The sequence below is a fragment of the Meleagris gallopavo genome, chromosome 3, assembly GCF_905368555.1.
Source record: "Meleagris gallopavo chromosome 3, MGAL_WU_HG_1.1, whole genome shotgun sequence".
Lineage (NCBI taxonomy): Eukaryota > Metazoa > Chordata > Aves > Galliformes > Phasianidae > Meleagris > Meleagris gallopavo.
In genome coordinates, this window is record NC_139406.1 from 41,218,035 (window position 1) to 41,362,213 (window position 144,179).

General features: G+C 34.8%; 1 protein-coding gene across 1 annotated transcript; it reads right to left on the minus strand.

The window, feature by feature from the left end:
* Nucleotides 1–22,153: 22,153 nt before the first annotated feature.
* Nucleotides 22,154–102,421, minus strand: LOC100543356 (cadherin-7). The gene is made up of 12 exons (XM_085220719.1): nucleotides 101,869–102,421; nucleotides 92,834–93,228; nucleotides 65,945–66,239; nucleotides 58,599–58,718; nucleotides 55,718–55,885; nucleotides 54,253–54,440; nucleotides 43,903–44,156; nucleotides 39,529–39,665; nucleotides 37,504–37,625; nucleotides 34,848–34,965; nucleotides 32,045–32,296; nucleotides 22,154–25,013 (listed from the first exon to the last, which is right to left on the minus strand). The coding sequence occupies exons 2-12, from the start codon at nucleotides 93,041–93,043 to the stop codon at nucleotides 24,520–24,522; spliced, it is 2,358 nt and encodes a 785-aa protein (XP_085076845.1). The 5' UTR covers nucleotides 93,044–93,228; nucleotides 101,869–102,421; the 3' UTR covers nucleotides 22,154–24,519.
* Between the last annotated feature and the right edge of the window lie 41,758 nt (nucleotides 102,422–144,179).

A 144,179-nucleotide genomic window follows, 5' to 3' on the forward strand; every position in this document is an offset into this window, starting at 1 on the left:
GAGATCTTAGGATGTCAGTTACTCAAAAAATGTCCAGAAAGCGAATCTTTGGACTAGCTAATACAGTTATTCAAAAAAAAATTTATTCTTTTTCTGAGATTTTCCAAAATTTGGAAATATATGTTGTAGCCTTTGTGAAACTAAACACTGTTATAGGAGTGTTCATGAAGGCACTGCTTTTTCAGGCAAACATTCATTACTTTTTATTTTATTATTATTAGTCTGCTAACAGCAAAAAAAGGAAGAAATATATTTAGGCAAATACTGTTTCTCCATGAATTACAAAACAGGATAAAATATATATTTTTAAGAGCAACAAGAGCTGGTAAAATTATATTTCTGAAGAATTATACAAATCAGCTTACAATCAGCAAGATTCGTATTTGTTGAAGAGTCACTAATTATTAAATGAAACTAAACCTTTTTATACTTGAGAAGATGTGGTTCATATGTCCATCAGAATATTTTAGATGCTGCTTAAAAATATAATGATTTCCATTGTGAGTGCATAAATGAAGAAAAAAAGATGTTGGAGTTTACTAATTTTACAGCAGTCAATATGTCTGTTTATGAAAATGATTTTATTTGTCTTTTGAAAAACACTTTTCACAATGAAAATATATAAATAATGGATAAGCTCTGTACTGAAAATAAATAAACACATACATTTGGTAAATGTAAATAAAAACATTACAATTTATTATAAAGTTGTATTCCTCTTTCCTCTGTGATTCTTTCTTTCCTAACTTGAGCCTAGAAGCAGAATCAGGACATGAAGATTCATATATAATCTATCCTGTTGTCCTTCTCTCACACACATAAATGCATACTTGTTTTATCACATCACTCTACTTCTCATGATTTGAAAGAGTATTGGGCAATACAGTACGAACTAATAGGTAATAACCAACTATGGGATGTCACCATAACATGATCTGTTTATATTTTGTAGCTAAGCTTCATGTGAATGTTCTCTGCAGTACAAAAACATGATTTTATTTAGCATGCTATAAAATATTTATTTTTATTTTTTAAAATGTCCTCTTTAGCCTTCTTGTGCCCTTCAGTAAAACAAACAAACATTTTTACAATACATCATTACTGCAGGGTTCAAATTCAGGCTTCATATTCTGTGTCTGTGTTGATCTCCCTTTTTTTATATTCTGTTGAAGTTAAAATTATTAACATCATGCTGACTGAGAAGCTGAAGTGTTTGAAAATTGTTAAGGAGGATAAATAGGAAGCAGTATAACAGATTTGGAAGATATTGATGAAAAAAAGGGAAAGAATGTGGAAATAGTTAACAGTCTCCTGGAAACAAACAAACAAAAAAGCAAAGAAAAGTCACTCCCCCAAAAATTATATCTCTAACTTGAGAGATAATAAAATGGTCTAGTTGTCTTACTTGAAGAGATGCTGAGAAGGCTTAATTTTTGAAGTTCTTCCTGTGCAAATATGTCTAGAATCAATGAGGAAGAGAAAACACTCTGATGTCACTTCAAGATTTAAAACTGGGAAGAGTGATATGTGGCAGATCTAGTAGTCTGAATTCAAATACTTGCTTTTATCTATCTATATATATTATAAAAGTTATAATGCTAATGCAATGCTCTCCTACCAACATAGAACAGTGAAACCATGATCGTCTTGATAGAAGATCCTATCTTCTAGATGATTCGATGAAAGTTTATAATGGTAACAAAATTACAAAGCTAAGCACCTAAAGTTTCTACTTCTCCTAAAGATCTTTATTATAGTGTCCTGACTTCTACAGGGAGTTTTGTTGAACCTGTGATTTCAAGAGACTTGGAGGATGGTATTCTTCTTTATGGAAGAGGTGGGAAGTGAAATGAAAAGTTACCTGTGACAAACATTTCTTCCAAAAATTTGCCTATTACAGGACAGTTGCTGCTCATTCTTCTTCAGTAGGCATGTATCTGCACTCAGCATCCCCAGAGGCTTTCACTGCTTAATCATTGACTTCAGAAACTGTCCTATTCTCACGTTGGGTTATTTTCCATCACTTTGGGAGAAGTTTTTAATGTTTATACCATTTTTTATTCCCTCTGACAATATCCTGAAAAGGCAATATCATTTCTTCTTCTTTTTTTTTCTTTTCTCTTGATTTATCTTTTGTGCACATTCCCTTTTCCCCTTTGGTTCCATTTTTTTAGTAGTGTGCTTCAATGTCAGAGCAGAAAATTCATCTGGAAAACTCTTACTAAACTTATGGAAATATGTTCTATTTATTTGTTTGTTTGTTTTTTTATCATTCCAGCTTTTCTGTCTTCGGAGAATCATAAACTCTTGATTCGTACTATTTTTGTACTCCACAGTCTTACTGATAGGTTTGAAAATCTTAATTACTTAAAAGGGACAAAAAATTACATTTTATAGCAAAAGTAATTAAGAATTTCAGTTTTTACATGAAGATATTTTCTTCTATGATGTGAAAGAGCAGAAATACAAATAATAAGAAAAAAGTCCCTGCTGCAGCTGTGTGTAATAACTAAAAGTAACTATGCGATACATTTGGAAATGGAAAAGAGTAAGCAAAATGTCTATTTTCTATGGTCCTCTCTGCTTTGTGATAAATTTTTAATAGTTTTGTTGCACCTGAAATGAGAAGTTACCTGCTTTGTGTTAAGGTGTGTATGGAATAATGTAAAATTTCATTAAATTGAATTAATTATTTAAAAAAAGATTTTAAAATGTACTTATCTTTCTAAAAACACTGAGTCATAACATTTACAATTTCTGACAAGAAACAACTACAAGTTATACATTAAGGGTTAATGTAGAATAAGGACTGGTTACGAATCTAGAAGCAGAATAGATGAAGGGGGGGATTCAATCATAACTGTAGATTTAACTTGGCATATAATTATGATCCATTGAATTCAAAATATATATTGAAAATTATTTTGAAAATGAATCTAAACAGTTGTTAAATAGGGAAAAATTGACAGAAAGTCTGCAAAATTCTCAGCTCAAAAAACACCTCATATTTATAGTAGGTGATTTTAATCAATAGACATATATATATGTCCATTGATGGAATTTATTATAGTACGTAGACAGTGGAAACGTCATTATTATTTTAATTTATTATACTACCTGATAAGAACATTTACTTATCATTTTACAGGACAGCAATGTTTAAGTATATATATGGTTTTCTTTTTACTATATATGCTCGATATGAGACAGCAGTGTGTGCTTACAGCCTGGAAGGTCAACACTATCTTGGGCTGCATCACAAGAAGGATGGCCAGTGGAGGGAGGGAGGGGATTGTCCCACTCTGCCATTTTAAGATCGTAGAATCATAGAATCATAGAATGGCTTGGGTTGGAAGGGACCCCAGGGATCATCAAATTCCAACTCCCTTGCCACAGGCAGAGCCACCAACCTTCATATCTGGTACCCAGGTTGCCCAGGACCCCATCCAATCTGGTTTATCTTGAATATCTCCAGGAATGGAGCATCCAAAACCCCTCTGGACAGCCTGTTCCAGTACCTCACCACTCTCCATGTGAAGAACTTCCCCGACATCTATTCTAAACGTTCCTTCCTTGAGCTCAAAACCATTCCGCCCTATCCTATCACTATCTAACCAAGTAAAAACTTGATTCCCCTCCTTTTTATAATCCCTTTTTAAATACTGGAAGGCAATGTGGTTTGAGGAGACCTTCTCTTCTCTAGTCCGAGCAAGCACAGCTCCCTCTGCCTGTCTTCACAGGGTAGGTGCTCTAGACCTCTGATCATCTTCATGGCCCTCCTCTGGACCCTTTCCAACTTCTTCATATCTCTCCTGTATTGGGAGCCCCAGATCTGGACAAGATCTCATTTGGAATCTGGCATGCAGGCCTGTGGGCCCCAACACAAGAAAGAGAACTGTTGGAGTCAAGATGAGAGGCACAGTGGTGTTCAGAGGGCAGGAACATCTCTCATATGAAGAAAGGCTGAGAGAGCTGGGCTTGTTCAGCTGGTAGAAGAGAAGGCTCTGGAGAAACCACATGATAGCCTTCCAGTACTTAGGGAATGTAAGCAGGAAGGAGAACAAATTTTTACATGGTCTGATAGTGATAGACAAGAAGGAACAGTTATAAACTGAAAGAGAAGAGATTTAGATTCAGTATTAGAAGGAAGTTCGATATTCAGAGGGTAGTGAGGCACTGGCACAGCTGACCAGAGAAGTTGTGGATATCTCATCTCCAGAGATGGACAAAGCCAGGTAGGAAGGGGGTCCTGGGCACCTGATCTAGTGCATGATAGTCCTGCCCATGAGGAGGTTGGAAATAGACAGTTGGTAGTTTGGGTATTTTTTTTTCAGATTTCTCAGCTTTATTCTATAGCCAATATCTTTCCTCAGCTACTATTCTGTGCCTGCAAGAGAATAGAATATCTTGCAGGCACAGACCCAAGCCATTCTGTGATTCTATGATTCTAAGAAGAGTTTTCTGTTTTGTATTATAGAGATTAATTCATGCTCTTGTTTTGGGAAGTAAATTAATGAACTCTACTTGGCCTTATATCTTCTTTAAACTATTTCTGTAGTATATATTCTCCAATTTTTAAAATCCCTAAACTGTGATATTTAAAGTTCCCCAGAAGCAGAAGTCATTAATTTTCTTTCCATATCTCTAGGTCTTTTAAAGGCTAATCCGATCAATGGAGATTCGATTGCTTAGCAAACATAGCATTAAAAAAAAATAAAAAATAAAAATTAAATAATTAAAAAAAATTAAAAGAAAGAAACATAAGAATGAAGTGATAAAAGGAGAAATCTAGTTCAAACAATACCTACTGCACAGCTGTCCTTGCTATTATATATGTATTGAGAAGTATGAATCTGCTATGTCTGATGTGGAGAGAAAGGCACTATAAAATCAAAAGCTTGTTAATAAAATTGTCGAGATGTCAGTTTCACAAAGGATAATTCTTTACGGGGAAAAAAAAAGGTGAATGAAAGGTGCTCCTGTCACCAGTAACTGATGAAATTGAGGTAACTGCATACAGAACTGTAATAGCATTGTTAGTGTCAAAGGAAGAAACATGAAAAAATTAGAAGTAATATCACTATTGGAAATCAGAAGGAATAAATGATATACATAATAATAATTACAACTATGACTCTCTATGTTTTGGTTATTTTTAAAGGAAAAAAATAGTCTATCAAATGAAGTACTAGAAAAAAATTGAGCAGCATTTCAGGGAGTAACCTAAAACTTGAGATAAAAGTAAAATAAAAATGACAGTATCACAGGACTTTGAGAAAGAATATTAAATTCACTAGTGAAAAGAGGCTCGTCCTTATCATGTGCATTATAATTCATCAAAGTATAGATAGGTGTAAGTTCAAAGTAAATTCTGAAGCTTACCTAGTCCACTATTCTGCCCAAAGGAGGGTTAAATTCAATCTCAGATCAGGTTGTCTAGACGAGTTCTGAAAATTTTTCAGTTACAGTGACAGATAGATTGGAAAAACTTAAAACATGAATTTTAACAGCTTGAGCTAGAAAGCTAAGATTTTAGCAACTCTGAATATATTCATTTTTCTCTCAAATTGAGTAAAGTTGTATGCTCAGTCCGCATTCACCAGTCTGCTATACTTGTAATTCATCTTTTAAAGAGATTAGGTTAGTTCCAGTCTGCACTATGTAATAAAAAGTCTTGTGCCATACACATAGGTCTTGTAATGCTGAGAGTTATGCTGACAAGGACAACTTTAAACACATCCATATCTGGCATTATTTATAAAAGAAACAGAAGCCAGGCAAATACCAGCTCATGGAAGGAAAACACTCAATTCAGAATTAAGTTTGGGAAATAAATTAAAGGAATCAAAAGACAATAAGAACTAGTTTACATTTTAAAAATGAGGAAGATCTGATGAGACAGCAAGTATCCAGTACAGAAAATTCATTCTGTGTTCAAGAAAACAAGACATAAAGTGTAAGCTACTACTGTGGAACACTCCACATTCTCTTGTAGGCACAGAATAGTAGCTGAGGAAAGATATTGGCTATAGAATAAAGCTGAGAAATCTGAAAAAAAAAAAAATACCCAAAAACCAGAAGTAAAGCACACTTGAAATGTTAAACCAGAGCCAGATTTGGAAAAAAATAAGGAGTTTTAAAGGTATATGTCATCTAAAATCAAAAAATTTGTCTTTCACTGCCCCTCAAAAATTCAATATTGAAAATCAAAAGGTAAATTAATTTATTCTTTCTTTATTACACATGTATTTTTACCAACTCTTTCACCAGCATAACCGTTAATGTTTCTCAAGTGATAATTACTTTTCCCTGTTCTGGCAGTGTATAACACATTTCTTACTCTTCCCAGGTCTATCTTTATATTCTGCTTTACATAAGTTGAGTCTGAAAAAATATTAAAACTGGTAATCATAATGAAGTTAAACTCATGGTCTCATCTCATGCAGTTCTTTCTATGTCTGTTTCCTCCTTCCTAAGGCTTATAATTACTTTGGACCTCTTGGCTGATCTGGTTTCTATATTTACTCTCATGGTTGAGGTCTGGCCTTGGCCTAGTTCCCTCCAAGGTGTTGGGGCTGCCCTTCTGTCCCCAGCTGACCTGTGGAATGAGCCTGAATGCAAGGACCTGCAGTGATGGACCAGGTTTCAGAAAACCAGAGGCTTCTACAATGGATTGGGAATGAAACAGCAGATCACTGGCCCTGGCAGCTTTCAACCTGTTTTCAGTCTGTGCTTGAGCTTACTGTAGTACTGATATCAAAATTGAATAAATGTTGAAGAAAAACAAGAAGATGGGAGTTACTTAATTATTTTCAATTAATTTTAATCGCTGACATTTTAAGCACTAATTTAGTTTCCAGAGTTCTCTCCTCCTCTCTCCCTTGATGACATTGGGACTTCTGCCAGTTTTTTTATTGCTTTGGATCCTCACTGTGCTTTCAGAAAAGGAGAATGTTAGCAGGTGAAAAGTTTAAAATCTATTTTAGTCAAGTGACTACATGGAGGCAGGATAGCATTTGAAAGCTTTGCACTTTATTTGGGGGAGGTAAGAGAGATCAAAGGAGTCAGCTCATCTGCAGTAGACTGAAACTTTGCCAGATTTGTGTATGTATGCTATATATAGACTCTGCAGCCACACAACATGCAAATGTGCAAAAAAGCCTTCATTGCAATGTGAAAAATGAATAAATAAATAAAAAGCCTATAGAGCCATTTGGATTAATAAAAAGAGAGATGTTTGTCTGCCAAAAAAAGGAGGACTGGTTGTTTTTCTTGCTGTTACTGCTCTGTTGTTGAAACAGGATGAAAAAATTAAGGTAAATCTTATTAGACGACATAGGAAAAGGCCAGCAGACAGAACTGACAAGAAAAAAACATGTGGAGTTTTAGATACCATAATCCATTTATAGGTACAGGCATTTTCAGATGACTATTTCTTAAGAAGTCACTTGCAAACATTTGCAGAACTCCCTGCAGTTGTCAGCTAGATTGGTCCCAGGTACTCTCTTACCCTTCATTGCATAAATGCTGACACCTTGCTTTTTTCTTAAATCCACAAGCCGTTAATTACTGACAACTTGCCTTCTGCCTCTGCGGTACCTTGGTGATTGAAAGATCCGTTCCAAGTTCAAAATTAGTTGTCTAATGTTAGAGTTTTGCTGCTCCTTTTGTTTGCAAGTAAAAAAATTTAAATGCTACAGCTATCTGGTCTGAATAAACATTTCTGTTTTGCTCAGCCTGTGCACCCTGAAACCACTGACAGATTTTTCGGTGCCAGTGTTTTCAGCATTATTGTCAGCATAGTCAGTGACTATGCACATTAGCCATCTCAATCAAAAACTCTGTGAATCTGTTCTTTTCTTGTCATGTCATATGGCTGAAGAAAGCAAACAAATAATAAAAAAACTAACAACAACAAAACAACAACAACAACAACACAGCTACACAAAAAAAAAAAAAACACCACCACAACTCATGGTAAAAACGGTTGAATGATTTGTGATGAGTTCACTGAAAATTGTAGCTTATTGGTATTCTTATTGATTTTCCTGTAAGGCAGCATTTTTTTGCATTAAAACTTAATAAAAATTTACTGGACCTTCCTGTATCTTAATCCTGCTTTTTAACAGTTAAAAATGCTTCTACCAAATGTCCATATTAATGGAACACAGGCACATATTGAACTTATATAAAAGCACAGCTGGATATTTATGAGACATCAGTTTTCTATAAATAAAGAAATTTGCTAATTATCACTGTTGTGCAGTTGCAGTAAGCACAGCTGGGGAATGCTGCTATAGCTGTTTCACTGGCTGAAAACCTAAACTTCAGACTTACAGGTCTTTGCTTGTTCTCAGCTGCATCTTTATTCTACATGGTGTGGAGGTATGGAGTCAGAACATCACAGTTAAATCTGTGCAATTTGTGATTGATGTTCTAGGGCCAGTGGAGTCAGCTTAACTGTGATCGCAGTCTGTGCCTTGGGATCAAGTCATGGATATTTTTCAGAACGGAATCACTGAAAAGACTAAGCAAAAATGTTAGCATGAAAATAGCTTTACATCCCCTCCTTTCTTTCTTCCTACCCCCTCCAAACTATGTTTCCTAGCTATTATAATAAAAATCTGGGATTATCACATAGCAATTAAGTACTGCTTGCTTGTTTTATTGCTTCATATCTTTTTTTCTTCTTCCTTCCTTCTTTCCTTCCCTGCTTCCCTCTGTCTTTTTACCGTTTAATCAGTTTAGTATGGAAGAATAGCAACTATAAACAGCTAACCTGAATTAATATGCAGGAGACTCTAATTACTTTGAAATTAGCTGACTATGTAGGCAGCTGGTGGCTAACATTCGAAATTGTCACCTACTAATTAAATATGAGACATTCATGCTCAAACTTGATTTATAGCTGTGAGAGCTCAGAACCATTTGACTAGACATAAATTGTATTTAGTTTCAAAAAAAAGGAAGAAAGAGGAAGAGAGGAAGGAAGGAAGGAAGGAAGGAAGGAAGGAAGGAAGGAAGGAAGGAAGGAAGGAAGGAAGGAAGGAAGCATATGAATCCTTCTTTGCTCTCTGGCTCAAAGCTTGCTTTCTGAGGTATTTCTTGTGATAAGACTCTATGAGATGAGAGATGGATGTTGCCATGTGGCAATCAACGTCACTGTATGGACAATTTTACATTTCAAAGCATTTCTTTGGAGCTGTTTGCCTTCGGAAGAGATTGCTCAGGACTGTTTACTGGCGGAAGATCTAGCCTGTTAGACCAAATAAGTCCTGTTTGCTATGGGAGGCCAGGGGATTGTACCCTGTGAAGGTAAGATACAAGTTGGGTATACAAATATTAAAAAGAACCTCCTCTCCTTCCTATAAATTGGAGTGAGACAGAAGGGACCTTTAAAAGGTCATGTATTTCAACTCCCCTGCAATGAACAGGGACACGCACAGCTAGACCAGGTTGCCCAAGGTCTTATCCAGCCTCACCTTGAAAATCTCCAAGGACAGGGCATCCACCACATCACTGGACAACCTGTTCCAGTGATTTGATACCCTCACTGGAAAAGATCTTTTCCTTATTTCAAAACTAAATCTACCCACTTTGAACTTAAAACTATTTCTCCTTATTCTATCACCACAGAACCTGCTAAAGTCTGTTCCCTGCTTTCCTGCAGCTCCCCTTTAGATAGTGAAAGGCCTCTATCAGGTCACCTCGGAGCCTTCTCTTCACCAAACTGGACAGCCCCAGCTCTCTCAGCCGGTCCTCTTAGGAGAGGCATTCCAATTTTTTGATCATTTTTGTGGCCCTCCTCTGGATGCACTCCAACAGGTCCATGTCTCTCCTGTACTGAGGACTCCAAATCTGAATGCAGTACTCCAGGTGATACCTCACCAGTGCAGAGTAGAGTGGCAGTATCATCTCCCTTGACTTGCGTTCTGTACTTTCATCCCTCAGTTTATATTGGTAAGATATACTTAGAGACTATAAAAAATGAAGAAATAGATGTTTTGTATTCATGCTGTGCATTATTGGATATTTTAGTTCACTAATAATTTCAGCAATAATTAATAGGTACATTAGAGTCTCAAAAGTGATACAGGAAGAATCTCCTTCTGAATCTGTACATAAATTTAAAATATATTTTCTGCACAGATTATTACATTACAGTTTTTATAAGCATGTCAAAAATATAATTTTAAGCAGTTTTAAATGCAATGGCAAACTACTGGAAAAATTCATACATTTTGAATATTTTAACACCTGTTTGAATTCATAATTAGAATTTGATTAATGCCATTGCAAACACTGGATAAAAAAGTGATAGCTCATGCAAATGCATGTGCATGTTATTATTCTATAGTTTCTAACTTCAATATAAAATGTTCTTTTCATTTTTTTTTCCTGGTCTGAATCCACACTGCCCTAGGTAATACCATCTTATGTGCAAAGCATGAGTATGATCAGAATAGCCATATTTTATACATGCTCTGAAAAGCTGTAAGAAAGTACACTGCCTTCAGGCAGTAGAGAATTGGATTCCATATCTACTGAGCATTGTACACTACTGGCTACTGCCTGGTTTTGCAAAGGTAAAAGATGAACAAAAGATTTATTGACAGCTGTTTTATCAAACAATTGAACCTTGATCAAATGCCCTCTCTTGCTTATCCTGACTTTCCTATCTACTTGGTTTTGTTCTTGTTTTTACCAATATACAGAAACACAGATCATTCTTAAGGAAGCACAGATGGAGATTGCCAGCAGAGTGTACTTATTTTCCTGGCAAACTTTTGCTTAGTTTGCTTAGTCTAACAAGCTAAAAACCAACTAAAATAACTAACTGCTGATGTTAGAAATGTCATGGGTCTGAATGACTTTCTGCACTGACTCATCCCTTGAAAGTTACACCTGCTTTTGGGAATTACTATTGAGAAAGGCACATTGTGTTACCTCAGAAACAGCTGCGGCTGCATGTGTATATTTAGATAGAAGGTATTTTGCTTCTTTCTCAGTTCTGTTTGATATGCCATTTGCTTTTTATTTAAGCTGCTAATGCAGTCAGTCCTTTGCTATCACATCTGCTCCCTTATACTCTTGAGTCTATACAGCTGCAGAAGATGGTGCTGTAAGGATGTACATTTGGTGACACAGCACCATTTCTGCTATACCTAAAAGTTCTCCAGAAGAAAGAGAATTATATTATTAATATATTTGAGAACAGAAAAAAAAATTCTATGCACCATCTTTAGAGGATATAATATTTCATTGAGACAGGTCAGCTAATAACATCACATAAGGTGACTTCATTTCCTTTCATTTTATTTCACAATTGAGACCAAGGTTATTTGTCTATAAGACAGATGCTTGACAGGAATGAGATCTACCCAGGAAAAAAGGAGACTGAAATTATGGAATCTTATTCTTGTTACTGGAATTGAATTGCTGTGTGGCCTTGGGTAAGTCAGTTCAACTGTCTGTGCTTCAGATCTCAGCTTCTGTGCAAATCAAGGTGTATTGCCTAGCTAAATGCAATTAAGCTTGAAAAATACTTTGAATTCTTCATTCAGAACACATAAATGTAAACATTTATCACAGACTACTATTCTCATTCTACATTAACCTTTCCCCAGTTAAGGGAAACAATTGTATTTCTGATTTAAAGGAAACAAGCCAGAAAAATTAATCTGACATTATAAGAAATTCTGCTTTCTCTAGATGAGTGAAATTTATTTCAAAAATATATACTTTGTAAAGCTACTATGCATACATTTCTAAACACTGTTTCAAAACAGAAAACAAAAGAACTGAGAAAATATGACCTACAATTTCCTGTTGCATCCTTACCGAAACTGATCAGGGAAAGCAGAGGAAGAAACAAGAACTGAGAAATAATATGAAAAAATAGTCACATAATTCTGCTTTCATAATGACTTATACTTGCTTCTTTTAGAAAATCAGAAATAGTAAAATTGCTCATTGAAAATGTGAAAATTTCAGTTTCTTCTTCAATATTAAAAGTATGATTTGCCTTTGCTTAATCTCAATTAATCTTCTCTCCTTCCCTCACTAAACTCAGAACATTTGTTCCCCATTTCTTTCCTGAAACACTATAAAGAAAAATAATGGAAATGCCTTCTAAATTTCTTGTTGCCTCCTATGCCACAAAGCAAAGAATAGCAGCAGTTATAACTGAGTGATAAAGTCTGTGCACAAATATCATAAGGCAAGAGCCTATCAGAGTAAGTTGTCTTTTCCCAATTAAGTTCTGGGAAAGTGGATTTGAGTAAATATAATTTGAGTGAAATCATAGGTTAATGGTAATAGATAGAATAGATTCAGATATTCATCCAGAAATGACATAAACAGGGAAACTGAGTATCAGTAATGGGAAAAAAGTTGAAATTGCTTGACTAAAACCAATTATTTGGTAGGTAAGTACACAAGCAGTATTCAAGACCCTCTAAAAACTAGACTAGTGCTCTTTCCAATATCAATCTTACATTTTAAAATATTACATGTATTTTGTCTATTCTTAAACACTATTTATACTCTTCAATAATGTTATTTAATGCCTTAAAAAGTGACAATTATGGTAATTCCAGTATTACCTCTGTTATCAACTTGGGAAAACAGTCAAGAATATAGTTAAAACACAGATATTGAAACAAATAAAGAAGGAAATAGAACCTATAGGAAAACAAACAAACAAAAAAAATCTATAGCTATATAGTCCAGTGTTCATTACAGATTACTATTTAGATAACATTTAATTGGATGTGCACAAAAAAAAAAAATCCTTATCTGAATGTCTCATAAGTCACAATACAATCATATTTCAACAAAACAAAGTCTTCATTATTTCCATATAAGATAAAAAGCTACAAAATTATATGGAAATATAGCTAAGGTCATCACAGACATTGTAACTTTCTTATTCCAGAAAAAAAATAAAATGTAGGCACTTGTTAGACAAAATCATTTAGCTAAGGAAACTGCAAAGCCAGTGAAACCAACATTCCAATGTTTTCTGCTACTAAGCCTTGACAATGGCTTATTGACAACTAGCTTAATGATATATGATGATCACTTGAATGTTTGAGCAAGAAATGCAAGAGAGCACTTGAAAAACTTTTAGTATTGTTAGAGCCTGAGAACCTGTACAGTAGCCTTTGACAAGTCTACAAGAGGATGGAAAAGAATGGAAAGAAAAAAAAAAAAAAAAGGAAACAACAGCAACAAAAAAAAAGTATTCATCTAGGAGGCAATCTCAGAGATATATAACATATATTTTTGGTCATTAAAATTTAAGACTTATTACAACAGCCTTTGAAAATTGAAATGAGTTGAATAAGCCTTTCTTCATGATAGTTAAGTTTGGTGTATTTTTTTCATATGCATTCCCTTCTTTTGTAATGTTTTCAATCTTTTGTTAAAAGGAAAAGCTTAGAAAAGCAGTAACAGGACTTGGTTTACAAACAATCTTCTAATTATGAATTATTAATGACAATGTTCTATGCATATTGCCACGTACAGTGTTGTCTTCTATGACAGATCATTCTTGTCCTTTTTATATTTGCACATTTGCAAAGAAAGTAATGATGTCTTACTATTAATTTTACTATGTTTTCTAACATTATTTCCATTCTCATGGTCACACACAGTCTTTCTGTGCACCTAATGCAGGTTATTTGCACAATTATGAGGTGATTAAGACTGTGTGGAATATTTTGAGTATGATCTTGTAAACATGTTATACAGTGGGAGAGATGTTTTCCTGTCTCTGCTGACAATACGGCAGGGCCACTCAGAATCTCTTACCCTTTTCACAGACATATCACACATCCTCCCTGTGACTCACTAGTGCATTTAGGTTTCTGCTTTGGTCACATACAATTGATATAATTTCTATTTGTAATTTCTATTTAAACCTAAAGTACATATTTTATGCTTTCCATTATTTATTTTATTTTCATCATTTATTGCAGAAGTTCACCTGATTCTTCTAATTACTGAATTGATTTTCCTGAGTATGGATAATAATTTCTACTTTTTGTTACCTGCAAACCTCAGAGCACCCATTTACTTCCTAAATGCGGGCCACTAATAAAAATACTAAACAAATCTACCCTAAAAGTAACCACTGATGAAAATCATTCTCTAATTTACTTGCAGTCTGATCTAGTTGATGTAAACGGTGCCAGTCTCCTATTACTAGCTATTTGTAATTTTTTTATGAGTATTGAACTTTCAAAATATCACCTTCTGTAGAGACTGTATCAACTTCTTTCTCAGAATCATAGAATGGCCTGGGTTGAAAAGGACCACAATGATCATCTAGTTTCAACCCCTCTGCTATGTGCAGGGTCACCAACCACCAGACCAGGCTGCTCAGAGCCACATCCAGCCTGGCCTTGAATGCCACCAGGGATGGGGCATCCACAACCTCCTTGGGCAACCTGTTCCAGTGTGTCACCACTCTCTGAGTGAAAAACTCCTTCCTAAACCTCCCGTTTCATTTTAAAACCATTCTCCTCTTATCCTATCACTATCCATCCTCATAAACAGCCATTCTCCCTCCTGTTTATATGCTCCATTCAAGTATTGGAAGGCCACAATGACGTCTCCTGGGAGCCTTCTTTTCTTCAAGCTAAACAATTCCAGTTCTCTCAACATTTCCTCAACCTTTCCTCTGATCACCTCTGTGGCCCTCCTCTGGACCTGCTCCAAGAGCTCCACGTCCTTCCGTACTGGGTGCCCCAGGCCTGGACGCAGTACTCCAGATGGGACCTCACAAGAGCAGAGTAGAGGGGGACAATCACCTCCCTCTCCCTGCTGGCCACCCCTCTTTTTAACGCAGCCCAGAACACAGTTGGCCTTCTGGGCTGCAAGTACACACTGCTGGCTCATGTTCAGCTTCTCATCAACCAGGAAATATGCGTATCTATATGTATTTACAAACACATATATGAAGTAAACTAAATGTGATATCTCTTTAATGTAATTTTGTGACTTGCTCAAGGGTCTGGGGATTTCCATGGGTTAGGTAACTTTGTCTACAAAATATGTTCAAGCATTTTCCACATTCAGAGAGCATTCCTTTGTAATACATGACTTTCAATTTTAAGTGATGACTACTTCAAGGAATAAATTTTTCAGGTATAAAGGATAACAGAGTATTCTGACTTTGTTAGAGTATGCAGTCTAAGATTTGTCTCCATTTTTTCTCAGGTATTCTTATTTCTGTTACATCCTCTACCTTTTAATTCCTTTATTTATTTATTCGTTATTTATTTTGGTTACCAGTATTTTTCTCTTTAACAGTCACTTAAAAAAATAAATCTAAGGCAAAATATCCCTTTAGCAGCTGCAATAGATTAATATTGGTCTTTGATCCTTTCTATTACATGCTGGTATTACTTCTCTCCTCTTACTACCCTACCCAACTTTTTCTATTTTTATCGTTGTCACTGATAGTTATACTTTTCCTTCAATCAACTGAACTAGCTTTTGACTATTTTCACTTTATTTTCAAACCCTTCTTGCAGATTCTTCTTACATATTTTGTCTTGTCATCTCAATATTCTTTCAGAAATGTTCTTTCATGCAGTAAATCTCATACTTTTCCCATCTCCATTATTATGTCCTCCTGCTTTGAGTACAAGCTGGTTAAAGTCACATCCTTTTAGTCTAGCATCATGTCATCTTTCACATGTTTACACTTCTGTCTGATGGGTGCAAATATCATGTTATACAAGAGCCTTGGATAAGAAGAGTAAAAGCAATATAATTTTCTCTGACTTGTAATGTATAGAAAATATTATAGGAAAATATATATTTAAAAAATAGGATTATTCATGAGGTATCACTTCTGCATTCTAAGCCAAGATATCTTGCTATTCTATACTATGTCTGATTTTATGCCTGAGCATATTCAGTCAAAATGCAAAATTTTTATTAAAAAAAAAAAACAACAAAACACAAAAAAGCACACACAAATAGTAAAATAGTAAATAAATAAATAGTAAAAATAGTAAATAAATAAATAAATAAAAGCTTTATTATTGACCTACTATATCATTCGTGATGCAGCAGGTAGAAAAAGGAGGCATAACATTTTAAAAATAATTAGAAATTATAAGATAATTCATTGTGAACTACCAAAGATTCCCAAGAAAGGTTGTGGAAGCTTCATAAATAATGCAGTGTTAATGAGAAATGTACAGCTTAAGTTTCATGTTCTGTTTTGGACATTTGTAGGTAAATGATTAGTATGATCACTTTCCTTATAGTAACAAAATATGTAAAAAATTAGTTACGTATGAGCTTTTACTTCTGTTAACTCGATTTCCTAGAGTCTTGCCACACTGTGTTGCCTAAAAAGTGTTGTGCTCAAATGTCAGGTCTCTAGAGAGTTTAGAATATGAGGGAAGAGTCCTGCTTCTAGTCCTTAGATGTGTTTAGTTGCTGTACACTGGATCATGCACCTAAATACCTTTGAAGATTTAACTGTAGCCTTATTCATTGAGAGAGATCCTGTTCTCTGGGATGATTCACTACCTTTCTAGTACAAAGTTATTGTTCTAGATTTTGTACTAGAATATTGCACTAATTATTAGATGACAAAATAAAGTATCCCAGTAACTGTTGTAGTTAGGAAAACACATCTTTGAATTCTTTGATCTTGTCTTCAGCGCCCTTTGTTGACTTTTTTTTTTTTTTAAGCATGTTAAAAGCAAACAATGAAAAACATGTTCGGTGAGGTTCCAAATAGAACTAAATAGACTAGAAAATTATTTCAGTATCACAACATTAGCATTCTTTTCAATTCACTGTTAGCAAAAAAAATTAACACTTCAGGTTTAGGGGCCCAAATCTTGCAAATAATTTCACATAAACCATTGTCAGAAATTTTGATCAAATTTAAATTACCAATGTACCACTTTTTTTTTTTTTGTACTAACTTATATCAGTTTCATTAACCATCAAATAAAAAAGCAAAAGTGACCAAGCAAAACCTATTTTGGTACTAGAGCTGATTATAGATTACCTAAGCTGCCTCCTTTTCACTTACAGCAGGAGAGTGATTCCTGATTCACAAGGTAGATAAGCTTCAGCGATATTATAGAATGAGATAGCCTGTTCAAGACCATAGGATTTTCCCACATGTTCCTTTGCCAGTATAACTTGCTATTGAAGGTGACATTAATTTCACATTTCCAAATGGAGATACGTATTTTAAAATTTACAAAACTATGTTTTTAATGATTAAATGGCAAATAGTGTAAATGAACTTTCCCTCATCTGATAGAGCTTCAAAGTCAATAAACTTTATATTTACTAATCTCAGATTAGTTAAATGTTAGGCTTACCAAGATACATTTTATATTAGCAAAATTCAGTTGTTGAAATGAATTAGAAGATAAAAATATAAATTTTCCAAACCTTTTTTGATTACTTACAAAGATGGCTTCTTCCACTGTAATACAACTTTGTAAAATATTGGCCATTTTTTTTTCCTGTAATATTTTTTCTCACTAGCATGGTCACTGCATTGTATTCGTGTTTTCCTAATGCCTAATCAGTTTCAGGAATGCTTGACTACTCCTGATATTCTCTTGTCATCATATTATATAACACCAAAATTACATTGCTGCTGACTTAGGAGCTGTTTACTCCTGACTTATTCCAGGACTCAATTTTATCCATGAGTATATTTCATAGGTACTATTAAACACAACAAAATAATCATTAAAAAAAATAAATTAAAAAATAAATAAAACACACACACATACACAAAAAAAAAAAAAAAAAAAACCCACCAACAATTACAACAATCCCACATTTATTATGCAAATATGCTGTTTTTATTGTCAAAAATATGGGAAACACTCTTTTCCTTCTCAGAGCTCTATAGCAACAGATGCCGAAGATGGATGAATCAACCAACCAGAGAAAAGCTGTGACAAAGCTGGGCAGAGAAGGTCTTTTTCTGACTAATGTCCACTAACATCTCATTTCCCTGGCATTATTAGTAGTAGCAGTAGCAAATGTAATAGTAGCATTATGTTTCTGTTTTGAAGGTCTGGATTCTGGAACAGAGTATATGAAGTACAATACAAAAATAATTCAATTAGATAAAACTTTTCTCTTGTAATTAACTTGAGAAAGAGATAAATAATGGATGCATACAGGAAAGGATGTAGAATGAGGCAGCAAGACCTTGTCTTTTTGCATGGCTTCTGCACATCATCAGGCTTATTTTAACTGTACTGTAGGTGAAAACAGTCAACTACAGCTTTGGTATGCAGAATCATAGAATCATAGACTCATGGAATTATTAAGGTTGGTGAAGACCATCAATATCATCAAGTCCAACCAGCAACTGATCTCCACCATGCCCACTAACTCTCAGTACCACATCAACACTTTTCTTGAACACCTCCAGAATGATGTTTCCACCATCTCCCAGGGCAGCCTGTTCTATGCCTCACTATTCTTTTGTGAATAAGAATGACTTTTTCCTAATATGCAATCTGAACCCTTTCTGCCTCTATCTCTTCATCAGTGCAAGTTAACCAGAAGACAAGAAATCTATTCAGGTTTTGAATTTTTGGGTTAGGTAGAACACAGAGGCCACACCAGAATGAAGCAATTTCTAACAAATGATGATAAATGGCAAGATGAGCTTGAGTAAAGTCTGTGTCACTGAAGGATGCCTCTTCTGTATCTGTCTTCCTTTCAGTTGCTCTCAGTTGTATTTATATACACATTCATTATAGATGTTAAATGCTAAAAGGTTTCCTTCCTGTCTTCTCTGTATAAATATCTACCCATAAAGACAAAAAAAAAAATCTGATTTCTTTTGTCATATCTTTTTATTTCAAAGAAACTGTATCTTTTGTATATCGAAATAGCCCTAGATTTTCACTGCAGTTATTTGAATGGAAATTATTTCGTGAAAATTCTTTGTGCATAAACCAACATATTCTGTGTTATTGTTAGAGCATTAATAAAGTCTATTGACCTTTGTTAAGCCACAGTAAAAAAAAAATATCTTGATTTCATACATAATATATTAATCTATTTCTCATGATCAGCTGTTTCTAGGTATCAATTTTTCATATATTTTATTTTGCTATCATGTAATAAGTTATAGTGGAAGACAAATCATAGTTCTACCTTGAAGCAACTTTTTCAAGGTCATATAGCAGTAAGGAATAGGAATCTATTAAATCTTTTTCCAAATTCTTGAGCTTTGACTTTGATGCTAGCTTGTTCTCCTTTTACCTTCTATGTGTGACTACTACAAAAGATAATGAATGTGTACCGAAAACAGCAAAATGATATATTAGCAAAAGCTTAAGTGTCATATTTTGAGGAGACAGAGGACAGAAGAAGAGAAAGGAAGAGAAATGGGGACACAAAATGTTTATCTTTAACTAAACTGTTTAAAAAAGTCATTTTTTTCACTCCTTGAATCTTCACATTGTCCTTGGTAGCAAATATACAGTATTTTCTCATCCCTATAGTTGCATTCTATACGTCACAATAAAAATCTACTAGAAATTTAAAGGAATTAAAATATGAACAAATATCCAGACATAGAATATATCATGCATAGAAACGGTAAACACATCAATAGATTAGATGTCATATGAGATTTCCATTCAGTGGTTCATTACACACAAACACAGAAAAAAAACCTTTTGAGGAATAACAAGCTACGTACTAAGCTTGCCACTTACATTTTTAATCTTTCTCCTTAATTTATTAAAAAGTTATTTCTTTTTCTATGAAGATGAGACTAGGCCAAGTACTTTAAAAAGTTGGAAGATATCCTTCCACTTTATGGAAACATTATTACCTCAGAGGAAATTATATTCCAGTAGCATCTGGTAAAATGTTATTTTTCACATCATTAGGTCATGTATGAAGCAATAAAAATACCAGGTGCTCTTAATTTCAGTCTTTTTTTCTTCTACCTTTCCTTTCTGTGTTAGTAAAATCTCAAAAAACAGCAAGGCAACAGACTGTGAAACAGGAAAATCTTGGTTGTATCTATAGTTGACATAAATAAAGCTACAGATGGTCACAAAGTCATTTTAAAAAAGAAATGTCATAATTTGATATTGGTAGCATGGAAATTCTATATGTCTTTTTTAATAGGGAGGAAGAGCTATATTTAACATGTGCACAGGTATCAGAAATGAACTTTGTCAGCAAGGGTACTGTTTGCCTCAGGAAGGTTATACCAAGCTGGTAGAAAATAGCTTACACTATAAAAAAATATTCTAGCAAGATATCCGTATTACCATAAAAAGAAGGGGATTGCAGCTCCTAGAAAGGGAAAGAACAATAAGAGATTGTGCAAAAAGAAAGAGCATCCCGATCAATTTGGCAGTCTTGCTTTGATGCTGTAAGTGGTCATTTATCAGTCTTTCCTAACAATGTATAAATCTTGACGCCTCTTGAAAGTCATCTTGCTGGTACTTCAACATGATCAGGATTTCACATAGTATCTAGGTGCATCAGTAAATGTTTCATGTAATTTTGACAGTATGATAATAATAAAGGATGTTTTGATGATTAAGTTACTATGAGGAAATTAAAATTCAGACTGATCATTCTTGTCAGATTTAAATGGTCTATAATACCTGTCTAGATGTCATACATGTTCATAAACGAATAGCTGGTCTTGATGACAGGAAAATATATCTATCTATTAGGGAGCACTGAGGGACAGCAATGGTTAATCTACTGCATTAAAAGTCAGTGCACATTTTCAATTCATGATATTTTACTATTTGTAAGTTTTTCCTCTTTTTCTATACCTCAAGAACATATTATAATTAATAATGCTGAAATTGCTCAGTAAAGAACCTTAACAATTCTAACCTAAGTGTGTAAATACTACTGAGGGAAGAGGGGAGGAAAAGGAAGGAGAAGAAAGAAGAAGAAAAAAAGAAGGATGGGAAATATTTTGTTATTGATGTATGCTGATTCATGTAGAGTTAATAGGATAAAATAATAATAAGGATATCTTGAATTTTAAGAGAAATTCCTATGAATGACAGTCACACCTACCTTTCAAAACAGTGTAAAGAGCAACATGCAAATAAGAATCAATAATACATTATTCTTGAATACTTTGGAGAATGGGAATTTTCATATAATTATCTTGAAATTTCTCAAATCCTGCAATGATTGTATCAGCCCAGCCATAGAAATTACTAGGCTTAGGAAGACCTGTGTTATAGATAGATGGGAATATAATTTAATACAGTAAATACACTAAATTTAATAAATTAATTCTTTTAAATAAAAAAATAATGTAGATCAGAATGTCCACTGCATACAACAATGTAGCTCTTTTGAATTTCATAGATTTTACACAAGTCAAAGTTGTCTCGCCTTAAATCTTCGTGGTATAATATTTTTAGTAGCTCTCTTAAAGCCATAAACTTTTAAAGGAGCTTTGAAATCTCAGTTTAACGAAGACTTTCCAGTTGTTATAAAGAAGAAGGAAACAGATGATGGCATTTCATTATACTTTAGAAGTAGATGCAAAGTTTGAGGGGTTTTTAAGTAGGAATTGTGACCTGTAGGTCATACTGGAATCTTTAGAAAGATCAGCTAATAAATAAAATGGAAATTCTTTTAAAACAGCTTTTCTAATTAATTAGCTCAAATAATTCTGAAATTTTTCTTGGATAGAAAATGTATTTCTTATATTTTCCATTACTTGTTCAGTAAAATATAATTTATAACATCACGCTATCTATCACAAATAACAATAAAAGAAGAATTTGAATCAGAATATGACCCATGAAAACCCATATATGAGGGTTACAGAGAGCAGTATGTAGTGAATGTATTTTGCATACCGTATGTATGTAGTATAGTAACATCTGTCACCAAATATGTGGAATTTCTTTCTCTCTTACTGCAATAATATGTTAATAGTTAAGCATACTTAATGTAAATAAAATAAAATAAAATACTGGATTACTTTAGAACCATGTAACAGTAAACAAATATAATGAGTTTGGATAGTGTTAAATAGACAGAAACGTATTTTTTTCCCACAGAAAGCACATGCATACACAAAAATAAATTAGTTTCATAACAAAGGACCTTTTTATTTTCACTGTTTTTGTTGTTGTTGCTTTTGTTTTTGTTTTTTTCCCTCTCCAGGCATATAAAGTAGAAAAGTAAGAGAATTGGGCTGCTTACTCTAAATCTGATTTAAATCTCCTTTGAGTGCTGTGTGCTAAAATCATCATTGCTGACTTGCAATCCAGATTAAGGAATTGTCCTCCCACAAACAAAAAGAAGAATTAAAACTGTTCTTTTCATACCTTGCTGATTTAATGCTTGCTTAACTATATCTCATTCTCACTGAACTACAAACACATGGATCACTCTCCATTTTTCTTTTTTTTGTTTGTTTGTTATTTTTTATTGAAAAATCTTACACATATTCCATTACAAAATCTGTCATATATATATACGTGTATATATATATATATATAGTACAACTAGAAGCAAATCTACTGAATTGTGTGAATCAAAGATTGTCTACCAAAATGTAACTCAAAATTAAATATCTATGTTGCAGATTATTAAAATTATTTTGTTTTTCTCTGATGAAGCTGAAGGCCATTTTCACATAGTTAATTGATACTGCTGGGATACAAAAATTCCAAAACCTTGATTTCCCTTTTCCCAGCCTTGTGTCACCCATACATCAGAATTTTAGTACAATAATCTTTCTCTCAGAAAGAAGTACTTTTAGAGTGAGCATCATTCTTTGTGGAGTACCTTCACAAATAAAATCCTATAAACAATTCTGAATACCTCTCAGTAATTGCTGGCAAGTCAAATCATTGCAAGTTAGGTATAAGCGAAAGATTTTGCAGGAGCAGAGTGTAATTTAGGAATTCATCTACAGATTACCTAAAACAAAACAATCTGAAAGAATACTTAAAAATACTAGTTTACTGGTATATATGCCTTATTATCTAATAATAAACCATGAAAGATGAAGTATAAATAGTCAGAATCATAAAAAAGTTGTCTTATTCTAAGAAATCCTACTTAAAACGATGCAGTATTTTAACCAACGGCAGTTATCCTTCTGGTTTGGCACTCCTGAAACAGTGTAGAAATTATGCGTACTGAGACAACACTTTTGGGGAAAATACATGTGTGCGGTAAGATCTAAAGGTGGCTTCTGGAGTTAATAGTATTACATTGCTTAACATAAGAAAGAAATTTGAAAGTCTTTTACCGTGATTCATCAGCAGCAAAAGATAAAGGGAGGGAGAAAAGCAGTCTTTGAAGCTTATAGGATGTTTGACCTTGAAATTAAATCTTGCTTTAATAACACTCCCAGCAATCTCTGTAGTCTTCTTTCCAAAAATGCAAGATACAAATATTTTATTTAAATGTCTCAGACTTTGTAATGACTCAGAAGAGCAACTGCATGTCCTTGTAGCTGCTCTCCTTTCTGAGAAATGAACGGTGGGCTCAATTTCTTTACTGTAATTTCTCCATTTCCATGCTTCATTTCCTACATTTATCTGAGACTGGAGAAAAATCAGCATGTTCTGACAAGTCTAATACTGTGAGGCAGTAAAAGGACCTGGATTTAGTGGAGATTAGAGCTCCAAAATAAATATAATGCTTTATGTCAAATAATAATAAAAAAGGATAAATTCTCCTGTACAAATCAGAAGAGATAATAAAAAATAACAAATAGATAGCAACACCTTAAATATACCTACATGAGCATCACAAAACTTTTCAACCTTAAGGACATCCCTCCATATTTCTCATTTTATGTGACTTATAAAATAATCCAGTATGTTGATGACAAATTCAGAATTTCTTAAAATAAATGGCAATTTTATTTTTCATAAATCTACCCAGAAATTTACAGAGATTTCCCAGTAAATTGATTTGAAAAAAAAACAGGGACAAACAAAAAATGATCAGAATTTTTGTTTGTTTTCACGTCTGTCTTCTGCTTTTAGCTTAGGAAGCTGTATACAACATTGTAATGAAAATTTGCTAGAAAGTTTTCATTTGCAAATCCTGTATATTGTAATGTACTGGAATATGTAATTTTTTTTAAAAATCATGCTTTTAATAGATATACCATTGACTTTGTGTTCTAGACATAGCAATACTGTGAAGGCATCTGCAGAGTGTAATTGACTAATTGAGGTCACAGTGCATAGCATACTCTTGAAAGTGAGTTACCTTTGCAGGTATCTAAGGGTTGCTATCCATTTGAATGTGTCTGAGCATTTCATTTTATTAAAAATGATATCAAATGCTCATATACTTTGTGTTCAGTGCAGTCTCTAGGACAAGTCTAATGAAGGTATGCTCCATCAAGGCAAAAAAAGAACCTAAAAAATTAAAAATGGAGAAGTATTTACAACTTTCTTCTGTCTGTAAGGTTGAGATATTTTGTTTTAGTATTTCTCAGTGCATTTTCAGAGAAAGATTCCAATGCTATGAGTATAAGCAGTCTGGACCACTCCCATACATATCTGCAAGCCTTTTAAAGCGAGGGCCCCAGTCACTGAGGTAATCATAGTTCTGGTCAGAGTTTGAGCTTATCGAATCTAATGAGCTGAGTGACTCTGCCACCGAGCCATTCCCCTCAAATGCATATGTCTGCAGGGAGTCATAGGGTGGTGCACAAGGGTCCACGTCAGCTTCTTTTAGTCTCTCCCAGATAAATTCCCTAAAAATTACATTATCTGGGATGCTTTTAAAAGTCGGTCTGCTCAAGAACTGAATCTCAGGTGTCACGTCCCTCCTGGTCTTGGTGTCTCGGATGATGTTGAGGTTTCTTAAGGCAGCCATGTCAAAAGCCTCAGTATCTTCTTCTCCACCACCCTCATCATCATATCTGACAATATTTTCTCTGATATCTCTCTCTTCATCAAAAATTAGGGGCTCTTTTTTCCGTCGCCTCATGGTGACAATCAGCAAGACAAGAACTGGAATGCAAAAAGATTGAAGTTTTAGAAATGTTAAAGTTTGCTCATATTTTTCATAGGGGTGAAAGCACTCATTAATTTATATGGTAAAGACACAAGGAAATTGCAGGCAATTTATGTAGTTAGACTTCAAATCTAACAGGTTCTAAAGTGGCTTTTAAACCATGAGCTTTTCACTTGTTAAAGAATTTATTTCCAAAGCCATTCTGAATTAATGTCTTCATTTCTAATTCTATATCCTATGTTATCTGCTAAACATAAATTTCAGGAGTGATTCAGTCTCACTATACAATCTCACAGCCATGAAATAAAAAAGGGACCTTTTCTTGTACTCTTAATTGCCTAAGCAGTAAAAGCACATTCATAAAGTAACTGAATAGAATTTAACAACCACATTTTGGGAAGTGCCTGAATTAAAGTATATGGCCAATCTCTTTCTCTTCTGGGAGAAAAAAAAAAAAAAAAAAAAAACAACCAAAAATAAAAACACCCACTCACCTTACTAGATCAGGGAAGACTGAATTATTAAGCCATGTGTAACTTAAGACTCTCTTATAGACATAAATTAAAAGAATTTTTAGGTAAGACTGTACTTTCCTTTTAAGTCCAAGGCACTGTACTTCAGGTATATGAATTATTTCTAACGAGAACTGCCAGCACTGGATTTTACTGGATCAGCTAGCATAAGAAAAGGCTATTATTTTTAAATTCTAGTCTTTAATATTTCCTTTAGCTCAGAAGTTAATGTAAAACTTTTGGGTGACACCCAAAAATACTGTGAGCAACAAACTCAAGACTTCCCTTTTTCAAGCACAGATTTGGTAAAGAAGCATCATTAATGGCACACAAAACATGGAAGCCAGTAATATTTCACCCATATGTAGGACATGAATCATCCTCCTACAAAACAATATTATCTTCTAGCATCAGGATAACATTTGCTGAGATATTTATACTTCTAGAAAAAAGAAGGCATCACTATGATTGTTAAAATATTAGTAATTCAAACACTAAGGATAATTCCACATTCAATTGACCTCTTTGGATTTACTGTTTATTTTTAAACTTAGGAATATATTGCTATATCCATTACATATCATAGTTTTGACATTTATTCTTAGAGACTTTGATATGATTACTAAATGCTTCATAAACTTCTGGAAAATAAAAAGCTCATTTAGATAAAATCAAGTATGAACTTCTCTTGGCAGTCTCAAAAGCATCCTCTATAAATTATACATAGGTCACTCTGAAAGTAATACCTCTTATTTAGTTCCATGGAAACAACAACAGACTAACCGCACCACCCATCACCTCATTGTGCTCTCATTCACTTTTTAGTCTCCATAAATGTTCAGCAAGCATTTATGAATGTCCATGGGTGCTGTTTTTTCCACATGGAGGAATCCAGTGACACGTCTTTTCTTTATATGCACTTCCATGTCAGATGCCGTTCTGTCAGAATGCCCTTCTTCTGCCATCTGTCACATGGCAACAAAATGTAATGAAATACTGGTGGAATGGTTCAACTTTTACTGCCATACAACCAACATCCACCCCTGATGTTGTGGGCCAACATCATAAAATAGGAGGTTTTACTTTCAGAGCAGCCCTTATATAATATAGGACACTCTTGAAAGCGTTTCTTTTCATGCAAGAATTTTTAAAAGCAATATCAATCCAGGCTCTTTCACTTTTAGCCTCTTGGCATCTCCCTGAATCCAGTCTTGTCTATTGAATTCATACACCACTGGTTTAGGGCACTTGATTTTAATAATGTTTATATAAGCAGTTTGAAAATGTAGGACTTTGACCTTTAGAGTGCTTTTTATGAAATTTCAAAATATTCTGATATTTGCAAAATAGAAATTGAGTAGTAGATATAACAGATAGCACTATTATCCTCATATCAAAGTTATCAGAAAACAGTTGCACTACACTCTTTCAGCTTATTCCTATTATAAAATATATTTTTAAGTGAAAGACAAATTAGTTTGCTAACAGTGCTAATATACATTTAAGTCAAAATTGCTATCAACATTTTTTTTAGTATTTTTAATATTTACCGCCACAATTATTATTGCCATGTATGTAAGCAAATAATCATTTTCTTTAATCAAGTGTAAATGTGTTTTTCCACTACTGTCATTCTTAACAGTGTTCATTTTGAAAGTTAAATAACCGTTAATAAGTGAAAAAATATGAAGCTCTGTAGGCAAGTCTGCCTGAAGGTGCAATAAAAATCAAGATGCAATGAATGTTTTATGCAGTATTCCTTGTACATCACACACTTGCTTGAAGCCAAGAGAAACCTGGAGTCCTTCTAAAGGTTAAATCTTTTAGCATTCAGATGGCTTTATGAGATTATTAATTTCTAGCCCTTCCAACAACTATGAACAATAATGTTTAACCTCTCAATGAACAAAGCTTTTAGTTGCACTTCAGCAACTGCAGGGAATAATACAAGCACAAAACAAAACAAAAAACTGATATCTAAATCAAGTGAAAATTATTTTAAAATTGATCAATTTCTCACAAAGTGATGGATTTTTCTCCTATATTTATTGTAAAGCAGAGATAAGACAGTAATTAGTGACTGGCTGAACATCTAGAAAAAAATGATTTTAGGTTCTTTACAGAAAAAATAAAACATAGGAGAAATGTTTTAGGGACACACGTATTGCCTTTTGCTCTATACTAATACATTGAATGATGCTAAAGAGATGCCAGGACTGATTTTGTGTGTGATTTAACAAATAGATTGATAACCGATATTAGAGGTAACTAAGGATTAAGTCTGAATAACTAGAACTAATTAATATACATCTAAACTAACTTTTTTGTTTTGATTTACCTGAACTGTAAAAAATGTTGATTTTGTTTAACTGGTAAAACAGTCAAGAAAACTTGTCATTTGCATTTATGTGATAAAATGTAATTTTATTTTTGTGTTTGTACAACTATGATCATAGCATCGATAGTGTCAATTAAACTAGATCAGTTTTTAAAATAATATTGAATAAAAGAAGAGATTTTTGCTTTGACATGTTGGAAGTTGTTTAATGGAATTATTTTGAAATTTCCAATTTAGTGTGATCTAGTGAAAAATCGGGTTTACGTTACCCATGCCTACTTCTCTGTTTCTGTCCTTTGTACTTAAGAAAACTGCAGCATAATTACAAAGAAGCTGTAATAGCTCCAATACAAACTGAAGAACCCTACATGCAGAGCTGTACAGAAAGTGATAGACCTAAATCACAAGCATTATAAGGCCCTGTACATACTACACACCTAGTCTGGTTTTTACAATGACAATAAGCCACCACAGCTGCAAGTGAACATGCACACTGGTTTATGCCTTAGCTGTATCATGAGTCGTAAAGCCAAAGACTGAAGTCTTTTACTCATGTAACCACCACAGTAATAACCTATTTAGTTATATATTGCAGTTACTAGTACAGTCAGATGAGATCTAGGAAAGCAGAGGCCATGGCTTAGGAAATCTGTATTTAATTCCCAGTTAATAAGCTTCATGTATAGCAGTTGCTTAATCAGGTTGGATTGCTATTTGCAAAGCAACTGTGACTTCTGATTACCCAGATTTGTTGACCTTAGAAAGGCATATCATTTTCAGAAGACAAGTTCTGCACTGCATATTCAGCCATTTTTTACATGACTTAATTCAAATTACCTCCAGATTGAAACAGTTATTGATTTATCAGTTCTCCAACTGTAAGACAAAGAGCCATACATATTAAACTGTTCCATTCTTTACCCATTTTATTCATTTAAAGAACAAGATCCATATGACTTGGACTGTTCCTTCCTGCTTAAGAATTACACAATTAGATGTGTTGATTTAATTAGGTTCTGCTAAGTTCCATGAGAATAACATATTTGTCTATCAACTGAAAAAAAATTAACAATTTAAATATATATTTTGAAATTTAATCAATGTATCATTAACTTATAAAATCTAATGCCAAAAACCAGGGGATTTTCTTTACTACTTCTATGGAAAGTCAGGAAACTAAAGGAATAGATTATATTCAGAAGTATGGAAGGTTAAAATCACGAAAGAGAATTATGTCAACCTAGCTTCCTATTGCATAAATACAAAGAAAATCTTTAACCTCTTGAATACAATTGGGTTATCTACAACTGAACATTATTTGTGTGTGTGTGTATGATTTTATGCATATTTTTCATACAAAACACTTTTAACATAAGCAATTATTGTGTCTGGAAGATAATAACTGAAAAACAAACTACATTGAATTAAATTATCACCTAATTTAAAAGGAAGTAAATTAAATCTTTCTTATTTCACTAAGAATTATGTATTTTAAAAAGAATATAAAACAGCTTTCCATATGCTTTTTATAGAATAAATTGCAAGCACTTCTTTATTATTATTTTTTTCTTTAAAGCACAGCCTCACTGCAAAGTGAATAATTATAAAGGTTTTTGAGTTATGAATGAAGTACTGGAATTTTCTTGTGCAATAAAATTTAGGATTTAATCTCTAGAGTGAAATATATTTCAGTAAAATGTCTATAACCTTTTAAATGATTTTACTTTGAACAAAATAGTTCTTTCTATGTTACATGTGATCATAACAAATTAGTATGACGTAGTAATAATTTTCCTTCTTAACCTTAGTGAAAACTTTGTGCTTATCTAAAACGAATCAGTTATTTAACTAAAAATAACTACACTGAGAAATCTCATTGGAACAGACTCAGTATTCACTAAGACAAATGGTTATTTATTAGAAAAATGGTTCTAAGGAGCAAGAACAAATATTAAAGCACATCATACTAACATTCAGCAGACGAAAGCTTGTTGAGAATTCAAGATATTAGAACCAGAATGCATGTACTCATGACAGTTTGACATCTGTGCAAATCTCATCCATCGTTACCAACAGCTGAAGTCTATTTTTTATGCAATACTAATTGATCTTCAGGATTTTTTTTATTTTTATTTTTATCAGGAAAGTATGTGAAAGGGAAATGGGACTAAAAAGGAAATTCCTAGCAGTGCACTCATGCAACTGATCCAGAAACTGCCCTCTGGTAACAAATGAAAGGAAGAAAGACTCTGGAATCAGATAAACAAGGCTTGTTTGGGGTTTCACAAGATCCTTGGGCATCTCTTACCTGTGAGTATCGAAACCTGGCTGGGAACAAAACACCTTCAGGATCTAACATCAAATTGCAGGACTCAAAGCCAAGGTTAACATACAAACACAGCGTAAACTGTGCCTGCAACTTTGAACTGTACCCCAAAAGAGTGGCTTAGAAAGGAAACAAAGAGAGTACATTGAAATGCCTACTTGGATAAACAGTGGTGACACATTCATATAGATATATTTGAAAGTCCAATTCCTTGACAACTAAAATCAATGGCAAGGCAGCCGTCTGCCAGATTCCTCTTCAGTGTACAACCCATTATTCAAAATCTGTGTCCACACAGTTTGTTCCCAGTTCTTTACCAAATGCTTGTTTGGCACAATCTACAGGTGATTGGTTGCTTATGCATTTTTCAGAAATTCTTTTTTCATATATATATTAATAGAAATAGTGACATTCCAGTTTGGGATTAAATGCATTCCTGTTGTTACAGAATACTTAAGTGCACTTTACTGATGCTTTCAATGGACGATTTTCCACTGATGTCAATGTCATTTGACAGAAGAGCATAGCACTGTGTATCTTTTAGAACTGTGCCATTAATCTGTATGTGCAAATAAAGTTCATTTGGGAATACAGATGACCTAGAAATACTGTAAGAAAAAACTTATCTAAAAATGTTCATTAAAATTGTTGAAAAAATTAACTTCCATTTCTTCTTAAGTTTAGGTCTAACCATATGTTAAGTACGATTGAATAATCTTATGTTGTTGGCTTTTTTTATCACAAAATAACAGAACGAACGTTTATTTGTAGGAGAAGGAATATTCTGTCTAATGCTTACAGTGAAAAAAACCCACAAAATCAATGAGAAATCTCCTACACATTGTTAAAATGCTGCCACAAACAAAAGCACCAACAAAAATCTCTTGATCTGATGCAAGTTACTTGGATAACAGAAACAGATAATTCATCACTGGGACTACATGAATTTGGGAAGACTTTAGTCATCTTCTTCTTGGGCTGATATGTGAATCCAACAAATAGAGAAATCTCTCCAATGATGGCAACACTCAAGAGAATTCCTGTGAGAATTGGGACAGTTGGGACTTTTTTATTATATTTTTCTGACAATAAGTGAAATTACACCTCTGCTCACCTGCATCTCACAGATGCAAGGATGGTTATTCATCTTTATTCCCTGATTTAGGCTTGTAATGCTACCAGGCAAGCATGTTGTTTAAGGATTTGGCACAAAATGAGAAATGCTAATTAAACTAGGCTCTTGACACTTCTTCACTGTTTGCAAACTGATTGCTCCCTCTGTCTTTTATACAGCTGTAGTTTCACTGCTTAACATAAAATTCAGCTGTGCCTCCATTTGCAAGCTTAACAAAAGATCATTCTGTAGAAGATATTCAATTAAATATGATGATTCTCATCAGTAAATTATATCAATTGTATTTCCTAAGTGTTTTTTGTTCTCCACGATTCAAGAAATGTTTTAAAAGAGTTATTTCTCTGAAAAGAACACACACTGATCTGAAAATGACCAGCTATTACACTAAACTAGAGAAATACTACCATAAACTGTGCTGTCTACTTCTTAAATAATACATTTGTTGCAAATGATCTTTTTCCATCTAATGTTATCTCATATATGCCTCTGGAGGCAGCTTGTAAAAGAAACAAAATATTTGAACTCCTAAGTCCCAGACTGAGGATTTTGTGTGGCTCATGATGCAAAATGCTGTTCAGTTTGCAATGTTAGATATTCTATTAAAAAATGTAGTGATTAAAAAAAAAAAAAAGTAAGAAAAGAACTGAAGAGATATATGTGTATGTATATATATTGTTACTTAAATAAAAAATAATAATGACGGGAAGAAGGCTTACCCAGCAGTGTTAAAACACAAGCCAATATTGCTATCAGAGCTCCAGTGCTAAGTCCTGCAGGCAAGATGTATGCCTCTGCATTGCATGTCTGAGCAATACCATCTGCATCACAATCACAGACTCTTATGGTAAGAGTATTAGTGCTACTAAGTGAAGGTGATCCGCTGTCCACAATGAATATTGGCAAGTAGAAAACAGATTGTTCCTGTCTTCGGAAACCATTTCTTCTCGTTAATACAGTTGCAGTGTTATCTAGATGAAGGAATAGAATAATAAATGTAAAATACTTGATCTTACTAGAACATAAATAATATAGGCTTTCACTCAAAAGAATTTAGAAGCACATTCATATTATTTCAATGATCTTATATTTCCTGGTCATACATTTCTTTATCTACAAAGGTAGAATCAGCTGAAAATTCAAGTTCATCTAAACAGAAATATTTCTGTTTTTCATGAAAGACTGTTTCAAAATTGCAGAAGCCTATTTGGTTTTAGTATGCTCACATTTCCAGAGTCTTTATGTATAGTAGAAGATGCAATTATTGTAAAGGAGAAGGAAAAAAAGTCACACTTCAATAATTAGATTAAGTATTTGCATAGATTTCATGTCTAATTTCCAAAGTTCTGTTACAACTACTTGCAGTATAGATAGCATGGAGGTCATAAGCGTATTCATAGGTGAGTAGATTCTGAGGACCAATGATTGATTTTTTCAAAATGTAAAAAAGAAATTATCCGATTGGCGCACAAATACAGGTAATGTCACATATAATAGAGACATGCACTTGTTTTCCATGTCAGCCAAAATTCAACAGGTTATTAATACAATGAATCTGAAATGTGTGCTGCAGTGCTGCTCTGAGCTCGGTGACTAAAAAGTCTGTGTGTTCCAGAAAAGATTTGCAAAACTCACTGTGTTCAATACAGGTTGATCGCTCCTGAGAGGTAGGGAGATACATCTCCTAGAAATGTATAGAAAAGGTTGGTCGGTCGGTCTGTCTATCTATCATCTAGCTATCTGTCTTTTTATAGATAGATACATTGATAGTCTGGTAGAGGTAACTCATTGTGTCAACTATTATGATCTGTCTGGAAAACCAAACAAACATTTCTTCATATAGAACCATATGCGATATGTATAAAACTAATGTCAGAATAGGCAACTGCTGCACTGTTTTGTAACTCCACTGATCTTACTGGCTTTAGAAGGATCTATTATTGACCTTAGCATATTATATGTTTTTTGAAAAAGAGACTGTCTTTTTATTGAATACTTTACAATACGTGTTACAGTGTCAGATTTCTAGAAATGTATTATTTTGATCATTATTTACAGTTCTTCGTTTCAAACTATAAGCTTCTCATATGAAGAACATTATGTATGTCAGTAACTACATGCAAGAAAAGGTAATAAACAGCTGCATGAGAGATCTTTTTTAGGTCACATGTACATAGTGAAAATTCTCTGAAGTCTGTACGAACATTACTCTTTAGTCCACCGTATGTCTTTTTTGTCTTATTAATAAAAATGACTTTGCAACTTTGGTTAGTACTGGTACATGAAAGAGCAGTGCAAGTGCTATTCATTAGTGTTGGTCCAAAAGTAATACCTTCTATTTTATTTCGTTGGTCCACAACATCAGAGGGAAATGTTGTTGGTATGGCAGTAGATGCTGAGCCTTCCCACCAATATTCTGTTACATTTTTTTTGCCATGCAACATGTGGCAACAGAGGGGCAGTCCAACAAAATGCTGTCTGGTTTGAAAGTGTGTATGAATAAAAGGTGTGGAATTGAATGTCTTCATGTGGAAAAAAATGGCACCCACTGACTTGCTGAACATTTATGGAAACCAAACAGAAGATGTGAGCATAGTTGAGGGAGTGCGTTTTAATGGTGGCCACAGCAACAGTCATTCACCACTGCCAGTGCCAATTTTTACAGATGACACACGCAGGCTCTTGTTCATCACTGGCAAAAAATGCATAGCTAATAGTGGTGACTGTGTCGAGAAATAGTTTTCGGTATCTGAAAATACGTTCTATCAGATAATTTTATTGCGCTCTTTGTACTGGTTGTATTTTCCATGGAAATAAATAGGAGGAATTACGTTCAGAGTGACGTGTAGTTCTACTTGCCTCAACTCATAGCTAAACTGACTCATAACCACCTGCTATACTATGCAGTGCAATAAGAGCACTAATTAGAAGCATGTTCTCAGATATTTTAACTAATAGAAATGTGATGTCCATGGGAGTCTTTTCGTAAGTCTGTGGGGAAATGTTAGTAAGAAGTCTGTGTAAATACTGCAGGCAGTTGCCATTTTCAAAATCATTCTTCAGTAGATGGTATACCTATTGAAAATAAGTGTGGTTTTTTTTTGTTGTTGTTGTTTGTTTTTGTTTTGTTTTGTTTTGTTTTAAACCAACCCTGTGCACCTATTTTTTATGCCTTGAGTTGTTTTAATAAAACATGAATTCCTGGACATTTTTCAGTTAATGCCCCAAGGTAAAGTCTAGACAAAAACATATAAATACAGGGGAAAATGTGAAAAGAGCGACTTCTGGAAAAAAAAAAAATGAAGCTCGTGTTTGGCTCAAGGCTTTAAATGATGCAGACAACAGCTTTATTCCCTTGACAGATAGTCTACAGATAGAATTAATTTAGGGGCTGATTAATTTACATTCTTACCAGAATAGAAGTTTATGTAGGTCATAATCAGCACAATATATTCAAAACAGAAGGTGTTAGGTGTGAATATTTACTCAAACAAACAGGTTCTGTTGCCTTTATATTCTTACCTTTGTTGTCCTGAAGTGTAAAATTATGGTTATTTGCTGCTTCTGCTGTTAAACTGAAGTAGAACTGATGACCATTTGGTGGGTCATCTTTATCAATTGCACTGATTTTCTGGATGATCTGTTTTGAGATACATAGGTGTTCAACTGTTTGGCACGTGAAGGAGCATAAATACATACACATTATACAAACTCTCTATTACCCACTGAAGAGTCAATCTCTCTTGAATCTTGTTTACATTATGTTTTGGTTTTCTGAACTCCCAAGCAGGTGTAGATACTATTATTAACTGAAATATGACTTTTGATTACTTTCCCTGTACTTGAAATTTATTCAATAAAAGTAATGGTCTGCAGGACCTCAAGATAATTAGGTCCTGTCATTCATCAGTGTTTAAAGTATAAACTGGGCAGTGGTGGAAGAAGCACTTCTGAGTATCCAGAACACAGCCTTCCTGTAGTTATCAGTTGTTGCAATCAATATTGCACTGTAATATTGTGCAAAGAAGAGATTATGATTTTGATTATTTCTATGCACTTTTTTATTTTAAAGAGAAAAAAAAGTATGAAAACGAAAATGGCAAATCCTAAGTATAATAATAGTTTTTTTCTTTTTTCACTTTTTAAATTTTATTTTGTAAAATTTAATGAAAAATTCTCTCTAAGAAAAGATTTTAATATTGCTTACAATCCTTAAAGGAATAAATACTAAGACACAAGAGTTCTGACTGGACCACAGGGACGAGAAGCTGGTGCGCCAATAGAACATTCTTAATCTATTCCTATGTTTCTCATGAATGTGAGCTAACAAATGTAGGGTTTTTTCTGTTGAGAATTTAAATTTTGCTGTACTTTTGAGATGTATAATAAACAACATCTGCCACAGTAAGGAAAATATTCTGGAAGAAGGCACAAAAGTGTAAAAAATCCCAATGAGTATGAGGGATATGTGTGAGTGAGACATCTACTAGTATTCTGGGAGAGGGAAAGGAGAATTAGATGTCTTATGAATTAAAATGTAAAATTTAAAATGTGACAGAAAACAAGGATAAACAGCATCAGAGTCTAGGACTTTGATGAATTTCATAAAGTTAGCTGAATCAAGGACTATTTGGAAGTTATGTTAGGAATTAAAAACACTAGAGAGTTTGCTAGGAATGTATCTCTCTTCTGAAATTCATACCTTATGGTCCATACCTCCTAAGAAAAGTAAAAGTGTATATTCATTTTAGGAAAGACAGGAATTTTGCCTTCGAACAGGGTCAGTGTTGAGACTATTTCCCAGTAAAATTATGAAGAAGTAATCATTCCTAACATTATTTAAAACACAATGAGCTTAGCCAAATATGCTAGCTATGCTGTAAGGAAATTAGAACTTTCAAAACTACATAGAATATGTCATTTTTACATCTTCATTTTTCTCTTCGGTCATATAATAGAATCACGGAATGTCTTGGGTTGGAAGGGACTTCAAAGATCATTAGGTTCCAACCCTCTTGCTGCAGGAAGGGATGCCAACTATTAGATCAAGCACTAGCTCATGTTTCCCAGGGCCCCATCCAACCTGGCCTTGAACACTTCCAGGGACAGGTCATCCACAGAGTCTGGGAAAACTGTTCCCAAACCTCACCACCCTCTCAGTGAAAAATTTCCCTGACATTGAATCAAAATCTTTCCTCCCTTAGTTTAAAAATATTCCTCCTTGTCCTATCACTATGAAGACATGTAAAAAGTTGATTTCGCTCCTGTTTATAATCTCCTTGTAAATACTGAAGGGCCTTAATGACGTCTCCCTGCAGCCTTCTCTTCTCCAGGCTGAACAAGCCCAGCTCCTGTCTTCATAGGAGAAGTGCTCCAGCCCTCTGATCATGTTCATGATCCTCCTCCGGATCCTCTAAAAATGCCTTACATCCTTCTTGTGTTAGAGGCCCTAGACCAGACAGTACTCCAGATGTCCAGATAGGGCCTCGTGAGGGCAGAATAGAGAGGGACAATTACCTCCCTCACTCTGTGGCCAACCCTCTTCTGATGCAGCCCAGAATAGTGTTGGCTTTCCAGGCTGCAACTGGCTGATGTTAAGTTTTTCGTCTACCAGGAACTCTATGTCCTTCTCAACAGGGCTATTCTCAGGGACTTTTTATTCCAGTGTGTATACATATCTGGAATTACCCCAACCGAAGTGTAATACTTTGCACTTTGCTTTGTTGAACTCAGAGGCCTACCTTTTGGGTTTATCAAGGTCCCACTGCCTTATCAACTACACCACTCAGTTTGATGTCATCAGCAAAATGCTGAGGGTGCACTCAATCCCATCATCTGTGTCACTGATAAAGATGTTAAAGAGTACTAGTCCAAGACTAACATAAAGACTAAGCCATGAGGGACACCGGTCATCACTTGCCTTCACCTAGGCATAGAGCCATTGACCACAACATTTTGGCTGCGAACTTCCAATTTCTTATCCACCAAACAGTCCACCTTTCTACCACTAGGTAGGGTGAAAATTTTAGGACTGAAGGAAAATAAGCTTATGCTGCACATCAAAGCATCATTTTTACTGCCATAAGTTGATTCTATTTTATCTTAAAGCTGACAGGCTTTCAAAATAAATTACTGCCTATCTGATAAAAATAAACTTAAAAAGTATCAAGAGCTATACCTGGCCAGGTTGAGCATTTTCACAGACAGTTGTCTCATACTCCATGGCAAACTCAGGGGCATTGTCATTGATGTCAAGGATAGTTATGGCTACATATCCTCTCCCAATCTGTACTGGATTCTCTATTAAAAAAAAAAAAAAAAAAAAAAAAAAAGGCAACAATTTAATTAAGTAGAACTCCATGAGAATTTTCTTTGGGTCAGTATGTTTTTCATTTGCGTTGTTTTGCATATGCTTGCCAAATCAATTACAAACCCTCTTAGAAAGCTAAGGAAAGATCTTAGCTTAATCTTCTGGACCAAATTAAAATGTCTGTGTTTTTCAATAGTGTCAATAAAATCAAGATTTTATTTTCAAGGCTAATTTGAAAATCTAACTCATTAATCAGAGCATGATTTGTATCATATGGAAGGATAATAGTAAATACAACCATCAGCAAGGGTACACAGTAGACAAAACAGCACTATTCATATCAGGAATAGCCCAGTTATTATGGGTGAAAGTAATCTATGTTAAAATCAAATTAAGAAGTTAAAAACAGAATTCTTTCAGCTATGTAAATCAAACAAACAATCAAAAAATAAACAAACAAATGGGGAGGTAGAATTTGTATTTCCAAGCAAATCCCAAAGTATTTAATGTGTATACAGAACTATACCTTTCAACAGTGTTATTCATTGACGTATACTTCTACCTAAAATGTGATTTTGTGCAAGACCTAATGTCACCATTTAATCTCAAACAGTAGATTGTTGGTGGATGAATCTCAAATAGTATATAGTTGGTAGAGTAAGGAAAATGAACATTTGTGTATATTGTACCTATTTTGTTACATAAAATTTCTGACTTGGAGAGACTACATTACTGTTACTATATTACCACTGTTTTTTCTATTAGTGATGTGGCAGGACAGAATAAAAAACTGTACAAACATTAAAAGATGTATCTATCTTTTTTAGTGTATTACAAACAAATTTTATTAAACATTAGAAATTTTTAAAGAAATACATTCAAACATAGATCACGTCTTTTTTTTTTTTTTTTTTTTTCCTTTCTTTTTTTTCCATGTATGAAATATAGAGCAATTTTGACACCAATTTTCCCCTCTATTGATATAAAAGGGACCTACTTTGGGGCAAAACTGAGCCAATGAGTTACACTGGTTGCACTTCTGTGATAACATATTTAAGAAAAGATACAAAATGCTGCACAGTAGCTGGGAAATGAGAAAGAAAATGTGTAAGAAACAGCTCTGCAAACACAGCTCTGCAAACACCAGTGAAGAATTGGGAGTGGGGCAAGAGAGTGAGGATGAAAGAACAGCAGAGACATAGTGTTATGGACTGTTAGCAAACACCCAAGGCCAACCCAGGTAGCCCAGTAGACTAGTAATAAGAATTACATTTAAATAAAGAAATTATTCAAATATTAAGGCATATATAGTTTTTCATAGAATGTATTCAGAGCTGAACAGGTTTACACTTAATGGTTCTGTTAACAGAATTCTTGTATGCACTTAAAGAGTTTGATTCTTCGTCACTTTTTTCATTACTCAAAAAAAAACATCAAGTACAAAATATCCTTTAATATCTTACCTAAGACTGAGGATGGCACATAAGTATTCAGATATTCTTCACCCTTTCTAAGAGTGCTGTGGTAGACCAACAGCAATGAGTTCTGAGTATCACAACTAAGAGGGGCTAATTGATATAATCTACTCCATATTACTTTTGGTCTAATGGTATTTAGTGTGAGATTTCTGATACTAATTTCATTTTCCTTTGTACTTGTTTGTCTAATGTTAAAAGTCTACAGAAAGTGTGGAAAAGCAAATAGACAATGCTTAATCTGTTGTATATCTGTGGGTTTTTTTATCACATAAGTGTCTTTTACATTGAGTGAGAAGAGCTATTTTGTCTGTCATGTTTTTAAACATTATAATACTTTCACTTGGTGCAGCTGATCCCAACTAAACCTGAAGTTTTGCACATAAGCAGTTAATACAATCTTTTAATTGTTACTTACGACTCTCCATGGCCAAGACTGTAATGTTATGAATAGCATTAGTTTCCCTGTCCAAAGACTTGGCAGTTGTAATGACTCCACTGTTGGCATCAATATTGAAATACCTCTCGAGGTCTGTGTTTCGATCTATTGAGTACCTAGGTGAAGGATGAAAGAAAACTTTTGATTTATGTTCAATTATAGCTTGTAAAAATGTTTCATTGATTTCTCATTAGAAAGACAGAGTTTCCATTGTTTCCCCATATTGAGCTTGGCTTTGTCCATTTTCTCCAGGGTTTTAAAAGAAGCAAAGCTGTAAGTAAACGCAAGACCACTCAGGCTAGTCAATGAATGACCATGGCTCTGTTATCTCAAGTGAAGTTGTAGGAGTTCCTTCTTTCTTCCTCTCTGTCATAATGGAGAAATTCACTTACTCATGGAATAATATCCTCCTGAGCCCAAACTAAAGAGAAAGTGAGTTGGAAGTTTTCTACACAGATGTATCAGCCAGGCTTTGCTCCCACAAGGACCTGCAGTCTGAGCATAAATCTTTCTGTTACTAGCAAAAGAACTACGCAGAGCTTCGGGAGTTCGGGGGCAGGGATCAAAAAAAATAAAATAAATAAATAAATAAATAAAAAAGAAGATGGAGAGTAGATCAAGGGATCATATGTCATCTGTCAGCTCCCAGCACTTTGCTGTCTTTAGACAAACTTAAGTTCATGCCCTATATTCTTTGGCTTAACATATCTTTTGTTTTAAAACTTGTTTTAGGAAGGGGAAATGAGCTTCTTAGTAAACAGAAAACAGCATGAGTGAAAAGGTCAGATTGCCTGTGGGTGTTTTGCTTATATCCTTTCTGAGAGAAAGAGACAGTTGATTAGGCAGTATTAGATTTACAGCTGGAATATTCTTGACATTCGATTTAATATTAGGTCAGAATCTTGCACTGTCATTTAGATCAAGATGAATTAAAATGTCTGAGTCAGACCAAGTGTGTTCATTACAATTACTGTCACACTGACAACAGATTAGATTATTGATATAGCATTAATCAAAACCTTTTAACAGTGTGGAAGGAAAGAATTATGGATGATAGTTCAAAAACAGGACTTCCCAGACATAATGATATTTTGGCGTGATATGTTTGTTCTGTGTTGAAATACACCAGCTTCTACTCTGTTGTATTACGGGGTTCTATATAACCCTTTTGGCTTCAAAATCTTTCTAACAGAGACCTGTTATGCATTAAGGATTGCTTTTCTGTATTATCTTACAGTAAGAGAAAGAGATAAAGACTTTAAGAAATACAATAACAGAAGTTTTCATGAATTGAGGCTCTCCCTTTTTCACTCTACTTTTTTTTTTCCTTTTAGAGTCAACCTGAATTTTTATTTTCTTTCATGCCAGTACTGTTGTTTATTTGATCAGCTGTGCCCTTCAGCTGCTTTGTTCCTGTCAAGCTTTCCCTAAAGACTGTCTCTGGCACCTCTGCAAAGCAGTCAGTTGTGGCAGGTTCAATCTCCTGTCAGCCCTTAGGTTTCCTAATTATTAACACTATTACTCTGCAAATTGAAAATTCAAAGGTCTTTCTTACAACATTGTAAGAAATTGTAAAAAGAGCGAAAGAGAGAGAGAGAAAGAGAGAGAGAGGGAAAAAAAGAGGAGAGAGAAAAATGAGAAAGAGACAAACATAAAGAAAAAGCACAAAATCAATAAAAGAAAGAAACTAAAAGGAAGGAAGAGAAGAAGGAAGGGAGGAAGGAAGGGAGAGGGAGGAAGGGAAAGATTGTGAGAGCCGAAGGAAACGTTATATAAATTAGACAACAGATTGACAGATTGTTATGAAATAAGAATCAAAAATATTTTTTATACATTGGAACCAAGCAGTTTTGTTTAACCATTGTTTACAAGTATTGTACCCATACTCAAATTCTAAAAAATATTTTAAACACTTTCAACACTTTAATTCCTTACAGCCATTAGAACTTGAAAGTCTTTGAACTGTAGGAATTTTAAACACTTTATTTAATCTAGTTCAAACATCAATAATTCTTGGGTCCATATGAAATAAACTCTTATTTTCGAACTATTTTTCCTTTTCCTCTTCCTCTTCCTCTTCCTCTTCCTCTTCCTCTTCCTCTTCCTTTTCCTTTTCCTTTTCCTTTTCCTTATCCTTTTCCTTTTCCTTTTCCTTTTCCTTTCCTTTCCTTTTTTTGTATTGTCAAAGTTCTAAGCATATTTGATCCATTATTTGCAACCTTTTCTAAATTGTAACAAGTCAAAATTTTTAATCTATCCATATTCCAATATTTGGAATTATTAGTGCTTATTTACAGATTAAAAAATAAAACTTTTGAAATTGATCATGAAAAGCTTTATGCTTTAATCCCCTTTAACAAATTCTTGTTTTAGGAGAGTCTGGTCTCTTATCTACATCAGAACAGATGCAGGATATCTCTATATAGTTTGTCAGTGCATCTGACAACATATATAGCAAGTTCACAAGCATATTGAGAAACACTCATTTTCATCTCCTTCAAATTCCAAACAGCTTTGAAACAGAAGAATTCTTCTAGATGTCAGTTAAACTGGTGATATAACAATTTTTATGATGGAATTGTTAAAAAAAAAATCACACAACAAAACAAAAAATCATTTAACAGGGCCAATAAATTCATCCTTAGATTTTCACAGGAGACAAAATCATACAGAGTATGGACTTAACTTATGGAACTGGATTTAATCCTCTCTACATAGTTCTGCAAAACTGTATTATATACTACATGCTAACATCCATGCCAGAAAACACTGCCACAGCAGAGAAAGATCATCACAGATAAATTTCACAAGTAAATCCCTGCCAACTCATCCATCTAGGACTTGTTTATTCATGATAGGAAGCAGCTATTTTGAATCTGCTGCAAATATATGTAATGAAAGAGAGAACACTTGTATCACCTCTAGGAGTAAAACATATGCATTACTTTTACAATTAGAATTCCTGCTTCAAAAATAATGGAGTTATCAGTTTCACAAGGTCATATTCTATACATGAAAGTAAAAATTTAGCATCACCAAAAAAGATGACATTCAAATGCGATGTTTTCTAATCTGCCGTAAACAAACAATAACAAAAGAAACTTAGTACTAAATTTCAACTGCATTATTGTCTTCCTGCTACAGCTATTTATGTCCTCAGAATTCCTGAGTCACAGTACTACCCTACAGATCCTTCCTATGTTCCTTTGACAATACTACTACTATGCATAAGAGGAGCAATAAGTAACTTATTAGTGTTTTAATTAGTGATTAGTTTTTTCCTCTGAGATTTTTTTTCCCCCTCAGGTATAGTGAAATATAAAATCAAAGTTTCTTTTTTTAAAAAAAAATATATATTTTTTTTATTTAGGTTCCTTATGCTCTTTGACATTAGATTATGGAAGATCTACAAGTTCTTCATATGCCAGACAAAGGAAGAAGATCTTGAGGATCATCATCTGTCTATACTGTTCATATATGTTTCTATTTCAATTGAAGATACTTAACTGTAGCAGAACATACGAAAGCCAGAAGACTATTGCCATTAATCATCCTGACAAGTACAGGATTCTTACCCTATCCATTTGTCTCACATAAACGGTTTATTGCTATATATTTTTCTGGTGAGTTCTCAGTTGTGCTTTGCCATGTAAAAGAGTTTGAGTGCTACTGCATTCTTGTGTAATGCAATTAGAAAATGAAAAGAGAGAGAGAGAGAGAGATCTTGGCTGTAACTGAAAAAACACAACATAATTTGTTACAGATTATAACACATTCTTCCTAAATTTACAAATAAAATAATATAGGTAATATAACAAGGATTATTTTTGTTTTGGAATCCTGAATTTATATCTTTGCTAATTTATTTATTTATTTTTCTTACTGACTTTCAGAGACTTAAATATATTATTTTTTGAAATGTTATCAATTCATGTGTATAAAACTAAAAATATGCACAGTATCTTTGTCTTCTTCTGCAAGGAAAAAAAATATTGCTTTCAATGTAAGCAAATAATCTCCCACTACAAAAACAATCAAACAAACAAAACAGCATCAAAACAAAGGCTAAATAAATATACTGTTAAGAAGTCTTATAAGTTACATCACAGGTGATTTAAATTGGATGTTAAAAAGAACTTCTTCACGGAGAGGGGGGTCAAGCATTGGAACCGGCTACCCACGGAAGTGATAAGTCCTGAAACCAAGAGGTATTTAAGAGATATGTGGACGTGACACTAAGGAGCATTAAGGAGGTTTAGTGATGGGAATCAATATATCAGGTTGACGGTTGGACTGCATAATCTTTAGTCTTTTCCAATCTAAGTAATTATATCATTCTATAATTCTAATTACCTGACTGGACTATTTGAGGCATCTGGATCATGGGCAGCAACAGTTCCAATGATAGTGCCGATTTTCGCTGCTTCAGACACCACCATGGAGTATAAACGTGAAGTAAACACAGGTGGCTCATCAACATCTTCTACGATTATCTTCACTGTTGTCATGTCGCTGAAGGGTCCCAGACTTAGGAAGCGAGGATCAACATGTATATTGGCTGCTTCTATCCTCAGGGTATAGCTTGTTTTAGCTTCAAAATCCAACTCCTATACAGAAAAAATTATTTGAAAATTGTATTACCCCATAACGTTGCTGCAAAACTCACAACAGCCAAAAGTAAAAATTGAGTTTTGCCATCTTTATCCAAACAGTACTTTTGATTGACAGAACATAGTGTATGGCTCTTCTTTCAGCTTTCTCCAAGCACTGTGTTTGCAGTGTCTTGCTCAGTCTGATTAAACATAACTCAAATGACAATGAGGTAATCATAAGATACTAAAGTTATTTTTCATTATATTAAAGTTAATTTTTCATTAGTGTTGTTAAAAAATGTTTAATTCGCTAAATGTAACAAACAAACAAACAAAAAGTGGGAGATAATAGATTTGTGAATATTTCCATGCTTTGTTTTGTAGTAGAAAAGTATGCGTAGGATTTTTCAAGAACACACTTTAGTTCCACTAAAATTTATTCTAGTGAATATTCCTCAATGATGTAATGGGAAAGATAAATCTGTTCTACCTTGTAAACGAAACAAGATTTCTCTGAGTTAATAGTAAAACATTCTGTGACTTCAATGGGAATCAAATATTCCTTCATCATTTCATTGCTGTGAATGAATTATTTTTGTCTTATGTCTTGTGCCATAGTAACCAGACATTAGAAATAAATATATTATTCACTACTGAAAACATCTCACTGAAAAAACCCTTATTTTGATTTTTTGTTTTTGTATATCATTGACATTAATTATCAACTATTTATTGAAGTTCTGTACAAATTTGTAGAGATAATGTAGGAATCTATCAAACTGCATTGTATATACTACAAGACTTTTTACTTAGAAGAAACTTGAAGATTGTTTGTTTTCTTTATTAAACAAAATCTTTATAATTTGTTTCCACTTTTATTCCACTTTTATTTTCTTCAATTAATTTAGAGTTTCCTTTGGAATTAATGCTACATTAGAATTCCAAAATTATCCTCCAGCATCATGGGATACATGTGGTCTAGAAAACAATACCATTACAAAAATTGTTTCAGAAAAATAATCCTTTACCTCACAGACACTGAAGGAAATTATTGAAGAAAAGCATCATATTAATATTAAAAGAATTTACTTTGCACCTAGATTCTTAGACTATCAGCTTGCAGCAATTCCCTAGCTTAATATTTCTTTACGATTCCAAATTAAGAACAGAAACAAAAGACCCAAGCATTTCAAAACTGGAGTCTTATTAGTCTACTGTCTTTTCAAACTAGATTTCCAAGTGCATAAAACAGATTTAAAAAGGGTTTCAACAACTCTGATCCTGAACAAATCATAAATATCTGAAATGGGCCTGAAAAATAATATGACAGTATCTGCAAAATATTCCTGTACTCATTCAGAAGAGTAACAGAGGTGAAATATACATCTGTTGACCTACAAATGTGAGGGTCTAAGTTTTCCATCAAGTTACAGTAAAATAAAATCCCAAATGAGCATCTTAAAGTCTGCGATTAAGCTGGCATTACAATACAGCTGTAAACAGCCTGGATTTAGAAATGAAAAATAAATTGCAACACATCACACTTGGAAACTTTTATAGACTTCATGTGGCAGCAAAAATCTTTTCTGAAAAGAAATGTATATGATCTTCATTTCATGTAAGCACTCACTTTCTGCACTAAGTATTCAGTTCTCCAAAAAGTGTTAAGGGCAAAGAAGAAGGGCATAAAAGAAGGGCAATCTGAATACTGGCCAATACAGTTGATACAATTGGATACTGGTCAGTATGTATTGCTACTGACATTGTTTTGAATCTTTTGGCTTTATATTTCAAATTTCAAAATATGAGTCATGGAACACACCTCACAGCCATAATGCTAATATAATGTGATGTAGGCACTGGCACAGGCTGCCTGGAGAAGTTGCGGATGCCCCGTTTCTGAAGGTATTCAAGTCCAAGTTGGACTGGGACCAGGGCAGCCTGATCTAGTGGGTAGCTGCCCTGCCCGCAGCAGCGGCTTGGGACTGAATGGCTTTCAGATCCCTTCCAACTCAAGCCATTCTATGATTCTATGTTAAGATGAAAAATCTCTCAGAAAACAATGCAAATGATATTGCCAGATGAACAGCAAGGTTAGAGAGAAGACAGACACACGTGGAAATATATTAATTTTTTTTTTTCCTGTAACGGTGTTGTATGGACTACAGAAATTATGACCTGAAGGGTTTCATTGAAAAAAGTCTGATATTTGGTGAATAAAAAAGCAGAATTTTTTAACAAATTATATATTTCCATTCAATTCAGAATTCAGTTTTGGAAACTGATTAAGTGGCTGATGGGTGAGTCTCAAGGGATTATAGTAAATTAGGGTTTAAAAGGGGTTACATTAGGCTGACAGTTTGTGTAGGTGTTCAAATGAGTATGCATGTTGTACGTGAGTCTGTGCCCTGTTGGCCAAAAGTTGCAATTATACCCTGGAGTGCATTAGGCCCAGCACTTCCACCAGGTGAGGTGAGGGATTGTCCTGCTCTGCTCTGTGCTTTGTAGCCTCACATCAAGCACTGTATGCAGTTTGGGTGCCACAGTATAAGAAGGGTTTAAAACTATTGGAGAGTGTCCAAAGGAGGGCTGAAGAGACAGTGAAGGGCCCAGAGGGCAAGATGTACGAAGAGTGGCCAAGGTCCCTTGGTTTTTAAGTCCAGAGTAGAAGAGGCTGAGAGGAGGTTGAAGGGAGGCCCACAGCTTCTTATGAGAGAAGTGAGGAGCAGTGCTGAGCTTTGCTCTCTGGTGACAGAGACAAGATCTGAGGGAATGGCATGGAGCTGTGACAGAGGAGGGGAAAGGTTCTGCACCTGAAGGTGTTGGGTGTGGAACAGGCTGCCCAGGGCAGTGGTCATGGTCCCAAGCTGCCAGAGTTCAAGAAGTGTTTCGGTGCTGCCCTCAGACATAGGGTTTGATTTTGGGGTGGACTTGAGTAGAGCCAAAATCTGGCCTTGTTGATTCCCAGTTAGGGATATTCTATGATTCTATGACTCTCTCTGACATGGCAGACAGAAAATTCTGTGGCAACTTAATTTTCATAGACATACAAGTGATTAGCCCAGTTTATACTGTACTCTTTATACTGCTTATTTTTCTATTCAACTTATATTGATATGTACTACTGCATATCTTCTATTCTTAATCTTCCCATGATGTTTTGAGTAGCCCTATATAACTGATTAATACTATAGAAAAGATGAAACTTTGTCGTGACACCTAAAATTTCAGCACATTTTCTGTTGAATAAAAAGGAGGACTTATTGTTGATAACTTCTGTTAAAAAGAAAACAAAAACAAAAGAACAAACAAACAAACAAACAAATAAACAAACCAGAAAACCAAAAAACGAAGGACTATCCACTGAGTGGCAAGTTAAAAGGCAAAATAAGTAGTGGTAGTGGTTTTTCCACTTAAATATTCCTACATACACCACATATCTTGTGACTCCAAGATTCAACACAATAGTATCACAAAAATTTTCCTATCTTGGGGATTGTTAGATTTTCAAGTTACTATTTTGACTTTGAAGTTGCAAACACTATAGAAGGAAAGGCTAACTTGTTTCCATTAATCACTGATATCTGTTAAAATCTGTCAGTTTCAATTACAATACTTAATCAAACATGTGGAATTAATGAAGATGGAGACAAAACAGCTTCTCATGACATATTAATGTCAACATCACTATTATTTAAGGAAAAAATATGATGAAAAAATTGAATTTGATACAAAGTATGTATAGAGTATAATTTTTTTAAACTAAGCACAATTATGAAGAAATTATTTAAATGAAAATTTTGCACATGTCCTTATGTTTCTGTATTGATTTCAAAAGACTAGATTAGATATTTAGTTTTTAATTAAAAATCATAAAATCATTTGTTTTCCATGTGGATATTTAACATAAGTTTGACATGTCCATTTAAACCATTATGTTTCATATATTTGAGTGGAATCTTGCATTAGTAGAGAATAAGGAGAATACATTCAGTAGAAAAGATGAAAAATGAATGATGTTTATGTTTAACACATCTGCTTACATAGGGCAATTTTTACCTTCTCTAAATTAGTCATATAAATCTGAGAAAATTATATGTTGCTTACTGTGAGCAGAAGTCCTTCTAGGGAATAAATCACCTGATCTACTTACTATCTGTTTTTTACCAGCCAGTAGAATTGAATCTCAATATAAACATCTGCTTTCAGTAATATGAATCCTACCCTTGAATTCCCTTATATCTGGTACCTAAAGCTGCTGAAAGTTTATGAAAGTTGTAAAAGTTCTTTGTTAGTGGAAAACAAACAAAGAAAAAAAAATCTGATGTACTTATATGTATATCTGTGATATGAAACCATTGCTGCTTAGAAGAGGTAGAGAATGTAAGGGCAAGATTACGTCACCACATGATATAGGGTTATAAATCACAACACTATCATTTTCTCCTTAGTTCTTTACAGTAGAATTTATTTACAGTAGTTTTTCCTGTGGGATGTGACAATGACCATAAATCTGAAGTCATCATCCTCAGTCTACTCCAGTAAGATACAAATCTCAGATTCTATGATTCATACAAAAGTACCAAGCTTTGATGCATATTCTAGTTTCGGAAAATAAACAAAATTTCTAAGACACGGTGAGTGTGCAAACTTTCTTGATCTGAAGGAAATCTTTCATGCACAATACAATGAAGATATTATGTACTACAGACTAAAAGACTGATGATATGAATTGAGAAGTTCTTCATTTTTTTCCTTTCTCTTATCTAGTTATTACTAATGCTTTTTGTTTAGTAAGCAATTTTCAACTAGCCTGTGGACTACATTGTTATAATTTCCTTTTAAAACAAAAGCATAGATTCCAGTAATGGAGTACCAAGTCAGCAGCTTACAAATCACTACATCACCATAGTGGAAGGCTGAAAGGACGATGTATATATACATCAGTTCTTCAGTACTCTGACTAGATCCTGACAGCTTCATTAATATCTGTGCATTAATGTTATCTGATTAGGTCCCGTGCAGGACCATTTATCTTTCTCTCAATTGCAGGCTTTGTGTTCTTGTGTTTACTTTCTTTCTGTCTGTCTTTTTCTTCAAAAAGATAAGAATTCTTTCCTATGTGAAGGAAATTACAAAACAAGTCATCTATATTTCAGAGACTGGATAAGAAGTTATCTTCACAGGAAACCTATTTTTGTAATGTTCATTTTTTACTGTATGGTAACTTTTTAATAATGTACTTTACAGAGGTGAAAATCCCATTTTTAAGTCTAGTTGAGGTTTTATATTGAAAGCCGCAGTACATCAAACAAATGCACATTATCTCTCAAAGGATCCATGGTAGGCTCAAGTTCTTACACTGTAAACTCTGATATGGAATTGAAAGCAAATTTTTAGCTGGAAAAAAAAAAGAGAAATGTTAACACTAACAGAAAGATAGCTTTTCAGTCAAAGGCTTACACATAAAATCCCCATTTTTATAATTGCCATTATTACTCTTAAAATAATGTCAGATTTTAGAATAATATCTTAGCAGCCAATTTCTATGAGAAAGTACTTGCAAAACTTATTTTCACATTTTTCTATACTACATTCAAATGGTTTGGTGATAGTGGTAGTGGAGTCGTGTATTTGGGGAAGAAATGAAGACAAATGAGCAATAACAATATAGTGTGAAATCTTTATGCTTGTCATTTGCTACAAGACAAGACAACTCTCAACAGCGCCTTCAGACTTTTTTCAATAAAATTTCCCACAGGCTTCAAACAGCTTGAATCAGATATCATATCCTTCCAAAAAGTTCCACGTGATAGATATAATAAAAAACTACCATGCAGCCTTTTATACTTTTAAGTTACCATTATCATACTTGAAGCACTAAGTAACTGATACAGGTGTTGGAGTGTGCATATTGTATATCAGATTTTATCTTAAGACATTTTGCAACTCAGCTATTATTATTACTGAAGACTAACCGTAGCCTGCAAGTTTGTGAATAAAGTTCAAACCATTCGTATATGATGCGACTCTCAGTACTCTATTTTTAGGAGTAAAGCTTTGGAAGTTCTATATGGTCTGTATATTAATTTGCTGAGAAATGAAGCCAAAATTCCCTTTATTTCTCTTATGAACAGGATTCTTTAAACAGTCAACATGAATTAATTTTGAACTTGTATAAACATAGTTTTACAAGGACACTATAAAATTTGTTACATTATTCATTTCCGTAAATGTTTTTTCAGTTCTAAGTGTGTTACTGTAGAGACCAATCAAACCCATTAAAAAAAAATAATATCTGCTGAAAAATTCCTTTCAAAAACTCTCATGACTGTGGAATGATATACTATTCACATGCAAAAGATCGGCATCCTTACAGAGTATTTATAGCAGAATGGGAATTACAAATGAAATCATAGGAAGGAATTAATCCTACTTTACAGACGGAAAATTGAGTCACATTGTAAACGAGGATAAAATTTTCAAATACTTTTGTAGAATATAAATATCCAGTTCCATTTCAGAAGCTGTGTGAGATTTTTTTTCTAAAAAATCATCTAATATTGATGTTCTTCTAAATCCTCTTTTATGGTAATTTAGGCACCTGACTGAGTTTTACTTAGGAATTCACTAAAGTGTGCACGTGTGTACTGAGTTGGGGGTTGAAGAGGAAGAAATAATTTGGAGCTAGAGAATAACCAAGCTGTTGCATTATTTGCAACATCAGAACTCTAGCATGGAATGTGAGCAGGTGATATATTTAGATTGCTCTGTACAGAAGAAAAGTAAATTAGGAGCTTATGTTTCATTTGACAAGTCCGAAGCTTTTGTTTATATATTATTTTTATCAATATTATGTATTATTATACTTTATATGCCTTCCTAGATATATATTAGATAAATTATTTGCATGTGAAGTCAATTAATGAATTTTGTTATGTATTGCTGTGGAAGTTAGACATTATATATTTAGTGCCATTAACACAAGTAAAATTGTTAAATACTTTTTTTTTTTTATGAAAGCAGAATAAAATACATATTTCAATGAATATCAGTGTTAGAATAAAAACATGTATGCTTGTTTTTCCTGTCTTTTGGTATTTTAGTCTCCGAGTCCTTGAGGTACAGAGAAAAAAATGTATGCAAATGCATATGAATGAATAAATAGACAAACCTATTCAAACTGCATTCATAAACTTTCCCAACCTTCACACCAAAAACTTATAGTCAATAATTAGTTAAATTAGTCAAATTAGTCAAGCCATTACAGACAAGTAATTTTGGGAAATTCTTAGATATTTGATCTTTTATATTATCTCTGTCCTTGATAGCTGTCTTTTCCAAACTTGTTGAATTTTTCTGACCTTCTATACATAAATGCATACATTGCAGTTTTTGCTGATCCTTGGGAATTTTTCATTTAATATTTTATGCAATCGGAGTACAAAGAATCTCAATTTTCTCACTGAATTCTTAAATCTTAACATATTTTTTAACAAAAGCTTTTTTTTTTTTCCTCACATTTTAAAATAAAAACTTAATTTGTAGTGTGAGAGTCAACTTTTCAAATAGTTTCAAAATGGTTATCTTTCTAGGAACAGAACATAAAATCTTCAGCTTCTGTGTGAAACTCTAATAAACAATTGCCAAACATCCTCCACAACACCCAGCACTAAAGTGGATGGAGTATTGCCTTTGTATGCTCAGTCACACTTACTGTGTTTTGGATGTGTGGCCTTTGTATGTGTGATTGCAGCAAAAGTATTCAAAGTTAAAGAGCATATTTGCTTTTAGAATCCAAGTATACCTTTTCAGAAGTCTTTCTGCTTGATATGAATGAGAAACTATTATCTAAGCATATAAATATGAACAAGTTTAAAATGATGGGCACACATTTGGAGGCTGAGCTATTTCTCAGTGTCTCAGCTGAATTCAGGGGTATGAAAATGAAAGAACAGGTGGCTCTCAGAGGTGTTCGGAACTTCATGTGCCAGGTAGTAAAATGTTTAGATAGTTATCATGCTATGGTTTCTTCCCTCATTCCTTACTAAAAAGCTCACATCATCATGCAGGATCATGACTGCTTTACTCTGTGGGGCCCTGTCAGGGTAGCCTCTGTAGCTGAAGCCCATTTAACCTAAGAACACTCATTAACGGTATTCCATGTGCCTGCCCTCAAGAGGAGAAGCTGCAGTTTTTTGTGGCTACTGTGTTTGGACTCCTCACTTCTTTCTTCCCTTGCAGTCAACTCTCTGTACTATTTACAAGGTTAATAGGAAAGATCTTTCATCTTTGAGCAAGGTATTTAAGTTCCCTAGAATCCAAATTGAGACCTAATAGCATCTAGAGATTTGGGAGATCCCCTTCAGCATGAGGATTTATGTTTGAATACAACAGGGGTAATGTATTTAATAATGGTAGGAGAATGAGAGAAAATTTGTAATGTTGCAAAGAAAAAAAATCTGAAGTATTTTGTTATTACAGCAGTATTTATTAGGTTTAAAAATTATTTGCAAAACCGGAGCATTTCTTTGGATCAAAAATTGCAGTCAAGTAGCCATTTCATAGGGAGATTCTTTTCACAAATAGCCAGTACTGAAACAATCACTTCAGTTCCCTAATGAAAGTGATTATAGAAATAATAAATGACAATTATTTTTCTGCTGGACAATTATTGGTGCACTAGAATTAAGAGAGTCCCAGAAAAAGCATTGTGACTACAAGTATAGAGTGAAAATTAAAATGTTTTTATAAGCTCCCAAATTAGTCTGTTGACAATCCCAACTGTCTGCGTTGCTTTCTGTGATACTGATAAACACCCTCCCTCTAGGGTGTCCATAACACTTCCAGATCTTTCTGCAAAAATCTTGAAATGAACAAGTTGAAGTATCCACACAGAATTTGGCTGTTGTACAAAGAATGGATTAATTTTTCATCACTTGTATTTCAAATGTGCTAAGAAGGAATTAGCAGTTTGCAAGAAGACTCAGACAATTGCTTTTCCCTTGAAAAAAAAAAAAAAAAGGTTTATATTACATTTATTAGAGCTTTTCAAAATTGCTGAATGTCCCGCATTTTCACTGACATCTATAGATGCTTACCAGCTCTCAGCTGGTGTTCAGGGCATCAGAGAATTAGCCCATTATTTTGCCACATCATGTAGTATTAACTTATTTCAAAGAAGATATGGTACTAAAATTTTATATTACTTTAGAAAGACATTGGTACATTGGAAGGAAAAAAAAATAATGAAAATTTGTGCATGAAATTTGCAAAGTCTAAAGAGTACCTCTGTAAGAAAAATTATCCAAATAATCAAACAAACTATTGGTGCTTGTTCAGGAATATACTAATTCTAAAATACTAAATCAGTCTTACATTTTACAGGATATTAAATAACTTAGGAGAGATAGGCCATGTACTTTTAGTGTTGCCAGTGACAAATATTCACAACATGCTCTTATGTACAAGATTTTCTTTCTTTGTTTTACCATTCTCCTCAAAACTAAAATTTTCTGCCAAAATATTTCAGTCCACATTTATTTTTAAAAAGGATACCATTTAAAATGTGTTGCAGAAATGCAAAAAAGCTGAGTTTTAATATTTTTATGTAAATATGGTTTTTCTTTTTAAATTGTTAGTCACTTAGCTGCATGTATAGAAAGCTAAAAGAAAAATATTTGTTTTAATATTTTGGGGCTGGGGAATAATATAGAAAATAAAATATTTTCTTACAAAACAGCTAGTCTTACCAATAAATAATTTTATTGATAATACTGTATATCTCCTGGATAGAACATGATTAATCAAAGGGAATATTTGTTTTGTAAAGTTATGCTTTGGATTCATTTTGGATTCTGAGCTTACATTTCTATTGTAAGAAATACATTTTTCTTTAACACAAAAACAAATGAGAGAAAATTTGAGATTTCTATTTCTGCTGGAGAATTTTTAAAAACAAAGAAACAAACGAACATAAACCCCAATAAAACAAACAAGCAAACAAAAAAAGCAACAAAAAAAATCACAACAATTTTCACACATACCTTCACATTTCCTTCCCTTATCTTGCCCAGATTCAAACTTAATCAGTCAGAAAATTCAGACTTACCTTCTGAATTGTGATGATTCCCTCCTGGGTGTCTTTGTCTACAGAAATTTTGAATACTCCCAAACCATCACCATCTACAATCTTATACTCCATTTCAGCATTGGGTCCCACATCTGCATCGGCAGCTTTTATTCTGGCCACTACAGATGCCACAGGTAAGGACTCTGGGACATTATACTGATATGATCCTGCGAAATTCAAAAAATATAATAAATTCAGAGATTTCTGAGTCTGTAAGCTAAAATGTAATCTATATTCATGCAACTGAATATTTACTCAGGATACCAGAAAATATATTTCAGTTTAAAATATGATTTTTTTTTCAATTTCTTTTCTAGCTTTTCGTTATGATGGATCTTTTTTTTTTTCTTCCACAAGAGAGAAATCCAAGACAAAGATGCATAAATTTTATTCAACACTTAGTCATACAAATGTCTGCAATTTTCCAAGGTAAAAAATACTACTTATTTTCCACAAATATAGGAAATAAAGTAAATATATCAAGTAAAATTGGTACAAAGCCTTATCATATTACAAATCTATGTCTTGATTAGGGAGTTTACACTCCTAATATGACTAGAAACAAAGATACAATCATTTATTTAAAAGTAAAGTCATCACCTGCAATCTTGAATATTCCAGTATTTTCATTCAAGTATAAAACCATATATACGCTGTCAAAAAGATATCTGCAGTCAAAAGGCAATATCTTCACTTTCAAAAACAACTTCTGTTATTCTATCATTATTTCAAATTATTAGTGGCAGGAAGTCTGGTTTATATCACTGGAGTTGAGTGGAGTTAATATATTCCGCCATTACTTTAACTTAATTTTGTGAGGACTTTATAAGATAGTGTAAATTAAAAAAATAATAATAAAATAAAAATCATACCAGACAGAATGTTACTTATAAACTGGTATGACAATACAACTGTGTACTCCCTTCTTTGGCTGGGATGATATCCACCTTGGTTAGAGACAGTTCGTTGAGGGAAGATGATTTTACAGATCTACAATTTCTTAGGAAACACTCCATGCACTAGAGAAATCCTGCTGAATTGACAAAGGAAGGTTAAGGACTAACAGTCAAGTTAAGAAATTGTTCATTCTGAAGTCCAGCTGACAAAAGATAGAAATGTTTTAAGGTGTTTATTTTTCATCCTTTTATTTGTAGTGAAGAAGTAAAGTACATCAATAAATGCACCTGCTCTATATAACTTCATTTCAACTGATCTGAAATAGGTAAAGAAAAATTTTTTTTCCAAAGTAGTTGTAGTAGCTGCAGCAATAATAATAATAACAACAACAATGACAACAATAATAATAATAATAATAGAACTTGCTCTGAGAGATTTTCAAAATATTTAATAAGGAAGCCAAGTACTTCTATTCTCCTTAGGTATAACATAAAAAGTAAAGAAAATAGCAATGTTTAGAAATAATGCTACAATTCATGTAACTTACGCCGTGGGAAGCGGGGTGGGTTGTCATTAACGTCAGTCAGAGTGACAGTTACTGATGTTGTTCCTGATAATCCACCATTTTGCCCAACCATGTCCTTTGCTTGAATAACTAGAAGGTATTGGTCCTTGGCTTCTCTATCCATATTTGGAAGAGCAGTTTTGATAATGCCTGCAGCAATACAAGGTATGTCAATGGTTGCAGAACATTAATGTGAAAACTGAGTTTGACCCTAAAAGGTAACAGCAGACCAATGACTGCAAAAAGGGAGGAAATAACTTCAACTCTGATATCACAGTATTTTACTAGGAAATAAACTGCTATACTACAAGCTTACTTTAAGTAGTCCAAAACCAGCATGTTTTAGTTTGTAGTACATTCTTTGGGTCCACGACCATGTTTACTTCTCCTTGAACTGTAGTTACTTGCATGACACTTCCTTTCCTGGAAGGTATACTCTTCTGTGTTTGATTTCCCATTGTCTTACAGCTAAGAACAGAATATCCTGTATGCATTTTTAAGATTCCAAGTTCAAAATTATTTCACAGTGTTTTGAATAGTCATTCACCGCATTAAGACTTATTAATATTAATATTATGCCAGACTTTGCATATATATGAAATTACTTTATTTCACCAAATATTTGCTTAATAAATATTCGAAAACATTAATGTGATTAAGATGTCTTGATTTATTAAAGGAAATACTGTAGTATCTGAAGTATTTTTTTAATATCCATTTGATAATCTGCATACAATTTGTAATTATTTGATTTGAAGTGTAAACTTGAAGAAAGCTCCATGCTTCATTCTTTCAGTTCTGTTGATATATATCAGAAAATAAATATTGCTTTTCAAAACATAATGACTTTATGAATATTTCATGCCTGGTGCATAGTAGAACTGCTAGCTCTGATTTCTAGAGAGGCAGCTACACACTCCAACAGCATTCAGTGTCAGCAGCAATCTAAATAAAGGAGAGGCACACTAGGGCACATAACTCTTCATCTGATATTTGCTGAATGTTTAGTCACAGTTTTATTTCTTTCTTCCCTTATGAATTCAGGACTTGCCATGGGCTGAAACATTTACTTCACAGATATTCTGGCATTATTTCAGCTATTTGACAAGACTTTTAAAAACACAATTAACATACAATTTCATAAGTTTATTGTCACTACATTAGTTTACCTAGCCCATTTGTTTTTCTACTACATTTAAATTGCCAGGCAATGATAACCAATCATTTGGGAGCTACTTACCATGCATAAAGGAAATTTGAGTACAACATCAAAATGAAAATGTATGAAAACATTTCAGTCTCAATTCTTAAAGAATTCTTAAAGAAAAAGGAGAGACAAAAAAAGCCTACTATACATCATACCTGTTGGAGAAAAAGAAAATACTATATAATCCTATAGAGGATTAACCTTTTCATGAATATATGAAGGTTATAAACATATGAATGTATAAATATGTTAATATTTTGATACTACTTATTTCTGCAAGTTTAGGTGCTGTTAAATAGAGTGTGACCTTTTAGTCATAACATTAGGATTCAGGTCTGTTACCCAGCAGTTCTTTTTGTTTCATTGGTTGATTTTTAAATGACAAATAGGGTAAATATTCTGTTTCTCTTCTGCTGTGGCTTATCCATCTCTGAAATACAGAGAAATACAGAGTATAATTTTTCTCCATGTAGGAGACTGAAATTAAGCAAATTGAATTTTTTTTTTTTTAAATGCTGTGCGAAATGATACTGTAAAATCATCAAGCCACAGAATCATATTACTTGTATTGGAAAAGATCCTTTAGGATCACCAAGTCGAGCTACCAACCTGACCTACTGATTCCCATCAGTAAACCACATTTCACATAGCCACAACTTCTTAAATATCACAGTCTCTTAAATACCTCAGGGACAGGGACTCTAACACTTCCCTGGGCAGCCCATTCCAATGCTTGATCATCCTCTACATGAGGAAATTCTTCCTGATACCCAATCTAGATCTCCCCTGGTGTAACCTGACTTATCACTGAGAAAAGGGACTGATGCTTTCCTTGCTACAACTTTCTTTTATTTGGTTACAGAGATGGATGAGTTCTCCCCTCAGCCTCTTGTTCTCCAAACAAAACAGCCCCAATTCCCTCAGTTGTTCCTTATATGTCATGTTTTCTAGTCTTTTTACCAGCTTTGATGCTCTGTCTACATGTGCTTGAGCAACTCAAAGTCCTTTTTGTAGTGAGGGTTCCAAAACTGAACAAAATATACATCAGGAAGGACAATGTTTGTTAAAACAGAGGAATAAAGACTGCATTTTCTTGTGGCTAGCAATATTCACAAAATTTATGAAAATAATAATTAAAAAAATGCTTCAAAAAAAGATGTTTTGAAAATAGCAGTAAAATGGTGTGCCAAATGATAATGGGAAGCACTATGCTTTAATGCTCAAATTGATGAAGAAAAGATATATTTTCCACAACAAAATTCTATTTTAAAAAGAAAAATGAAGAGTCAATCATGGCATAAGTCTATATTGTAGGAAATCTCATAAGAAGGTGATATTTGTATATTTCCAGAACAATCTGAAAATAAAACCTATTCACAGCATCTTCAGTTTATTATTGTTCAGAAATACTGCAATAAACAGTAGATCAGCGAGCTAGAAGACTGACAAGGAGATAAAAGTTTCCATTCCAAAAATGTAAGCTTATCACATAGCTCAGATGTGTAACTTTTATAATCTGCTCAGAAATATAAAAGATCAACAAAGCTCTAGTGTATTCAATTAACCAAGAGACTACACTAATAAGTTCCTAGCATGTTTTAATGCACTTTTTCTACTTTCTCAGCATTACAGTAAAGAGAATTTGTAGAAAATTACCTGTCTTTGGTTCCACAGAAAAGTAAGGTTGTCCTTGCAATATGCTGTAAACCACTCGGGCACTATTGCCATAAGTAGGATCATCAGCATCAGTGGCTGTCACTTGAACAACAGAGGTACCTGCAAATGTTTAAGAAACTATTGTACATATAAGATCCACAGATCCAAACTGTATTCAACATACAGTGCCAACATACAACTGGAACAGTGTGAGGAGTGTGAGGTGTCTTTTTCATAACTGGTCTTTTTTTCTGTAATTCAGTCTACAAAATAAGGTTCTATTTGTAAACCAGTAGTATCAGTTATTATAGAATTTGGACTTCCCAAATGTTCCCAGTCTTTGACTCACAGTGATAAAACCCATATCACTCAGTAGTTCACTTCTTTATTTCTGAGTATAGTTAGTGGAGAATATGTGAGAGAAATGAAAACGTTCTTAATAATGACAATGTCTGAAATATGTCTAAGTATTAAATATTGACTTCCCTTTGAAGTCAACATATTAAAATTATAAATTATAAGCAGCTAGAGATTCAAATATAACACATATGTAGGCATTATATCTTTTGATATTAGACACCTATATATAAATTAATTTTATCCTACAAAATTAGTTACAGTTATATACAAGAAAAAGCTAAAGAGTTTATATTTCAGCTAAGACAGACAACAAACATCTGAGAGTTCCTACTAAATTCCTTTAAAAACTATTCATACTGTATCTGCAATGTTTTAGTACCATTTGTGGTAATCATCTGCCATGTAATTTATCTAAAAGAACTGTTTATATATTAACAGGAATTAATAAGAAAAAAATGTTTATCTGCTTAGCAAAAGGTGTATGTTTCTGAGAATCTCGTTCAAGATCCACCTCCGATGTGTTGTATTCTCCTTCTCAGTTCCCATTTTTTTATTTTTCTGCACTGCTTCCATGATGAATGCTGAGAGCAGAATAAGACAACACTTGGGAGCCAGGGCCTTGGCCATGGTCACCACCTCTTGATAGGCAGAAAGGATTGTTATTTCTCACTGGCAGATTGTCTGGAACATTGAGACCTTCCACTCAACACCTTAGGGAACCATTTGGAGGTTAAGTTGCAAATTAATATTGTAGCAATTTGGCAGATGCCCCCTTCAGCAGAGGATCAAATTCCCTGTTAAACAGGATTTAGTCAAAAGATTAGAGAACAGTATTTGTCACAGAGAGCGATCATTTTCCAAGTGAATGCAGTTTTTCACATGAATATGAGAGCAACAAATACAGAAATTACTCTTCAACAAGAAGCTGTACTAACAAGTGACCAGGGTGAATTTAATATAAGTTGCACCCTGATCTGTTTTATTTGGACATATTCAGGAAGAGTTCGGGAAAAAATCTTTTATGTCTTATATAGTATGTGCATCATCCATTTTCCTCATTTTTTCTGTCCTCAGGTAAGTAGAGAATTGTAAATGGATTTTGGGACAAGGCTGAAGGTTTGGAAAAAGAGAGGAATAAATGAGACCCTTTATAAAATAGTACAGATAACAAAGGATGAGACCTGCTGGGATGAATTCTGACCAAAAGTCATCCTTCATAAGATAAATTTATTCACTTAAGTTATGACCTAACTAACCCACGTGCCTAACCTCTTTTCCTGACAATGACAAAGTATTATGATTGCAATTCTATCTCAAGTTCTATTTTTCTTTCTTGTGGACAATAATATTTTTGGACAGAGAATGTTACTCTCTGCCTGAAATTTTACATTAAATAGATGGGAAGTTTAAAAAGAAAACTGTTAGTTAATCCTTCAAATCATTTATTTGTTACAGGACTTAAAATATATCAGTTTTATGTTCACGAATAACTAAGAGTTTTGATTCAGTACATCAAACTGATTTTACAGATTGCTCTGCAATGTAATTTCACACTGAGATCTATTTTAAACTTTCCAGTCTCCCAAGCTTTTGAGTAGAAGGATATCATAATGAGTATTTGACACCTTGTACTCTTTGAGAAAGCCAGGCTTAACACATTTGCAAAGTGTCTAAATCCTGCCAGTGAAGCTTACCATGTCTGCAAATATAGGGAAAAGTGCTTATAAACCTCACAGACAGTTACGCATTTACTCCTTGCTCTTGCCTCTTTCAAGAACTTCAGACCAATACAAGATCAAAGTAATTACAGGCTCTGCAGTCTCAACACAGAAATTTTGGAAATCCTGCAAGCTTAGAAGGACTTGTTTACTGTAAAAATCTACTGAAAGACTCTACCATTTGTGAGGCACACAAAAGCCAGTATCGGAATCTAATTGGCTCTCTCTTAAACTGAAGATGTATCCATTCAAACACATATATCCTCTAGAAACAAAAACAAACAAGTAAACAACAACAAAAAAAAAATGGCAGAAATTCTAATGCCAGATCTTTCTGCACTCATCCTAATTGACTGTAATCAACAGCTAGAAAATCATGATACTTATCTACTTCCTTTGCACTAATTACTTTTTCTCAAATCTCATAGAAGAGAAAGATTTTTTAAAACAGCTAGTGTTATCATTATTTCTTTACTCTTTTCACTCTAAAAATTTGAATTTGCAGAAGTTCTATGTTTAGTGGGAGATTTTTGCACAAAATATTTTTTAAAAGAATATGCAGGCTAACACAACTATGTGAATAAAGCTACATGGAGGAAAATCAGTTGCAGAGAAACATAATGAACTGAAAGATCAACAGTAAAGATTTCCAGATTTTCCCAGAGGAAGAGGATATCTTTTGAAGAATAAGCATTCTTTCAGAGGATCATCATTGCAAAACAGAGACGTCCTAATTTTTCTATTAATAGACTGATCCTAAATTCAAATCTTCATTTTCTTTAAGGAAAGCGTAACCAAGAAAACTGTATGGGTACTACTGATAGTCAGTAAATTTATGGGTTGAGGAAAAATGATCAGTTGCATCATAGTTCCAAATACAAAATCATTTTTCAAAAGGATAGTTCATGTTCCATCAATTAAATTTTATTCTTCTTTACTTCTGGGCATTTTCCCTGACCTTACAACACAGGCGGTCATCTATCATGGAAGTGTCCAACCTTAAGACTCAGAGGTACCATTTGGCAGTCTACATACAGGACCAAACCTCTCCATTCAGCAAACTCTCTGATCCAGTAAATCTTATTTACTGCAGCATTGTTCGCAGCCCTGGGCTGAGGTGTAAACACGATACCAACCCTACCTTGAACTTTCATTAATAAACTGTTATAGCCTGTAGCTTCACAACTTCAACTTAAAATATTTCTCAGAGTTTGCATATCTGATACAAGCCAAAAAGATAAATAGGGTCCATTCACTGAAAAATAGTTTATTTTCCTCTCAGCTGTGGATTTCTCTACAACTGTCTTTCTCTACAATTATCTAGGTCTTAGTAGCAAAGATAGAATGTCAGTTCATTAAAATGAATTCTACTTGAAAGCATTTCATAAACTTTTTCATCAATAGCAGGAAATACTGAGGAGAAAATCTGTGCTGCTAATCAAAAGGTGTTCCATTTATTTTTTTATTGATGACTGCTAATAACAAACTGGCTTTTTGGTGGCTGGCATACATTTCCTTTTTTTTTCAGAATGTTTAAGCTGTCATTTTTAACCTGAACTTTAACACATATTGATAGATATCAAAGAATCACAATTATTTGACAACTACTTCAGTTACAGTATTAGGGCAAAAGGAAGGGAAAACGTTTTGTGAAGAGGTCCTTTAATTTAGAATGATATTTGTACTTTAATTTACCTAAGTCAAGATACACAGGTGTTTTGGACATGTTGCAGATAGCAACCTTTTCTGTGATAGGGACAAATAAAGGCAAGACAAGAGGGTTGTTCATTTTATTTTGAGTTAGCAATTCTTCAAATGGGCCAGCTTTACATCTCTGTGTTTATTGTTTTAGAAACTTCTGCACAGTGTTTTTTAAAAATCTTGTTATTACAGTGCATGATATTTGATCAAAGTTTTAAATAGGTCTGTATAAGAAATGTGTGTAACTTCAGTTTTTAACATTTAAGGGAAAATCAGCTTGCCAGTTTTTGAAATGCTAATTTTTGAAATTACACACTCCCTTAAAATTGAATTATAAAATTGAATAATGTAACCACATTAACAAATTAAATATAAGCCTTTAAATATATCCAGTTAGTAAAGACATTTACTAATAGAGGTTAATGATGTATAGTGCTCAAAACACTTCTATGTTGTCTCCATATTTCTGAGTAATATCAGCTACTATTAGAAGTATTAAACACAATTACTATTAAGGCATCCATAATATTTCCTTAATACCTACATGCAATAGTCCAGCCATGTTTTAATCTAGTGTGTGGCATTTCTTGCTTCAGCCTCTGGCATTCATTCAGATCTCATGCAATTATACTATAAAGCATTTCCACTCCAGGAGCACAAAACAGGGGATAATGGACTTTGAGGCAGGCTTTATGCTCATTCCTTCCTCCCCTTCCCCATAGCCTTTTTAGTCTTCCTTTACTCATGGATAAAGCCCAAGATCAGATAAACCAAAACAGATGTTGTTTGTGAATGTAGAGCAACAGTCTCAACTAGCCACTGGTACCAAAGACTTAGTATGATGTAGAGGTTTTCTTTTTTCTTTCCCTTCCCCTTTCTTTCCTTCTTTTTCTTTGTTTTAAATATATATTAAGTGTTCCAATCCATCTCTATCATGTATAATAAATTTAGCAAGAAAGACAGGTATTTCTCTTGTAGAGTAATAAGTAAAGCTGCTCATATGTGTGGAGAGTCTTGCAAATGAAATAAAGACAAAGCTATGTTTGGTATTGAATTTTTATTTCCAGCTATTATCAAGACAAACATGTGTCTCACATCTGCTATTTTTGTGTGTAACATAACAAGAACTCTCCCCTTTTAAGTATAATTTGAATTTTTTTTTTGTTTGAAATATAATACTGCCAGATTTTTTAAGTAAAAGGAATTTAAAAAAAATCCACAAAGATCTTCAGAAAAGCTATATCTTTTAGGTTCTTGCTATGTATTGTAAAGAAGTATTTACTCTTTTCTGGATAATCAATATAATTGGACCTGACCCAAACATAATTTGAACCTGACCTGAAGTCATTTCAAATAATAAAAAAAATTGACCTCAATTAGCCTTAGATAATATCCTAAAATATTTGTGAAATCATTTTACTTCCATAACCGCCCTTTTGGTTAAAGGTTATGATTTTCCAATCTTATTGGTTAATTTGGGTTTATGATCCTGTGATCTCTTTCATTTTGTTTAATACCCAATTAAAAATCCTTGTGAATGGTATAATTTTGTACTAAATAAAAGATAACTTCTCCTTAATATTGCATGAATGCTCTAGGTGATTAATTAAAAATTGTGTTATATGAATAAACTATGAATCTATGTGAATATGCAAGACAAGTGCCACACAAGAACTTCATGGTAATCACTAATTTAGAAATCAGTAGTTGTGTGATACAAACAGTGAAGTTGTTTAAAATGTAGGGTCAGAAAGTCTGTTAAGATGAAATTGCCCTTAGTCAACACAGATTTAGACACTGCACAGTTACAGTTAGCAATAATTTTGCACAGTGTTCCATCTAGGCTGAATATATATTTGATAATGCAGTCCACATGGGACAGACTTTCTTTCAGTCATTTATACAGTACAGATTTGGCAAAATGTGCAGAACTAGCTCCCTTTAAAACATAGTCTTTATCTTCTCCATTGCAGATTACACATCTTACGGCACGGATCTGTGCGTGTAGGTAAACCTTGGATATTTATAGGAGTTTTTCATATGTCACTATTTGTGTACAGGAGAGAGTTAACTCATCCAAGAAGGATACGTAGAAATATTATTCCTTAGAGAGCTAAACAAAGCTGTAAAATACTAATTATTTATGTATTCTACAGCTCAGTTAATCAAATCCTAAAATAAAACAAATTAATATTTACAACATATTTTTAAAGTGCTGAATATTTATGTTTTAATTTTATATTATCCAATTATTTTTCCCAGGTCCTGAAGGAATTTCTCAGGAATATATCAAAACTTCACTTTCCTTTCTGAAAAACTGTGGTGTCTATACTTCTTTCCAAGGTCACCACTGCTTCTTCAGACATTCACACTGTGTGTCAGTAACAATGAAAACTATCAAGTATCAAATGAGAGAAAGTATCAAATGCTCACTGTTCAGTAATATAAATAAATAGAAAACTCCTTAGCACTGTTTTACTTATATTCTATTGGCTCCTAAAGTGAGATTCAGATGTAAAATGTAATGATTGCTGCACAGTGCAGGCAGGAAAGATCATTTTTGGCTCTCTAGCTCTAATATATAGGCATTGTTTAGTATGCAAAAATACAAGAAATTGAGTTGAAGACACCATAGCAAATTCAGTCTTACCTAAGAATATCAAGTTTGTATATGGCCTAAAATCAGTCAAATACATTCCTAATTGCAATCACCATAAAACTTTCTTAACCTGAGGATCAAGAACCTGGTTCCCATACACATATTTCCACTGACATAGTGAAAAATTTTATGCTTTTTAATGTCATAAACTTATTTATAATTTCAAATTAAACTAAAACTCATCAAAAAATATCTTATATGGCCTGCATCAGACACCTTTTGATGGAACTCTAGCACCTGCCAACAAATAACCATTTGCTCTCTTTAAAATGAAGAGATGGCGGATTTAATGTTGAAATTCTTCCCTAATATGAATTTAGGAATAAAAGCTTCTGAAAGGGTTTGAAGCTTCTGCCAGCCATTTTTCTATGATTCCATTGGAATTTTATCAACCATCTTCATCTGTACCCCAGTGTTTTCCACTTGTATATTCTTCGCAGAGAACTAGATCTCAGCACTGGGAAAGATTCACAGTAAACGAACTGTTAACAATATACCCGAAACCTACAAAAAATGTTATGTACTAGAAGGAACTTGAAGAGTTTGTTAAGAACAAACTTAATCTGAATAAAATTATATATTATCATCTCTGAATACCATATTATAGGTGTGAAATTTATTATTGTTAACGAGAATTATAAAACAAAGCCTCTGGGCATTGGAATGAGAAATACATCATAAAATGCTTAACTGTGTTTCTACATAGCTATTTGAGTTTCACAAAATTTTGAAAGGTGTAAATACTTAATCTAGCATGTTATTTCCTGTTAAGTCTTCAAATTTCTAACTGTTGCAGGTGGCTCATAGATAATTAAATAGCTTAGTGTGATACAGTAAAAAATAATGAAATTTTTAAAAGGCAGTAGTAAAAAGTTTCCCACAACACCAACAGTCTATTTTGCACTTACCCACAGGAGACATCTCAGGAACTCCAGCAGTGTAAGGACCATCCAGAAATTTTGGCTCATTGTCATTGATGTCCTGAATCTTAATGACGAACTCAGATTCTGGTTCCACGGGTTTATTAGTCAGCCTATCTAGTGCTTGTGCTCGGAGTGTATAGTAGGCCTGCTCTTCTCGATCCAGCCTCTTTGTAGCGTGAATATCCCCTGTGTTCTCATCAATAATGAAAATGGAACTTGCCCCTTCGCCTGACAAGATGTATTTGATGGAACCATCTCCTTTATCAACATCAGAGTGAAGCTGGTGAAAAATTGATGAGAGATGAGATTAACTTCCAAGAGAGTCAGTGGCATGGAGATATGTAAAAATAATTATGTCAAGCAGTAGTACATGAAATTTTATTGTTCTTGGAAAGATAAGCTGAATGTTTATTGTGCACAGCCCATGAGGGACCATTTGAATCTGTCAGCTTGCTCTTTTGAGCAAAATGATCTCACTCTTTTCTGTAAACATTTTCAAACGCATTTTATATGGTCTTATAGGCTTCTTGTATTGGAATTTTACACAACCACACACATACAAACCCATACACACATTATATACCTTTACTCTCACTTAAGTGTAATTATTGGTTTTTGTCGATTGCCCTACTAAAGGTTGTGGCTTCAAACATACGTCACTATAAACTTGATGTTAGTGTTTGCTCCTGTGTCTATATGGGAAATTACATACTCTTTTCCCCATTGTTTACTGTATAGTTCACTAAAATATTTCAAATGAAGAGAATGGATTGGCCAATGGTTCAGTTTCTCACTACTATATAGTAGAACAATAACTGTACTTCCATATACTCTTCATTGCCATTTAACTTAAGAATAATACAGAATATGAGAGAGACTAAGAAATGTCCTAATGCTGTCTGAACTACAGCATCAAATGCCAAGTGTAGTTTCCCTGGAAAACTTGAAGCAGACTCCAAAGAAAGATATCTCATTAGGTCAAAATATATTTCCCACTGGAAAAGCAAAATAGGCTTACAGAAAGAAGCTTTCTTCTCATTCTGCAAGTTCTTTTAAGTCACAAAGATTCCACATTTTTTGTAGCTCCTTTTTCTCTACTGAGTCACACTTTCCTGTTACAAAATCCAGACTTACACAAACCTAATTCTTCTCAGACTTGTATTAGCAATATAATATCATGTCAAAGTAACACACATGCCCCATGCTACTTTTTAGCTAGCTAAAAAGCTAGCTATATTTGAAAATAAGTGAAGACAACATTTTTGTTTCTTTTATATTTTCTACTTGCTCTTCCTCCATACGGTGAGTTTAGTGTTAGATTTACTGTCATCATCATTACAATGTCCTTTTTATTTATTTTTTTATTTTTATTTTTTTTTCCTCTCAGCTGGAATTATCATTGAGAGTAATCACTTCCAAAATACACATGCAGAAAATTGCTACCTCGAGCATAACTTTGCACAGCTGCAAGGCATTTCCCTATATCAGAAGGGAAGAATTGGTGAGCAATTTTGAATTCTTCAGATGGATAAAAAATTTCTTACACATTAGCTCAATTACACTGTTAATATATCTCATAGTTTTGCAATTGCAGGATACTCCATCTCAGTTTTAAGATGGAAAATGAATCTGAGCTTTGGACTGGATCAAGAAAACAGAACTAGGGTGCCTCAACTAGATTAGGGTACATTTTTTTGAAATGTAGCATATCCTCATTTGACTGCTGTGTAACTTCTGAGATACTTAAAGAAGTCTGGGAATGCTTTGGTGCAGTTTCTCAAACCTTTAAATTCTTGTTTCTCAGTACACTCAAGATTAGTCAATGCTGACACTGTGAGCAGATCAAGAGAAGGTATATTTCACACACAGCTTCTTTGAACATCCACAGAACTGCTTATTCCTCAGCCATAATATTGAGTTAACTCAATAAACTATATCACTGTTCATCTCACAAATCTGGCACTAGTAGCTCTTGCTAGTTTTTCAGACTTGACTGGAAGAAGTACCCATCTTTTTTACATAGGAACAGGGGTGTGTACAAGTAAGAACCTGTTCAGCTTGTGTTTCTTTTTTTCCCCTGTGTTGTACTTCAAGGTTATCCTATGACTTACACAGCATCATATAACTCAAGAACAGAAGCTACAAGGTACAAAGATTCAATGTTATAATCTCCCTGAAGAAATTCAGTTTTTTTACGTATTTTGTATTCTAGCAGAGCATTGGTCTTTCTGTGATGGCTGAGACTTCCCCATTCTCCCCGTAAAAATAATTCCTCATTTTATGACATAGCTAAGGATATGCTAGATGAGAGAAAGAGCAGATGATACCAGCGTACTCAGCTATTTATCAGGTAGAGTGGATGTTTGAATATTAGAGATGTGTAAGTAGATTCTTCAGGCAGAGATGGGAACTGAATCTACATCTCAGCTTGCAGAGAGTAACATTAGTTCTCTCTCATGAGGATAAAGCCTCATCCATCAGCACACCAGACTTTAGCACTCGCATCTGGATCTCATGCTGTAGGTCTGCACAGCCTCCCTTTCACCTTGTTACTCAGGGCATCTTGATTAAATACATTCTAGCAGGATTACAAAAGAAAAGAGACCTTCAGAGGAGAGACTAGAACTATAAATCCTCAAAGATGCACTAAGACTTACACATACTAGAGAAAAAGAACAATAGTAGCTTCAGCATTTCCCATTTGCTCAGATAATAACTGATTAACATATTGTGTTTTAAGGAGTTTCACTCTGAAGTCCATGAAGCTTCAGGAGGGTTACACTGCAGTGGCTCATGCTCTAGAGTGACATATTGAAAAAAAGCCACTTTTTGAAACCATGCCTCGATAGAAAACTGCTACTGCACTGATTAGTAAAGGGGTTAGTGATGGCCTTTGTTACTCCAATTTTGAGGGTCTTGGAGTAAAGGTGAAAAAAAATTGTGCATCTTTTATTATATTTTTTTCTTTATTAAAAAAAAAAAAAAAAAAAAAAACATTAGCCCTTGCTTAAGCAAGTAAAGCACCATTCTCTACCTACCTAACTGTAGAAAAGATGATTTATCCATGGTTCAAACAATTCTATATAAAAAACTCTAAAGGATTTGACTCAAAATTTTTGTGTGTTCTTTAGTAATTGTACAGGAAAACTTAAAATTCAAGAGAATTAAAATATAAGCTATTCTGAAAAAAATTCAAATATGTTTTATGCCATTTTCAGTTCCTTCCAGTATAAACCTCCAAAAAATGATCTTCAAAGTCATTAATGTAGATGCATGAAAGCTTTACAACTAAGAACAAAAATATTAGACCCAACAGTCCTGCACAGTATTTCCACAAAATACTGTGTAGAGTTTCAGGTGTCACAATATAAGAAGAAGATGGAACTACTAGAGAGCATCCAAAGAATGCATTTATACTGATTTGGACGGATAGAACGACGATTACTGTAGAGAACACTGAAACCTAAGAAATGTATTTCCTTCAGTATCCCTAATACTCAACAGTTTCTGAGTTTAGTCTATTCGTAGGTACAGATATTTACATCACATGCCATTAAAGTATGTTAAAGCATTATTTTCAATAAAGAAGGACTTTTTTTATAAAATAAGCAGAACTACTGCACTAAATTAAAAAGCAACTTATCTGGACACCACTTATCTGAGTTCTGAATGAGAGGTTTGTTATTACTCTAATTTTCACTTTGTGCCCCATTAAAGCAGGTGCAAAATTCATATGCTTTTGTCTTCCTCCAAGTTCTAACTTTGTAGATGTTCCTAACTGTAGCAGCATGGCTAACATTTCAGTGCAAAATCTGCACGTTCAAGTCTGGGGCCATGAAGAAGAAAAGCTCAGATAGAACATGAAGAGTTGATGGGTTTTCGGTAGCAGCAGGATCCGTGAGTAATGATGACAGTGTAAAAACAGACAGAGAAAACACAACGTGTTTCAATGCAGTCCAGCTCCATAGCTTCCTGACACAAGAAGAAACATGCATATGTCTGCAGAACAACTGAAATGTTTTCTCAAGGTGGAGTTGCCTTGCTTGCACCCTTTCCTCTCTTCATATGAAAGTAGATAGAAAGAGGGGAAAGGAATAACTTATACATCCTTATGACCATACAGGCACATTTATATCTTGATCATGTGGAAGTGATTAAACTGCATCCTTATTCCTGCCTTCTCTCTAAAAGTATAGAGAAACAAGAAAGAAGAAAAAGGACAAAATGAAGAAAGAACATTGAGACAGAAGTAATTGTCTTGTCTGTTTTGTAACTTATTATAATGTAACAACAGAAAACTTACTATTTCTAACTATCATAAAACAATGGAGAATTGACTGTGAAGGAAAAGCACTCTTATCTCCATATAGAATGTGCCTATGCTGCTTTTTGGAGAGACTTAGAGAAGTACAGATCAAATGTGCAATTGCAAGATAAAGGAAAGGTAGGTAATTGCAAACAAAGGCTTCACTTGGCCTTTTCTTTTAAATCTTGTTCATTACATCAACAATGTTTTTAAAGCTTCTCTTCTTGGATTTAATATTTACTTTAGTTGCAACTAGGAGCTCTTTGAAATCCCTTTTCCTCTTGGATTATCACTGTCAATAATAGTATTTTGAATTGTGATACCATCTAAATTAATAGATATTTTCAGTATTTTTAAGTTGTGGCTTTTTCTTTTTTTTTTTTTTTTTTTTTTTTTTTTTTTTTTAGATAACACAGTTAACTATCAGAACAACTAAGGACTCGATATTGCTGGTTTAGAACAATTTCAAAATGAATAAAAATTAATATTTAAAGTGTAGCACAGTCATCAGAGTAAACATTAAACTAAAATCCAGTCTGCACGCACATCAAGTCTCTAAAATGTGTAAGGGCATCACAAACATTACTTATTGATATTATTACTGTTTTCAGAGATAATTATGAAGCTCTCACTTTCATAAACTGTAATCATATTTCATTATGAATGGCTTTAGACATCTTTTTGTATTTCCTTATGAGTCTTGTTGCAAACATCATGTGGAACAGAAACATATTTTCAACGTTATCGATGTCAGAAAAACCTTGTGATTCATGATTCACTTCATACCTAGGCAGCAGTGAAAGTACTATTCAGCAGGCTTTTTTTTTTTTTTTCTTTTCACCAAGAGACATTGAGAAAGTGATAAAGAAGTTCCTGATGAGTTTTTGCTTTCTTCTGGTTTTATTAATTTGTATAAAGCTATAGCACAATCCTGGACTCAAAAATAAATATGTTCATCTAAATTCTGTTTTTTCAGCTCAACAGATTATACTGAGAACAAGAGATCAAGTAAACATAACTGTTTATATCCAAAACTCCTTACATTTGTAATTAAAGGGAAATTAAATGTAAGGAATTTGGGGTATAAATTTGTAATGCTGCCAGAATTTCCTTGTCCCAGCAATGTTAGCAATATGGTAGGGAACTGACAGAGACAACAGCACCATAGTGGCACGGTTTTCCACTTTGACATAGTAGCAAATCCATGTACCATTTTGTTGCCTCCAGACATTTTCCTCATCAGGCAGAAGCAAAAATAGACATGTGGGAACACAGTAAAGTCCCATGCTGTAGACCACAGCATAACTATGTTATTTTTATTTAATACACGGAGCTTGTACCATTCTTACTCAAAACCCTGTTAACATAGGCAAGATTTTTTCTCTATGTTGAACTAAAACCCACAGAATTTTATCTAGAGTGTCCAGAACAGATTGAAGACCTAAAAGCTTCTGAAATGACTGAGGTCCAAGACATTGCTGAGAACTCTTCCAGCCTCATCCTTATAGGCTGCCTGAACTCAGACTGTCTCCAAACCCTTTTACCTTGCAACTGGTAACACTAGAGACCTAAGAATGACCACCAGCTAATACATACATTTGCAAAAGCACCCAAAAGTAACAGGATATTGAAAGATTAACTAGCCCATAAGTGCATTTCATGTTCAAAGTGTGAAACAAGTGCATTTCACATTCAAGCTTGTATTTCAGTTTGGAGTACCAGCTGTGATACCCCACACCTCTTTGTCCTTCTTGCAAACAAATTTCATGTTGTTTTTGGGCCTCAGAGATCTTCATATTCAATAGGGTGTAATATAGCCAGTGAGAATAATGTTTTATCTTTTATGTATTTACAGATGCCTGATTAATTCAGCACTGGACAGGTGAGAAAATAAAAAAAAGGATAGAGATGGAAGAGAGGAAATGTAGATTTAAAAACAATCAAACAAGGAATAAAGATGTTGGCAGTTCTGAGACCAGGAATGAAGCAGAGTGGCAACAGGCTGAGGATAGCCTTCAAAAGGAATGTGTTGGGGTGGAGAAGATGGAGCATGAAAAAGAGGACAGGAGAACACAGAGAAAAAGAGGATAACTTGAAATGGAATCAAAAAGTATGGAAATAAATCTTTAAGTATAAAAGAAAAAAATCATAAAGTAATAAATAGAACTGATTTGTTCAGTGATTGGAAAGTGTTAAACAAGAACAGTATCTGAGAGTAAAGCTGTATAGTGTTACCAGCGTTTACTTTTCATGCTCTGTGTAATGCAGCAAAAATCAAAATCACTGGTAACACAAATCTTGCCAGTTATTACTTTACTCAATATTAAGCATTCTAAGACATTAAAGAAGTAAGAATTTTATGATTTTCCTAGGACATTTTCTCCTGTGATTAAAATTAGAATAAGCAGTTAAACTTCACTGTCCCTTTCTTCATCTATGCTATTTCTTCAGTCAAAGATTCAGTCACATTCATGGGAGAGTTCAGTAAATAGTATGTAGCCCTTATACTCCCTATTGACTGGTAGTTCTCCAGGAGAATAACTAATGACTCAGCCACAGAAAATGAAATGAATGTTAATTTTGTCAACCCTTTGAAAAAGGAAGGTGATGCGGGAAAGAGAACAGCTAAGTTTTTTAAGCCCTTAATGATTGTTATTCAAACAAAATTCAAAATAGAAGTGACCAAAAGTCTAAAATTTAGACTTTGTAACATTCCAGTTAGTTGCTAAGTAAGTCCCCTAGGCTTCTAAGTGAACAATAAAGTTTAGACGGAAGAATTCCTTAGGAGTAAGAGGCACTGTCATCTAAGGAGTAGTGAACTGAATAATTAATAGGAAATACTGAAAACTGGATGTGCTAAGATCAATCATATCACATTTTTGACTTTTTCTTTCAGTAATGCCCAATTGCATCCACAGCATTCTTTCTCTCTGTACGCTTCTGTGACATCTCCTTATAAAGACAAATAGTAATCACGTACATACAGAAACATATGTGCATGTATGCATATATACACATATGCTCGTACACATGCATATTCTTACTGTGTCTTTTCCTACATCTGCAGACACTGAAATACCCATAAATCTGTGTCTACCCATACCACTCCCAATTTTTATAAGAGCACAAAATGCCCTGTAGCAACAGGGACTTGTGCAGCCACCCATTAAGATCAGCACAGCTACAGGAAGAACTCAGAAGCAGTTGCTGCTGTAGATGGAACATATGTAGCTGGCTGAGTATTCTTGAGGGGTTTTAATGGGCAGTCATCATGGCATGTCACTCTCTAAAATGACTATTTGTCATTCACATTCTTAAAAGACTGTTTGGTAGCTTCAGGAGCTAAAACTCATCTGTACACTGTGCATCATCACATACTAATTGCATAGAGTCAGTTCAGGGGGAGGCACAGCATTACTGTATTGTAGCACCACCAAGAGCCTTCAGGCAACATAACACACTCAGAAGAATGGAAATCAGGCCTTTTTTTTTCCCCTCACACAGTCATATTTGAAGTTTATCAAAATATATCTGTTAGAATTTAGAATGGGTAAAACAGAGCACACTGAACTAGGCCTGTTCTATGCAAACAATATGCATACTGCAATTCTTTCAAACCATGGTCAGTCCCTAAAGATTTATTCCTTGGTATTTTTATTTTGAATACAAAACAAGATATAGAGTAGTGAATTTGGTCTCTGACTTACCATATGTTTTGTTTTTATATATTTATTTGTTTGTTTATTTATTTATTTTTTATCTATTTATTTCTTTTTAGCCTGCATTGATTTTTGATTAAAGAAAACAATCTCAAAACTCATTTATGTGGGAGCCTAAAACAATTAAGTCACGTTAAAATACCACTGGAGTAAAATTCTATTTACAAAATCCTGAAAGACTGCTCCTACTAGTTGTATATGAGACTCCACATTTACTTACAATCAGGAGAGAGAATAAATTCTCCTCTACATATCACTAGTATTTTCATATGATCCATACTGCACTATACTACTTACTATTATCTACTAAATTAACACATTTACTGGTTCAGTGATTTGAATTATTTTTTACCAAGAATCACTGAAGCCATAACACAAAATTCTCCGAAAGTCACTCTCTTTCAGCAGAATAATAAAATTGTGTGAGGATGATCTCTTCTTGTACTCCTCATATATATTTTATGAAAGTGAACAGGCTTAAAAAATGCAACATGACAAATGGATATCAAAGACCCTAGCATACTCCACAGAAGAGTATCTCTGGGTTAGCAGATGTCCATGAGCTTCAAAAGGTTTTTGCATGTGTAGCAGCTTACAGAAATAGCTTTCAAGAAACTTCACTCACTATTCGTCTCAAATTACTTCTCCATTATACATCAAACAATTCCTACTGACACATTAATATATATAAAGAACTATTTCTTGAGTACACACTTTCTTTAAAAGAAATAAATATGTTTATAAATGCATGTATGTATATATAAATATATATAGATAGAAAGAGAGAGTGAGTAATCTCAAAACTTTTTTTATAGCATTGCACATTATAAAAAAATTCATGATTTTAAAGTCTTGGATTTTATTTATTTATTTATTAGGGACCAGAATAGAGATGAATGCACTTCCAAACTGTGGTACAGGAAGCAAATAGAGAGAAGACAGCGACGGTAGAATTTATATATCCACTCTAATTGCAAGATGAATGCTTTTTGTTTTGTTTTCTGTTCTTAGAAACAGAAATAAGGGAAAGAACAACAGGACAAGTCATTTTGCCTCTATCAATTGTTCTACTTATCCGTGATAATTCAGGTCTGGCATTTCAGTCACAAAAGATGAGAGCACATTAAAGGATCTACTTTTTCATCTCTACATCTAAAGAATTAGCTGTAATAGCACTGAATGGGAAAAAAATCACACGCTTCTTGCTGAACTATCCTTATCAATAATACCAACTTTACAAACAAAAAATCATTTGCTATTAAAGTACTTTCTGAGATAAGGTACACACTTAACTGAACGTCTTTATTTTGGAAAAGAAATAACACCTCTCATATCACCTCTTCTTTATCAAACTACTGATCTATAGTTTAGAGTGATTACTTTATTTCTGTTTCAACTATTGAAAATAGCTTGCAGCACTCTTTGGTTAGTAATAATTTTTTCATAGAAGCTGCCTTCCAAAGAAAATTTGTACCAAGAAACAAAATCCTGGAGGATTTAGAGCTACTTTCTATTCTTCTTTTTCCTTATTTATATATTTATTTATTTATTTATTTATTTATTTATGACTTACTTTCATTTCTTGTAAGAGAAAGCAGGGGGATATAGCGGTGTTTGAATTTCATTTGTTCTTAAAAATTAATTCTATGAAAGCTTCACTTGTAGTCTTACCTTCTATGTCAAGAGGAAACATTGAAACCTTTTCAGGCTAGAAGACAATTGTAAAATGTATAGCTGTAAAGCATTTGAAGAAATTACTTTGACTAATTATGTCTGTGGAAGCTTATAAAGTGCTGGACTATGGCAGACAGCACAGGTAGAACTTATGAAATTATTAAAACAAAGCAGAAATAGTAGATTGCTATATGCTTACTTATTTTTACTCAAAGAAATGACAATATACATGGCAGAGCAACAGCATCTGTTATTATATTTTGCTTTGTAAAAATTAAATTTATATTGCCTTTCACAAGAAGAGTCAAACATTTTATAAGTTTAGACAAATGCAATCCTTAGTGCAGTATTTAGGAAAGATTTATAGTCAGTTTGAAATGCTATAGAGCAGTCCTTCATACAATTACATCTGTTACATACTATAATTCATACTACCTAGATGTTTCTCAAGGCATTACCACAAACCAAAATCTGTGAGTATTACCACAGAGATCAGTGGGACCAGTCCTAGATTTGAAGAGCAAAATTAAGAATTTGACATGATGTCCATATCACATGTAACTAGTCCCTGGAGGGTTATGCAGGGAATACAGTAATATCTGCTCAAAGTTGAGAGTGGGTCAAGGAAACAAAACAATAATACACAATTTTTAAATATAAAATTTTACTATAAAATTTTAATGAGTAAATAATTTACATGAAAAAGATAGCAATAAAAATTTCTTTTTTTCCTCTACTATTATATATTTCATTTAAGATGGCTCATGCTATTTGTTTTTACCCCAAATGTTTGTAATACACATATCCATCCATCCATTCATATATACTGGCTAGTTAATTAACAGCTAATTTTTCAAACTACTCCAAAGAATAAAGAATAATAACCTTGTAAAATCAAACTAAATCTGCATTTTATAATTATCTAGGTTAAGAAAGCATCCTCATTGATGTCATACTCATGCATTTCAGGGCTTGCTTATTGTTCATGGAAGTTGGTACTGAGCATATGCCTAAGCGCCTTTCTGAACCACAGCCTTAATCCCCAAGCAAAGAAAGGGTACTTTAATAAACAGCAATGTGTATTACATCAACTAATTGTAAGAAGCAGCATTGAAAGCTTAAGTGATTTCATTATATAAATTTACACTATAGCTGTTCAGTATTCAGAACAAGTTGGAGTAGGGTATGCACAATAAATACGGACCTTTGAAAATCTGTTTTAAATTGTTCAGATAATTTGAAGTGATCCCTTGTGAATAAACACTTTAAAAGGTTTGGTTTCTTCTTAATTTTTTTTTCTTTTTTTTAAACTGTTAAAATTTTCAGGCCTAGGAGGTTGATCTCAAGATAGTAATTCATATTTTGATAGGCATTTTCACTCCACAGGATTAAGGCTGGGAAATAAATGCTTTTAATGCCTATGTTTTATGCTGTTTTTCTGAAAACGCTTGAGGGAAAGGATAATGCATTAGTATTTCAAAACCATAATGAACTGCCTTTACATGAACAATGCTAGGTTAATTGTATATAAAACCTTCCAGCTTAAAGGGATTTTAACAGCTGTGTGTAAAGGGCAGCGATCTCCTGATGCCTTTTTCTATTTTGGTGAGGAATATATAATAAAGACAATCTAAACAAATTCCTATGCAGTCATTAATGTTTTTTTCTCCCCCTTAAATCATATTTTGACATTAAAATGATGGCAAGTTATTTATGGATTAAAATTGAATTTCACTCATTGCTTTTTCAGAAAAAAATCCATGGATATGAATTTTGCCCTATTCAATATTAATGCCAACCCAGGATTTATTTGCCTGTTCTTTGTATTCTCACTATAAAAGATTCTTGCTGTATATCTTTGTCACTTCCATTAAATGCTGGCAACACAATCAATTTATGTGCTATTTATGAATAAATGAAGCACATCATTTTTATTTTTTATGTTGGTCATGTGCACTTGCTGTCTCTATACTAAAATTCAAACTGTGCAGAACTGTTTTTATTTGGAAAACCATCTGTATTTTACAGAAAATGTTTAAAGTCTTCCTTCAAAAACTCATTTCTGAAGATTCCAGTATTTCACATATATTAAGAAACTTGATTTTCATAAAGACTCCTCTAATTGTCTAACCTTTAATCACTCTGCAAGATTTTACTTTGTGTACATAATTCAAACTCTCACCTGGTCACTGACAAAATTAAACCATTTTTATCTAATGATTATTTGCACTTTGTTTCCCTTTTAAGTGTAGTCTAGTTTAACAAAAATGGAACAGGCAATGAGTTCCTTACAAGAATGATCACTGCATCTGAAGAACTACGGTCAACATGAAAGTGTATGAACTGTTAACATTATTTATTCTATTAACTGCAAACAACATCAATCATCTGAATTCATTCTTAACTGCTCCAGTCGTTTAAACTAAGATTATTGTTACTAATTTTCCTATACCACCAAGTACCTCTTACAGGAGTCCTTTATTATGCTATCTAATTATTTTCTTTCTATAAAGATATCTGAAAACAATGAATTATTCTTGGAGATTAGAGTTTAAAATTGCTAGAATAAATGCCTCCAGCATCCAGGACTGATCTTCGCTAAGTTTCACTTGACGCAGCATGTAAACTTCTCCACCAGATTATCTGAGCACTCTCAAAGCTTAATTGATCCAATTTGCATGTCTCATCCTGGCAGAATAGTGCTTCACTTCTATATTCTCGGACTAAGTGTTCACAATCTAATCATTTTTGTATACAAAGCAGATGGAAAGTCTCCAGCTCCTTTGCTGTCCCCTTGCATCCACATTAAAAGAATTCCAATTCTATAAAAAAAATCTTTCTGTATTTTTATAGGATTGCTGTCTCACTGATTGGCCTTCTGTCATCAACTGTAGTGTGCAGAACTTCATACTCAAAGCATTTCTAACTTTTGGCTTACACATTCTGCATGGTCCACCCAAAGAAAACAAAAACAAACAATAGAACCTTAATTTAACAAACTATCCAAAATGTTCCCCCTTAAGGAAGTTCTGCAAGGTGCTTTCATTGTTGTAAATCAGAATAGCTCACTTGATTGCAAGGAAAGAGCTATTTTAATTCGTTGAGGATCTGTTTCTACATTGTTAAAGAAAGACTGATTAATTATAACTCTACTTATAAAATTGTAAGCCTTGTACATTAATACATACTGATATTTTGACATAATGTTATAACTTTCAGAAAGAAAATGTTATATTTTTTCCAATTCAGTGAATAATTTTCAAAAAGCAACTTTCTGCAAATGAGAAAGAAATCTTATTTATACTGCTTCTTCTATACTTTTTCTCTTCAACAATCTGCAAGTTGTAGTCTAAACACAAAAAGTAATTTAGTAAAAACTTATATTACTTATAAGTGATTGAGATCTAGCTTTTTGAAAATAATCCAAGTAAATAAAAGCTTCCACAAACAGTCACAAGCAGATCAGTCAAACTAATGAAGATTAAGGATGTATAAGCTTCAAATATAATTAAAATGAAGCATTCTGAAGTAAATAGAAAGTTCAGCTTAATCACTTCACTTGCAGTTCACAGCTTGAATTTGCATTCCCTTCCTTTCTCTAATTTATATCCATTTTCAAACGTTGTGTTTCTGCAGCCTTACTCTATTTCTCACATTGCTAACTGGTGAGCCCTAAAGTCCTCCTAATGGTTCCACCGTTCCCCTGCCCTTCAGGAAGTTACTGGTTGGCTAGCAGCCTGATTGGCTTTTAATTTTACTGCATACATTCTTTGTATTGCTTCTTTCTATTTTGTTTTTCTATTCATCTCCAATCATATGTTATCAGTAAATTGAGAGGATATAAAAAGATTGTTTTATTTGTTTTCAGTGAAGAATACATGAGAAACTCCAGTGCATGTTGTCTACAGAAGTGATCAAATACTGGTAGTCACCGACAGAACTAGACATGGAGTATCTTCCAATCTTCTCTGCAGCTACTTTTATAAAGGTGGAATACTCGAAAGACAAAAACAATAGTTGTATAATAGGAACGAGAATTCACTGTCAACTGTTCCAATATTCTCAAAGAGAAAGCATGCAAGTTGCGTAAGAGCTGTGTTCTGTCTATATGTATATATGTATATATGTAAAATGGTAGTGCAAGATAGAGGAAAATAGTTGCTCAATATCAAATCTAGTGAATTAAAGGTAAATATCAAAAAACAAACAGAATTAATAAAGTAAACTAATCTTACTATTGAAAAAAAAAAAAGCATCAAGAGATTAGAAAGACTTTCTACTAACATGCTTTGCTACAAATTGATACCAAATTGATACACAAAACCAGTGCCTTTCTGCAATTCGCATTTCAAATATACTCTGGACAAGATACAAGTAAGTTGCCTGCAATGCAGACTTGGTTGAGTCTTGTAAATACAAACTCTCATTCCGTGAGATGGATGATGCTCTCATCATATTAGTAAAACCCCTGCTATCTTGCTATTCTTGGTCTTATTATGAAAATGTAGTCTCGTAGCTTACAGATGGGTTGTGCAGTTGTAACTCAGCAAAAGACAAAAAACAAGTCCATAGATGACTCTCAAGAAATAATAGAATGCAATTTGCTGACTGTCATCTAGCTTACCTCAGTAGGACTGATAGCAATAATAAGTGGAACAAAATTCTCTCCAGAAGAGGCAAGTGTTACTCACACATGGAATTAATCTACTGGCAAAGTATAATTCTGTTGTCTCTTTTAAGAACAAATTTTCTGTACTCTGTAAGCAGACACGTATTACACTTTTGTATTGTACTTTGTGAGCAGGGCTAAGGTGTGGAAATTCTTGTTCAAGAGAACAGTGAGCTGCTGGAACAGGTAGTCCAGAGAGGCTGTGGATGACCTGACCATGGAGGTGTTCAAGGCCAGGTTGGATGGGGCTCTGAGTGGCCTGGTCTAGTATTAGATATGGATGTTAGTGGCCCTGCATGTGTCAGGGGAGTTGAGATCCTTGAGATCCCTTCCAACCCAAGCTATTTTATGACTCTGATTCTGTGATTAAAGAAAAACATCTGGAAAGCATTTTTTTTTTTTTTTTGAGTAACAGGACGTATGGCATCAGAAGTATGAAGAACAGAACAACTCTTACTTTGCCTTTCAAGTTATCACTCAGAAAATAGTGCTGTCCTCTACAAAACATTATTAAAGAGCATCTAAATGATTTAGAGTTTAAGAAAATCTATATTATTTAATACCAAAATTTCTGTTGTTACCAATGAAACTAAAAGTGTAGTTTGATTTCATGAACAAATTCTAATAGAATCTAACTTATCATTCATCTTTGCTTATACTTGTAAGTCCAGCAGATCAAACAAATAATGTGGGAAAATAAAATAAATCCGAACAAATCTGCCAGTCCAATTAAGAGCTATTCTTCAGTGTAAGCTGTTTTAAGCGTTTCTTATACATACACATGTTTACACATATTTACATATGCAATCCACCACTAACATCATTCCTGTTGGTTTCCTTCATAAACCCTCCTTTGATCAGGCTCAATTCAAGTTGTTGGTCAAAGAGAGAATTTAAAACTTTTTAAGTTTTAATAATTTCTTTGTTTTTCAAATTTTTTAAAAGCAACAAACAGTTCAGCTGAGAGACTAAAAGAGAAAAGCAGTAAGGCTTTAAGATCCACAGTGTAGAAGTGGACACAAGCTTCCAAAGAAAGAAACAAGTTTGAACTATGCAATTTCAATCATATAATCATTAGAGAGCAAATAATAGTTTTACTGTGCCTATTTCCTATTTAGATGAAAGTACAGTAAAGTACTTTTGTACCTGTGCTTTTCATCGTCAGGAAGAAAAGAAGAGTCATAAGGATTAACAAAAGACTGGAAAGCTTTCCAATAAGGAAAACTTCTAAGAAAGTGAAACATATATTGCTTTTCTAAGTAACAGAGTGGTTACAGGAAAGAGATGCGTGGAGAGGACAAGAGTCTAAATATATATGAAGATTACAAATATCAAAGAAGATGAATTGTTTTAAAGATTTGATATAAACAGTATGTAAGAAGCTAAAAAAATCTAACAATAAGCAAACAAAAAAAAGCATAAAATATGCCAAGCTTTTTCCCAAATGCTTGTTCTACACATATGTGCAAATTATGTAAGAAAGAGAAGTTAAATATTCAATTCATTTCCAGTATTGCTATTATATCATAATTACAGAAAATTTAGGAAACTACCATCTGTTTTTCACAGCTGTATTTGAAAATTTTTCATTGTTTAGATATAGTAAAGTAAATCTTTCCTAACATAGTACCTATCTTCCTCTGCAGGAAAAAAAAAAAAAAAAAAAAAAAGTTAGTTTCTTGATTGCCAAGCTGGGAGATTTATAATTTGATACCTCAGTATGAAATGTTTAAATAGCTTATCTTCCGTACATTTGTATCCAAGAGCCAGATTTTCTATATTTTGAAAATATTTCAGATAGAAAATTTAATAGGCTTAGTTCTTCTCACATGCACTCCACAGCAAGAAAATTGTATGTCCCTCTGGTACTCAGCGCAGTTTTTCATGATTAACTGAAATAGGAAGAGTAAATGGGATAGTATGACTATGATAACATTTCATGGAATTCACACAGAAAAATCTTCTCATGTTACCTGGAAAATGACATTATGTTTAGTCCTTTCTACTCAGGAAAGACCAAAGGGTCTCTTGTGATATAGATAGAATATCATGATTGACTATTCTTAGCTTTTCACAATATATATCCTATTTAACCTTATGAAACATCATAAAATAGGCTTTCAGTGCTCAAAGAACACTATATCACTATACAAAAGAATACACTATTTTTTTATAATCAAAATGTGGAATATGTGGTAAAATCTTGCCGATCAATCCTCAGAATTCCTCTTTTATTAAATGGAATAAAATATCAGCTCAAAACCGAATTGAGAATAGTCAAATGACTGAATTCAAAAATTGATAATCTCAGATGGTTTTCTAAGGTTGATAAAATTGATCTTCTCCACATTCTGGATTAAATCTTTATTTACTCAATAAAATACAGAACTTAACAGACCACACACAGTAAAAACAAAACAAAACAAAATTTGCCTTATTCCCAACTGTTTTGAACTACCATACCCCAGAGGAGCATCCTGAAAAAGAGCGCCTGAGATAGTAAAGCATATTCTGTATTTTCTGGTACATGAATAGCTTCACATGAACCATTAAGTACAAAAGAGCTGTATTTCTCTTGGCATTCCTATATCTGGAAGATAAAATAATGTTGATTCTTTGCTATATTGCTTACGATTTATATAGACAACTACTGTACCATATGTTTTAAACCAATGTAAAGAGCAAAATTACTTTTGCAACAGCACAGACCTGCAAGACCATCACTTGAATATGGATGATAGCTATCTTTAAGCTGAGTCATGAACATTTACAAGAATGAATCCTAAATATACAATTTTATAAGCACATTTACACTGATTTTGATTATCAACAACTTGTCATCATGTGTTTCTCTATTGTCATCAGTAGAGCTCCGTCATTATCTAAGTCTGCATCAGCAAGTAGTACAATAAAATGGGGAGTGAAATAGTTGGTGCTGAGGGACTAGTGTCCATGTTATGTGTTCTAGGTTTTTTCTTTTCACTACCAAAGAGAATTGTCTGGTCTTGTTAGGAGCTCAGTAAGTATATTTATGAATCTCATAATTCTGATTTAATTTTGACTAACTGGAGTCTAGCTTTGTCTATTCAAATCCCACTCCACAATACAAACTGAAACATAGTAAAGAGAAACAACAGGGAGATTCGCTGCAGAAGTGTACTGTTGATTCAAGCAAAGTGTTAATGCAGATGCATCACTACCTTTTTTAGTTTATCCAAATGAATTTATCTTAGTAATGAATAGGAGAAACACACTGTAATAAAACCTGTGTTATTTTTTACACAAATAAAGTACATATTAAATAAAATAGATATTTCCTATACACCTTAAATTATAAAGTTGAACATACAGAATATAATGACTAATGAAATAAGAGTTAATACCATGGAAATATTTAGACTTGAATTTCAGTCTTGTAGCTAGGATGCAAGAGAAATGGCTAGTTTCTCTGTTTTCATCATTTGAAAACATAAGTAAAATCTCATAAATAATATGCATTCATCAGTTTTATTTCTTTTACATAGTCTCAGGTTACAGTCTCAGGTTATAGTCTCAGTGAAATATGTACGTGCTGCTACCACATCATCCCAACTCTCAGAATATAGCATAGCAACGGCATACTTATGCAGTGTATTTTTGTTCAAAATGGAAAGCTCCGCAGGAAACGTTGTTAACTTATCTGTATGTTTTTTTTCTTTCAAACGAAGTCACTACAAAATGTTGGCAATAGCATACAATCTAACTATAACAAAATCCGATCTTTTAAATTTGACAAAGTACAAGTAGATTTCCAGTTGCTGATAATCCAAATTCAGCACTACAGTGAATCACACACAAAAAGAGAGAAAAAAAAGAAGAAAAAAAAAAAAACACAAATGAACAATCAAAAAAAGCAGAACGCCATATATACAGCAAAGATTCATTGGTAGTATCATGGGGAATAAAGGCCACTGATTTTCCTGAGCTCTGACTTCTTGTACTAAGAAATCATAAGGATGTTCTTTTTCTCTTGAACTACCATTTATTAAAATTCAAACACTGAATTAAATACAATTGTTATGCTGTTCTACATTTAATAAAAATCAGTCTATTTGAAAACTCCGAATGTAAAATCTGTTTAAATCAATATTAAAAATGCTAAAAAGAGAAATGTAGTTTCCACTCTTGGACTGACAGAATTCTACTATAAATGTCCTGGAATAAAGGAAGCTAAATAATAATTAAAAAAAAAAAAAAAGATCTTTCTTATAGCCTCAAAGTTGCTAGGCTATAAGTGTTAGGACCTCCTCAAACTTCTACTCACATTTTGCGCTGGTAGTCATACTACAGACATACTGACCACATAAACAGTCAGAACAGAATTAGAGTTCTCTTAGCAGCATAAAATTCCACTGATTTTTCTGAGAGTAATTTATCTCTAATTGACTTCAAAATAGGTGTTCCTTCCAGAGCAAAAAGTAACAGAGAAGATGCTGGTAGTATAGGGTATCTAAGAGTTACTGTGACTGATGCCTACTGTATTCACTTACTTCTCTCAACTGCTCCAGCCTTAACACTTAGTTCAGACACTCCTACCAGTAAAGTGAGTACCGTTTAGACAAAGATCTCTATTACAGTGAAGAGATTTTCCAGCACTCAATCACCACTATATTTAAGAGCCAACATGCTGGGTTATCATTCCCAGTATTTCAAGATCTCTGAGTACTGAGGTATCAGATGCGGTCCCTGGCCAGTAAAAACAAGCACCAAAAAAAATGGCATACATACATGGGTACTGTTTTATTAAGTGATTACTCAAAAAAAGACAAGGAAGTTGAGAAGTGCAGTGTGATATTAAAAATAAAATAAAATGGTGTGGAGCAAAGAAGAAAGAATTGTGACAAGGCAGCAGTAGACCTGGATTAACTTTTAGACTGTGATATGAAAAAATACTAAATACATGGTATAAGAAAAAAAAAAAAACAACAGCACAGAAAATAAAAAGCAGACTACAAGATGTAAAAAATTTATATATACTTTTATCTTTTGAAAGCAGTGGAAAGATTTCCTTTATTTTCACTGGTCTGAAAGAATTTTTTTGTTTGTTTTTTACTACTAGCCTTGTGAAAATATAAGTATCAAATGGATCTGCACTTAAAAATTTCCATCAAGTTGTCACCCATAAAAGATGGAACACAAAAGCAAGAAAACACCTCTGTTATCTATTCACATTATTTAAAATGTAATGTTGATACTCACATTCAGAACAGCAATACTCTGTCTTCATAGCAATGGACAAGAGTGAGCTATTGTTCTCAAGCTATTTTCTGGATGTTGACTGATATCTCCATATTTCACTGGATTCTATTGTTGCTTAAATCTTGTCTTACAAGACTACTGTCTGAGGACACAGGGTTGTGTTTGCTGCACTGTGCCTAGTACAGTGGGAATTTGATTCATGACTGGACTTCATTAGCACTAGAATAATGCAAATATTGACAATTCATGGTAGCCACTGTTTTATGGACATGTTATTCCAACAGTTTATAAGACTAGAAGACTCAAGAAGAACAGGACAGCCAATAGCGCAGACAGTATGACTAAAAGCAAGCTTGACATATGATAAGAAGAAATGTAAGAATATGATTTAAAAAAAAATAATAAAAAAATCAGCTGACACAGCATGAGCTTCACTGATATCAAAACTCTAGATCTCCTCAAGCTGTCATGAAAATAAGGTTTTTTTTTGATAACCAGTCAAGCACACAGGAGTCTTCTATCTACATATTGTGGCAAAATTACCTTTTACTCTTGCTTTTCATCAGAGAAACCTATCAAACATAGTTTTAAATAATACCCCACAAAATTCAGAGTAGAGCACTGTTGATAATGTCTCAGTCTAATGAAATACAGAACTGGTATTACAAGTTTATATAACTAGCATAGATCTGCCACTGAATAAAAACTTCAATGAGTGACACTTAATTTACAGATGTTGTCATCACCTTTGTTAACCTTCCTCTTTTGTAATGCCACATGTTAAGAATCAATGTTCTATATTATAGTAAAAGATCAGAAAGCTTCATATCCTAGTTCAGTATCCAACCATAAGACTCTCAACTCTATCATCACTTCTAATAACGAAGTTACATATAAATTGTCTTTCAGAGCTTGAGCATGTGAAATTGTCATCACTTTAAATCCGCTGCATAAAAACCATTTCTGTATCCATTCAACTATGTGAGCAAGACAATGACTTCTTATAACGAGAGAAAGAAGAAATTATACTATAGCTGTGCAGACTAATGAAATAAATCAAGAAAAAAAGCAGTAGATTTGGGGTTGTCCCTTTGGATAATTCTTGCTGTGTGCCTTAATCTCACTGTTCTCCCCAGAGACACTTTAGCCCTGCATGCTAAGTAGAAACATTCAGATTGTCAGTGAAGTCTTATTCGAGGTAATCCAAATAAAATAAAGCATGGAGTAACACAGAGACCACAATGACTCTTCAATGAAGAAAAATCCTTGCCACTTGTGACTTTATTTTACAAGCTGAGCCAGTAAATTCATAGCACTTCTGTATGGATGGGGCACCCCTTTGCCAAAACCTATTCAATCTAGTAAGCAAGTAGTACTTGAGTATTTTATTTGTTCACTTGTAACACTTGTGGTGGAATAATATTGACAGAAGTGGCAAGTCCCATTTTACTTAAAAGGTCAACTATTATCAATTTTCACAGCACAGAACAACCAAGAGTCCCTGAGATGGCTAAATATCAGAAACACAGTAGATTTGCTTTTTTCAGTTTTAAGAATGGACTTTTGGAAATATATAAAACAGTGCTTTAAAGATTTTTCTAAAAGTAAAGATAACATAAACAGAAAAGGAAAAAATATATAACAAAGACAAAGGAAGTTTATCCGAGTTATTATGCTTTGTTTTCTATGTAGTGCACAGAAAAAAAAGAGATGAGGAACTTTTTTGCCCCAGAATTACTTGGTCAAAAATACAAATTAGTTCTGTGCAGAGCTGTAGCCACTTTCAGCCAGGTGCTCACCTGCAGTTTTACAGAGAAGGTGTAAACATTTATTTTACTGTTTGGAGGGTTGAAAACCCAAGGCTGAGCAAGATCTCAGGTCTCCATGGATCTCCTCCACAATCAGTAAGAGGAAAGGAGTTCCACAAGGAATTGCACCCAACCCACCTCTTGCTCCCTTGTACAGAAATGCGGTAGCCTACACCCTTTTGTCTACAGTTAGCCTTTGTAATTCCTCCCTTCTCTCCATTTCCAAAAGAGACAGTAAAGCGGCAGCAGCGGGTTTCTAGAGATTACTTCTACTGGGGGGGTCTTCACCCATTTCATTCATTGATCAAACACCTTCTGTTTCAGTGGTTGGTATTCAACATATTGCTCTGAGTTTGACTGAGGCCAGTGCTTCCACAGTACTCACTGCTTTAAAGTATCTTAGCAAAGATGCATATTATTCAACATAATAAAAAAGCTACCAGATATTTGAAAAAGGCTAGCTATAATTGAGAAAAAAAGCTCTATTTTCTCACTGTGTCTGTATGGCTTGATATAGGGACATGCAAGAGAAAAATATCGTATGTGAATAAGTGTCACCTTACTAATGTATATCCTGACATCTTAAATGAAAACAAAACAAAAACCCAACAAACAAAAATAGTATCTCCTCTGCTCAGCCATCATCTCTCCAAACATCTGAGGCTGAAATAGACATTCCATGCTATAAGCCAAATGATAAAATACACTTTTGGTTATCGTGCCCTTTCCCCTCTCTGTCTCAGTCTGGCATGAAAATTCTGCTTGAAAATGTCTTAGGAAATCAGTGATATGTCAAGTTCACTACTTTTTTGTTGTTGTTGTTAATGTTTCACTCATTCTATATTACTCCTGTAAATAATAATGCACGATAGCATTTCTGCAATTTGATCTAAGTTTAAAAATTAAATGCAACAAACCTGCTTAGAACACTTAGAAGGGAGATAAAGAGACAGATAAAATATAGTTGGAAGGCAATAAATCTGAGCCCTAACAAGTTATATGGACTTTATTCATTCATTTAACCTCCCTTTTTTTTTTTTTTTTTGCCCCTCTTTCCTTTATAGATTTCCCATCTATGAAACATGGGTTAGGATTTACGTTATCTTTTGCAACATACTACAGAAAACAATTACATGCAAGGCACCACAGAATTTCTAAGTGTTGTTTTTGAGAATTACCACTGAGCCTCTGAAAGCTGAATAACAACCTTCTGTCTTTGCGCTCACTCAACACCATTTCCTTGTTCTCTTTTCATATCTTTGAGATGTCAGGGGGAATAATAACAACAACAATAAAAGAAACAGTTAGAAGGGAGCCATAGAGATCACCTAGCCCAACTTCCCTGCAATTAATAGAGACAGCTACAGCTAGGTCAAGTTGCTCAGACTCCTGTCTAGTCTGACCTTGAATGTCTCCAGAAATGGGGTGTTCACTACCTCTCTCTGGGCGATCTGCTCCAGTGCTTCATCACTTCTTATAAAAAACTCCTTCCTTATACACAGTCTAAATCTTTTAGTTTAGATCCACTTCCTCTTGTCATATCACAATAGATCCTGCAAGGAAGTCTAACTCTTCTTTCTTACAGCCCCCCTTTTAGATACTGAAATGCCAATATCTGTTCAACTCAGTCTCCTCTTCTCATGGCTGAACTGTCCCAGCTCTCTCAGCCTCAGAGTTGAGCTTAGAGACCAATTTACTTGAAACTGTCCCCATCTTTACCTATCCCTAAATCTAGAGCCATTGAAAAAAGAGAGTTAGTCTGCATTCAAAAGAAAAAAGTGAGATTATCTGCCAACCTTCACACTAAGTGAAGTTAATGGAATGAAACAAGGCTACGAACACTAAGTTTATTTTGGGGCTTCTTTTAATTTGTTTGTTGTTTCTTGTTTGTTTGTTCTTAAAAGACAAAAGTATTACTAAGTTTTTGTGTCATTCCAATGCTTTTCAGGAAACTAACACTCTAGCAGTGAAACACTGATGAAACTAAAAAAGACCAAACAAACCAAAATAAATGCACAAAAATACATTCTTTGGATGTTTGCTTGGTTGTGTAACAAGAAAATATGACTAAACATCTAAAAAGCATATTAACAGACTCGTAAAGTTATACTTCAGTTGCATCTCTTTTTGCCTGTGCATATCTATATATACTTTAATTACATGGTTACATATAGATTTAAAAAAAAAAAAAAAATCAATATTGTAGCATATACTCCCCAGTTTTAAGTATTTACATATTTGGTCATTTAAAACTATTCTGGACTATTATTTTGATTGTCTAAATAGATTTCATTGAAGTCCTTCATATGGAAAATACAGAATAAGGCATTTTACAAGACATATTAAAGAGAAATAGAAAATAGTTTTTGATAAATAGAAGACACTGATGCTTCCAGCTAGATCAATATCATGGTTAACTGCCTCACCTCCTACATGGCTCATCTGAGAGATAAAAGGGCCTATCTAAACAGTTAAATGAGCTAAACAGTTAAATCCTTCAGCCCTTTCAGAGAATATAACATATGCTCTGCTGACAGATCGAGAGAAATTGTGTATGAATCAGTTGACAATCTGGTTATATGCTAAGCACCTCCCAAAAGACACTCAGATTTACTCAAGTTTCAACCCAGAATGATTAAAAATTTATACTATGGATAGAAAAGACCAACTTGGAAAAAAAAAAAAAAAAGAGAGAAAACAAAAACAAACAGCAACAACAAATCTCCATCGTCTCTCATACCTACAGGTCCTCCTCAAGAGGTTTCTCCAGAGAAACTGAAGAAACAGGCCTTTGCTCCCTCAAGAAAATGAATATTTTTACAAAACCAAAGAAAGCCCCCACCACTCAGAATAAATAGTTTTCAATAAATGCCCTGCAATATATGCCCTGCAATAGGTGTAGACAAGAAATCTTAGTATGAGGACATTAAAAAAATATTTTAGGCTGAAAAATATTTTAAGCATCTCACGTATCTGAAGTAAATAGGAATCGTATTTAAGGGGAATAGGATTTTAGCCCGCATATTAAAGTGATTAAAGTGTCAAAATGTATGTACCCAGGAGGACAGAATTAATGCCAAACATGGAAATAACATTGGTATTTCATTACCAAGGTTCCACCTTCCTGGGTATGCAGTCAGAAGGGCATCCTGCAAAGCATCCTGAACTTCTGTTCAGGGAGCGTAGGACTGACCTCCCCAGGAGCAGAGCACTCTATAGAATACGAGGCAGTCTGACTGCTGTCTCCACTTCACTTCATCAGAGAAATATTATGCCAGCCCTTTACTTTCCTCACCAAGGGGGGAAAAAAAAAAAAAAAACCTTTCCTATCCAAATCTCAGTCTCGTCAGTCCCTAACCTGAAAGGTTTGAAACAAGGACAGCAATATTTTTAGGAGGGGAAAGTGAGTGCTGCTCACTTCAGAGTGGTGCTACACATATTATGTTAACACAGAAAGAAAATCACTTCTTCACCTCTTTGCTCCCCTGCATGAGAATGCAGCTTTGGTCATGATTGCACCTCAGGAATCACATAGTAAAAAGCCTCTCCAGTGTGAAGGTTAGGAACTGGGCATGTCTTATCTCATAAGATGCTCAGCAAGGGCTCTGTTTCCAGGAAGAAGGGTTTCCTTTTGCAAGTGCAGATTTATGTCTGCTTTTCCTATAAAATGAACTGCTGGTACAAATGTGAGTTCTTGAGCCAACAATTCATACTGCTGATACCAAAAAAATAAATAAATAAATAAAAGCTGGGTACAGGGGTACAGGCTGTTACCAAAAAAAAAAAAAAAAAAAAAAAAAATGCTTGTTTGCTTGTTTTTCAGAAGATATCTGCCTATAAATGTTAGGACATCTGTAAAGGACAGGAAAGAGCAGACTGAGAGGCTAAAAATAACCACATGCATGAAAATATCATGTACTCTAGCACTACCACTGTACATTTGGCCAAAATACAATAATCATGTGAATATAAGAATTGCTATAAAACCAGATTTCTTTCAAATACTTAGGCATTTCCTTTCCAGGAGATAAATTCTAATTTCTAAGGCATATATACTTTTCTATCACTAGGAGGGAATGCCAAAATGTGTCATTTTCCAGAAGCTCAAGAGAAGTTCCAACCTGAGAATGGTTTTGCCTGAAAGGCAAAACTTACAAAGCCAAGTAGTAGCTTCATGGCGTCAAAATGAAAACTGCTACATACTCTCCAAATTAACAGAAATATTCGTGAGCCTTGCAAGGGGACATGATTTTTGATTCTAGTACTTATTTCTTAAGGTCTCAGTACTACGAAGTAGTAGCCTTAGTTCACAAAAGCACCTAAACACAGCATAGTTTTAATCATGACAGCAGATCCCCATTCAGCTTGATTATTCAGATGGCATGATTAAATTCTAAGTGCTTAAATGCATTAACACAAACATCAAGGTTTTTTCTCAGTAGGATGAAACAAGTATGCTGAAATTCCCAGCACTCATACATTTGATGCATTTGAATTCAGATTACTTCAACTATTTTTTTGTAAGCATGCCATTTTGCCAAAAACTGTCACTCCTGTGTTTTCTATGCTTTTGCTCTATTTTAGCGAGAAACTCTATTTATTGATTCTGATATCACATAGAGAAATGAGTTTTTCTTTCACTAAGATGATTACACAAAAACCTTACATAGAAACACAAGAGGAGTGAGTTTTCGTTTCTTTTTTTTTTTTTTTTTTTTTTTGCTCCATAATTGCTGAAGGAAGCACACTGCTCATCAACACAGCACAGTGAATGAGATAAGTCTCGGGTTCACAGCTGTGCTCAGTGTGCTCCACATGCAGCTACAGATGCTGACAACAAGCCATTTGGGATGCCCTGACACAAGGGCTTGTTCTGTGCTGGTCTGGTGCCCATCAGAGGGTGAGCAAAGCCACAGGGCTGTACTGTCCATGGAGGGCAGCAGGCCCCTGAGGTACTATTTTGCCAGACAAGCAGAGCTGCAGATGTGCCCTCCTTTCCACTGTCACACCCCCAGATGCTTGAATCTTTCTCTCTCAACCAAAATACTGCTGGTCTTTGCTCAAATAGCAAAACAGAGAGCAGCTGTTTTCTGTGAATAGCTTTTAGTCTATATGAAAGAATATTTTTATATTTCTCTATTCCCACACAACAAAATATAACTAATATTATTAATAAAATGCTGTCATTGTATCAGTGATGGTTAAATATTATCAGTCACTGTACTCCTTTAAACAAGCATAGACAACATATAAAGCTCTTAGAAAATTATGAGAAGTCAGAAACATAATGCATTGCTACTTGGAAATGCTAAGAGGTTTTTGTCTTTGTTTTTCCCCAAATCATATAACTTTGACCTATCCCTGTGTATTTCAACCACATGAGTTGCAATTTTCAGGTTACACCTCATTTCATTGAAAAGCAGGCACCTGTACCTTCCAAAGTTTGCTTAAATCCCCTACCTTTCCTACATAGAGTGGGTCTGAGCCCATGTATTCTTCCAGCACAAAGAACTGGTTCCACACCCAGCTGCGTTTGGTTCTTGTCCTCCCAGATTGAAAGTAGGGCTTTGATCTGGACCTCGAGGGTTCAGCTTGATTCATCCCAGAAAGACACAGGAAAAGAGCTATTATCTGCAACAAATGGCAGAACTCCACTTTACCCAACTTCATCTTTTTTTTTCTCTCATGTAAGAAAAAACCTTGATGAGAACGGGCACAATTCCAGTTGTCTCTGCAGCTCTCGCCTCCGGCAGGGTGTCAGCTGGGAGTCCAGAGATAATAATTTGTGGAGTAGTTGATTGGGAGAGGTCACCACTGCTGAGCAGCCTTCACCAAATAAATGGCATAATAGGTACCTGTTGGGGAAAAAAAAAAAAAAAAAAAAAAAGCAAGAACTGTTGTGAGAACTTTATTTTATTTAAGAAAGCAAATTCTTTGCCACATTCACTTAATGCAGGAATGTTAATTTATGATTTTTCTAATCATCAATACAGTTGAGTTTACTACTAAGACTCACAGAATTTAGACTGTGTTTCTTGAATTGCATTACTATTGCTGATAAATCTGTATTTGTAGCTATAAAATTTCCTTATGGATGTTCTTTCTGTATATGTTTCCCCAGGACAAAGGCTGAATTTTCTTCTATTTAAAATAAGCAAAACAAGTGTAATTATTTTGCAGTTATTTGTTCTGGTTTTTTGTTTGTTTGTTTGTTTTTAACTCCTCTGCCTACTATACTCAGCTTTACTTGCCATTACCACCACAATTATAAACCAGCTACAGGCAGGAAGCTATATTAATGGAATAGGACATATGCTAGCTTAACTCTCTTACTAAAAAGTAAAATAACAGAGTATAAAACGTAACAGAACAATCTAATTGATTCTTAGTCACAGTAGACCAGATGTTTGGATTTGCAGAGATCTGAATGTGACCAGCTCAAAAGCTCTGAGAGCTCCCCAGTCATTTTTTTCCTACGTGCATTCCTAAAACATAAGAGGCATATTAGACTAGATTATGTACTTATGCACATGTATGATCACAAAACAATTTGATTTTATGTTTTCACTGCTAACTTACTTTAATGACTAATGATTTTTCAGCAATAACACGCAGAAGTTTTATCCTTCTGCATCATCCTGATCATTTAGTAACTGGTGCAATTCAGTAAAGATTAAAAAACCCTCTAACACATTAAATCAGTTTTTACTTCTTCCTCTTACAGTTAAGAACATTCTCCATCCCACTAATGATATATTAATATAAGGATTATGAAAGCACATATTATGTTAGTCAGAAGGAAAATGCAGCTTTGCATTTTAGGGAATTCACCTGCATTAAGACAAGTAAGCAATGCTCTCTGAAATAGGCATTCTTCTCGTCTGAGCAAGCAGTGAGGCAGATGAGAAGTATTTAAGAAGTGCCAAACACAAGGCGAAAATGAGGATGAAATTAAAACGCATAACAAGGCTTTCAGTTAGAGTGAACCATTGTCACTTAGGAAGTCATGGAAGAATGAAGACTGCATCCTCTGTTATACTGTATTTATCTAAAAAGAGGAGAGATTAAATAATGTATGCATTAAATGTTCTTAGATTATTATATTCCTAGCCATTACTATTAAAACTGACTGGAATGCGATCTCTGATATCTGTTTTCAGTATGTCAGACTCTTCAGCTGCAGAACTATGTGCTGCCAAAGCACCTAGAGGGCACAAACATGAAACAAATAAAAAGCTCTTCTGATTATAGACTGTATTTAAAGCCTTTTTATAATAATCCCTTCTGTGTACTGCCCTGCACCAGAAAGGCTTTGCTTAGAGACTAGTGGGATAAACCACAAACCCACGGAGCACGTATGCTAAGCAGCAGCAGCAATTTGAAAGCTTCCATATGTGAAAATCTAGTGTCTTCCCACAGGCAAAACAAAGAGAATAGGAAATACCTTACCAAAAGATCCTAATTTCCAAAACGTGATGCTACGTTTAAAAAAAGACTCCTCTCCAACACACAACAAGATTCTTTTCTCAGCAGGATTAGCATGCAAGCGTAGCAGAGTCCAGTTTAAAATGATTCATCCCAAATAGTCGTAGTTCAGTTTTGATGTGGGCCGTTGGATAAATCATAACCACATGACATTGTAATTACTAGAAGGACTACCATAGGTAGCAAGGAGAACATCTCTGCACTCCCAGTGCTACTTGCAGTTCCTTCCACCCTGCTGAGGTAAGAAAAGCATTGTCTGTAACAGGGGTTGTTTGCCCACCTCTTCATTTTCCCTCTCTGTGTCTAAGTTACATTAGGTTTAATATATCTGATATTGATAAGCTGTCAGTTTATTTCAAAGAGGCAGCAGATTGTTACTTAACAGAGATAAAAATATGAAATGGATTTTCTTAAGAAATGTCAGTAAAACATTTACAATATGTTAAAGTCTTTCCACTAAGCAGTTTGAAATGTCTTGTTCTTGCTCTGAACAGATATTTCAAACCTAGAATTGCTCTAACCTTTATCTTGAACAGTGTTCTCTTATATCCTTTCTTTTACACCTGCAGGGAAGTATGAAAGCCACCATATGGAGTTCCATGGTCCCTAGCCACACACCACAGCATGGAACTGAAAAACGCACCCAAAATACCAACTGAAAAATAGTCCATATGCTAGACAGCACAATATGATGAAAAGCAGAAAACTCACACCCCCTAGAAAAAAAAAAAGTATTTACATATTGTCATTTACTTATTCTCAAATCCTTTCATCACACAGTCTCCAGAATCCCGATTATTTTTTTTTTTTGCTATCTGGCAGCACACTCCTCTGAAGCTCTCTTCCCTCTACTCCTTCCCTTCTTCAGAATAAATCTTCCAATTTTCCTATACTTCTTCGAGCTTTTATTTTAATTTTTTTGAAAGGAGGGTGGCAATAAATGCACAAAATCTTTTTCTATTTGGGGAAAAAAATACTGATGAAATTCAATTTAATAATTTTTCATATTGATAGATATTTTAGATATTTTCATATTGTATACATTTATATGAAGTGCATATGGTTATACGTAAACAAAAGAAAATATGTTTGTTCAAGCATAGCTAGCACTTCAACATCACCTTCTCTGTGAAGTTCACAAGTATAAATATGTAATTCACAAGAAACATCACAGCATTCAGAAACTGAAAGGAAAGCTAAAATGTTGGTGTTTTTCTCCTCATCAAGGTATAAATTTAAATCAAGGAACGCTTGCAGTAACACATATGACTAGTAATGACAGCGGCAGAAGGGATGCAATTCTCTGATTTAGGTCCCTTTTCTATTATCTCTATTTACAAGCCTGAGTATGAAGTAAACACAAAACTGACCTGCGATTACTTTGTCTTTAAACATTCTCTGTTATTAAATGGTATCCTGTTCTGCACAAATGAACTAAAAATATTTGCACTTGTAATTAATGTCATTCATTAGTCTAGTATGTTATTTCACATTTATATAAAGTTACTTCTCTCCTCAAATGGGCTAAAATGCAAACATGTCTCCTCAAGATTTACCTTCTTAAAGAACTATTTAAGTTTTAAAACTTAGATGAATTTCACTAAGCTCTACTTTCCACATATATATATATATATATTGTATTCCCTATTTACTTTGCACATAGCCCTGACATTCACAAATACGAAAAAAAATAAATGAAAACTAGCACTGTATAATTCAAAGAGTATGTTTTATGATCTGGACTGTACGTGTAGTGTCTTTTGCTCTAACAGTAACTTGCTAAGTGAACAGCTACAGAAATCCCACCTCATTCCATACTCTACCGAAAAGAAAAAAAAAGTCTATTAAAAATATTCATCAAACACCTACTCTTTCATGCTCTTCAATAGCTGCTTGTTCTATAAGACACTAAACTGAAGAATGTGTATCTGAAAAAGTAATAAACTCTTAATTCAATATAAACCATAAAATTTACATTTTCTCCCATCTATTGTATAGAAGTTGGGCTGTATTTGACCCATAACCTTGTTGCAGAAGTTCTCTGGTGAACACTGCTACTCTGAAAAATGTTACTACTCTACTTCACCAAAACAATCTGCTAGTGTCAAAAAGACACCATTACACATGGTCTCCATGGGGCAGTCTTGGTTTGATGAAAGCATTCAGATCATGAATAAAATCCTCAGCTTTAAGGAATAATTCCCCTTGTTGCAAGCAATTAAGGATCATTTACATCCACTGAAAATCTCTCTGAATATTTTGTTTGGTTCCATAAATTCTAAAACAACACAGCAAGACTAGTTCTGGTTATCTGCATGTAGCCATGAGCCTCAGTAGATATGGACAAAAGGTCTTCAGCTTCCCAGATGTCCTTGGGGAAGATCTCTTTCCCCACCACTGAAATTCCTGCAGCCCTGCAGGGCCTTTGGTGAAGGTTCATGATGCCTTTCCTTTCTTTCTTTTCTTTTCTTTTCTTTACCACCTAATATTTGCAGTCAAAGTACAAATTCCTACAGACTTTCACTCACATACTGCTACTGGTGTCACAGTGCCAGTTGAACATATGAACCATATTATTTCCTTGTCAACCTAACATAGAATTTTGTCTATCACTTTAGATTGTTCTGAAGTCTTTACAACAAAATTCTTCAGGCAGAAGTAGAAATCCCAAATCTTTTCCATTACTAAACTCTATTGGGCTGGATTACATTTGTCTGTTTTGAAAACTCACTTTCAGATCAGAGCATCCATTTAAGGTCTAACAAAAGAGTTTTTCAATCCTCTTGCCTCCCCCACCCTTACTCTCCTCCTGTAAGATTGCTTCAATCTTTGATACCATAACAAAATTCACTGGTTAAACTTAGCTCTCACCATCTCTGGAACTGCAGCCCAGAAAACATCTGCCAGTAAACATTGTTATAGCTTGGCCAAGAGCACGCAGTTATCCTCTCTCCCACACACACTCACTTTAGACATTCAAGAAAAAAAGACCCAGTGTGTTAACATAATTCTGAGGGTAACTACTGACACTGGATCTTGAACCAAGATCACTTAAAGTTGAACCAGCAGGTGAGCCCCCTGACAGACAAAGTAACCTCACCATGTATGTTTTGAAATACAGTTTTACAGTGCCCACTGGAAAGGGTTCCAATTTCTGTGGAAGAGAAAATTTCCCTTTAAGGAATTCATAGCAGGTCTCATAGCAATGCAACGTATCTAAATATCACAAGAGAATCTTCTGCAGGCATAGGAGCTCTGTGATCCTTGAAACAAAGGATGTGGAGATGAGAACATGTCTAATTATGGTATAGATTGCACTGCCGGTAACTATATTTTTTCCACAGAAATACATACAAATAAATAAATATTTTTTTCCTTTTATAGGAGGGTATCTTGGAGCAAGTGAGGTGGGGACCATTCCATGTAATGGAGGCCTGGAAGCCAAAGCGGTACAATTAGACTGTTAACTCCCTGTGCCAGGTGACATTACATCTACAGACCACAACCTCCTACAGCTAGCTGGCCTAAATATTCACATGGGAGATCTGTAAGTGAAGTGCACATTCTGCAGTCTGCATCTGGTTATCAAGCAAGAAACTACCACTGCTCCAAACATATGGCACTGTTACACTAAGTTGGCTCCACTACCCTCTGACTCAGGTGGAACAACCTGGTAAGACAACAGGAAAACACTAGGCACACTTTGATAAATGATATGGCTTCACAAATACGTAGAGAGAAAACCAAACTGGTTTTGGTTTTTCACAGTGCTCTGCAGTTAATCATAACACTGTATGTGACTGTAAAGTTCAGTTGTTTGAGCTTCTTCCTCCCCCCTCCCCTCCCTTCTCTCTAGATATATTGACAAAATAAATAAATATTTATACTATTTTCTCCAAATGAAAATGCTTTATTGTTTTTTTCTTCCACCTTGCTATGGTATATTTTATAGATCTAAATTGCTGGAAAGGATTATGCTAATTTGATTCGTTATTGAAAAGAAACAGCAGCAGTATTTGTAATTCTGTGACCAATCAAGTCAAATATTTAAATTTCCTCAAGCTCAATTTCTGCAGCTTCATTTAATTTGAGGAATTTCACATAATACCTAAGGGAAGAAATGACTTAGTGACATTTCCTTGCAGAACCACTGAATTCCCAGAGGAGGCACTCCTGCATTACTGCACAGAGTTAAGCCTGATTTGACAGGCAGGACAGAAGTAATCGTCATGGATTTTATTCACCCTTCGTCAGATAGAATTTAATGATTTTTATTACTACAAGAGAACAATACCCAATAGTAGCATGAAAGAATACATGGGAAAAAAAAGAAAAAAAAAGGAAAAAAAAAAAAAAAGGGTGCTTGATAAGCACTAAACTGGGTGGCTCAAGAAAGACATTTGTTGAAGAACCACTGAGCTGACCAGACACCGATGCCAATAGCCAAAAAAAATACAGTGAAAGTTGCTAACCAGCCCGTCACTAAAACAGTCTTATGATAGTATATTCATCTTCAGAGCATTTGAAATTGAAAATACCTTCTATTTTCATTGACACTGGAGTTTGTTTATGTGTTGAATACCTTTGAGGAAAGGCTTAGCCAAGTTTACAGCAAAGTAAGACTTTAACTTGGAGTAAAACAACCTTAGGTTTTGCATTAATAATGACTTTGAGTCAAGTGTCTGACTGCTGGGTGAAGAAAAGAAAAAAAAAATAGACAGGGCACTCAAAGTTATACATGAAAAGGGTCTGTTCTTCTCATCAGATAATTCATGGGTAATCTGCAGCTAAATAAATGATTTACTGTTATCCTTTTATAGGGAAGGATAAGAGTTCTTTGCTATTAAATCAAAGACAAATAATCAAGAGTGCTTTGCTATTATATCAATAAAAGTAGACTTAAAAGAGCTGTAAGGCTGTCATCTGACATTGTTAACACATTTCTAATGACCTGCAGCAGACTTTAATTACAATAAAGTCTCCCATTATTAGGGTGAAATGCCCTCTGATTAAAAATCCAATCTTCAATGGCTTTTGCAAGGAACCAGTCCACATTACCAGTGATTGTTGTTTTGTTTTGTTTTTTTCTTCACATTAGCTCAGACACATTTCTAACAATGCAGTGGTAGCCCAGATTATTAACTTGGATATTTTCCTAAAATACTAGGCCATTCTACATCTCTACTAACTTCTCAAACCCAGAATTTTTCAGGTATTTAACACTAAAAATTGTCAGAGTCAGCTTTCAGATTCTTTGCTCTGCTCTACTTCCTGTGGATTTTTCTGTAATTATTTTTAAAATCTTACTTAGCCTTTCTCCGCACTCCTAAAAAAGAAGCATGTCTAGATGAGATCCCCTGGTAAATGCAGAGAGAGACAGAGAGATGTGTACAAGGACTTTAAACAGGATGTCACATTTAGTCCTTGGGGAGTTGGGTTAGATTTACTTGGTGTTTTTACTATTATTTTTCTCCCAAAGATGCTAACACCATTGTCACACTGAACTAGTTTTAATGAGGTGCACAGATTATTTCTAAATGCTCGGACTTCACTTTTACATTTTTAAAACTGCTTTGATATTGCTAAGAGCAATCCAGCATCATTTTACAACTCATCTGCTGACCTGTTGTACCTTTGGAAGTTATAATCTAAGAAAACTTCAATTACTTACACAACTGTAAGTTGTGTGACTTGTCCATTCATCTGAATAACTTTTTGCATGAGGTTATATAGACTTATCTTCTCCAGAAACTGGATAGGATCTACCTATGCCAGTAGTAAACCCTTGCAAACTTCCCATGAGCAATTAGTAGACATGATAAAAAAAAGAAAGACACCCACTGACAAGGTGAGACTGTTACAGAAATAGACATGCAGGAGTTTTGTTCCCTTTTTCTATTGATTTTCTTATTCCTCCCAGAAAGTAATTTCTTTTCTGCAAAACAATGATCACCAATGCTTTTGCTGAAAAATGGTGTGGCACTATGTCTTTTTAGAGAAACTACTAAGTATACGCTGCCCTTTCAAGTCTCTGCTTTGACTTGAGAAGTTATCTATGAGAACAGGAGATTTTTTTCCTTCCAATAGGAAAAAGATTAAAGTATCTTCATTTCAAGTCCCAGAATCAAGTTTCTTACTATTCTCTGCCCTCCCTTCCCTAAATCATCTGGTTTGCTGCAAAAGCCATCATTCACAGAATCTTTGCTCACCTGAACTATCTCACCTTTGGAAAGTACAGGTATAAAGGCTAAATCCTCTATCAGAGAAGGGTATTTCCTTCTGTTTACCAACTACAAGTTGGATCCAGATCACAAAATGCTTATTGCTAGTACACACGATATGTTTTTTGTGCTTACTGTATGTGGATGCATGGATAGATAGGGGCCGGGGCAGGGGGAAGGGTCAGTACCAACCAGCCAAGCACTGCAGAGCCAGCTCTACCAACTGAATACTAATCAAAGAAACAAGCTCCCACCATTTCCACGTTTGCAAACTCCAGAATATCCTTGATATAAGAGGAGGAAAGCTCTGGCAAATAACTCCGGAGATTTCCCGGCCTCCTCAATCTCTTGCTCTGAAGCATCAGCGCTGAACTCAGAGCTCCAGCAAGACAACGGCTTCGGCAAAGGACCGAGTACTTGGTTCCTGGAGCTGACTACGCTGTGCAGAAGTCTACAGTCTTCCCTTCCCCCACTCCATCTCTCCCCTGTCCGTGAGACTTCTCCAAAGAGTCAGGAGATGCCATTGTTCCCTTATTCTTTTCAGAAGGCGCGCACACACAGGAAGAACATTGGAGCTCGCACTTCCCGACGGCAGCCCGTTCCCGATGTTCCCGCTGCCCCTTCCCCGCCGTCCCCCCGCACCGCGGAGTGGAAACTTGCCGCGGAAAGCCGCGTAGGGACACGGGGAGAGGAGCCTCACTCAGCCCTTCCCGCAACTCCTCTGATCTCCCTCTGCCTACACGGGAGGGGGGGGGGGGGGGAAAGGAAGCAGGTGCGGGCGGCACTTACCTGCAGCCCCTCTCTCTCGGCTACCCGGCGCACTGAGTGCTTTAATCCCAAGGGCCGGCGGTGCCCGAGCGGCGGAGCGCTGCTGGGGTTCTCCCAGGCGGGGGTTGGGCTGCGGGCGACGAGCGCCCGCCTGGCATGGGGACTGCGCGCCCGCCCGCGCACTGCCCGCACCCGCGGAGGCACGAGCGCCTCCGCTGCCCCTCTCCTCCTCCTCCTCCTCCTCCTCCTTCTCTTCTCCCTCCTCCACTCACTGCACGGCGCAGACAGCCGCTGTGCGCACGGAGCGAGAAGTGGGTGCCGGTGCCAAGCCCAGCTCCGACTGGGTGCGGATCCTGGCTGCGGGAGGAGGAGGAGGGAGAGGACGGAGGGAGGAGACAGTGGAGGTGGGGATGCTGCTCTGGGCAGGGGATATCACCGCTCAGCGGCCGGTGCCGGCTGCTAGCTCCCTTCGTGGGCGCGGAGGAGGCACCGCGACTTTTTGTACCTCCCGGAGACCCAGTGGTCGCTATTGAAAAGCGATCCAGAGAGTGAGCAGCCTGCCCGACCCCCTCTCCCCCGCCTCTCCTCCTCCTTGACAGGATATACAGATGGAGCCCTTTGGATAAAAACCAGGAGCAGGGCTAGGGGGTGGGGCGCGAGCCAGTCTATCTCCCGATTTGCATTTGAAAGCATGGAGCTGGGGCAGAGAGTTTAAGATATTTTTTAATCCCCCCTGCCCCATCCCCCCACCCCCAACACACAAGCTTGTCAATTGAGCGCCCAGGGCGGGAAGGAGAAGTAGCAAAACTAATCCGAAGTATCCGGGTTCCCTACTTTACAATTTTGTTCTTTCCGTCTCCCCAGGCTGCCCCTGCTCCCATCCGCAAAGCCTCCCATTCGCATCCATATCTTCCTGGCAGGCTCCGGGGAGCTGGGAGTTGCGAGCCAGCGAGCGGGTGGGGGGCAAGGACTCCTTTTGCGAGTCCCTTCTCCGTGTGCCCTCTGGAGGTCCCGGGCCGCTGGGCGCGGTGCGACTCCCCCGGAGAGCGGCACGGATCTGTCACCGCGGACGGCAGCCCACTCACTTCTGCTGCCCTCAGTGCCGCCGTCCCTTCTTCCTGGCTCTGTTTAAGCGGGGGGGGGGGGGGGGGGGGGAGGGGGATAGCGATAATAAAAAAGTATTTCTAAAGAGATGGAATGAATAAAGCAGGTGCTCCCATAGAACAAGCGGCGCGAGAGGCAGTCGAGGCACGGCTGTGTGCCCGTGCCGGATGGAGCGCTGCGCACCGGGAAGGAGAAGGCTCCGTGTTAGCTGGTGCCTGAAGCAGCCACGCACAGCCCCACAGTGGCTCGGGGAAGCCGGTCTGGGAGATGAATCTCTCCTTTGTTGGGGATTGGTTCGGCAGGGACAGAGGCAGCACAAACTTTCTGCCTCGTTTCAGCACTGCTGAAGCCTTTTTGGGTCTGCAGCATGAAGGAGGTCCTCCACTGAAAGGTGATCGCCCAGGAGTCAGGATTATTCCTGCAAAAGGCAGAGAGAGGTTCCAAAAGCTGGCAGAGCTGCTGAACTGACATTTTCCACGGGCAAAAATATTTTTAACACCTACTGTTTTTAGAACAATGGATCATACCAAGGGCAACCTTGGTCAATGTCTTTTGATTTACAGCTGTATGAGAGAAGCATTCTCAACCTATCATGAACCAACTAATAATCTGTGTTTATAACTGAATTCAATTCCTCATATATATTTATATACTATGAAGTGTAGAATCAACATTAATAATGTGAAGATAAAGTCACTTCTTAAAATAAAAAAAAAAAATAGAAAATTATATATTTTTCTTTCTTCCTTCCTTTCTTTCTTCCTTTCATATCTTCTATCATTTTACTTTCTGGATGTGTTTCTATCCTTTGAATTCAGAAGTATCAACATGTATGCATATGGAATAGGTAAAAGCACTGTGTTTCTTGTCTTATAGCTTCATTCTCAGATATGTGATTTCTAATATTCTTATAGACAAGAAGAGACAATTCAGTATATGGCATTTGTGGACAGAAGAGGTAGTTTAAAGAGGACAGCTAGAAGCAATCTTCATTCTGAAAGTTATGTAGCATCTGAGCGTGTGGTTACGATGTAATAGGATGTATTCAGGCAAGAAAATCCTGAAACATGATTACACGCAGTTGCTTAAGATTGCAATTAAGGACTCTTCTTTCTTTTGTCCTCTTTCTCCCAATCCCTAATTCATCGTTCACAAATTAATCAAAATAAGACTCTTTGCACTGATCCTTGAAGGACGAATTTCAAGGACAAATCATCTTCTTGCTCACTAAGTAACACAAATACCATTCCTTCATCTTCTTTCAAATTCATTCTGTCATACAAACTGTATTTGGGAACCTTATATCTTCATACTTATTTTAGCAGCTATAACCTCAGTCATGAAAAGAAATAAATAAGAGTATTTCATTGTTTGAGAGTGGGATGAAATAAAATAAAAAAATATACAGGGGCAGTGACCTTTGTAGATGTTACCCACCACCTTCCAGCTCTTTCTTTGTTCTTCAGATTCAAAATTTGAACAAAGTAATTTTACAATCACTTGAAATGTTTAGGTTAGAAGAATTATTTCTCATTAATTTTGTTTCTGATATTACTAATCAGAATTGGAATAGTCAATTATCACCCAATTAAAAAGCTTTCATGTATAGTCCCTCATGGAGTATTTCATGATGTTCTTACTGACTTAGTCGACCATTCTCAAGGATGTAGTTTGTTTTCCAAAAGTCTATATTCTCTCAAGCAAAACTCGTCATTAAACTGCATGCTTGTGAAAACATTTGAACTTATTTTTACTGTGTTGAAAATAGGATAGATATTTTTGTATCATTATTTTTTTTTTCCTAAGTGATTACCCTGTCGCATCAAAATAAAATGTATTAAACCCTTTGACTTTTACTGGAGAAAAACAGTCCAGTAACTCCAAAGAGAAAGTGTGACTAAGCAGGCCAATTTAATTCCATTGCCCAGGCAGAATCAAATATAAAGAAGCAATTATTCTTAGTAACTTTTGGCAATCTACCACTTCTAGTAACATAAGCAAATGTATAAATATATTTTTTTTAATACAATTTGTTCTAGACCATCTTCTTGGTGGGTTTTTGCCAGTGAATCAGTGCATTCCAGTACATTGACTGGAAGATTTTGGCTGTAATCCACACTTACAGTGCTGTTGTATTTCTTTCTAATATGTTTTATAGTGCATTTAATCATCCTGAGAGGTATGCGTGTACCATTTCCAGAAGAAAGCCTACCATTTGTCAAAAGAAGAACTAGATCTATGTCTTAGCTAGGCCCTTTAAAGACCAACCACAGGTGTCAAAGATCCTGTTGTTCCTGGCACCTTTCCTTTGACTTCTGAAAGTGTTGTGGGTGTCACTGCAAAATCTGAGTTGTAATACTGTACTGTATATGTGATCCATAGGCAAATCTAGGACTGACCAGGAAACACACTCTCACACACTGTCCAATACTTCCTAGACCATGCAGGCTTTGGTGATCACTGCTTTGGGAACATTTTTACTTGAGGCAAAAAACAAAAGAGTTTTATGGTTCTTCTCAGTCTCTTAAGCCACTGTCAGTGTCTCAATATTAACATTTCTGTCTTTGTGATCAAAGTATGCATTCAAAAAAAAACACAGTGTCTGATTGCCTGGATGCTGATAACTCACTGACTGTGTAGAAAGAACTTCCGTCATGCACTCAGCAGCCACTTGCAGAGTTTGTTTGATACTAGAATATATCATGTTCAGAGGCAAAATGCTAACTTTTTGTTGCTTTACCTGAAATCTCATATGGCTTTCATGAGGCAAATAGAAGAGCTGTAGAAGAGCTTGCACTTTAAGATCTTTTTTTAAAGGAAAACATTACTAACAACTACTAGCACATGGTTGCCCTCTATGAATGTTAATCAATTATACAAGACTTTCAGGTAAGGACTTCTGCTGTACAGAGATATTATTTACAGGTGGCTCTAATTCAGATGTAAAATTCTCACTTTCATATCACATGGGAGATCACTGTCAATTTTGTGGTTACATTGTCTCTGTTTCAAATCTAGCAACCAGCATTGCTTGTTTGATTTTTAGTCATCTTTTTTACTCATTTCTATAATTAGCAGGAGGAAAAACAAGAGGCCTATTGAAATCTAAGAATCAGGCATTAACTCAACGCAGGAATGTTTCTGTTTTTCACTATCCACCCAGTTATGACTTAATTGTCTGTTTAAACTGAGCTTTTGAGTCAAGTGCATTGTTGTCTACATTGCAGGAGTGTTTTCCAACCCACATGGATCCACAGTAAATTTGGAACATATCTAACAGTTCCAAAAGTTCAGCAGCTTTCTCTATAGAAGACTTTATGCAGAAGATTTGATAGGCCAAATTAAATAATAATACAAATTAACTGTAGCTAATAAAAATAACAATGACTCAATCAGTCAGTTTATTAGATCTTCACAATGGCCTATGACACATAGGAAGAAATTTTACCAATTCAGCATTCCCATCATGGTTCTAGCTGTTCTTCTCTTGTTCCTCTGTATTTTGTCTTGAATTTTCATAGTCTTTTGGTGATGTGTTGGGCACGCACACACTGGCAGATGTGGTTACCAGGTATAATCTTAAGAATTATATTCAGAAATAAATCTGGTTAATCTAAGGGACTATAACTGTAAAAATAATAAATTGCTGTTGTCTAAGTCAATAAATATGGATGCAAGTTAAAATGGAGTTTCTATCATCAGGAAGATCAGATAAAGGAAGCAGAGAAAGTTTTAGGTAAGAAATCTATATGTTAATAAATTTAATCCTAGGAATGTCCAAAAATTGAAAGAAAGAGATTCTGCTAGTGAGGATAGCTTATTAGTCATACTGCAGTAAGAGCAATCAAAAATAAATAAATAAATAAATAAATAAATAAATCAGCTGAAAGAAAATATTGAAAATCTCTCAAGAAGATGCTGGCAAATGGTAAGTTGTCAGAAGGCTGTAAAGAGAAATGGAGACCTTCATCATGACCACATAGGGATGGGTAATTCGTGCAAGCAAGCATAGATGGTTTAAAAGAAATCTAAGACCTGAATGTAGTCTGTGTGGTCAGGCTCCAGACATCATTCATTATTATAAGTGGATGTATCAAGTTGGTCAACAGTGAGACAAATAGAATACAACAGGACAAAGCTGACAGTGTTGTGCACTGAGCATTCTGCAAGAAATATGGGTTACCAATAGTGGGGGAAAAAAAAAAAAAAAAAAAAAAAAAAAACAGCTGAAGAAAGCTGCTGTGAATAAAAATGTGAAAATTATTTTTAAAACTAGAATTCATAAAGCAAGAGCGAGGACTAAGAGATAGGAAATGAAACATAGTAATCAAAATTAAAAAGGGGGCAGAATGCAGAAGATATTATTCCTTTGAAGTGTAAACAAAGTGCCATTTATTAGTGTTTCTTTGGACCACATGATGCAATACTCATTGCAATGGTACAGAGTATGTTAAAACGTTTCTCTAACAGACCTCTCAAGTAGCTCCATTTATGACCATCTCTAAAATGCCTATGAACATAATAGTTCAGATTGTAAACAAGTACATCCATAACAAATACATTTGAGACTGGGGTCTCAGGTTGATGTTTCATGCTAGCAATATCCTGCTGATGGAGAAGAGGCATCAACATTTTTATAATCAGTGCTTCACTCTTTTATGATGTATGCAGGAAAAAAAAAAAAGGTTAGATAAGTTTCTGCTGGATATTAAGCTCAGTTCTGCAGGGCATTTGAACTGTGGCGAAACTGAGGTCAATTTTTCAGAGGAATTGCACTCTAGACTGAGAGCATTTGTCTGATCCTATGAAAAGTTAAACACAGGAAGTCCAATTGACTTCAGGGAGTTCTGCACTCTTCAGGGAGCTGCTTCTGTATAACAGACTTTTGAAAATCTACAGTTAAGTTACTCCCGGAAAAAAAATTCCTATCAGCACACAAATATATCAGTAAACACTCATACACAGCAATATGTATCACTTTAGGTCAGAGTCTATATTCTTCATCATCTATACAAAATTAGTGTGAATAACTTCTCCACTGACCTCTAAGCCCAAACCAGATTTTTATGTTCCAGTGTAACATGTCACTACAAACTTGAATATTTTATAGAATAAAATAGGACCTTATATCTACAATTTTAGAAAACTTTTCTGAATAATTGGACCAAGCTATGGACAATGTTTCATCACAACCAATATTCAAGATACTTATAGCCTCCTCTGTATGAACACATCAAATATGTAAGCAAATTTTATTTGTACATTTTTCACTTGGCCACAGCAATAATTGGACACACTCTCTCCCTCAAAAAATAAAAATAAAATATAACAATACTAATATTTACAAAATGTACAGAATAAGCATTGTAAGTATTGGAAACATGGTGAGCAAGGAGCAAGCTTGTGACCTTTTTTTCACTTTCAGACAGTCAAACTTTTCATGTCTGAATGTTAACCTAAACAATGAACTTCAATACCTGAATATTTATGGAGACAGAACTCCAAAGTGACATGAAAGCTGTTGTACAGAAAGCAGATATAAACATTTTGTAGGTGAGCTAGATAAAAGAATTGACTACCTTCATCCTATTGAACTGCTCACTTTAGTAACTAATTGGTGTGAATGCCAAAGGAGACATGATTATATATATCAATTTTCTACCAAACTAATATATTTACCTTTTTTCTTTTTGTTAAAAGTGACAAGATCTCACTTTTGTGCTTAAAATGTTTAAAACTTTGTAAATCCCTTAATCCTACATAATTTCTACCTGTTCTTGCATTCATTAAAACCAGTGGAGAAAAAAAAAAATTGTTTGATTCAGTAAGAGAAGAATAATTTTATAAAAGATTCAAGTCTTTGTAAATCAGTAAAGAAGCTCAGGGCATGAAATACAGCACTTTGCCCCACTCTGAAAGAAGGTGGTAGAAATCCCTTCTCGTTCTGAAAATGCACGTCCCAGGGCAGAATGTCAATGCTTATGCTGCAAGAATCAAAACTGTGTGTTACCAGTTCTACTTCCTCCTTCATCTACTGACGCTTATTCAAGGAGAAAGAAAAGGGCTTGAGGTCAGGTAAAAGAAAATGACAGTTCTCTAGAATCTTCTTGCTCCCATGTTTAGGAGGTTAATAGTGTACTGCCCTGGCATCAGCATCAAGAGCCACTCAGCCCCCTTCACTCTTTCAGTGTATTTCCTCCACAGTATGGCCTTTGGAGACATTAGACACTGGTCACTAGGACACCATGTTTGATCATTCAGCAGTACTGACCTTAGTGCTACCAGTTCTACATGCTTTGTTTTCTCAATAGAAGTACTGCATTTGCTCTTCTGAGTCACTGGAGTTTATGTCCTGTGTATTTCTGCTGTGAACTTTCTGAGACAAGACTTTTTAGATAAAAAATTTCTCCAAATCACAGAGCACAGATAGAACATAAAAGCATAAGAACAGAATCTCTGAATGAGAAGTACCACCATATAGGTAAATGTTAATAATTTACCATGCAACACACATGGAAGTCCATCCCTTTAGGTCATTTGATGTCATGAAGTGTTCATCCAATACACGTTCATCCACACATCCAATATGTGTTCACCCACACATATTCATGTTTCTTTAAGCTTATTGACCATGGTCTGATCAATCCAAAATTCATTACAATTGGAGACACTGCAGGATGTCTTCTTGAAGATTCTAGCACTACCTTGTGTATCTAAAACTTTGTATTTATGTAAAGCTTTGTTGCTATAGTATGTAATTGAATAACTCTACTAGACTTCTTTTGAGGAGCTTTTACTTAATTTACTGTGATTATCTTCAAAAATGAAGAAAGCTGATAAGACTGGCTTCATGTATGAGGTGAGGTATACATCCTCAGGCCCAAGTCCAACAAAAGAATAGGTATCTTTTCAGAGGTAGATGCCTGCAAGAGGATAATATACCCACCAGTTACTCAGCTGCTTCATCTGTCATTTTTACGAAGGCATGTCATGTTTGGACAGAGCAAAATTGCCTGTGAAAAGATATGTGAAGAAAAAAGGGAGACAGAACCAGGTAACTACCTCTTCCTAAGTGCAGTATGATATCAATGTTTAGGGAGTGAGAGTGTAGGGAAGAGATGGGAACATATAGGAAAATAATCATAACAAAAACTTTACAGAATATGTGTAAATGATATCAATCATACTTATAGCACTAAAATACTGCAGTTGCTCCAGCATTATTCTTTGCTGTTTTAAAAAAGAAAAGAAATTAAATGGTAACAGACGTGAAATAATTTTAAGCATAAATTCCTTCAGTCCTGTTATTAGGCATAGTTAAGATTTCAGTTTTCAAACACCCTCTAGTTCCCAGAATAAAAGCAAACAAAGGAAAATTTAACTGTTCTTCAGCGTTATAAGTCTACTGAGCTCTGTAATTTGAAGATTTGTTTTCTGACAATTTCACTGGAAAAGAGAGAAAGGGAAGAAAATTTTTTCTCCAAAGGCATTCTGACCCACAAAAAGACCCAACTGTGTGTGTTGGGAAACATGTCCAATCTCTCCTCTATTTAAGGCTTTTTTTTCTCTTTCAATAAAATGTCAGTACCTCTTTGAATACATATTGTCCTTGACCAAGACCCTAGTGAAAGGCAACAGATGTTGCTAAGATTGTGCCCAGGCTATCCTCTATCGTTTCATTTCTGAAAGGGAGAAAGGGAGAAGAAAACTTGCTTTAAATCACTGCACCATTTTGTACTTCAGTAAATCTGTTTGCACATGCTCGACTGGCCTCACAGAAAGGGCTGAGCCTTTTGCTTTCAGCCTGAGGTCAGTCCTAATGCTCTGTTCAGTGGTCCACACTCCTTTCACATGGAGCAGCTGCCTCTGATTGCTAGAACAAATTGAGGTGATTCAGGCCACCAGCAGGGCCATGGTACATGCGCTTTTCACCAGAAAGGGAGGGAAAGCCTTAGAACAGGACCAACTGGGGCTGCCCACAATAAACCGTAGGATTAGATTTGATACACTCAATATTAAGACATGCTCTTGCTGAAAAGTAGGGTATAGTGACATAAAGTACAAGACAGTTGGACTGAGAAAAGAGGGAAGAAAATGGTGTTCAAACATTTATTAAGTTACACCTAATTATTTAATTGGGGAATATTTAAAACAGTAACACTGTCAGGTCAGGCTGGGGAGCAACTTGATGTTTAACTCCTAGCAGAATACTCTCAAGTAAATGTGATTCCAGATAGGCTTCTCCCCCCTATAATATTCTTACAAATGTCATTTGCAAGTTCTCTAAACCATTTCTTTCATCAATTTTCAGAGAAGAATAATCACCATTTCAAACTATTTTCAACCTGTTTCAGCAACTAAAAACTGCTATAGAGCTGTTATCCAAGGAGAGCAGGGAAGAAGAAAAAAATACAAATGAAGAAAATTTAATATTTACCTTTTTTTAAATTCTTTCTAATCTAGCAAATGAGATAAGAGCACACAGCAGGCATTTGTAGTGAAAGATGAAGGCATAACCCACCCCATGATTCCCCCCCCTTCTGCTGGTGCAGTCAATCTCCTGCATTTATTTGGTTCAGTCCTAGATATCAGATCACAGTATTTTCTGCTGTGCAAAGGATCAGACCAATGGCTCTCTGAGGCTGAGGCCAAACAAAACAATATAGTACTGCATTAAACCACGATACCAATAATTTACCACTCCAAAAGGATTCACTCTTTGGTGCTTTTGACAGGAAAGCAAAATCTTTATGTATATATAGGTAATTCCACAAGATTGGCAAAAATTATATTTATATTTATATTTATGTTAATTCATAAAACTGCAGACTTAAGATCAGGAGAAATTAGGAATGACAACATTTACTCTGGGTCTGCATTCATATGGAATGGCTGAATTTCACACATGGCCTTTGAAGTACAGTTATCTGTGAGGTAATTTAATAAACTGAAGAAGAAAGGAAAAAGATGTATTTACTCAATTAGCAGTTATAGAAATTGAAACTAGGGGAAAAGATATGTAAAACTCTGCCTATTGACTCTAGAATTTTTCAGCTGTAGAACAGAAAGTCCAAATAATAATCTTAATAAATAATTAACAAGGGGAACAAAACAAAACAAAACAAAACAAAATAATACTAATTACGGTCATAAAATTATCTAAATCTTCTTTTATTAGTATTTCATCCTATTACTTGCAACTGTTTTCACACAGAAATCAAGGGGAAAAAAGGTTGAATATTCAAAGAATAATTTTAACATAAAGTCCAGAAAGAGTTTGTATCTTCAACAGAAAACTTACTTCTTTTGCTGTTAAAAACAGTAAGTAAATAAATAACATGTATCTTCATAGTGCTTAAACCTTTGTTTTCTATAAGACAATGAAAATTGTAAGTATATGGAGTTTTGGAGAACTACATCTGAAAACTCACTTTCTTCTGTAAGATGATATATATAAGACAGCATAAACTGTTCACGATCTACTAAATAGGGTTGATTTCAGCTATGCAAGATATGGAATTGTGTGTTTCATTGTCACTGGCAATAAAGCAAGCTGAGACATCCCCCTTCTCCTTCCCAACCTCTTGCCATTTCTTACCATCATGTTAGCTGGAGCGACATCATGTAAGTAAAGCTACATATACACTGCTCAGTGATTTAAGTTAAATCAAATCTTTAAAAAAAAAAAAAAAGAAGAAGAAAATCTTCTTATTTGTTTTCTTCTTTCCAAATCAATTTTTAGAGCAAATCCATCTCAGTACAATTGGGCAGAATAAAAAATGCAGATGGTAGGGCAGAAATAACCATTAATAACACTTTCACAGTAAATTTTCTTAAAAAAGCTTCTTACATACATTTTGGCAAACCTCAGTATAAAGACTCTTTTAGCTTATCCGATGGTATATTATTTTATTTTATTTTATTTTATTTTGTTAATCTCATTCTGTTAGTGGGTTATATATTCTTTTTTTTTTTTTTTTTTCCCAATCTTCTGCAGTTATAATTTCATGAAGTATAGCTACTGAATGAGAAAGGGGAAGGAATAGAATCTTACTAAATTTTCTTCAATGGCAAGTTTTGGAGATGGAAATGGGGCCTTCTGGGAATAATCTGACAGAAAAGATCAGTCACTTCAGCATGCTTCTGCCTACACTTGCCAGATTTGTACAGCATGTAAGCAGTAATGTATGACTGACAATGTCAAACTCTGCTGAGAACATGAGCAGAAAGGGTATGGGTATTTGCCAGTTGTCAGTCCGAAGCAATGTGCACTTTAATAAGCTAGGCACCAGGGAATTCATGTTCTGAAGGAAACAAATAATCACATGAACTTCTGCACAGTTTCTTTCTGTGCATAAGCCAAACTAAGCCAAACCAAACAACCAAAGAAAGAAAAATTAAAAAACCCACCACAATTTAATGTGTAAAACTTGTGTTTTCCTTTTCTTAGGAGTGAAATTAAGTCACTTTAAGTTTTCAAATATTGATATCCAATATGTGTACAAAATTATTTGATGATATCTAAATAATTTGATAATATCTAGTCATATACATAAAGACCTCAGCATAGAGTAGATTAAAAACCAAGTACTCTAACTCTTAAAATCTTAAGAACTTCACCATTAAAAGAAAACTCATGTATGGTTATTGCTATGCCATGTTTTAATAGAAGTTCCATTCATATCACATCTATTATATTTCAGACACTTTCAGTACTGACAGGAACAGGAAAGAACTCTGAGGAGCTAAGTCTGATCTCCTGCATGTGTATGGTCTTAACTGCTATTATTCACCAAGAGTCGGTAAGAATCTCTGACAATGTGAAAAGACTCTACAAACCTTATCGTTACAGAGAGTTTTACATTTAACCCAAGGTTTATTACCCCTTGGAATAGTTAACAAAGTACATAATAGAAACTGGCAATATAAATGATTTAGAATTTCAAGAACTTTTTGAAAAATTCCTTCCTTTGAAGCTGTTAAGTGATGAGAGGGAATGATGCACAGTCATGCTGTAGATGAAAAGCTAATTAGGAGTCATAAAACAGAGTAGTATTCCATCTCACAACCCAGAAGTGAATACTGTTTGAAATAAATAATTTTTACAGAAATAAAAAAACATTCACATCATATTTCTTTTTCTACCTGAAGCAAACTAATGTTAACCAAAGGAGATTGTTCAGCTTTGAAATGGCTTCATTCTCTATGGAGGCTCTATGGAGTTTTCATTGTTTGCTGTTGGCATGCATCTTGCTCACCTTGTTAATTTAGTGCGTACTTTAGATACCTTCATTTGGTCGGTTGACAATCTTGGGTTAATCAAAGACCATTCGGAAGACTGGACAGAAATTCATAGATTTTGCCCACTAACAGGAACTCTTCAGGTCAAATTGTGCTCATTCTATCCATTCACAGCCACTCATGGGGTTCCCTTCAGTAATGATTATTCAAGAACGAGTGTCCATGACCAATTGCATATGGCCATTCTGAAGAGATAGGTAATTCTCATAATACCATGGCGACTATATAGCATAGCCCCATGAGAACTCATTATCCCAGTTCTGTTCAGAAGTTTCATTCTTTTGGCCACTTGAGGCCATTAACTGCAGTTATTCTTTTCATAATGAAGTTGCAAGCCTTAAGTTACTTTAGTACAAAGTCATCTACTTCACTGGAATCTACTGTCTTCTACCTTGTTTAATTTGAATAGAGCCTGATAACAGATATAATGAAAATATGGACTGAAATGCCAATAAACTAGGAATAAAATTCAACTTTAACATGAATTCTGTATTTTTATGGTGAAAGAACTTCTCTCATTCTGTGTTGTTCAGAATCCTTATACACTCTGGACAGAGTACATTGGATCTATCAACAAAATTATTTAAATCAAACAAAAATTAAATTATTTTGAAGTCTTATGATCTTGATTTAGTTTTAAGCCCAGAAAAAGAAAAAGATTATGAGTAAAGTATTAATACTTAGTGGTTCTTACAAGGCACTATAGTCCCCAGATAGTACAATAATAACTCAGAGAAGTAAAATCAGAACATGGACTCAAATTAGTTAACTGAAAATGAGATTATGGTAGTAAAGCTGCTTTTAGGGAATTGAAATTAGAAAATGGTTGGAGTTTGTGCACATCCACCTCTACCTGGAGAATTTATTTATTTATTATTTATTTTGCACAGGAGATAGAAAGAATTTATATATCAAAACATACTGAAATACTCTCTGCTGTGGAACTCAAATGAACCTTTATTTGCAACAGAAAGAAAAAAGTCAAAACTCAGAATAGACTGCATGATGTGAACTGACTGGGGAGAGATCTCCAGGTCTTTAAACTATCTGAAGCCAGCTGCTTTCTTAGGGAGGCGGCTGAGGATAGGCTTTGAATCCCACTGTAGTTTCACTCTGATGGGCAGATAAACTCCAACACATTACTCTATCACTTTCTCTCCTCAAATAAACTAGGGCGAAAAATGCTACAAAAAAAAGGGCTCAAAGGTTGATAAAGGACTGGGAGATCATTCACCAATTACCCACTCAGGCAAAATAGACCAACACTGAGAAATTAGTATAATGTATTGAACGTACTAACAGACTAAAAAAGTGAAAAACCAACTGCAAACTAAAAACACCTTCCCTCTATCACCCTGTTCTACCTCCTTTTCCCAAGCAGTGCAGAGGAGCTGGGACTGGGGACTGCATTCAATCTGTAAAGCTTAATCTCTGAATCTCTTTCATCTTTACGTCCTTCCTCTGCTCCAACATGGGTTTCCTCCTATGGGATGCCATCCTGCCTGAACTGATCACATGTGGATTTCCCACATGATGCAGCTCTTCAAGAACTGCTGTAACATGGATCCATACTACAGAGCCCATCCTTCAGGAGAAGATTACTCCAACACAGGTCCCCATGGGTGACAGCTCCCCCAGTCCTCCTGCCCCACTGTGGGCTGCTCTCCATGGGCTTCAACTCCAGACCAGGGTGCTCCTGTGGGGGTAACCATGGGCTGTGCCTCCTTCAGGCACCACTCATGGCTGCACTGGTGGCTTCTGTATGGCTGCATGGGGAGGTCTGCTCTGTATGGTGCCCATGGGTTTCAGGGGGATGGTCTGCTCCTCTGTGGGCCTCTCCTGGGCTGCAGAGGATTTCCATTCTCTGCCTGGAGCACTTCTGTCCTCCTTCTGCATTAATCTTGATGTCTTCAGGGCTGTTCCCCCACATTTCCTCACTCCATTCTTCAAATTGCTTTTGCACTTTTTTTTTTTTTTTTCCTTTCTTTTATCTGCTCTCCAAGAACACATCCAGCGGCTCTCATGGCTCAGCTCTGGTAGCATGGTAGTGGATCCATTTTGGAGCAGCTGGAGCCAACTCTGATCTGACATGGAGCAGTGCCTGGATCTGCTGACAAAGGCCACCTCCACAACCTCTCTACTTCAAAAACATTACCACATAAGACCAGACATGCAGAGATGAGATTAGAAAAGCCAAAGCACATATGGAATTGAGCTTGGTGAGGGATGTGAAAAATAAGTAGCGATTCTACAGGTACATTGGTCGGAAGTGAAAGGCCTAGGAGGATATGCCCCTCTGATACATGAGAAGGGAGAAATGGCAACAATGGATATGGAGAAGCCTGAGGTACTCAGTAAGTGTTTTGCATCAGTCTTCACTGGCAGTCAGGCTTCTCACATCCCTCATGTCCTTGAATCTCTAGGCAAGGGTTCTAGTAGCAAAATCTCTTCCACTGTAAAAGAGCCAGTCAGAGATTGTCTCATGAAACTGAATGTGTAGAAGTATATGAGGCCAGACTACAAGTATCCCAGGAGCCTGAAGGAATTTGCTGATGTGACTGCCAGGATGCTGTCAGGTGAAGCCTCTGGTTGCTGGAGAAAGGGAAACATCACTCCCATATTTAAGTAAAGGATAAGGAAGACCCAGAGAAATACAGGCTCTTAAGCCTCACATCTGTTCCTGGGAAAATCACAGACTTCTTCAAGACATTTGATGTGCTCCTGCAGCACATATTTGTCTCTAAATTTGAGAGTTATGGGTATGAAGGCTGGACTATTTGATGGATGATGAATTGTTTAGACAATTACAGCCAGAGTGTTGTAATCAATAGCTCAGTGTCCAGATGGAGACCAGTTACACATGACATCTTCAAGGGGTCTGTCTTTAACATCTTTATCAATGACATAGATGGTAGGATTGATTGCACCCTCGTCTAGTTTGTGGACAACCTCTAACTGAGTGGTGCAATTGATATGACAAAAGGAAGAAATGCCATCCAGAGGGACCTGAACAGGCTTGAGAAGTGGGCCCATAAGGACCTAATAAGGTTCAACAAGGCCAAGTACAACTGTGAAAGTGGGAAATAAAAAGAGGAGTTTTGTAATATTAGTATAAAATTGTCTCCTTCTTTTTAACAAAGTGATTCCTCAAAGCACTTTATAAACATGAAGAACTTAACTTTTTTTCCACAGGATATATTTTTACACTATATTTCCTCTGTGGATTATCCTTAACTCTTTTATTTCAACAGACAATACAAATCAATTCTAAAATATCCTTATAAAACATAATTTAATGACTTTAACTTCTCTATTGATGCAGTAACATCAAAATAGAAAGATTTTACTTTTGTTGAATTTAAGTCTAGTTTTCTCTTGGCAGCTGAAATGGTACTTTTACCATTTCTAAAATCTAACGCTCATTATTTTTACCTTTATCCTTCTTACCAGTTTTCATTTATCGTATTTTGAAATTTGCTTATTTCATATTTATACATGCATATTTATGCATCTAATGTGTATATATATATATATATATTTATTTATGTGAATAGGTCCTTCAATATTAATTTCTATGAAATTCTCACTGAAGACAGGAAGAATTGTACAAGTCATAAAGATTTAGTATACATTTGTCTCCACAAGATAGTGTTCCATAAGGTAATATTCCCCAAGTCTTTCAGGCTTCTTGAGCTTGCAGAAATGGCAAGAAGTTTTTTGCCATTGTAGGATACTTAGTGGATACACTGGTTACCTCACTTTGCAGTCAGACACAATAAGAACACTCACACAATTTCTGCTGAAGAACTCTGCTATAGATTTAAACCTAAAATTACTTGGCCCAATTGGAATAATTATTTGGTCCAAAAAGAATAATTTTTTGGTCCACGAGCAGTTCTTGTCTTTTGATTTAAAAAAAAAAAAAAAAATAGACGAACTTAAGTGAAAAGTGCATGAAAGTCCAGGTAAGGTGTTAGTCAAAGCCTGTTGAAAAAGAACAGGAATAAACCATAGTTTAGGCATCCTACAATCACTTGAAATTATTTTTTAATATAAAATACAAGATTCACATAGGAAACCTTGAGTATTAAAATGAATATATTTAAATATATTCATTTATTTTTTCATTTTTTTCCCCACGAAATTGAATTCTCAGTTTGGTTTGTGTTAGTAAGAAGCATTTCTGAACATCCTGAATGATTTTACGTATACAGAGATCGAGAAGATTTCTTCATAAGAAGCAGAAAGTTTTTTAAAAAATTCAATGCTTTTTTTTCCACTGGTAGAAAATTCAGTTTTGAGGAACCTGAACAGTATATTTTCTAGTATAAGCTACTTTATGTTCAGCAGATACAAAAATGTCAATTCAGAAATGTTCCCAAATAACACACAAACTAAATTTATTCTTTAGAAGTATAGTGGATACACAGAGTTGCTTTGTCCCAGGCATGATCTCTAATTAGAGAGAGTATGGCAAAGGTCATTCCACTATTGCTTGTTACAAGACCCTTCAAAAGAAAATGCATTTTAAAAGAATGTTTCTTCTCAAATGAAAAGAAGAAACAGCCTGCAAAACTGATGTCTGGTGAGTTTACTACTTTGCTAGGGACATGAAGAATTGAACTGGATATCAAAATGCCCTCTATACTTTTGAAAATAATAGTCATCTATCAGGCTTGGAAATCTATAAAAAGCAATTCAGTGCACTCATCTATTTTGCTGTAATATGAAATGAAGAAATCATGAGTAAAAACACAAAGCTAAGAAAGAAGATTTTAATGCAGAATAGAAATAGCCAACAGACAAAAAAAGAGGGAGAGAGAGGAGTGAGAGAATCTGAATTTATGTTTCCTTGTTTACTATACATTAAAAAAAAAACAACAACACAATAATGACACATATTATGATTTTTTATGTCTATGACTATAAAGAAATAATTAGTGCAAGCCAGGAAGACTATATCTCATAGGTCTTAGCTTATGTGAAGAACATTACAGCATGCACATGAAATTGCATTCAGTTATGACCATTATTAAAACTAATTTGAATTATGTAGGTACGTAATACAGCAGACTGATTTGATAAACCTAAATCTGTGTCCTTAGCAAAGCATCTCTACTCAGAGAAGTAAGTTGACAGCAAGAATCCCAATATTATAAGGTTTTAAGAACTGTGAATATGCAGATGGTTCTTTATTTATCAAAATGAAATACCAAGATCATTCTACCTTTCATTTTTAAAATATATCTATATATTTTGGTCATATATTGATGGATGTTGGCATCAAATCTGAGAAAGTAAATATGATCTGAAAATAAGGAATGCAAGAATATGACAAATTCAGTTTGTTGTGTGGTTCATCTAATATTTACGAGGGGTTCTGAGACATAATCAGGCACCAAGATGTAAATCCACTTTCCAAATCAATTCACTTGGTTTTGAGGAAAAATGCATGAAACTGATCAGCTGGGACACTGCAAGTTAAATCAACAAAACCACACTATTTAAAATAATTGTGAGTACTGGATCAGAGTAAGCTCTATTAAGATGAGTGTTGAAAGATTAAATTAAAATGATTTTATACAGTGAAGTGGATTGTCTGGTCTGTATATATAGATTTTCAGAAGGTTTTGAATTTCATATAATTTGTATACTGAAATAACTGCAAATTAATCAAGCACTCTGAATTCATGCCATTTAATTGTGAAATGTAAACTTAGACTAAACTTAGACATTTGTAAAGGACCACTGAAAAACACTTTTTGACTTTCTGTAGTATGTGAATGTTTTAATTTTAGTTATATTTTGGGACATAAATATCTCTTGCTTGTCTGGAGAGAGTCTCTGCTTTTCTCTCAATAGTCCTTATAACTGATGAACAATCTCTCAAAACATAAAATGTGCTGCTGGGCACAGATCCCAGGTAAGGAAACACAGCAAATGAAAGATTCAGTGACTGATAGTACTTGTGTTGCAAGCCATCTACAGGGTCAGTTGTCTTTGTCACAACAGCTAAGATTGATATGAATAAAATGTATTCTTCACTCTGCTCTCATTTGCTTGCATTTGAGAGTCAGGATTGTAGCTCTGTAAATTTATTGAATCTCTCCTTTAGAAAGGGCTGCATAAACTGCACTTAATATGGCCTTGCTGTTTTTCAGACATTGTTCAATAATTTTTGTTCTGACCTCTACTTTTGTGTTGATTTGGGGGCATTTTTTTGAAAAATTTATGGTGACTCTTTCCCCAATAACATATGCTGTATCTGAACTTGATGAAGAGAGTGTATGATGTATAGGTCCTGGTCTGATATTCTTGCTCTGTTTCAGATCATATGATTATGTTTTGAAATAGTCTTAAAATCCTTACCATAATTTCTTGGATGCCTTAATCAGGATCATCTTTGTTTATGGGAAATATCAATGATCAGGCAACAAAATTTCCTAGACCATATTTTCTTCACAAGTATGTTATTTCCTCTGGCTCTCCGCTCTGAGTCACCAAAAAAGACTCAATTTGAACAAATGACATTGCAGCCTTGGGTACAACACGGAGGAGGTCCATGTCGATACTTATTTTATATTACATTTCCATAGTTAATTTTACAGTTTATGATATTCTTCTGGCTTGTGACGTCTTGGTTTGGGAACCCAGCAGGCCTCTTTCTTTTGGAAAGTTTTATCAAACAAAAGTTGTTGGAAATTAGATCTGAAGAAACCTGACTATCTTTTCTCCACATCCCCAAAATCAGTTTTACAGGGTGGGTCTGTTGGTCTGTTGGTGAAATATTGATGCACAGTTGCTGATTCCTAAGAAAGCATTTGAAACTGCAAATGTCAGTCACCAAAAGCTTGCATCTTAGTAACTTAACTTTAAATCAAGCATGTACCTGAGAGTTTCTTGACTTTCAGCTGTCAGATACGTTGTTCTGTTCTTGCTTAAAAAAACTCTCTTCTCCATTCAATATGTGATTAACTCCAGAAGTTTTCACGCAGTGATTCTCCAAGTCATATTGATAGTAAAAGTATTTCTGGCCTTTTTTCTATGACTAGTGCTTATGAGATGTGTTACAGACTGCACTGCTTTAAAAAAAAAAAGAAAAAGAAATGAAGGGGTTATTCAGTATGAATATTTGCATTATTTCATTCAATAATTGCTGCAACATGACAGTTTCTAGAATTCAATTAGTTGTACATGATCCACACAAATTCCACAACAGAAATCGCCTGCTTGACTTAGACAAGATGATGTGAAGTATTTTGCTTCTGATAACTGCTTTTTGCAAACTTGCAGGTTCATTTATAGACTTCAGAAAATATAAAGACACGTTGCACTTGTTTGAAACTTTCCACCTGAGGCTCAAAATGCACTTCCTAACCTTTTTATTAAATCTCACAATCTTTGTGGTACAGACTAGTACTATTAAGATAGCACAGATAGGGAAAATTAGGAAGGAAAATTCAGACAACTTACATAATACAATTGCTTAGCAGAAATTTAAGAATAGAGTGGGTTACTAATATGTATACAAAATAATGCAAGCAGATTTCCATTAACAAAACAAGAACAAAAAGTCTTGTTTTTTTTTGTTTGTTTGTTTGTTTGTTTTGTTACATCTGTCTGGAACCCTTGGACATATCTTCAGAAAAAACGGCCCATTTGTTACAATCTAGATCCACTGCTTTATACAGTGTTACATAATATTTCCATCTCTGACTTCCCACGTCAGATACGTAACAGCCAGGACAAGTTCCAGGAGGTCAATGGTCATCTGCTTGGAGCTCAGCCTGCTCACTTTAAATCCAAAACATGGCCAATTACTGTACTAGTCACTTAGTTGCTTACTTTGTCAAACAACAGCATTCCTAGCTATACAGCGTTCCTCTAGTGAAGCTGTGGGATGACTACATGGTGCTTTTATCATGTTGTGGCCAAGTTCTTTTGAACTTGAGTGAGAAACTGGAGGGAGAAAAGACATCTCAAGCTGTATTTTCATTCACTACATTCATGGTCAACAGAGGAATGTATGATGAAGCACAACAGATCAGTCAGGGCAGGTTAATGCATAATGTGACAGAATCTGGATAATTTATCTAGTTTTGATTATTTTAATGTATGAATTTGGATGCTATTTTGAATTATGTGTGTCTTGAATTGATGATTTAACAGATTGTTAAAAGAATCTTTGTTTAGTCTCAGGAGTGAAGGCATTGCAGTGGAGGAAGCTTTGGGCTAGCACTGTATTCCAAACAAGTTGGTATTTATTATTATTATATATTTAAGAAAAATTCCATTGAAGTCAGTAACATTATTCGGTTTTTATAAAGATAAATTAAGTATAAAAGCCTTGAATTTCTTTGGTATCACCTTAAAGAAAAGAAAGTTGAAGGTATTTGAGAGTGTTTTATAAGAAAAAAAAGTATCACAGCGTATTTTTTCCTACTACAGAAAAGATTAATTCACATGCAATATACCAGCATGCTATATTTTACATTCTTACTCAGAAATATACACATGTACTCACTCTCACAAGAGTATACAGTAGCTACAGTCAGATTTATGTCTCTGTGGAGCAATTTAAAAGAGTGTGATCCAGAAACTAAGTTGAACATTAAGCCTGGAGGAGCTGTTAAGCAACAAGGCTTTACTGATTAAAACATGAACTTTATTTTAGTTTATTTAATTCATTTTGCATTTGGATGTTTTATGTTAATTAACTATTATGCAATTTTTATTAAATTTACTTTAGGCCTTAAATGAATATTTCAAGTTGCTATTGACAATAGTATATTGAATGTCAAATCCAGGTTGAACGTACTGCCACAAATAATTCCCAACACAATTATGAAAAAGAAGAAGAGTATTAAAGTGGCATAAGGCAAGGATGATAAGTCAGGAGATATACATCTGGTTGGAAATCTACACTGTACTCACTGGATAGGTAGGAAATGTCTCAGTTATTTTGAACTGGGATCATGGCTGACTTTTGGAAGATGAATAACCCACAGGCCAATAATGCTTGGAAGAAGGATATGCTAGTTACAGTATGCTCAATCCAACCATGAGTCCCTGAAATGAATAAATTTGAAAGACTGCCTTTTGCTGTGCAAGTGTTGGATAGAGAAAGTTACCCAACAGAGTTCCAAACTTTTATTTCAATATCTTCATTTGTATAGATTCATAGCTGCCTACGTCTGTAAAGTACTTTGGAGTTTATAATGTTTTATAAAGAAGATTCAGCTCTTGTATAAATAGATACAGTTTGAATGGCAGTTGTATTACAACAGTCTGTAATCTTTCAAGTTGTAAGTATTATTAGTAATGACATTTATTAAGAAGCACTATTATCTTCGCTTTGTAGTGCAAGACAATTTCTTGGAGTGAGAAGATGTTCTTGTTGTTACAGGACAGAAGTTATGAGTTTTATATCTAACATCTAGCTTTATTACACAATTATTGGGTGAATCTATCACAATGTCCCCATATTTGATCTTCCTGTAATCTACATATATGGTTAACTTTTTCATTTCTTTGTTTCTCATTAACACAGAAATAAAATTAAAAGGCAGTTAAGGTTCCATCATCCTGGAAATCTTTTGAAACACTACTCACAGTACTGTACTCCATCCAGTTTTGTGGACGAGTTCACAGTTATTTGCAATTTTATTTGCTTTTCTTTGCTTTAATTTTTAACATTTTGAAAGAAAAAAAAAAGCAAAGCTGACAACGATGTAGAATTAATTTAATTTATCCATAGTCTGGGATCATTAATAATGTGATATGCATAAGACTATTTGACATATGCAAAGCAGATCAGCTCTCCAATATCTCATATTTTAAAGTCACTAACAGCAACATCTGTTCTAATGATTTTTGCTGATTGCTATGCCTGAGTAGCAGGAAATGGAGTGAAATCAGCAGTTCATTTTGTTGGCCAAACACTGCAAGTAGAAACACATGCAGGTGGTCAGTTCCTCTAAAAAGGGTTAGATGAAACAGTCCTCTCTAAGACAAGAATGACTGGTAATGTTGACAGATGTCTACTTTAGCTATAGGAGGTTGATCTTATCGAGAAGTCTGTTAAAGGGAGAAAGTTTTGAGGGCAGCAAAAAATGATGCCAGTCATGGAGCTAAATAGCTGAGGAAAATACAATGGTTTTTACTATCAGAAAATAAGATGCAGTGCTGTTTTCTCCCTCCAAAATATATTAATGTATTATAGACTGTCCTGTCCACTGATGTCATGACTTCTGTAAAAACAGTAAAAGACTTCATAAATAAGGGAGATTTTCTGGAGTTATAGGTAGATGTAGTCAAGAAGAAGTGAGAAAATAATGAGGAAAAATAAAATATATATCCATGTATATTAAAGGCTATATCTGAAGAAGAAGGACAATATTATATGTCTGATTCAGCACTTGGACAACTTAATGTGGATCAGTTTGGCTAGTTTAGAAAACTGCTGTTGCATTATAAACAAAATGGGCTATTTATTTATTTATTTATTTTCCTATTGCATTTCAGGAATAAGACTGGAAGAGATTAAATATACCTGAAATATCTGCTCCGTTATTCCTTATGAATTCTTTTTTAAGGGCTTGAAGAGTTCAGGCCAGATATTCACCTTTCCACAGAAAAATACCAAAAGAAAAGTAGCTCTTGGGCAAGAGGTTTTTTTTCAAGAACCTCATGCAGAATAGTCAAGTTATCACTTGAAATAAACTGTAGATTTGACTATGGGTAAGGTCATCTATAAGAAGAGAAAGTCATGCTGACTGTAAGAGTACAGCATGCTATTTTGAACTAAAATCATGCTCATAACTAAAAACTTGTACATATTCTTTTAACATCTCAAGATATTAAACTGAAACAGGAGAAATGTAATTTGTTAAAATATTGCTCTCAGTAAGAACTGTGATAAAATTAAATTCTTACTTAATATAATGGTCTGGTCAATTTTTTTTTCAGTGAACTATGCTGCAAAAAAGATGAGAAATAAACTATGCATCCATTTAAATTCTTACAGTATTTGAAGGAAAAGTCTTCAGCCTTTTTTTTTTCATTGTGTTTTAAAATACTTATTTTATATATTTGTGAATTCTGGAACAATGGAAAATTATACAGTGTGATGTACTCATATTCATAATCTGATAGTATTCTTTGAATACTCCCATCTGATTCCCCTGTCCTGTTGTTTCTAACAAATCGTCACCTTGCATATACATTTCTTAATGATGTGCACTTTTGCCCCACCCAGTGGCCACTACTTAAACTGACAGCTCTGCTTGTTTTCATGGGAATTTTCCCCACTTCGTCTGCAGTGTGGATTCGACACTGAAACTTAAAGAAAAGCAGCAACTGTCCCTTGGTGATATCACGAGAATTGGGTTACCATTACCTGCAATGACACTATCATATGTACATGTTCTGGGGCAAACATGGGCACTTCTAGTAGCCGCAATGTCACCAGTAGGTACTTCATCATACAAGAACATGCATGAAATATGTTCTACTTTAATCCAAGTGTAAGGAGAGGAGAGGAGAGGAGAGGAGAGGAGAGGAGAGGAGAGGAGAGGAGAGGAGAGGAGAGGAGAGGAGAGGAGAGGAGAGGAGAGGAGAGGAGAGGAGAGGAGAGGAGAGGAGAGGAGAGGAGAGGAGAGGAGAGAAGAAAGGTAGCCAGAGATAAAAGTTTTTCAAATGTCTCATAAACAAGGATGAAAAAAAGAAAGCAGAGGCTAGTTCAGATGCATTGCTCAATCTAAAGAAATAACAAATATAAAAAGAGACTAATTTTCTTGCACTAGGAAATCTGAGAGTCCATAACATTTTATGGATTTTATTTTATTTTTTTTCTTCCACAAGGACCTTACAAAAAACTGATTACAAATTAAAGTAATAAATAGAAGCTTTTTTCCTCAAAATTCCTACCTTCACTCATTTGGAACAGAAAACAAAATGCATATACAAAAAGGTGAGAAATAGAAACAGAGAAAAGCCATTTTTTCCCCTTTTATTTTTCTTGCAATAATTTCAATATCTGTAGATCAGAGAACTTTTAAATAAAACTCTATCTTTCTCTGAACCACTTTCTCTGTCATTAAGATCTCAAGGAAACAAAGCTCTCTTCCTGGACCTCATTGCACTTGACTCAAGTGCAAAACAGAGAAAAATAAACATTTTCAAAAGTCAAAGACATTGTGGAGAATATGTTTTTATTTCATTTGTTTGTTGTTTTTTTTTTTAATTTCTTTTTACAGTCTTGAGAGACAGAAATGCAAAACCTCGTATTTCAATCTCCTGATTTCTCTACTTGCAAGACACACATGCAAAGAACACAGTTCTGTTCTTGTTATAAAGTAGAAGCTTACAGAGTATGTCTATTATATTATATGTCTCTTATGATACTAGCTAGGTATCTCAACCATAACTGAAGCTTTAGCATCATATATTTTGTATTCATGCAGCAGAAGAAAGCCACTATCAGTAAAACTGTGCTTTCCTTCCAGAATAAAATGTCTCTACAGAAGCTATTTCAGTACATTCTCTGCAAAGTTGATAATAACATCAATTTCCAGAAGTTGACTAACATATATGTAGCTGCAGATCTATATTTGATGTAATTTCTTCCCCACTCTTTTTGCCCCTTCCCTCATGCATGGTCTTGGGAATTTACTCAGTATCTTCAAAAAATGGACTGCATTGCTGCAGGCAAAATCTAGCTCCTGAAATATGTAAAATGCATGCCCTCTGATGCAACTGTATACAGCATATGTGTATATTAGTAAAATTTTTTGCACTGTTTCATTTCCTTTATGAAAAATATTGGCCACTAAGACCTGCAGCACTTTTGCAGAAGATATTTTTCTCTATAAACATGTTGAATTAAATTACAATGTAGTATAGAATGGAAGACTGTCATAACTGTGTCACAGTGTACAAACAAAGACACGATTCTGGTGGCTTCCTGATCCACAAATTGCTGTACATCACTCTAGACTCAATCTTTTGTTCCACTACAAGGATGCTGTCTTTTTGCTGGACAAGAAAAGGTTTCAAGTGATACTCTTCTATTAAGTGGTCCAGTGCTGCCTCTATCAAGATTAATTAAGCCATTTATAAGAGTCCGCACACAGTATTTTGCAATAGGAGTCCAAAATTTAACAGACAAACAGCTATCCAGACAGGAGCTCTGATCATATTCTATATAATACTATATTTTTCTCAGAGATTCTCCATCCAAATAAGCATGTGTATTCTTTAACACAACTAAAGAAAATGTTGCTTTCTCTACATTTTCTCATATGGTAAATCTTAGGCAGGAAGTCTATGATGATTTTCTGGCTATTTGTCTTGGCCTTTTATATTTTTCTACAGAACGTTATTTCTTTTCTGAAATATGCCTATTAAAAAATGCAGTCTCAAAGAGTTAAAATAGTTCAAGCTATTCTAAACTTGCTGTATTTGTCTAGGGGAAGTTTCAGGGGGTTTGTCAATTTTAATTAGAAATGACACAATGATTGTGCACAATGTAGCAGATTATCAGGGCTACTTGTTAAATTATAAAAGGCTGGCTAAGCTTCAGAGTGAAGCTACTATCCAAATTAGAAAATTTGATAGTTCATAGTTTAGGCTCATAGAAGTAATTGCTTTTTTTCTCCTTCCTTTTTGATTGAGTTCTTCTTCCAAGAAAAAAATAATAAGTTTATATATCTCTGGTTAATTTCTATGAATTAAACTTTGTTTTAACAAGTAAAATGCCATGCCCTTTTATATGCCTTACATATGTTGAACATTTCTTATTTTTATGTTAAATTCATGGTATACTCTCTGTTTTAGTATAGCATATTTTCACCGCAGAAGATCATTTATAATGAATTCCAAGAATGCATTTCTTAACTGAAAGAAAAGATAGATGTCTGCAAAAAATAGCTGTGATTCTGTGATTCAATGAGATACACATGGATGGAAAAGGGGGAAGAAATAGTCCACCCAATACCTTTTCCACTAGGATGGTCTGGAATGAAAAATAACTAGTTACCTTTGATTCCTCTGCTCCAGCTTTGAGGCCAAAGCCATGTCTCTCTCTGCCAATATGGTCTGCAGAAAACTAACCTGATACTGGACTCACATGAAATTGACGTATAGGTTCCTGTATCGTATTCCATCTTCTCTGGATGATTTGCAGTGTCACCTAATTTAGACTTACTGGACAGCTCAGTGATTTCATGCCTAAGGTAATGTGTTGACTTCCTTGCCCATAGAGTTAGATCTGGAAGCAACACAAAATATTTATGGAAGTTAAAGAAAAGAAACACAAGGATCAAAAACTACAGTTGTTCACTTCTCAAATATTGATAAAGCATAAGCCATTTCTGATCATCACTTGGAAATTACAATACATTCCCTCTTTTTAGCTTCAATTATTCAAAAACATTCGAGAAGACTTTAGATAAGAAGCAAAATATAAAAAAGGAAACTATGAAAGTTTGAAGTGGCAATCCTGAATATGCCACAGATTTCTTTTATGGTGGCTGTCAAGTCATTTATCCTCTCTATAATTTAATTTCTCACTATTTGTAAGTGGGGATAATAAATTCCTTCCTTCTCACAAGAGTGCTGAGAATCACTGTGAGATGTGAATACTGTAATAACAGAAGCAAAATAAATATTCTTAGATTTTAATTAATATTTTTCTAATATTTTTATAAGCGTCAAGATTCAAAAACTGTGTATGCCATAAATGTGATATGTGGAAGAGAAGAGGGAAAAGAAGGGAAGAGAAAGGAAGGGAAGGAAAAAAAAAGCGAAAAGTTCTAGTCCTACAACCTGAAGATGAGAAGAGTGAAAAAGTGAGTCCATTAAAAAAAAAAAAAAAAAAAGCTGAAATACTTCTGCATAGTAATACCAGCCTGAATACTTCTAAGAGATAAAATAGGAGCAGTAGTTAAAATCCAGCTTAGGCATATAAAGTCCAGCCTCTCTATTTAAATTATCTGATTGTGTTCACATCTGTGAGACACAGCAAAGACTTTTAGAGAATATACCAAACCTAATACACTGTAGGATATACCTTTAATCTTTGCAGACATGTAGTCATCTGCCAGCTTTCACTTGGTCAATGATGAGATGGTTTACTGACGTTGAATAATTCCCAGTACATGTCATGGGAGTGAAAGAAAAGGACAGAAAAGAGGTTCTTTCTTCCCCTCCTCCCTCTTTTCTCTCTCTTTTTCTTTCCTCCCCCATCCCCACCCTCCCTCCTTCTTCTATTCTGCTGTCTCTTTCTCATGTACTACAATGATGGCCAAAACATCATATCTGTGCTAATATACTACATCTAGAAAGAACATGCTATAAAGTAAACTGGCTTATTAAAGAATAAACTTGTATAATAATTAATTTCATTAAGCAACATTCTTCCATGAAGGATGTAATTGTACAGACAGTCTCTACCAAGGGAAGAATCACAAAATAATTATAAAATGACAGATATGTTATACCAGCTTTTTAGATGACTGAGTAATAATACTTTAAAATATCAACCCCGCCCTCCCTTTTTTTTTTGTACACTCATGTTGGTGCAAAATATTCTTTAATTTAACTAAAGCTTTACAGTTACAAGAGCATGTGTGACAACATATAGAACAGAGTGACCTAAAGAAACATTAATTTTTAAATGTTGGAATACATTGTATATTCCAGAAAGGAGAAATTTCAGTTATATTTAATATCTGTATGCCACATTAATTTGATAAAAACTGTTTTCTTTATAAATTTTATCAAATGTAAATACTGTGGAAATTGTTTAATAAGCAAAAAAAAAAAAAAAAAAAAAAATCTTTTCTATAATTTATGTACTGAAAATTCCAAGAGTTTATTTATATGTATTTATTGCCTGAAAATATATTGATTCCGTGACTCAAGAAAGACTTATTTCAAATTAGAGTAAACTTCATTTTGGAATAAGGGCTTAAGCTTACAGTGGACAAAGTGTTTTTTTCTTTTCCATATACAGACAGCTATCTTGTATTGACAATGAGCTGCAGTGAAGAAGCCTTGCGCTGAAGGAGTGATTTCTCTATTGTGCACACATTCTTGAACAGAAGATTTATATTTGCCTACAGGAATGTAGACTCCAGTAAATAGGGATTATGCAGCGGATCTGCCCTCACAAAGGTTTGGTAACTGTATAAAAAATCTGGCTTTATTACTGCTGCCTTTATTGTTGAATTTCTTTTCACCTCTCAAGAATTCAGAAATAAAACACACTTTGAACTCTTTTTAGATAAAGTTTCCTCATGCCCACAATTCGTCCTCTATCTCAACTTCTGGAATTTGCTAGCTTGCTCTAATTTATTTAAATGTAAGCATTTTTCAGCATTGTTTTGCTCTGCTCTATATTAAAATGATTGCAAAGATATTCAATTTTCAGAATAGGGATTTAGATTCCAGAGTGAGCATTACAAGGAAAAAAAAAAGTCTGAATACTCAGGAATGCAGCTTACAGTGGGTGTTGTACACGGTCATACTATGTCATTTCAATTGCCCTATTATTCCATCTGAACAGGATGTTCAGGAAAAGGTAGAAGATAAGTAGAAGGAAAGCGTGCCTGTCATTATATGATTTTTTTTTTTTTTTAACTCCACTTATTTGTTTCCTGTTTTGAATAAAATTGCTATTTACTCCAAGAGAGCACTGGATTCCTTTGATTTTTGCATGCTTTTGAGAAAACAGGATTCTTTTTTCTTATCCTATTGCTATTTTATTTTCAGCATTTGAAAAGTTGAAAAGTACTTGCAAGAGTACTAATGTATGCAGCATAACTTACTCAGTAATTAAAATGCAATAATTGTCATTACAGGTTCAATATTTGCTCACAGTTGTTGCATGTAGATATCAGAGACAATTTAAAATTACACTTTCCTTACCATGGGAAGGTAAGTTCTGATTCATTTTCCATGCAGAGCATTACATTAACCAACACTGACACTCTCATTAACTCATTGATCTCCGGTTTAGAGCTATATTTTGTCCACTCTATTGGATCATCTTTCATATATACTTGCATGAGTTTATGTAGATACATTTGTCTTTTAATTCACATCTGTTTACCATCTTGACAACAATAATGGGGCTAAATGGTAACCTTTTCAATGAAGAGTGCAGTTATCACTTGGTTTATGGGCTGGTTCGGCCCGGTTCCATGACTAGCGGGATGGAGGGTTTCACAAAATCTGTGCCTCTGGAAAAGGGAAACAGGGGACTTCCAATTAATTAAAAACAGTGGCAATGATGTGGATGATGAGGAAAAACAAACTAATTTACTAAATATGGTATCGAAATGCAAAATAACACACTATAATATCATATAATTAGAATTGAAGCTAATAAATCAAATATAATGAGAGAATGTCGAGTGTCCGAAAGGTGGATAGGCCTCACCATAACACTGAGGTGAGATGCACAGTCTGGTAGAGCAACAAGAAGGAGACCCTGACAAAGAAGAGCAGGTCAGATGACCTTGCCAGGGGTTATATCTCCTCTCTGACCGCAAAGCCACCTGGGGTATGTAATTGTTCTTCTCTTTCGGACAGGTGCCTGGAGCTTGAGCATTAACTTTAATTCCCAGCACTACATGATGTTATGATGTGGAATATCGATAACTAAAAATCATAGAACCATGACATCATTCCTTAGTTCTATCTCAAGATTATTTCTGTAATATTTGGGTAGACACAGAGATAATTTGTTTCTAGGTTCAGACAAGCTCAGTTTTGCCCCTATTATTATGGTAGATGCGGTGTTTAAGATCTATGGTAATTTTTTCCTTATTGTTTTAGTGTATAACAAAACATTCTGATCAAATGATTAGTACCGAAACAAAAAGCCCTCCGTAATTTATTTCAGACCCTGTTTTCCACTCACTCCTTTCCTTTGAATACTTCTAAGTGTGTCTTCCAGTGCATCTTCTCAGAGTGTCAGAGTGCTGCCAGCCCCTGGACATGACACTTCTCAGGCATGAAACAGATCTCAGGAACTGGAGAAGCTTAGAACAGCCCGGACTTGCCAACCTTGTAGTGGCAGCAGGTTATTCATGAGTTGATGGTCCTTTTGGGGTTTCTAATCACAGCTGTGACATGGCAGCACAGGGAAGGAGTAAAGGTGACCTTTCAGGTAGATCTTTTCCCTAACTTTTTAAGGAAACTGGCAGTTAAAATGAATTTTTCTGAAACAGTACTTTAAGCTGACTCAAGTGAATTCTACTGTATAAAAGACAACTGGTTGTGCTGTGCACTGATTTAGATACTGCATCCTGAATATTAAATGCACTGCAGCAGTGTGCCCAAGCATAGAACAGGAAATCCAATATGCCAGAATATGAGTCCTACTGAACACTGCCATGCTGTGCACTCTATATCCACAGTTCTCGTGTTTCCCCAAGGCAGACATCTTCCTCTCTGCTTTACTAAACTGAATTTCAGTTTATTAGGCTCAAGACTCAAACAAAAGAGATTTAAACAAAGTTGCACAATATTATTTTGAATGCCAAAGTATTTCATTTAAGGGAAAAAAAATCAATAATGGTAAGAGGTCCAATATTTTACTTATTAAATGCTAGGTGAATAATGAAAAGACATCAACACATTATTCTGAAAAAGTGTAAAATCTATCAAATTGTTTGTTTAGCAAATATATCTGTAGAATTTTCTGGTCAATCCCCCTGTAAAAAAATTAATGTATCCAATTTATTTTTAAAGTGAGGCCATGACAACCTAATGAGATTCAACAACACCAAGTGCAAGGTGCTGCACTTGGGCCAAGGCAATCCCAGGTATTTATGCAAACTGGGGGAAGATCTCCATGAGAGTAGCCCTATGGAGAAGAACCTGGGGGTCCTGGTGGATGAGACACTGGACTTGAGCCAGCAGTGTGTGCTTGCAGCCCAGAAAACCAACTGTGTTCTGGACTGCATTAAAAAAAGGGGTAGCTAGCAGAGAGAGGGCTCTTGTGAGGCCCCATCTGGAGTACTGCATCTAGGCCTGGGGTCCCCAGTACAGGAAGGATGTGGAGCTCTTGTAATGGGTCCGGAGGAGGGCCACTAAGATGACCAGAGGGCTGGAACACTTCTGTGAATAATGATTGAGGGAGCTGGACTTGTTTAGTTTGGAGAAGAGAAGGCTCTGATGAGACCTTATTGTGGCCTTCCAGTACTTGAAGGGAGCATATAAACAAGAAAGGGAACAACTATTTACATGGGTGGATAGTGATAGGACAAGTAGAATGGTTTTTACTAAGACAGGGGAGGTTTAGGTTGGACATTAGAAGGAAGTTTTTCACACAGAGGCTGGTGACACACTGGAACAGGTTGCCCAAGGAGGTTGTGGATCCCTGGAGGCATTCAAGGCCAGGCTGGATGTGGCTCTGGGAGCCTGGTCGAGTGGTTGGCAACCCTGCCTATGGCAGAGGGGTTGAAACTAGATGATCTTTGGGGTCCTTTTCAACCCAAGCCACTCTATGATTCTATGATTCCATATTAAATGTGAGAAAATGTATTAAATTTATGATTTGATGAGTAATATAATGAGAATCAACAAAAGCTATTATTTTGAATGCACACTGGGTTATGATGTATGAATAGCTTATTAGTAATTAGATTTTGGTGGCTAATGTAGTGTTCAACTCTTGCTCTGGACATTACTAAATGCACTTTAACATCTGTTTCTTGCTCAAGATATTCGGAAAGCAAACTTTTTCCTTCTTTTCTTTTTTTTTTTTTCAATTTGATGAATTCTGACTTTTAAAAAAACCTGTAGTAAACACTATGTAGAGATTAAAATTTGCCCTATAAAAATGAATGAAAGCTATTCTTGCTGTGGTAATTTTTGTAAATGAAAGCTTAATCCCAAGAGTATCATAAAATTATGAGTTATATTACTATGTATGTTCGGGATTGGGTGGATTTCTTGTGATTGATATTGAGGTTCTAAGCCTCTTCTCCATGTTGAATATTATTTGATAAGCTTGATGTGTGGAAAGTCAAGTTACTACACACATCTGTGAGAAACTCATTAGTTAAGTTCTCCACTGGAGTAACATCATCAGAAGCAGTGGCATAACATCCCCACATATACAAAAGTTGATCCTATCAAGCACCAGTAATCAGGACATGGCACAGCTTTTTGTGTGAGGATGTTCAGGAAGGGTGCAAAGCAACTCTCTTTCCTCTCATCTGGGAACAGCAGAGAGCTGTACTTTATTTAAACAAAAAATGGTGACCACAAACTGCAACTGCCAAGCTGAGGTAGAGAACCAGACTGGAGGGCACAAATTTCCCAGGGTGATGCATGCACCCAGACAGACCTCCTGAGGAGTAAAAGAGCTGCTCAGACCTCACACTGTGGAGAAATACAAAATCTGGAAGTCCCCCTAGGGTCAGAGGGAAGAAGAGGGTGTCATGACTGGAAGTGTGCCCAGGTTGATGAACTTTTTGCACAGTGGCCAGGTTGCAAGAGGAAATGACCAGTCTGAGAAATATCCAGCAATCGGAGACCGAGATTGACACATGTTGTTGTATAGTGACACAGGCAGATCAACAACCCTGTCTTATCATCTAATCATAGAATTCTTAGAGTTGGAAGGGACCTTTAGAGCTCATCTAGTCCAACTCTCCTGCAATGAACAGGGACACCACAGCTAGATTAGGTTGCTCAGAGCCTGATCCAGACTGGCCTTGAAAGTCTCCTGGGATGACGCATCCACTACATCTCTAGGCAACATGTTCCAGTATCTCACCACCCTCACTGTAGAAGACTTTTTCCTTATATCCAACCTAAATCTACCCTCTCTAAGCTTGAAACGATTTCCCCTTGTCCTGTAGCTCCCCTTTAGCTACTGAAAGGCCACTGCCAGGCCACCACGGAGCCTTCTCTTCTTCAACCTGGACAGCCCCAGTTCTCTCAGTCTGTCCTCATAGAAGAGGTATTCCATCCCTTGGATCATTTTTGTGGCCATTCTCTGGATACACTCCAACAGGTCCATGTCTCTCCTGTACTGAGAACTCTACATCTGCATGCAGTACTCCAGGTTAGGCCTCATCAGCACAGAGTAGAAGGGCAGGACCTGCTGGCCACACTTCTTTTGATGCAGCCCAGGATATGGTTGGTTTTCTGGTCTGTAAGGGCATGCTGCTGGCTCATGTCTGGCTTGCCATCTACCAGTACTCCAGGTCCTTTTCAGCAAGGCTGTGCTCAATCCTTTCAACCCTCCAGTTGTAGTGAGGATTGCCTCAACGCAGGTACAAGACCTTGCACTTGGATTTGTTGAACCATCTCATCCCTCAGGTGTGTCGATCTCACACCATATCTTGGTGTCATCAGCAAACTTGCCGAAGGTGTACTTGACCCCACTGTCAGTGGCACAGATGAAGATATTAAAGAGTATCGGTCTGTCTTAAGTCCCTGCAAGGGGAGGAAGCTAAGCCTTGAAAAGACAGAGAATTACAACACACAAGATGACGGGACTGGACCTTTGCCTCTGCTCAAAGCAGAAGTACTCTTCCCCCTTGCCCCTAACTGCATCTAAGAAACAGATATGGCTCTGGGGCTGGAAAGAGGAGAGGTTGTGGGAAAAGTTCAGACCCTAGAAGGAACAATCACATTGAGTTTGTCTAATCAAGGACTTACATTAGAATCACTGCTAAAAAAAAAAGGCAGTTTTAGTAATTGTGGTCTCCTTGCTGAGAAGCAATGAGGCCCCCATTTGCTGCCCAGATTATCTCTTCAGAGAAGTTTGCTGTCAGTTGCGGGCCTACATTTGAGACATCAAGAAAAGGCTTCCAGGTCTGATAAAGGAGAGTGTATTTCTGAGTGACATATAAGAACCAGGGAACAGTTGCTTTAAGAAGCAGCAGAAGAAAGCCCCGGATTTGTCTCAGAGGAAACAGCCATGATCAGATTGAGAGCTCATGGATAAAAATCAGGGACGAGACCAACAAAGGACATTGAATGGTTAATGTCCAAGAGGAGTTTGTTGAAAAGGCCTTCTTGCTTCAGCTGCAAGAAGCATCATTCTCTCCAACTGTCATCTTGATGGATTTCGGCCACCTGATTGATGTCTGCTGGGAGAACAACTAATGTCATCTACCTGGACTTCTGGAAGTTCTTTGATATAGTCCCAACCACATCCTTATCTCTAAATTTGAGAGACATGTATTTGAAGGACGGAGTATTCGGTGGATAAAGAATTGATTGAATAGTCACAGGCAAAGAGTTGTGGTCAATGGATCTATGTCCAAGAGGAGGCCAGATGTGTGTGGTAACCTCCAGTGAGGAACCAGTGCCCTTTAGCATCTTAATCACTGGCTTAGACAGTGGGATTGAGTGAATTCTCAGCGAGTTTGCAGATGACATCAACCTGAGTGGTGCAGTTGATATAACACAATAAAAGAATGTCATTCAAAGGAACCTGGCTCCAAAATTAGGCCCACAAGAATCAAATGAGCTTCAACAAGGTCAAGTGCAAGATTTTGCACCTGCATCAGAACAATCCTAGATATGCGTACATAGCGGGAGAAGAGCAGCTCTGCAGAGAAGGACTTGGGATCCAGGTGGACAAAAAGCTGGACATGAGCCAAGAGTGTCTGCTTGCAGACCAGAAGGTCTATGGAGGAGGTTGTCCCCCTCTACTCTGCCCCCATGAGGCCCCATCTAGAGTACTGCAACCATGTTTGAGACCCCCAAGACATGAAAACATGGAGCTGTTAGAATGGGAACAGAAGAGGGTCACAAAGATGACTGGAGGGCTGGAGCATCTCTCCTATAAAGACAGGCTGAGAAAGCTTGTTTAGATCGGAGAAGAGAAGGCTCTGGAGAGAACTCATTACTGCCTTTCAGTACTTCAAGGGAGCTTAGAAACAGAAGAGAGATTGATTTTTAACATGAGCAGAAAGTGATAGGATAGGATAAGGGGAAATGGTTTTAAAAGAGGGGAGATTTAGATTAGATGAGCAGAGGGCAGTGAGACACTGGCACAGGCTGCCCAGAGAAGTTGAGGGTGCCCCATTCATGGGTGTGTTAAAGGTCAATTAGGATGGGGCTCTGAGAAGTCTGATCTAGTGGCTGGCAAACCTGCTCATAACAGGGGTTTAAACTTTTGGTTAATTGATTGGCTGGTATCTTATTCTCTAGTGCTAAATCTTTGAAATTTCAAGGTTATAAGAAAACCTGCTTGAAAAAAGTTTGATTTTATGTAAAATATTTCAATTACATAAATCACTGATTTTTTTTTAAATAATAGTTCAAAGTTTTAGCAAGTAGGTGTTATTTTCTCCTACAAGCTGAAAACTCAGTATAGTTAAAAAAATAGTCATGTTATATGATGGCAAAAGTGCATCAACAAGAAAAATCTTTGCTAATGAATCAAACTTACAGAGAATAGTAGCATGAGACTTTTGAATGCCCATGGGGCATTGTTACCAGCAGAAGTGAATAAAAATATTTCAGCTGAGTATTTTTGACGTTCAGGTGTTTTGTTTTTGTTCAGTATATGTAATTTTCTATGGGGAGCAGAGATATTTTCCTAATTCATTTATTTTTAGTCAAAAGCTATAACAAACATTTTGATAGAATATTTTTGATATTTTTGTTAATGTTCATTTCTTTTCTTTGTCTATGCTGTACTATCAAAACCCAGACTTATATCATTATCAATAGATATATTGTTTCCTCATTCTCACAGAGAGTGTGCTTGAGAGAACACCTTTTCATATACAGCATGCACTTTGATATTAACAGAAATAGTAAGAAAATAGGATAAAAACAAAAAATGTAATTGCTTTTGCTGCATGACTGATTGCTTCCACAACACAATTAAGCAGAAGCAAAATATTATTGCATCTTTGGCAGTTAATTCAGGGTGTAGCACACCACTAATCCTCAGAGGACTTAATTTTCTACTAAAACTAAAGAAAATATATTAAACACATATCTGATCACCAGAAGAGAAAAAGACAGTCCAAACAGAAAAGATATAAATAAGTTGCACCTCATAAATCCGTGTCAAACCATAAACAGATTGCTTTAACTAAAGTCACTCCTGCCTTGAATTGAAGTGCTTTACTTACAGAAAAGATTTTTTGCTTTCAACTGAGAGCTGTTGTTTTTTGTTTGCTTGCCTGTTTGTTTCTGTTAACAAAATTGTCATTAAATTATGCTGCAGCACATTATTTATTTATTTTTGTGGAAGAATAGCTCCAGTGGATCCAAGCATTTAATTTTGTTGCAAGATAGGAAGAATGGTATTAGTTTTACAATTTACATGAACTCATATTTGTGGTGAATATATCTGTAAATTTATATATATATATAAATATATATATATAAATACATACTTATATATATTTTAACTCACTTGAATCATCTCAATCTACTGTAACTCTTTAGGTGGCAACAGTTCTATTATCTATAAAGGCAGTATCTCCCAGATGCACTCTGTATTCACTCTCTAACTAAATGATGTCTATTACAGTTTTTGAGGCACAGCAAACTAGCATTTTCCTTATGAAGAATCATCATTTTATTATCACACCATAAAAATGATCAAATACAAGCACCCCTGAATCTCATAGAGTTGACTATTATTCATGCTTTGTGATAAGAGAAAACAGCATCATAGTGCTATTTCAATGAGTCTAACCACTGACATTTTAACTTCAGTTAAAGTTTCTTATCTTTAAATCAAGTGGTCTGTTTCAGTACCACATAATTAAAGCTTCTTTTATCCATTAGGTGGAAATCTTCCATTTTAAAATTATTTTTGTAATTGTTTAGAAACCTATGTAAAGGAAGATTCCTAAATTTAACAACTCTATGTAATAGCTGTAGCAATAGAACAAATAATAGTAACAGTAACAGTAGTAATAACAGATCCTTGCAAGAACCTTGACATTTTATCAAGATATTGAAACTCTCTTGAAAAGTTAATTATTTTTCCTAAATTATTATTAATAGTATTAATGAAAAAGACTAAATTAAAAAAAAAAAACAAATAAATGAACAAAATTGACAAAAATGATATAAAGAACCTTCTTTATAATGCATCTGCCTCAATCATGCCACACTTCTCTGTGCCATTGTATTTTCATGTACTAAAGAAATTTAGTGACAGGCATTAAGATGAGAAACTGATCTCTGCTTCCTCCAGGTGGCAGAGGTGAAATCAAATTGGCATTTCAGTATGCTCCGAGCAATGAAACTTCTGGGAGTGTTCTAGAATTCCTTTAATATCTTACCCTCTTTCTTTGTTAAGCAAGAAATGTTTTAAACTCACTGGTAATTACATCCAAGGAAAACATCCTGCGATTCTGCAGGGAAAGATAGAGCACTGAAAATCAGAGAACAGTGAGAGAAGGCCCAGACTGTAAGTGAAACAAGTACTTAATTATTGGCTGGGTTCAACCTTGGGTTTTTGTTTGGTTGGTTGGTTGGTTTGGTTTTTGTTTTGAAGTTTTTATTGTTTTTTATTTGTTGGTTGGTTGGGTTTTTCTGTGTGTGTGTGTGTGAAGACAAGCTTTGGAAGAAAGTGCTTTGTGTGTTCATTTATTTAACAAATTGGAAGTTACTCACAGAGTTCAGGCAGCAGATATTTGAACAATTAATGAAGTCATCATAATCACTTCACCTGCTCTGTCCTGTATTTCTTCTGGTAAAAGAGAAAATGCTATTTCAGTCTGGACAACAAACATTTAATACATGTAATTTTTCTTGATAAAGTGTGATCTGCTACCCAAATCATTCAAATAAAACAAATAAAGAGTCTTTTACATTCCCTAATACAGTTTTTGCATGCATAGTTCCAGTAAATGTGTCAGGTCCCAAGACTTTTCTTCCTAAGAATATTACTGATATCTCAAAGTTATCATTCATGCCAAATAAAATAACCTCATTTTCCCAGTTGTGATCTTTTTAAAACCAATGGTATTGTTAAGACATTTAATTGATATGCAACATGCTTTGTGTCAAGGACACACACAAAGACATAAGTGGATTCTTGCAGAAGATTCAACATTAAATTTCAGATAATCATGTTCTACACACCACTGTTAATGACACGTTCCTGTTATATAGTAAGCTGATGAAACACACAAAGGAGGAGGTGGCTACAGATAACAAAGAATCATAGATATTTTTAGCAAAAGACATGGGTCAGGAAGTCAGCAAATAAGCCCAGTTCATGCTCATTCATAATTACATGCAGATGGCTGAATATAGGGATGAACTACAACACATAGAAATATATGCACATAGAGTCGTAGAGAAATAAATTTATCTTTTTAAATAACCAGTTAAAGAGATGTTGATAAAGAATATATTGGACAAAATGTAAATAGGCAGGATGAATAAGGGATCAAACTTCTTGTTGTAAATATCACTGAAAAGCTATCATGAGATTATGATTTTATCTTTGTATCATTATTTTTTCTTCTTTGCCACATAAAACACACGTGGAAATTTATTAATGATATTTATTTAAGAGAATAGCTACAGAAAATATCAAACCTTTTTAAAAATGCCAGAGGGATGTGACTTGATGAATATATATTTTCAATGTAAAAAGTATAAATTAATGTCACAGGAAAAAAAAACAAACAATGAATATATGCATTTTTAACATCAAATTAAGTGTTTCTCTAAAAATACATAAGTAAATAAATGTCAAGAAAAAAATAAAGGTTATAAATAAGACTTCAATTTACTTTTATTTCTTTCTCTCTTTGTCTCTCTCTCTTTTTTTTTTTAATCTTAAATAATCTAATTATATTAGCATCTCCAGTAAAATCTCAAATAGCCAAAACACACCATGGAAGTCATATGGAAACATTAGAAAGCTGCAAATAGCATCACAGTTTTCAGACTGGGGTAATTTTGTATATCTCAGCACCTACACAGAGTTATCTTTAAACATTTACATGCTAAAATATCACTAGATAATGATGGAAACAGCCTAATATATACACATCAATAGTTGAGACTGACTTTCTGCAGGATAAAGAAAGTACAGGTAAGGATAGGAGGATATTTATATCAATACATCACACTGGTATTCCATTTCCAGAGCATTTTCAATAAACACACACACAGTGAAACTCAGCAGGCATAGTGAGATTCAGATCCAAATTTTACCTACTACCTTTTGGTCAAGCATTTTGGGGGGAATCTGTCACAAAGAGTTTAAAACAGGATTCTGCTTTGAAATATATTTCTAGCAGTGAAGAATAGGAGAATTCAATGAATTGTGTGTGTGTGTGTGTGTGTGTTTATATTCATTCTGATTTTGCAAGAAATATCACACAAAACACAAAACTATTTGCATAACATCTGCACTGCTTGAAGGGCTGAAACACTATAGCAATTAGATCTGAGCTCAGTAATATTCACTTGCAATTCAGGCAACTACAACAGTTGAATTAATTTAATGTTTAGTTAAAAGAAAAGCTCTATTTTTATTTTTCTTTTATTATTAACGCTGCATGAAGAACCATTTCATAAATAAGGTATTTTATTTTTAAACATACAGCTATAAACATATTTGTTATATATAATTTTTAATTGCAAATCTTAGAAAGACATTCAATCTGTTTAATATGTGATTGTTTATATCTGCAGTGTATTCTAATATGACTGATTTTATACAGCTGCTGCTCTACATCCTGTAATCTGTATGCATGTGATATAAGCATAACCTTTAATGAACAATACTCACATGCAAAAGTTGCTAATATTATGCTAGCATAGCAGCACCTGCCAACACCTCTACAATTAGATGTCTGTGTCAGCATTTCAATTATAAAGCAGGTCCTAATATAGAGGATTATAACTTGACAGTAAAAATTCATTCTGTGTTGCAACTTGACATGTAAGTTCTCAGTTCAAAGCGTTTTTATTAATATGAGTTTAAATTGGTTTAGATATTGGGAAGCTCTAGAAGACTAAAGTGTAAAAAGAAGACGGATGTTTTTTCATCACTACTGTAGCTCAAATGCTTTGAAAGGGAAATTCACCAATGTTACAGCTGTTTGTATATAATTGGTATCAGTGACTGATTTATTTATTCTTTCTTTTTTTAATTAATGCAGCACTAATCTCTAACCTTAAAACTTCCTGGTGCTATGTTTACTCCTTTCTATTGTTTCTAGGATACATATTTTTAATGAAGTATAATACATTGCATTGTGTATTGATTTTAAATGCACCGGTTTGCTGCTAAAACCAGCTATGGCAATACATGTGTGAATCTGTGCACTAAAGGTCTCTCCATAATGTTGTATTATTTTCTGATAGCATATCCATGAATTACAAATGTTCCAAGTGTATATTGATATGAAAAAATAATCGTTCCAGCTGAGAAATTACCATCTACTATGACAATAATCTACTTATCAAAGTCATCTATTGCTTGGCGTTGACAGTAACAGCTAACTACTCCTCAAACATTGCACTATCTATTGTGGGAAGGGAATCATTTTCAGACTGTGACAGAGTTCGAATCCACTGAGGGAGATAAATGACAGGGATTTTATTCTATCCTTAAAGGGATCGTTGTAAGAGGAAAAAATATCAATAACAACTAGATCAGTTCTGTGACCTTGCAGAGAATAGTGCCTTCTGCCACTATTTCTAGCCCTTTCATGCTGTTTTCAAAGCCCAAACGGACTGCACAGCATTATGAGGAACTCCTAAAGTTCAGCCATACATGGAACGAAGTATAAAGGTTCACACTACCTCTTTTTGTTACCTGATGGATAAAAGAATTTGTGCCTGACAGAGAAAGTAAAGAGAATTCCCCCTGAGCAAGGCCAGCAGACTTTAGGCCACCTGAGGTGCTGTAAGAAAAGTAGCTCACTGTGCAGTGCTGCTGAGAACTGCAGCAGCAGGTGAAGCTCCTTGGTAGCCAGATACCACCACCTCATGGGAACAGAGTTTCATACAGAGCAGCTTTGTTCAGGAACTGAGGCACTATGAAGATGACTTGGGCATGTTACATCAAAAATATGCCCATGTTGCACCCTATCCACAGCAGAATTGGGCCATCAGAACCCACACCTGCTGTATAAAGGAGTGCCATCAAAAAGGCAGTTCCTGAAATTTCTTCCCTAGGCATATGTCGAAAACATGCAGTTTATGATCCTAATCTGGACTTGTCTGTATACAGAAAGACCAAAATGAAGCCTTGCTTGATTAGATTAGTTTAATTGATTCTAGCATCCTTCAGTGACACATCGCCAAAATTGAAATGTTCTGGAGAATGAGGACAGGATTTCTTGAAGACTCTTACTAACACAAATGTATTTCCCGACTCTAAACAATTATAGGAGATGAACAGGATTTCTTTTCTATTTGAAGCCATCCTATTAATGTAAAAATTTTTTTGTTTTATTATATCTGTTAAGACCCTAAATTAACATTTGTGGAATTCCTAAATCCCTATTATTTTTCATGCCTTAGATTTATCATTATTCAATCCCTTTGCATCAGCAAGCCCTTGGAGCAGGCACCTGAGAATAGAAAGTCTTTCTTTGTTGTATGCAAGTATTGCATGACTTTTACAGTTCAGTTTAATCTGGTCCTAAGCATTTAAACGCTGCTAAAAAGCAACTCATACCTTACTGCTATGAATGTTTTTTCTGCCCTTATAACTACTATAACTCACCTGCTAGTACTAAACCATGGCTATGCATGTAAATGTTAGGTTTTATTACTGATTTATGCCCCAAATCATGATAATCTTATTTAGGAAATAGTTTGTGAAAGGACAAAGTAATCTAGCAAGGTGTTGGAGGATTTGTTATTGCATCAATAACTACACTGCTATAGATTGAAGTGTTTCATGAGACATACCCTTCTATTTAACAAGATAGCTCTGAGTTTAC

Bases quoted from the DNA above. Each gene is read 5' to 3' on its own strand.
- LOC100543356 (XM_085220719.1), bottom strand. From the start codon at position 93,043: ATGAAGTTGGGTAAAGTGGAGTTCTGCCATTTGTTGCAGATAATAGCT. The intron at 55,886-58,598 runs GTAATTTTCTAC...GTATTGCTGCAG, and splicing joins TTCTGTGGAACCAAAGACAG to GCATTATCAAAACTGCTCTT. The intron at 44,157-54,252 runs GTAAGTCTGAAT...TTTTCTGTATAG, and splicing joins GAATCATCACAATTCAGAAG to GAGTTGGATTTTGAAGCTAA.